Source organism: Nesoenas mayeri (genome assembly GCF_963082525.1).
Source record: "Nesoenas mayeri genome assembly, chromosome: 17".
NCBI lineage: Eukaryota > Metazoa > Chordata > Aves > Columbiformes > Columbidae > Nesoenas > Nesoenas mayeri.
In genome coordinates this window covers 9,907,389-10,049,009 of record NC_137565.1, presented here as the reverse complement: position 1 = coordinate 10,049,009, position 141,621 = coordinate 9,907,389, and the positions used below count along the sequence as shown (strand labels likewise).

General features: G+C 45.5%; 7 protein-coding genes across 13 annotated transcripts in view; 5 read left to right on the top strand and 2 right to left on the bottom strand.

The window, feature by feature from the left end:
• Positions 1-3,156, top strand: part of CABP1 (calcium binding protein 1) — a gene marked incomplete at both ends in the record, with an annotated part of 12,988 nt that extends 9,832 nt beyond the window's left edge. For both annotated transcript variants that reach the window (XM_080355342.1, XM_080355341.1), the window contains 3 exons: positions 711-820; positions 1,225-1,372; positions 3,131-3,156. In XM_080355342.1, the coding sequence (XP_080211468.1) occupies positions 711-820; positions 1,225-1,372; positions 3,131-3,156 (284 nt within the window). The remainder of the gene's footprint in view (positions 1-710; positions 821-1,224; positions 1,373-3,130) is intronic.
• Positions 3,157-8,844: 5,688 nt separating this feature from the next.
• Positions 8,845-15,370, top strand: MLEC (malectin). The gene is made up of 5 exons (XM_080355290.1): positions 8,845-9,058; positions 12,336-12,514; positions 13,853-14,029; positions 14,176-14,233; positions 14,619-15,370. The coding sequence occupies exons 1-5, from the start codon at positions 8,866-8,868 to the stop codon at positions 14,846-14,848; spliced, it is 837 nt and encodes a 278-aa protein (XP_080211416.1). The 5' UTR covers positions 8,845-8,865; the 3' UTR covers positions 14,849-15,370.
• A 6,561-nt stretch (positions 15,371-21,931) lies between these two features.
• On the top strand, positions 21,932-35,661 carry ACADS (acyl-CoA dehydrogenase short chain). 2 transcript variants are annotated; one of them, XM_080355443.1, is made up of 13 exons: positions 21,932-22,160; positions 22,725-22,838; positions 23,366-23,477; positions 23,722-23,894; positions 29,597-29,760; positions 31,398-31,547; positions 31,747-31,858; positions 32,265-32,416; positions 32,684-32,854; positions 34,066-34,203; positions 34,417-34,512; positions 34,834-34,890; positions 35,503-35,661. In XM_080355443.1, exons 1-13 carry the CDS (start codon positions 21,956-21,958, stop codon positions 35,653-35,655), a joined length of 1,797 nt encoding a protein of 598 aa, XP_080211569.1. In that variant the 5' UTR covers positions 21,932-21,955; the 3' UTR covers positions 35,656-35,661. The 2 variants fall into 2 exon arrangements, with proteins under 2 accessions (XP_080211569.1, XP_080211568.1); XM_080355442.1 differs by lacking the exons at positions 21,932-22,160; positions 22,725-22,838; positions 23,366-23,477; positions 23,722-23,894 and adding an exon at positions 29,234-29,280.
• A 940-nt stretch (positions 35,662-36,601) lies between these two features.
• SPPL3 (signal peptide peptidase like 3) lies at positions 36,602-96,890 on the bottom strand. Of its 3 annotated transcripts, XR_013922984.1 has the most exons (16): positions 96,547-96,890; positions 63,456-63,533; positions 57,288-57,376; positions 54,912-55,031; positions 51,693-51,771; positions 50,839-50,951; positions 46,022-46,128; positions 44,954-45,117; positions 43,521-43,720; positions 42,834-42,943; positions 40,794-42,142; positions 40,540-40,672; positions 40,316-40,378; positions 39,721-39,890; positions 38,624-38,880; positions 36,602-36,912 (listed from the first exon to the last, which is right to left on the bottom strand). XR_013922984.1 is itself a non-coding variant. In XM_080355444.1 (11 exons), the coding sequence occupies exons 1-11, from the start codon at positions 96,567-96,569 to the stop codon at positions 42,071-42,073; spliced, it is 1,155 nt and encodes a 384-aa protein (XP_080211570.1). In that variant the 5' UTR covers positions 96,570-96,890; the 3' UTR covers positions 40,408-42,070. The 3 variants fall into 3 exon arrangements, 1 of the variants encoding a protein (XP_080211570.1); XR_013922983.1 differs by having other exon boundaries at positions 40,540-42,142; XM_080355444.1 differs by lacking the exons at positions 36,602-36,912; positions 38,624-38,880; positions 39,721-39,890; positions 40,316-40,378 and having other exon boundaries at positions 40,408-42,142.
• Positions 96,891-103,533: 6,643 nt separating this feature from the next.
• LOC308047058 (protein CUSTOS) lies at positions 103,534-126,501 on the bottom strand. The gene is given in 8 exon segments (XM_080355289.1): positions 103,534-104,054; positions 123,188-123,288; positions 123,290-123,440; positions 123,810-123,900; positions 124,235-124,308; positions 124,921-125,019; positions 125,833-125,878; positions 126,207-126,501. Coding segments are annotated over 8 exon segments (855 nt in total). The 5' UTR covers positions 126,397-126,501; the 3' UTR covers positions 103,534-103,951.
• Positions 105,734-120,587, top strand: HNF1A (HNF1 homeobox A; the record flags this gene model as incomplete). Its single annotated transcript, XM_080355288.1, has 10 exons — positions 105,734-106,059; positions 112,954-113,153; positions 114,060-114,246; positions 114,554-114,792; positions 115,557-115,714; positions 117,479-117,680; positions 118,855-119,046; positions 119,318-119,439; positions 119,729-119,870; positions 120,460-120,587. 10 exons carry the CDS (start codon positions 105,734-105,736, stop codon positions 120,585-120,587), a joined length of 1,896 nt encoding a protein of 631 aa, XP_080211414.1.
• A 2,240-nt stretch (positions 126,502-128,741) lies between the features above and the next one.
• Positions 128,742-141,287, top strand: RNF185 (ring finger protein 185). Of its 3 annotated transcripts, XM_080355358.1 has the most exons (8): positions 128,742-128,830; positions 129,634-129,833; positions 134,159-134,396; positions 136,022-136,040; positions 136,697-136,809; positions 137,334-137,388; positions 139,139-139,256; positions 140,275-141,287. In XM_080355358.1, the coding sequence occupies exons 3-8, from the start codon at positions 134,215-134,217 to the stop codon at positions 140,370-140,372; spliced, it is 585 nt and encodes a 194-aa protein (XP_080211484.1). In that variant the 5' UTR covers positions 128,742-128,830; positions 129,634-129,833; positions 134,159-134,214; the 3' UTR covers positions 140,373-141,287. The 3 variants fall into 3 exon arrangements, with proteins under 3 accessions (XP_080211484.1, XP_080211486.1, XP_080211485.1); XM_080355360.1 differs by lacking the exon at positions 129,634-129,833 and having other exon boundaries at positions 128,777-128,830; XM_080355359.1 differs by lacking the exon at positions 128,742-128,830 and having other exon boundaries at positions 129,027-129,833.
• The last annotated feature ends 334 nt before the right edge of the window (positions 141,288-141,621 follow it).

Sequence of the window (141,621 nt, the reverse complement as noted above, 5' to 3'; positions counted from 1 at the left end):
GTGCCACTTGTCTTTCACCATCATATCATTCTTTGTCTCTTGTCTCTGGGTGTTACCCTCAGCCAGGTGGGAAAAAGGATAATTAGTGCATGTTATTTCTGACACATCGTGATGTAAAAGGGACAAATTACTTGGTCAAGGGAAGGAAAGCAGTCGTGACATGCACAACTAGTCACACACAAAATCAGCTGCTAAACATGGCACACGAGTGCTTAGGAATTTGAGAGCGTTATTGCCAGCTTCCAGGTAGGGGATAAAAAAGGAAAAAGAGCTAACAGGATGAACAAACAGTTGGACATACGCTAGCTGCTGCTAATGGAGCAGGACTCCACTGCTGCAGGGCACTGCCCAGGCCACGCAGGAGCATCGTGCTGTGCCCTTGCCTTACCCTTTGGCACAGGCGCTGCACAGGGTTGCCGTAAGCTCTGGAGTCATCAAGCCTCTAAAACCTGGTACGTGATGCCATAAGGATGTGACAGTCCATAGCAGCCTAGGATGGAATAGCTTGGGCTCTTTATGCCTAGCCCACAGTCCAGAAAGCACAAAGACAGTGTAAAACTGCTTCTGTTTTCCCTTCCACTGCTCTGTACCTTCTGTGCTTTGCTTCCTGGAGAACCAAGCCCTCTGTGGGGCACACAGAAGTGCAAAGTGAGTGCTGGGCCTGGCTAACATATGGAATTCTTACACATTATCTTTCGTCTTGTCCCAAGTGGGTGGCCATGTGGATTTTGAAGATTTTGTTGAGCTGATGGGACCAAAGCTGCTGGCGGAAACCGCAGACATGATTGGTGTAAAAGAGCTCCGCGATGCTTTCCGAGAGGTGAGTGCTCCCTGCTGTGTGTCACCAAAGAGGTGAACAGGGGACAGGGCAGAGAGAAATCCACTGGGGAAGAGAGAGGAGGAGGAGGAGAGAGCAACAGTGGAAGGCAGAGAAAGAGCCAAGCCAGGCGTGAAACAAGGGAGCAGCAGAGAAAGTCACTAAGATAAGGGAACCCTGAAGGCTAGAAGGAGGGAGGCTGGTGCAGACACAGCAGTTACATGGGATTTCTGAGTAGAAAAGCCAGACTGGATCCAAAAGGCACACAAAGGAGGAAAAGGTGGGACACAAAAGAAATGCAGGAAAAACACGGCACTCAGGAGCAGGACGACACAAAATTCAACCCAGAGCAAGATCCATTTCCATTCACCATATTTCCCCTGCTGGTATTTTTAATGTGCTTGCAGTTTGACACCAATGGTGATGGGGAGATCAGCACCAGTGAGCTGCGGGAAGCCATGAAGAAGCTTCTGGGGCAGCAGGTGGGGCATCGGGACATCGAAGAGATCATCCGGGACGTGGATCTGAATGGAGACGGGCGTGTTGACTTTGAAGGTGAGAAGGAATGAACGCTCCCTGTCCATCTGCTCTGGTGAGAGCAGAGTTTCAGCTCAGAGGCGAAGTGAGAGGGAAGATGTGCATGCTCGGGGCCCAGGCATTGGAAGTACGGAGAAAAAAGCACACAAGACATGGGGTTTTTTCCTAGTCAGCTGAGGAAAAAGGAGAACGTTGGCCCACTCAGGAAATTCCCCAGCTGAAGTGTTCAATTGTGTATCATCTCTGGCTGCATCTCCATTTCAGTTGGGTCTCCATAGCTCTAGCATAGTAAGAGATGTGCCCTGCCACAGGGAAGCAGGTTCTGGTGCACACATGCTGTGCCAACCTTCTTTTCATGGGGCATTTTGCTTTCTATTAAATCTATTGCAAGAACTGTGAGGAGGCTGGACTGGTTTGGAGATTGCACTGCACCTTCTATTTCCTCTGAGTCACCTTGTTATCTCGGTTCATAGAGAACTTGTTTCTGTGCCTTTATGCCAGAAGATGGTCACGTGCCAGATGTGCTCACCAGGACTGCAGATATCTGATCTAGAGGTGTCACGTTAAGTGAGATAATCCATTTCTTCTCCCACTTGTCATGCTAGAAGAACTTGGAAAAATACGAGTGATTATGCTGCTAACCTGGCCATTAGCCATGGCAGGAGCAGTATTAATAGAGCGCAGGGTTTCTGGCAAGGGAGGCAGTTGATATCAGACAGCTAAGCAGATAGAAGAGCTGGACGGTGTGAGAGCATGGCAGACTGCTTGTGTATCTAGTGATAATCCAGATGTCCCTATTCAGCAAGGGTGACACATAGGGACTACAGAATTAAAATTAAATTGACATAATTTTTTTGGCTCATAATTTTTTTGATTCCTGGGTCCCCTAAATGATAAGGAGTCTCAGTCCCCAGGGTTACTGAAGCTTCTGAGGGCTTTGAAAATGTTGGAAAGCTAGAAGTGTCTCCCTAGAAAGTATCTGGTAGCTGCAGTTGTTGCAATGCACTGGCTAATTATATGACAGTAGCTCTCCTTGTTTCCCACAGCTAAATTATGTTAGACAGCTAAAATACATGAAATGCTATTCCAGTATCATTTTCTCTGTGAGTTACTGCTCTAGTTGTCAAATGACAATGGAAAGGGAGAAGTCAACGGGGTAATTTCCACTGCCCTCCTCTTTGCAGAGTTATTAGTTCCTGGGCAATTCAAGTGCAGAATGAAAACACATTTATATTTGGTGGCATTTACACTCAATTTGAACAATCGTAATTGACTTCACGAGCTGCAGGGTGGTGACGAAATAGATCCAGGATATCCTTACAGTTAACCTGTATCTTTAAAAACAAGAAGTCCATCAAAATAAACTTCTCTCCGCAAAAATGCTGGTACCTACCAAAACACTTTTCCACACTGGTGTCTCTGTGAAGTGGCAAACCTACTAAGAAATCAGGGTGTGTTCCCAACACTGTAAATCAAGTTTCCCTGAAGGTACAGTAAAGAGAGACAACACTTGCCATAGTGTCCCACAGGACTTGCTTGTGCAAACCGGACTGTGCACTGGCTGGGAAGGAGGCCGAGGCAATGAGCTGAGCCGCTAGCAGGGTCATTTCACTGTCTAACGCAAGGATGGAAGCCCATTTTGTGTGAGCTCTGCAGGGCCAGGCACAGGGCGCGGGGACTCTGGGTTTGCCTGGCTGTGTGCTGTCCCCAGGGGTGAGCGCTGGGCTGGGGACCACAGGTGCCTTCTGCTTCAGGGCTTTTCTTGTTTTCTTGCAGAGTTTGTTCGCATGATGTCCCGTTGAAGACAATTCTCAGCTAAAAAAGAATCAGCACCTTAGAGAGGGCAGAGGAGGACCTAGATGGAGCATCTTAGCCCCGATGTTCCCACGGGAAGGTTTATCGGCTGGCTGCAATTGGGACATTCCGAGATGACCTGCTGCTCCTCCCTCATGGTGGTCCCCATGCCCCTCCACCCTTTCACACTGTGAAAGACTTGCAACTTCCTACAACTGGAACCATTCCTTGGAGATGATTGCAGGAAACTGCAGAGCCAGGACTTGCCATGATGCTTTCATGGGATATTTGCAACTTTAGACTCCTCCTCCCCAGCTTTATTCTCTCACCAGCTGCTGCAAAGCACAAGCAAGAGAAATCCTCTTGGCTTGGTGGATGAGAGCAAAGCCATTGGGACTGGTGGCAGCCTCAGGGTGTGCTCTGCACTTCTTGGTTTCCCTTGGTGAACCGTGTCTGTGTTTGCTGTCTGTGTGTGTGTGTCTATCCGTGTGGAGTTATTTATGCTTCCCCGGCACATATTTGCATCTCCTGTGGTTATGTTTACCAAGAGTAAATTAAAATACATGTCTTGTGGGGGGAAAGCGATAAATATGCACGCTGAACTGATGTGGAGCCTGGGTGTCCCTGTGAGAGGTGGTGGCTGGGCTGGGGGAGAAGGGCTGTGGCAGATGCGCACAGCGATGTCTGCGCCGGGGTGCAGAGGCAAGTCCTTGCTGCAGGAAGGGGGGGCACCGCCAGCCCCGGAGCCTGTGGCAGGCCCTGTCCTCCCTCCTGCTGTCTTCATGGCAAAGGGGCCTGGGGGTGCCTCTTGGTGAGGGCAATGTGGAGGGTCCCCACATCTGCACCCCCCTGGCTTGCAAGGTGAGAGCCCCTGTGGCGCGGGCAAGGAGCAACGGGAGAAAGGGCAGAGAGGGGAGCTGGGTGGGAGGGGGACAGGCAGCAATAGCCCACCCCCCCTTTTCAGACCGTTTCAAACACAACTTTGTGTGCAGGGCACGGGCTGTGCTGCGGGAGCTGAGCTGTGACACTTGGTGCTGGGGGTTGGCCAGGAGCCTCCTTGTGCGGCAATGCCCCGCTCTCCAGCCTGTTCACTCCCAAAAGCGCTGCACGTGGCTGCAGTGGCGACAACAGCGGCCTCCGGGCCCTGCCAGCTGCTCACAGACACCTCAGATGCTCGTCCTCCTTCCCTTTCCCCAAGATGCTCCCAGCCTCCTGCTCCCTTCGCGACTCTGCCAGACCTACAGTTGTCCCCCTTCTCCATGCAGAAGCTCAGGCACAACTTGCCAGGATGAATTTCTGCTTGGCTTCAAAGGGCATCATCATTGCTATGTGTTCCTTATGTGACTGGGAGCTGTTTTCCTTTCAGTTGCCCTCATACTCCAACTGGAAGTTTAGGGACCAATATCCTCCTGCTTCCTCCATCTCAAATCTTTCACTTCCCAGGTTTCCTTTCAAATTCTCAGGTTCCGCAAATCCGTGTCCCAGTGGAGGATTTTCTCTTCTGCTTTCCTGTTGCTGTGCCAGCTAGCATAGCTGCAGTGATGGCTGATACCCTAGCAATGGAAGAACCGTGTTTATATTTGTGTGTGTGTACTTGTGTTTGCGCAGACATTGCACTGGGAAAGGTTTGCGTGTGTGCGCATGAAGCAGGGAGTGCAGATAGGTACCCGGGAGTGCAGCGGTAGAAGAGTTTGCTTGCAGGTGGGTGTATGCAAACTATGTGTGTGTATCTATGGAGCTGGTCCTGTCTTAGAAATGTGGGTGTGAGCCAAGAAATTGGAAAATGGATATTTACAGATCTCCATGTTTACTGGTACAGCAGCTGAGCTGTATTGTGCTTAGGAGAGGAGGGTGATAAACTGAACAGGGTCCAGAGTCCTGCTAAGTTATATACAATATGTACTTGGGATAATACTGGGAAGGGAGAGACCTGTGCAGGCTTGTGTCTGCCATAGGAGTGTTGGCACACAAACGTGCTTCACTTACAGTGGAACCTGCTGAGGAAGACGTGTGTGTGTGCATGCAGAGCAGGACAGCTGCGCTGCTCGCCTCTGTGCGAGTGACTGTGCCAGCTTGAGGGGACCAGTGACGACCCAGGGCACAAGGCAGCACGCACAAGCCCGACGGACAGTCAGTGGTGACAAGCACGGTGGCTGCTTCTGCCCGCTTGTCCCTGCGTCCTGCACCCAGCAGCCACATCCTTTGCCCGCAGCAGCAGATGGCAGGACACAGTCTTAATTTATTTAAAATTGTAAACCCATTTCTAGAGGCTGCACTGCTCCACAGCGCAGTCACAGTGGCTGGTGATGTTCTGTGAGAGCTACTGCTGTTTTCACTTAGTCCTGGTGTTTATGCCACGGCAGAGCTTTATTTCTCTTCCCAAGAAACGCAGGGACACCGGTGCTGAAGGAAGGGTGGCAATAGGACACCTTTGTGTCATTGCAGGGGCAGTCCTAGAGCCACAGCTACTTCTGAGGAAATCTGGGTCTCTGCCAAATTATCCGTAGCTCTTTTCTGCCAGGTCTTTACATGAAACAGTGAACAGGTCAGACAGGGCAGGTCTCCAAAGCACTAATTTCTTTTTCCTTCCAGCAGAAGCTCTTGCTGCAAGCCTGGTTTTCCTTGCACAACAAACCCCAAATAATCACAGGGAGTTTTACTATTTTCTTGTGCAGACAAGGTCAGAGATTAAAGTTCCAATCTAAATAATCTAATTCCAGAGATAATCCTTTTGCTTTCATCTCCAATCGGGTACCAAGGAGGCTTCCAAATAGCTGCACACAGCAGGGCAGAGCCCGTCACCTCTGGGCACCCGAGCCCCACAGCCCTGGGAGCGGGGCCAGGCAGTGGGGCTGCTCACGTTGACTTTAGATGTCTTGTTGATTCTGACCCACACATCTCCACCGCTCTTTTTGGACATCCCAAATCCCAACCCCTTTTTTCCTGCAGGAAATGGCTGATACCCAAAACATGTGCCCCTCACTGCTTGTGGCTGATCAGGGCTGTAGACCGGGCTGGACCAATGCAATACTGAGAGTCATTTTGGCACAGCTGCCAGGGGACAGGGAGAGATCAAAGGATTGAGAAGAAAGCCCTGAGCCTTTCACTTGTAGGTTACTGGTGTAAATCCAGGTGCATCAAGGGACTGGTGGCTCAGTGGATTAGTAACAGGATACAGAGCCTTTGACATCTGGGGCACAAGCTGGCACAAGTCACAATTCAGGGGCAGCAGCGTAGGACATGGCAGACACAGCTGTGAGTGCTCCTCCTGCACCCGGCAGGCACAGCCACTGTCCCTCCTCACTTGCTGCAGCTCAGTTAATCCCTCTTGCTTCATGATGTGCTGCTGACTGTTGGGAAATAATCACCCAGGCTGGTTATGAGAGGATGCTGTGACTGGGGAGGCAGAGGAGCTATTGCAGTGCTCGGTGCCTTGCCCTCTAAAAAGGCTGAGTCCTCGGATGGAGGGGAAAGAGAGGGGGGTTTACTCTCTGCTCAGTGAGGGGAACTCCTCCAAGGAAACTCCTCTCTCTTCAAGTTGATGGTATTTCCCTGTGGGATGTGCAGGAACCCTGGGAGCACTTAACAGGGACCTCAGGGTTGGCACAAGCCCAAGAGCCCCTGCTGACACTCCCAGGGCAGGGGATGAGCTGGGTTAGTTTCCAGCTGCCTTTGTACACATCTGGGACCAAAGAGGTCCCTTCAGCTGAGGGATCTGTCTGGGTCATATCTAAAAGTTGGTTACTAAAACCCTTCATGTCTGTATTCCTGCTCGTGGGCACATTTGGTGTGGGTTGAGCAGTTTGGTGCTGGGTTTGTGATGGAGCCCCCATCACCAGCTGCACGGCCCCTGTGCCCACCGAGGCAGCGAAGGCCCCACCACGAAATATGAAGATTCACACCCCTGGACATCGCTGGTCATAACCTCAGCCCCACTGGCAACTCACACCGTCCCTCTTCTAGCTTCACTTTTGCAGTAACCTGGTGACACACAGAGCGCTTATGTGCTTTGAAATTGTGCTCCTGACCCAAGCTCATCACAGTTTAAGCTGAGAAATCTTGAGTGATTAGGGTGGATCATCTGTAATCAGTACAAATGAGCTCTAATGAGGCCTCCCTCCGCCTCACCAACTGGACAGCATTGTTCTGCCCATGGCTGCTTGCACTCCTTTGCTAACGGAACTTGGGGGGCACCCAACAGGTCACAAACACAGCAGGGATACGGGAGATTAGTCTGGATTTGATCAGAGGCTGCCAGGGCTGGGGTCTGTAATGCTGAGATGATTTGCCAGGAGCCAGCGTGAGGTGGCTTAACCTGGAGAGGTGCTAAGTGTGTGTTTTACAGTACTTTTCTGCATGTGGTTTCCTAAGCCACCTTCCAGTTCCAAGAGCTGCTCTTCCCAGCAGCAGTGACTTCACTGCTCCAAGGCCATGTCCTGTTAAGAGGCCTCTGAGGTACGTTACAAAAGCAACAAGCCCACTTAATTCACAATCTGCAGCTCCCAGCCTTTATTTATAAAGATAAATGCATTATGGAAGCCCTAAATTAATAAAATGTCATTGGGACTTAGGAGCAGCTGCTGGTAATGCAGCTGGTGACCAAAGTGCAGACACAAGGCTTGGCTGGCGACTGGAGCTTTGAGGAACACCAAGACCAGACAGAGAGGCACACATTACTTTATTTGCACCCGCACACTGTGTAGTGAGCGAGCTTTATCCGATCTCTATCTGTGATGTCGCACTCCAGCCCTCCCCAAGGCCCTCCAGAAATAAATCCAGGATCTTACATTCTGTAAAATGCAACACAGGGAAAAAAGTCGCTGGCCATGTAACAGTTAGCTGGTCAGCCCCTCCACCTTACTCTTATACTGCCGGTTGTACTTTCCAAGCGGATTGTTGTGAGCCGAAGGGGTCGCACGCCACCCAGCTGTCCCGCTCCTCACCGGCCGGCCCGGCAGCTGCCTTACCCTGTGCGCCACGGCTCACAGTCCCCCAGCTCCGCTCCCAGCCGCTTCCCCGAGCGCCGCGGCCGTGCCTGGCCCGCACCGACCGCTCACGGCCCGCACCGACCGCTCACGGCCCGCGGGCCCTGGGCCGCTCCCGCTCCGGTGCCGCCGCAGCGCCGCCCGTTGCCCCGGTAACCCAACGGCCCCGCGCTTCCCGCCGCCGTCCCACAGTGCCTTGCGTTCCGGCCGCGCTGGAGCTCCCTGATTGGAGGGACGGAGGGGGCGGGGCTGTTCCCTCAGGCGTCCAGGCTGAGGGGAGCTCGCCGGCCTGCGGCCCCGCTCCAGAGATGTCGCTGGGAAGCCTGGTTCCTCCCTGCCGTTCCTCCCCGGGGGAGCCGGTTCTGCCCTCGCTCCCCTTCCCGAGCGGGCGGTACCGGCCCTGGGCACTCCCGGCTCGCAGAGACCGACTCCCCGTTCCGCTTCGGGCCGGCCCGCTCCGCTCCCGCCGGACACGCCTCCCGCCGCAGCGCGCCGCCGTCCCCTCGCCTCTCAACCAAACCTGGTCGCCCGCTCCCGTCGCCCATTGGTCCGGCATGTTATGAATATGCAGATACAGGCCAGCGGTCGCCTAATGGCAGGCGGGCAGAAAATTAATATTCGCGTTGCGGGGCACGGATTGGCCTGCGCGCGTCCCGCCCCAGCAGCGGGGTAGGCTGCCCCCTGGCGGCGGCAGGAAGGGGCGGGCGGCGGGAGCGGCGCCGGGAGCCCGAGATGGTGGGCGCCGGGGCGCGCGGGGCGCCGCTGCTGCCGCCCTTGGTGCTGCTGCTGCTGCCGCTGCTGCGGGGCGCGGCGGGCGGACTCGCCGACAGCGTCGTCTGGGCCGTCAACGCGGGCGGCGATGCCCATGTGGACGTGAACGGCATCCACTTCCGCAAGGACCCGCTCGAGGGCCGCGTGGGCCGAGGTGAGGGCGGGGGGGACGCGGTGCCGCGCGGGCAGCCGGCGGCGGTGGGGCCGCGCTCAGCTCCGCTCAGCTCCGCCGGGGGCGGCCAGGCCCGGCCGTGTCAGCGGGAGTCCGGGACCCGCGTCCCACCGCTGCCGTCCCGCCGCCGAGGGTCAGTGGGTCTGCCCGCAGAGCCGCGGTGGGCCGGGCGGGCCCCCGGGCGGGGGCTGCGCTTCCTCAGCCGCCCGGGCCCGGTCTGGCGGAGGGAGCGGCCGGGGGGCAGCGGGGGCCCGCAGGGAGCTCCGGGCCGGCCCCCCAGCGGCACTTGTCACCCGCCGAGCCCGCGGCCACCCGGTGCTCCCGCCAGGCCCGGCCCGGGGCTGCACCCCCACCGGCAGGATGAGCCCTGCGGGCTCCCGGCGTTCCCGGCCTGGGGCTGCGCGTTGTGTAACGCCGGAGGGGAAGCCGCTCCTCGCGGGCCGGAGTGGAATTTCGGCTGGAAAGGCGAGGGGAGCGCTCCGGCTGCCAAACCGGCCGCGGGCAGCCGCCTGGCTCCTCTTGTCCCATTTTCCACTGGAACACCCCAGTTTCCACGGCGAGATCTGCCAGTTTGAAGCCCAGTCTGCAGCGCTCCGAGTGAGAACGGGCTTTGCCCGCTCTGCGCAGCTGGGCCGCTCGCGGTGCGGGATGGTGCCCGCTCCCCACCGGGAGCATCGCTGGCTGGGGTGGAGCTGGCTGGTCTGTGCCCCTGAGCAGCTGAGCTCTGGTCCTGGCAGGGTGTTCCAGAGCAGGGCTGGGACAGAAGCAGAAGTAGAGGCAGATGGGATATGATCAGCTGCTCTAACTACTGAATCAGTAAAAGCTTCTGTTTACCGGGAAGGTGGGATGGAGAACTGCTATATTGGGTTACCTTTTCCTGCTTGCCCTGAAACTGCACGGGTTGCATGAATTTTGCCTTTTTCTGATGACTGGTGCACCAAAGCTTAGTTGATTCACAAATATGTTGAAAAGTTAGCTGTGCTGAGCTGCTTCTGCTGTTAGGTGAGTAGTGCAGCGCTGGTAAGATAAGCTGTCTGCTGACTTTCAGGTCTAACCTTCACCGTTTCCATGTCGGATGGTGAGAACTGCCCTGTGCCATACAACTGGGACTGCTGTTGCTCACACGACACAAACACCATCCCAAGCAGTGAGCCTTTTGGGTACAATGCATACAGGGGAGGTCACGTTTAGGTATTTGTACAGCTTGTCAGGTGTTTGTCACCCTGGGGAAGCTGGCGACCCAGTCACAGAACGTGCCCCGATCACTGTGGGTCAGCTTCCCTTCGCACACCTCTCACTTGTGTGCCTTGAAGGAGAATGTCCTTGTGGACTTGAGCAGTTTATTTTTGAGTTGAGGAGAAAAAAAAGGGTCTTTTTCAAGCACACTGTGACATGTTCTTCTTTTGGGGAAAGCCTGTGGTGTCTCCTCTGAACAGCAGGCTGTTACAGCCATCCTGCTTCAGCCAGCAGTGCCAGGCACAGCAGAGGAGACTTTACCCCTTTGAGCTCTCAGCTGCTGTTCCCTCAATGGCTTTTTATTGCACCATTGTTGGGTTTACTCTGGGCTCCTCTCTGTGTTGATAGGCATGTAATGGCTACAGCAGAAATATGTGGCTGACCGGGAGGAAACGACCTGGGGATAGTGTTACTGGGCTGTACTGCCTCTGGGCAAATTAAGACCTTTTGTTCCTTTAAAGGCTCAGTTCAGACGCTGTGCCCTAAAGGACAAAATGTGCTGATGGCAATTACAGAATAGCCAGGTGCTGAACAGAGTTGAGTTGCATCTTAATGTGTACTGCTCCTCTTGCTGAGCTGCCTCAGCGCTGTGAAATCAAGCTCACTTCCAGAGCTCTGTCAACAGACCTCAGATACGCAGGTGATGGGTCTTCCTCTCCAGTTACCTTCCTGGCTATTAAAGGACTTTCTTCCTGTGCAGGCTTTCCTCCAAAAGGAGCTGATTCTCCGGAGTCATTGGTTTGCTGTCACTGTAATCTGTAGCTGGCCAGAAATACCCATGTGGGAGGACAGGTTAAACTTTTCACCCTCTGTTTCTGGTGATTCAGAGTCTTCAGCCGTTGTGCCCAGGTTTGAGTGGTAAAGAGAAGCAGAAGATGGTCTGTGTGTGAAACAGGAGACTAAGAGTTGGCATTAATTTCCTCTTGTTCGTTTGCATTGGCTCCACCTTTGGCAGCATGTGCCGGGTTAGTAGTTCTTGCTTTGTCTTGGCCAGCGTAGTGTCTGTTCCCATGGAAATGGGGGTGGAAGTGGCAAGTGCCAGCGGAGAACTTGGTTTGGATCAGCTTCTCCTGACCCACGTGCCAGTGGGCAGGGGGTATCCACAGTTTTTCTTCCTGCCCTTGCTTTGCTGGGTTATTACTTGATCTGAGCTCCCGAGGCATGCATCAGTTTGCATTTGTACAGTAACCCTGACACAATAAAATGTCAACTGGGTTAAGATCTGTGCTCTAGGGGTGCTGAAATAATGACAGAGAAGAGGCAAACTTCAGGACTTCTGTTATTTTCTCAGGTATTGTCCAGTTTGGGAATGTTTGGGCCCTTCTCAAGGGCCTGTTCAGATGCCTGCAGGCAGCACTTGTTTCAGCTGGGTGCCTGTGTGAACAGCAGTTGATGGAGCTGCTGGTGCTCTTGAAACCTCATGTATCTTTCTTGCTTCCTTCTTCCTGTCTTCAAGCCAGCAGGTTTTGTGTGGCTGTGGTGAGAAGAAAGGGTTTTGTGAGATGTCTAATGCTTTTCACCCATCTGCCATTCCCCAGGTTTTCACTTGAGGAGGATGAGTCTCTATAACCTGGTGCCATTGACTGCTAAATTCAAATATGGTGAATAAACGAGTTGAGTCAGGCCTACCTGACTGCTTTGTTTTCGTACTCAGAGTTTGTAATTTGAAAATGTTGTAAAAATATTCTAGGTGTTTTTCCTCTTTGAAGCAGGAGTCAATGGCCAAGTCCTTTACCACTGTTTGTGAAACAGACTCTTCTTTCTGAAATGGTGCAAGTGAGTTTACTGTATTTTAGACTGCAGCAAGCCCAGGCTTGTTTCTCCCCAGGTTCTGGGGCTTTGGCTACTTCTGCTTCTGCTCCAGCGGTGCCTCTTCCTGGTTGGAGCAAGGAGGGGAGACAGGTCTGACAAGAGGGCTTAAGTGCCACTTAGGGAGTTAAATGCTTCAGGAGTAAATAAAGTGTCTCTTCCATGTGCCTCTGAAATTAACCCTTCCTCTCACTGTTTTGTGCTTGCATCCCAGCTTCTGACTATGGGATGAAGCTGCCAATCTTGCGGTCCAACGCAGAAGATCAGATTCTGTACCAGACAGAGCGTTACAACGAGGAAACCTTTGGCTACGAAGTTCCCATCAAAGAGGAGGGTGACTACGTGCTGGTGTTGAAGTTTGCAGAGGTCTATTTTGCACAGTCTCAACAGAAGGTAAACAACAGCTCCTTTCCTGTGCCTGTGATGCAAGCTCCTGGCTAAGACTGTGCATGTCCAGGCTGCCTCTGCTGCTCTGTGTGCTGGGGAAAGGAGTGAAGTAAGGCACTAATTGGGTAACTTCATTCCTGGAGCTCTCATGGGCTCTGAAACTTCGAGCTCTCTTCTACATTCCAGACACACAGTTGGCCTGGAAAATTGCATTACAAAGTATTCAAACAAACATGCGCAACTGAACATAACTAGCACTAGAGTTTTATGATCTGTTTAGGCTGTGCTGGCTTTGAGAAGAAGTGGTTTTGCCTTTTTCCTGAACGCTTGTTCCTGACCTGATGGCATGCCTGTGCTAAAGGAGGTATCAGAGAAGTGATCTGGGTTAAATAACCTACTCAAAACAATTTTTACAAATGTAATAAGACTTGATACTGGTTCAAACTGATCCCAAAAGCCAGAGTTCATTTCTATCCTCTTTATTGCTCTTTAGAGAAGAATAATCCTTGCTCACTTTTGAAATCCCTCATGTATAGATGTGTAAGCAGGAGCACAAAGAACTCAAGGCCCTGTGATGAACTGGGGGAGAAATGGTGTGTGTTTTAGTCTGGCTTTCCCTTGGCTCCATCAACCCTGCTCCTTAAGCACTGTGCTGCCTTCCTACCAGAGCAGTATTTCAGGGAACAGAACTGGTGGGGCTGCCTTACAAACTGGATGCAAAAAGCAGCCTCAGATTAAACCGAAGGGCTGAGGCACTTTGCTTCCTCTTCCTTCATGTGGTTCCGCTGGGATTCCCCAGGTGCTGAGTGAAGTTTGAGTCATTACGGCCCTGAGGAGAACTTTCACTCTAAATTCACATATGTGGTTAGCAGTTCAACATTTTATCTCCTTCAAACCCTGTGTGCTTCACCAGCATGTTTCCTCTTCTCTGCCCTGCTGCAGGCCGTCAGTTAGACATGGCTTAACTCCCTCGGGTGTGGTGTGCCGCAGCCACCCCGAGGTAGCAGGAGCAGGTCCTCAGTAGCTGGAAAGAGAAGTATGAACAAACCAGAATAAAATTGTGCTGTCCTCGGTTCTGAATGGCAGACATAGGGGTTATTTAAAAGTTGAAGGCAGGTTTTGAGGTATTTGAAAGCAATGTTAACTATTCAATGTCTTTACCTGTCTGCTTTTGGGCTCTGAGTCCTTCCCAAGGGGGTGCAGCATGTGTGGTGGAACAGTGCTTGCTGCAATGCTTTCTGGTCCTGGGTGCATGACAAGCAGAGACTTTCCTGTTCTGTTCGCTTTTCAACCTTCATGTGCCTGAATCCGTCCTGACACACTGTCATTTCTTCCGCCCTGAAGGTATTTGATGTTCGCTTGAATGGCCACGTGGTGGTGAAGGACTTGGACATTTTTGACAGAGTTGGCCACAGCACAGCTCACGATGAGATCATTCCCATGAGTATCAAAAAGGGGAAACTGAGTGTCCAGGGAGAGGTTTCCACGTTCACAGGAAAGCTCCACATCGAGTTTGTAAAGGTAATAAGCTTTGCTGGGCAGAGCCCTGATCTTCCTTTTCCTCTTTTTACCCAGCTGCGTGCTGGGGCGGGAGAGGTGACGGTAGGCGGGGGAGGATATTTCTTACCTCAAAGCTGCAGCACTGACTCCTAATTTGCTTTCTCTAGGGCTACTATGACAATCCAAAAATCTGTGCCCTGTACATCCTGCAAGGAACTGTGGAAGGTAAGCACGATTTTTGAGCCAGAAGGCTCTTCCCCCTTGGAGAGCAGCCTTTTGCTTCTCAGACCGTGAGATCATAGATAGCTCTTGCTGACCCACCTCTGCCAAAATTCCTTCTCTCTCAGCACTTTCCCAGAGTGCAGTTGCAGAAAGAAATAGGTGTGTAGTGTCCTCCTACTCCTCAGAGTGGACAAAGCTGCGTCATTTTTTGACTAAGCAGCAGCAATCTGTGAGGGAGGATGCTCATGTTTCCTGGGGTGTTCTGGCTGTGGTGTTGATGTGGTGTCAGGTGTGCTGTTGCTGTTGTGCAAGCTGGAGCGGGGAGCGGGGATTGGAGTGACTTGGGTGATTTCCCTGGTTACATCCTGCCTTTTGTCTTGTCTAACAGATGTTCCAAAGCTGCAGCCGCACCCGGGTCTGGAGAAAAAAGAAGATGATGATGATGAAGATGAATATGACGATGGCTCCAGTGTTAAAAAACAGGCAAATAAGAACCGGGTTCAGTCAGGCCCGCGCACACCAAACCCCTATGCCTCGGACAACAGCAGCCTCATGTTTCCTATATTGGTGGCCTTTGGTGTCTTCATTCCTACCCTCTTCTGCCTCTGCCGATTGTGAGAGCAAGCCCCGCAGAGCATCAGACAAGGGGCTGGGAGGGAAGGAGTTGGACCAAACACGGTTGCTTTCAATTTCTCCATATTGTTCATAATTTAAGGAAAAAAAAAAAAAAAAGATTAAAAAAAAGAAAAGATGATTCATTTGGAATGAATAGAAGGTCCAGGTAAAAGGGAGCTTACCTTCCCCCTGCCAGCAAGCAGCGAGGCCCTCGCCTTCCCCTCGCACCATGTGCAGCCTCCGATCCTCCCTGGGGCATCCAAGAGTAAGCTGAGTCCTGGCTGTCTGTGTGTTGGGCTGTTGGAAGCTGATGCCAGCAGTCCCGGGCCATGTCCCACACTGAGAGAAAGCCCTGTGCTGCAAGATCGCTGCCTTTGCTGGGTGGAATATGGTTCCTTAAGCAGGGAAGCAGCTCCCAAAACCAGGCCTGGATACACTTTTTGTCCAGGAGCGTGGAAGTGTTGTGTGCCACTGGGTGACTAACGACTGGAGGATGGAGCCTGGCTCAGCGTCTCTGTGAATGTGTGCGACACAATGTATGGTACTTGTCTGCGTAAAGATATCAAGACTCCAGCTAGCTGCTCAGCCTCTGCGGAGACGTTTCCCTCCTCAGAGTGCAAGCTGCGCCAGGAGCAGAGGGATTTATCTGGCCTGATTTGCTGCACCGGTTGGGAGAGACTTTCCTAGTTTGACAATTGTAATGTTAGATCCATTGCAGAGGGATTCTGCTGTAGCCTGTGAGAGGCTGACTTTGTTAGCGTCAGATCCGATGCACTTGTTTTCTGTATTGATTATGGCTCTTGTTTCCTTTAATATCCTTTTCTTTTTGAAGGTTTAATTTTAAGCCCAGTTCCTTGCTTTGCCTTTTCTAGCAAGTGACCTCTCCTTTGGAAGAAGCTGAGAATCAGATGATCTAGAGAGGAAGTTCTGGACTTGTTCCTTGGCCATTGTAAGGGTTTGCTCCCCTCCTATGCTGTAGGACAGAGCGGAGCAACCTCGCAGATGCTCCCGGTGAGCTCTTGTTCCCTGTCGCAGGGACCGCGCTTGCCTGCCAGCAGAGAGGAGTGCAGTGCAGCTGCTTGGTGTCTTCAGTTAGCATGGCTGTTGGCATATCCGGGCACTGTGGTGAAGGGGCAAGTGTCCAGCATTTCAGTACTGTAGAGCAAGGTGGTTTACTGGCCTCCAGAGATCTGGAAGTGAGCAGAACACTGGAGACAAGCTCACTTGCTTCCCCTAGGGATATTTCTGCAAGAGGCTTCTGTTTCCACATGCAGAGGCTGTGCTTGTCTGACAGAGGCTGAGCAGAGCAAATGTCCGCACTGCACCTGCTGACCCAGAGCTGTGGGCCTCAAGGAGTTACCTTCCCCTGGTCCTGGCCTCTGACATACTGAGTGTTTCTGGCTGGTGGGAGATGTTTTGTGTGCCAGAGCAGGATCTGGCCCAGGCATGGGTGGGCCCTTGCAGGTCAGCTTTGGTCCTTGTGAGCTCTGGGCTCAGAGAACACTTTACCTCATGCTGTCGCTGTTGTTCTCAGAAGTGCCCTCTCTTTACCCGGAGCAGCTGCACTGAGCCATGTCCTCCTTGCTGGTGCTCCTCCCTGACCCTGAGTTTTCCTACGATTGTTATTGGGTTTGTTCCCCTGCAGTGGCTCAGACTTTCTTTGAGCCCAGCAGAATTCCCTACTTTCTGGAAAGGAAAGCAGAGGAGCAGCCTTTCTGCTCTTGCAGGGCTCAAGCAGCTGAAGCCTTTGCTTCCTCCTAACCGTCAAGCAGTGATAGGAGCTGCCAGCTCACAAGCTCCAGAACAGGAGCTGGACGAGGTGTCAAAGCACCGCTCTGCGCAGCAGTGGCGCTGAACCTTGCCTTTCTGATTGCGTGCATCACTGCTATAGGCCTGACCCTAATTTTGTGTCTGTGAGCTAAAAAGCAAGCAGTAGGGCCTAAATTACTTTTTCTCCAATTGCACAAGTGGTAACAGCCAGTTTGGGAGAAGCAAGAAGGTCCTTGCCGCACTCGAAGGAGAAGATAGGCTTTAGAGAGAGCTGATCTTAAGAACAAAACTTAGGATGAAAAGACAGTAAGCTTTAAGTTGTCTGCTTCGTCTTCTAGCTGCTGTTCAAATCCTAGTACTTATAAAGCTTTTATAAAATACGAGCTCTGTTTTGTTTGGTTCCTGCAGAGATTCTCCAGTGTTTGGGGGATTGCTTTAACTGGAGCACAGAGACATTTAGATCTTTATCAGTTTTGAGAAGCATGAACTGTGCTGATTTGTTAAGCAAAGAACCTGGGCTTGCAAGCAAGCTTCTCTGTAAGGAGCTGTTCTCCCTCTGTAAGGAGCTGTTCTCCTCCAGGCCTTTTAGGTTGCATTGTCTGAGCATCCTTGGAGCAAAGAATCACTCAGCTTCTAGTGGCTCACCCAGTAATCTCTGCACCTTGCCTAGCATGAGAAAAGGGGGGTGCGTTTAGGTGTGCAAAAGTTGGAGACGAGACTTCTAGGATAGTTTATCCCTGCCTCTCCTGGCAGCCAGGGCACCTGTGTGGTGCCACCAGCTGCCCCTAAGGCCACGCTGTGCAAGGTGCGAGCTGTTGTTCCAGTTGCTCAGTTCAAATGAATTTGTCTTATTTGAATAAGAATAATGAGGAGGAATAGTTCATCCTTCATGGCTTGAATTTAGTTGTTTTGGCTCAGTTTTCGTCCACTTTTTTCACTACAAAGTTGATGGCTGACGGGTTCCTGACCCTGTTATGGTGCCATGAGCAGTTTTCCTTGTTGGTCCATCCCCTCCTGACAGGTTACAGACAAGCCTGTTCGTGCTTTGTTGCCTCCAGCCAGCGGCGGGCAGATGACACGCGTGTCCCTGCGCAGCAGCCTGGGGAGCTGGGTCAGAACAGACCCTGGCTTGATTGGTGAAGCAGTTGTGTAGAGAAGGGCAGATAAGGCAATTTTAATAAAGCTTCTACTTAATAAAGGGGAGATGACACCATCAATCATGTTTTGGGCCTGGATCCAGCCTCAGGGTAGTGGTTCCAAAGTCTGTTTTAATTACCCCTCATCAGCCCCTCCTTTCCTACCTTTAAGCCAGGCCACCCTCCCCTTCTCTGTGTGTGTGATTGAGTCAACAGCTCTGACTCTTTTGACTATCCCAGGTGGCAGTGAGCAGAGAGCCAAATGAATTCCCTTCTCTTTTTGGTGCCTTTGTCTCAGGCTTTGAATAAAAGTCTGTTTGAAGAAGATTTTTTTTTAATTTTTTGTTTTCTTTTTAAGAAGCTTCTGAGTTGTTTTTGCTTTTTCCCTAAGGGACAGGCATTCCCTGCCCTTGTGACCAGCTGGGGGCTGTCTCACTGTCCCTGGATGCTAGCTCCAGAGGTCACAGCTGAAGCAGAGAAGTGTGAGGGAGTATCTTTGGTACCAGCCCTTGAGGTCAATGGAAAAAAAAAGCCTAGCAGGGGATAGAAGAACTGGAAGAGCTCCTTCAGGTCTGGTCTCCCCCAGAAATCTCCTGAAGGCAGGATGGAGAACTTCCAGACAGTCTGGTGCCTGCGTGTCTGTGTGGTTCAGAGCTGAGTGAGTCATGGCTGGGTCCTGGTAGTTGTATGAGTGTGGCTTGGGGGGACCTGCCCCCCAGACTCACTCACCAATGGCTTGCTCTGCACTGTTTGCATCTGAACAGGGAGCAGAGACCCTTAGTCTTTCTTTAAGCTGAAATGGGATTGCAACAGCCAGGGCAATGTCTTGGTATGGGAAGGCTGGGCTGAACAGACCTGTCTTTGATGAAAAACAGCAGGAGGAGGGAGAGGACCAGCAAAGAAGCTTAAGCCCTTGATGTGAGAGAGATTCTGAGCAGCTGCGAAGTACCAAGTGTGTCAGGCTCTGTTTGGTGCTCAAATGTGGGAGACATCTGTTTGCTTCTTGCACTTACGTGGCGGGAGGGAAATATCCTTGCTGAGGATCCAAGGGAAATGGGAGCTGGGCCAGCACTGAGCTAATTTACCTACTGGCGCTTCTGCATCTCCACAACAAATGCCAAAGTCTAATACAATTCAAGGATGCTTTTTTTAACGTCAGCCTGGTTTCACCAGTCTGTCTTCACTGGCTCGTCCCAAATAGGCTCAGACAAGTATTCTCAGCGGCACAAACACAGCGCCAGGCTGGAGCTGTGAAGGTTCAGAGATGTGATTACACGAATAGGCCTCCTGTGCTTGCACCCCTGCATCGTGCGCTGCCCTGCAGGGCTGCAGCACGTGCCTTTCGCCTGCATCCAAATGGTTTTGTCCCAGGAGTACAGTAGCAACCGCATTGAACTGGTGCTGGGCTGGACAGGAGAGCTGAAAGCAGGTCCATGTCTTCCGGGACTCTGGCTTGCTCAGAGTTTATTGCTGTATATTAAATACTATTTTTGGAGAATGGGGGGGAAGATGTGGGAGGGGGAGGGATGTGGCAGCACTGTCCCCAGGCTGATCAGCGGGACGCTACTGCAGGTTATTGATAGGTTTTGATTTTTTTTTCCCAAAAAGTGCTTTATTAAAAAAAATAAAATAATAATAATCAACAAAACAGAAGTGCTTCCCTCTCTCCTAGAAACAGTGCTGGATGATTGGAAAATGTGAATAATCTTTTGCAAACATCGAAGGTCTCTGCTAAAGAGTTTGTGTGGTGATGGAGGTTTCAAGGCAAGGGGCAAAGTACAGCTTGAACCGGTTTAACTGGGGAGAGTGTGAATGGAGGAAGTGTGGAATCTCTGCCCTGGAGTTGTTCCCAATCGTGTGGTGCTTGCCTGTGCTGCCACGGCTGTTCTGTCACAGTGTGGCAGTTCCTGAGAGGGTGCTGGAGCGAAGTAATGTCTTTAAACTTGCTGGCAAGTAGAGGCTTGAATTTTTCATGGTTTCCACGGGGGCTCCGTGTGTTCAGGGCTGTCCTGCTTGAGAAGCGGCCAGGTTGGCGAAGCAGCCCTGCAGACCATGAGAGCAGAGGCGGGGTTGTGCGTTGTGCCAGGAAGCAGTAACCAGGACTGCGAGATGCTGGCCAGGTGACACGATGTTTGCATCCTGTTGTCGTTGCAGCTTTGGGTGTTGGCAGATGGTCCCGGCGCTCCATAGCGCCCAGCTGTGTAGGTTGGGATGTGTGGAAGTGACCTGTGCTGTTGGTGTTAAGGACACATCACAAACTACTTGAAGCTGCAGGTCTAAGTTGTCTGTAAAGGCTAAACAGCGTGGGGAGAGATCTCCAGCTGTGCTTGTCACCAGTACAAAAGGTTTTTAAGGAGGATTTTTTTAATTTTACTGTCCATTGCTTTGTGTTATAACAACTTGCAGTGACATTTTTTTAATTTACTTTGCAGCAAGCTTGGGCCCTGGGTGAAAAGCACAGATGACTATTTCTGATTGCACTGGCTTTGCAGGGTCTAGTTTGAGGGAAAAGATGGGTGTAGGGGTGGGTTATTTTATTTTTGGTACATGATAGCAGTTTTATTTTTTAATTTCCCCAGAACGTTTGGTTGAGGGAATGTTCTGAAATCTACTGTCTGGCAGTTTTAACCAGCAGTGTGTTAAAGGAAAATAAACAGAATTATATTGTCACTTGGATGAGGTGGTCCCTCTTTTCTAGTGGTGGGGGCGGAGGAGCCCCCTCTGCTTTACGGCTGGTGATGCAGGCAGCTGAGCGCGGCTGCAGCGCGGAGGGGACTGCGGGCTGCTGCCGACGTGCAGTTTAACATCCCACTGCTGCTGCAGCCCAGAGCCGCTGCCTGCCTCGCGTATTCTCTTGCCACTTGTTTTGGGCGATTAAGTGCAAGTTGAACAGTGCAACATCCTCTTAAAAGTGCTGATATGGACCCTGTTGCTTCCTGCTCAGATGGGGAACACCAGAGATGTAATCTATCTTCTGGGGTTTTGCAAGCGGCCCCGCTTTCAGCTTGAAACTGCGTCAGAGGCGGTCAGAAGGGGCTGTAGCTGGAGCAGAAGCAGCACCTTCCTCCTCGAGGTGTTTGCTCTCGAGGGACAAGGGACATTGGCCCTGTGCAGAGCAGCCACTGTTCCAGACAGCCTGGGTCTTTGGTCTGTCCTTCCTGGGGCACAGGATGGAGGGACCAAACGCGATGCAGCGAGGAGGATTTGGGGAGCGCTGGCGTGGGCAGGATTGTTTGAAATAGCGTTTGGTTGGCAGCAGCAGGCGTGTGCTGCTTAGAAGCAGCAGCGAACGTCACTAACCACTGCTCTAAATCTGTTCCCGGCCGTTGAGCGTGTTGGGTGTTGGCTGGAGTCTGAGAGAGGGTGCAGATGTTTCTTGCCCTGCTTCCCTGAAGGGCTGGAGGTGACTCTCATCAGCCAAGTGCCTACTGCAGGCTGCCCCATTTTTGGGAACAAATGCATCTTTTCCTCTGTGTGATGCTCCAGGTGGGACGTCCCTGATCCTCCCACCAGGCTCAGGACACTGGTCTGACATCTGCCACCGTCCCTTTGTTGGCAGGGGGTGACAGTGGCCAGGCTGGCTGTCCCGAGGAGAGCCCTCGGGGCGCACCGTGCTGTCCCGCCCCCCGGGGCTGGGCTGTCCCCAGGCCAGGGCAGCAGTGGGCTGTGCGCTCCATGTCATGCCCGTGCTGACAGCGCTTCCCGAGCAGCTCCTGCCGCCGTTCCTCGGGAAGAGCCGGGCTCCCCGGGGGACACCCGCTCTGTAATTACCCGCTGCGCTGCGGGATTCAGACCCAGATTTAATTAACCGCAGCCCCAGGTGTCCCCTGGGCAGCGAGGGGGCTCCCCGGGGGTGCAGCAGGAGCGGGGCTGCTCGGGCGGGGGTGGTTTGTTTCTTTTGTTGTTCCTTTCCCCAGATACCTCTCTGCTCTCCCCGCTGCGCTCCGCCCGCTCCCCGCCGAGCAGGCGCTGCCGCCGCCGGCCCAGGACGCCCCTGAGGTGGGTGCTCGGCGCCGGGTGCCGGTCCCGGGGCTCTGCGAGCGGCGGGTGGCGACGCGGCCCCGGGTCCCCCTGGGGCTCCGCCGGGCTCCGGGAGCCGCCCCCGTTGCCAGGCAGCGCCCGCGGCCCCTGACCCGCCGCGGCCCCGCCCCGCGCTCCCATAGCTACGGCGGGCGGCGGCGGCCATCTTGGCGGCGGCGGGGCGATGAGCGGCTCGAAGGCGCGGGCGGCGGCAGCGGCGGGGCCGGAGAAGAAGCCGCCGCCGGGGAGCGGGGGAGCGCTCAGCCGCCTGCGGGGGCGGCGCGGATCGGCCGATGCGGCGCCGCGGCCGCCGTGGACAGAGTCCGACCTGCTGGCGCTGGACACCGTCCGGCCCGAGCACGTCCTGGGGCTGTGCCGGGTGACGGAGAGTGAGTGCGGGCCGGGGAGCGGCCGCTGGGGCCGGCAGCGCTCGGCGGGGCTCCGGCTGGACCCGCCGTCCCGGGCGGACACCGCCCGCGCGGCTCCGCTCATCCCCCCGTGGCCGCGGGCGGGGGCGCGAGGCCGGGCCGGGGACGGGGCGGTGGGGCCGGTGGGGCTGGAGCGGCCCGGCCCGGCGCCGCCGCCCGCTGCGCCGTCCCTGGAAGCGGCCGAGGAGCGAGCGGCCGGAGCGGCAGCAGCGCCGGGCGGTTCTGCCCGCAGCTTTGTTACAACTTCCAGAAAAGTTTGGGGGTGCTGGGGTGGGGTTTGTTTTTTTCGGTTTTCCTCTGGGCTGCTGGTCGCTGCTTTTCTGTCCCGATCCCATCCCTTTCCTGCTCTGCCACTTGGCACCCAGTGTGCCTTTGTTTCTTCTAGCCTCAATTTCGTCCCCGAAGCTTCTGCGAAACAGCTTGCTGTGTGTATCTTAACGGAATGGAGCTAGCAAAAAAGAACTTCCTTTGGTAATTGCTCAGAGGTGTTTTAGAACGCTGCTATATGTTTCCTTTCTGTTCTAGATTATTTATGCAAACCTGAGGACAACATATACAATATTGACTTCACCAGGTTTAAGATCCGGGATCTTGAAACTGGAACGGTGCTGTTTGAAATTGCAAAGCCCTCTGCTTCAGGTATCTCATCTTAGATTGCAGGGAGGCTGGGGAGGCTCGGGGAGCTGAGAAGTTGCAATGCAAGACCCATTCAAACCAAGCAGAGAGGTCCTTCGTTGTGTCCCGGTGACTCGATTCCTCTCCTTTAAGCATAGGACTGAGTTTATCTCTGCTGAGAAACTCTGAGAAAACTCTGCTGAGTTTATCTCTGTTTTTATAGAAATGTGAAATTATTTTTGTGAAGTGGGGGAGTATTATCAACTGCAGGTCTTCCCTTGTTGGCTGATTGTGGTTCAGAGTTTCTTTCATGTGCTGTGGCAATTGTGAGGGGCCATATCCTGTGGGCTTGAGGGTGGTTTCAGTTCCAGAGCCACCAAAGCTGCACCAGCTGTCATAGCAGATCTCTTCTTTATTACTTAGTGCCTGTACAACTCTCAAACCAGTTATTAAACACCTAACTAATAGCCAGCTTCTGATAACACTCGCCAGGCAGTATTACCTTAATGTATTTGCTATTAGCAGAATAACTGAGCTGGTGCATTTTCTAGAGCAAGATGAAGAGGATGAAGATGACAGCAGTGAACTGGACGCTAGTGCAGGCCGCTTTGTTCGTTACCAGTTCACCCCAGCATTCCTCCGCCTTCGAACTGTTGGTGCAACGTGAGTATGAGCTCTTAGAAAGAATGTTTACCGAGTGTCACAAAGGTGTTTACAAAGTGTCACAGTTTATAACAAAGCTGTGTGAAAGACTAGAGAGAACCCATCTTACACTAAAAATATCAGAGTCTCTCTCTCTGGAATGGTCTGTTGGATTCTTGTGTAGCCTCAGATCCAAGGCTCCTTTCTTCCCAATAGGAAGAGAAGTTTGTCGTCTTAGCTGTTTTTTCCTACTTTTTGCATACAGAGTGGAATTCACAGTGGGAGAAAAGCCAGTATCAAACTTTCGAATGATTGAGAGACATTACTTCCGAGATCGCTTGCTGAAGAACTTTGACTTTGATTTTGGCTTCTGCATCCCGAGTAGCAGGAACACGTGTGAACACATTTACGAATTCCCTCAGCTGTCAGAGGACCTTAGTAAGTATCTCCTTTCCTGCACTGGGTTGTGCTTTGTGTGTGTACATACACTCATTTTCTCCCTCTCTCTGCTTGTGGAAGAAGTTGTAATTGGGATGGGCAGGACAGGAAGAAATAGATGCAGGTTCCTGGTTTAAGCGGTGTGTAATCTTGGCTGAATTACAGATTTGTGCTGCAAATTTTCCTTCTTTGAAAATGAAAGCCTAAGACAACCCATGTTGTCAAGCCACGGGCTGCAAGACCTGATCAGAGTCTCGGGGCTGACAAGCCTGGGGCCTGACAGCGTAGCCACACATCTTGGCTTGATAGCCACACATCTGGTTTCAGCACTTGCTTGTTAGGGCTCTTTGAGAGGTGTGTGTTTGAGCCTACCAAGCTCTCTGCAAATATACATTGCACGGGGTATGTTTGGCGTCAGGGGGTGGATAGAGCTGGAGCACCTGGGCCCTTATGTGGCCACCTGGCTGTGGGAGGAGGTGCAGAGGTTGTACCCCAGCACTGCTTTGCCATTTGCGGATTGCAGCCTCTCTGGTTAGAGGTGATTGCTGCTCTGCTCTGGTGGTGGCTCTGACGGTTTCCAAGGAGGTCTTGTGTGCAATTACTCCATCCCCCTTTGTTTGCTTTTGACAGCACTTGCGCTATGAACAAGAAGAATAGGAAGGGGCAGGCCAGAGCTTTAGAAGTGTGCTCAGCAGAGCAGTTTGCTTCTCTTACTTGGGCAGGGCAGAGCGTCAGGCTGGTAAATCCAGCAGAATCCTTTTTACTTGGACTTGGTGCTGCCCAGTGGAGTGTAGCAGGCTTTTGAGTGTAATTGAGCTTTCTCTTTCACAGTCCGTCTGATGGTTGAAAATCCATACGAGACCCGCTCAGACAGCTTTTACTTTGTGGACAACAAGTTGATTATGCACAACAAGGCCGACTATGCTTACAACGGAGGACAGTAATTATTCTGTGTCCGCTGGACGCTGTGCTGCCGTTAACCGTTCCAGATGTACAGAAGAGAACTGGAGTTGCTGTCTCGTGCAACAAGACTTCTTGCCAAACCTTTTCTCCTTGCGTGAGGCTGAAAACATTGAAGCAAAGACGACAGCTCATGAAAGTAAAGGAAGTCTCCCTGCGACACTTTTTTATCTGACACTCAGCATATCCTGCCTCTCAGTCACTATTTCTGGTTACTTTCTGGTGCCTGGGTTAGATCATGGATCAGAGATACTGTAAGAAAGTTCTTGCTGTTACAGCCTTTATAGTTGGGCTGCACCGTTAGTGTTTCTGATGTTTCACCTATTGGGTGACCATGCTCTTTAAAGAGGTCGGGTTGTTTGGGTGAGCTATTTCTTAGGAAATTTCCCCCTTCAAGTAGCCAGTGACACCTGTAGAGCAGGTCTCTTCTTAGTTGCATAAATCATTACTGTAGTGCACAGTGGTTTAGTTTGTAGCATGACTGACATTGCTTTTTAGGGTACATCCCAATATTCTCCAATGGGAAGTATAAAATAAGAGACTAATTCAGCTTCTAAGCAGTGCAGGAATCTTCCTTCTGGCTCCAGGGCCTGAGCTGCCCCTGAGAACAGCCTGATCTGAGTCTGGCCAGAGATTTCACTAGAGATATGAGACTGGGGGAAAAAGGGGCTTTATCTAGGTTGGTCATTGAGTCAGTCTAACAGCATTTCTATTTGAGCTTTTGTGAACAAACTGTTGAATTTTGGAGCTCAGGGGTCAACTTTAGAGCTGAAGTTAATCTTACTGTGCTTACCGTTTCTCCTGCTTCCCTTTGTGTAGGAACTTTGGCTCGTGCTGCAGAATTGTTGCCTTTTAGATCGACAGTACATTGTCAGTCCAGCTGGGGTGGAGGGGAGTCATCACTATAGTGGGGCTGGGAGTAGAAAGGGAGAATGTGGAAAATCACTTGAAAAATGCGTAGGAAGCAGAGCTTCCTGGGCTTCAATCTGTCCTTTTAAACCCAAATGATCTGTCAGAGGTGCTGGAAGGAGAGACAGTGGTGTTACCAGCTCGTTTGCGTTGTTTCAGTTGAGGTATTAGTAGCTAAAAGCTTCCCAGGTCAGATCACTCAGTGTTATGGAGTGGGATTCTCACAGAGGGAGTTTTGGTGTGGTTCTCTTGTTAGATGAGCTGCCATCCCTGCTTGGCCTACTTAGCTGTTTATTTATGACTTAGGAAGTTCTGCTGAGTTAGTTACTGCCAGAGCAGCAGGTGTGTTTCCTGGTTGCGTTTGGGATCTGGCGGTAGGAAGCAGCATCACGCAGTGGGACAAGCAGACCCGTGTCTTCCCGGCGGCCGTGCTGGGCCCCAGCTCTTCACCATGCAACAGCTCGGCTAACAAAACTCTTTTCTACCTGTTTTGCTGGCTCTCAGGACGGGTGGGTTTTTTGTCCCCTCACTGGACTGGTCGGTCGAGTCTCTTGTACATGGGAGTCGGGTTGTGTCCAGAAGAGAGATGTTTGCTAGTATTATTTCCACGTGTTCCTTGAGACAGTTGAAACCCAAGTCCTTGGCGCATACAGTTGGTTACTTGTGTTCAGTAAGATTCGGTGTAGTTTATATTTTAGCAGGATTCAGTGCAGTGGGCATCGCAGCCTGGAGTGTGTTAATGCAGACAGCAATAGGAAACCACGGTCTTCACCTCTAGATTAACGATTTTAACTGTGGTGTGGGAGATCAGCTGGCATCAGAGTGAACAGTGAGAGTGAGTGGGGTGGCAGCCACCAAAGAATCTCCAGCTCTTGGGAAGATGTTTAATTATGATTAACCACAACAAATGACCTGTTCTGGGTGGAGCATTAATCATGAGCAACCACAACAAATGCCTTGGGAATGCGGAGGAGCAAGGTTTGCATGGTTGAAAGATGAAGAAGGATTCTGCTACCACCAGTCCCCTCCAGCGCCTCCAAAGGCGCTCAGCAATGTTGTTTAGTTATTTGAGAATTAGTTAAAGCTGCTTGTAAGGTGCAGCTTGAGGTGCCCCTTGCAGTGATTGTCTCGGAAGGCCTCACGCTGTGCCGCTGAGGTGGGAAGCATTTGTTTTCATGGAAGAACAGGTAGTTACATGTGACGAGGCAGAACTGCCTGGAATCATGTTGCATCCTCAAGTGTTCTGAGACGCTCAGGATAGTGTCTGAAGAGCCTGCTAGTTATTCCCTGCGAAAGTTTAGCATATCGAGCTGAATTTCTATGTAGTATAAATCCAGGTGCCTTTGAATGTTAGTTTTATCAATATTTTTTGTATGAAGCAACCTCTTGCTTTGCATATGAGTCTGATGATTCCCATCTGTTTTCTATGTCACTGCGTAATGGTTCTTGAAAGGAAGACTGACTGTTGCCAGAGTGAGCAGCAGAAATTACTGTACGGCCAAATACCAACTTGTATGAGCCGTTTGTAGCAGCCAGGGTGCTGCTCTGCTCCGTCCCAGTGTGATTTGTAGGGGTGTGGGTGCCATCTAGCCACTGCTTTGTGCAATGCCACTGACAGGAGAGCTCTGCTAAATGTAAATGAGGCATTCGATGCTTATAGGAAAGTGGATTCCTGTCTTTAGTCATTACCCCTGCCAGTAGTGATGAGAAAAAAGCATTGAAGCGGTTGCTTTCCCATTGGTGGATGAATCCGCTATTCAGCAATAAAAAAGGAGAACGGGAGGAAGATGGGAAGACGTGCAGGCAGCAGTAGCATGCCTCAGTTTCTAGATGAATTTATTTGCTTTGTCAAATTAGGTGGTCTTTGCCCGAAAAGCATGCTGCAGAAGTCCCTACAAGAGGGCAACCCAGCACTGAAAAAGCTGATTATAATCTAAAAAATCAGGGATTTCCAAACTCCTCTCCCCACTTTGACTGCTTCCCTAAGGTTCCTTTTCTCTTAGATGCTTTCTGTGAAGTGTCTTCTCTTTGGGGCAGGGATGATGTCTTTGGTCAACGCGGTTTAACAGATTGTGTGCTCTGATGCTTTAATGAGGGGTCAAAGCTACTCATGCCGTTGAGCTAGGAAGACATTCCAGTGGGGTCTCATCCTTGTCAGGTGGATGGTGCTGAACGCAAGGGAGGTACTTTCAGTGTCAGTTAATGTGTGAGCAAGGGAAAAGGTTTCTGTGGAGACAGCTTCTCTCAGGTCGTGTGCGGAGGTGGAAAGAGAGTTGGGATCATACTGTGTTCTGCAATAACAAAACAAGGGACCAAATCCGCAAACTCATGCTAAATTTTTTCAGTATTCGTCCTCTTAGCACCAGGACCTCTTTTTCACATTTTCGAGGCAACTGCTTTGGATCCATGGCAGAAAGCTTCCTGGACAGCTGTTTGCATGATTGAGGAATATGTATTGCACCTTGTTGAAGGAAGGACATCTGATCGTATGGACTGGGTACCGCTGTCCCTGTCCTCAGGTTTTGGTAGGAAGTGTCTTCCTTTGTGTGTTTTCCTCAGGATTTTCAATGCCTCTTGCTGCAGAGAAGCAGCAGCTTGAGGTTGCTTGAGGATGTTTATTCTGCTTGTCTGAGAGTCCAGGAAGAATAAAACAAGTGTTTAGAAGGGAGAAATGACCAAGGGAGGTGGTGGTGAAGCAGTAAGGTCCAAACGTGGTAACTCCTCAGCTCCGTGTTTCATGATGTCCCGTTTGCTTTCTGCCCTGCTGTCCTGTCACATCAAGCCACCGAGCCTTGTGCTACCCCACAGCGTGGCCCAGTATCGGGTGTAATCCTGGAGTGCGAACATGGCCGTGTCCCCCACTTTTGTGATGGTGCCGGGGCTGAGGGGCAGCTGCCTGGCACTGCCATCGCCTCTCCTCTGCAGCAAAGGGAACAACGAACACCAGCAACCGCCACCCCTGCCTGCGGGGATCTCAGTGCTGTTACAGGACATGTGTTTGTATCTCTCACAGTGTGGCCTTGGGGCCGCTGTCCCCTCCGGCCGCTCCTCCCGTGGCCCTTCCGGGCAGCAGCCGCGCTGCCCGCGCCCCTTCAATCCCGGGGCGCCGACTCCGTGTGTGTGTCCCAGCACGCTGCCGGCGGCGCCCCCTCCCTCGGCGGCGCCCCCTCCCTCGGCGGCGCCCCCTCCCTCGGCGGCGCCCCCTCCCTCGGCGGCGCGGTGCCCGGCTGGCCGCGTGTTTCTGTAAACGTGGTTTTGTCACCAGCAATAGAATAAAACCTCCCGTTTTCGCACAGGCGCTGTCCGGCCTCGGGGGCGTGGCCAGAGGGCTGCGGGGGGCGGGACCGGGCAGGGGGCGTGGCCAGAGGGGTGCGGGGGGCGGGATCGGAGCAGGGGGCGTGGCCAGAGGGCGGTGCCGCGAGGGGGAGGTGCCCGCGCGTGCGCTGTGCTCGCGCTCCCTGAGGCGGCGGGATGGCGGCGGCTGCGTTCCTGGCCCGCGGCGGCGGGACCCCCCGGGGTGAGGGCGCGGGACTCGGCTTCGCTCCTCCGCGGCTGCTCGGGGGGCGGCGGGGCACACGAGAAGGGTGGGAAGAGGCCGCAGCCTGCGCGGGAGGCGGCGCCCCGGTGCCCTTCAGGGCCTGAGGCGGGTTCCCTCAGCCGCGGCGGGGCCGCCCTTCAGCCGAGCCCCCGGCCCGCCGCACCCCGGCTGCGCTCCCGCACCCCGCGGTCCCGGTGCTGAGGGAAAAGTGTCCCTCTGGGCGGGCCCCAGCTGCCTCAGCCCCCTGCCGCGGGCGTGAAGGGAGCCAGCGGCGCTCCGTTCCTTCCCTCCCCAGCGCTGGCCTTCGGGTGCCTCCGCCGGCTGCACACCGTGTACCAGAGCGTGGAGCTGCCAGAAACGCACCAGATGCTGCGACAGACGTGCCGGGACTTCGCAGAGAAGGAGCTGATGCCCCTCGCGGCGCAGCTGGACAGGGAGCACCGCTTCCCGGCCGAGCAGGTGCGAGCGGCTCCCGCGGGAGGGCCGGGCCGGGCCGGCTCTGCCCGCCGAACGAGCAGTGAGCTCCGGCTTAGCAGCACGTTGAAGTTTAGACCAACTTGTGCGAGCGCTCTTTGAGTGTGGAGGTTGTAATGTACCCAGGACATTTTGAGCTCTACCTCATGTTTATCTGGCTTCAGTACTACTCAATTTTCAGTTCTCTTACTGACTTTCCTGTGGGCTATAATACAACTGACTTATAAAATCAATTAAATACTTTTATAGGCTGCACATAACCGTAAAAATGGTTGATAGTGAGGCAGCATAGATGACCTGAGTGCATTTCAGATGGTGAAGTGATCAGGAGATAGGAGGTGCATGTTGGTCATCATCTAGGGCTGTGAAGAGATTGCAGTTCCAGTCAAACCTGCAACTCGTTTTGTGGAAAGCAGCACAGATTCAGCAGTACAGGTTCAGCAGTACGTTCCGTGCCATGTTGAGCAGACTAATTCAGGTGTTTCATTGCAATGAATATTAAGCTCCAGAAAAAATATATACTGTTAGGTTAGCCACAAGGCTGTGAACAAGCACAGTCAGAGGCACGTGGGTTTTGTCAAACACCCCTCTTTGATTAAAGAGTCAGGAAAGTCACACACAGTCTAAGGAAAAAATACTTTCCTCTTTATTTCACTGTTCTTATCCGAGAATTTTACATTGGATTTTGAGTCTTTTCACTTGAATGTGTAGAAGCAAATTCAAAATGTAAACTGTGTTTATTGAGATAAAGCAACATACATAAAACTAGTTGCTGGCTTTTGTTCGTCCTCTGGATTTGATGTGAAGGACTAGGGGTTTGGGTGCCCCTACAAGAGGGAAAATATTTGTTTAAAAATTCCTCTTGGTTCCCCTTAAAGCAAGCAGAGGCTGGTAATACACTTATTTCTGCAACACCAAAAGCTTGACAAATATAAAAGCAGAGGAAAGCTTTTTTTTTTCTCATGTATGTTGCCAAACATTAACAAAAAAACTAGAGCGAGGCAGTCGGTGTTCTGAAGAGCTTATGGTTAAGAAGCCAGGGGTACAGCTGAGGAGTTTGGGGTGGAATAATTTGGAATGTAACCAACAATTAAGTTTTCTGGGAAGCAAGACCTGGCTTTAATGGGAATGGAAAACCACCTTCTTGCAAGCTGTTCCGTAGGTCATTCATTCTGTAAAATTCTTTCCTTGTGCAGTCCTAGGCTGAAGCTCAGCAGACTCACAGGTAAAGTTCTAATGATTTTTATCAGATTTCCCATTGAGAGCTTCCAACTGACAGGAGACATGTGAGGGGAAAAGCGTTGTTGGGAGGCTGGTGGGGTTGTATCTCCCTATTTCACCTTCTGAAGGCTCCCTCCTTCCCAGCACTGAAGAGAGCTATTTAAATAAGCATGAGCCTCGTCTTGTGCAGCAGTGACTATGTACAGCTCTTGCTGAAGTCATCGGGACCTGGGGACACTTACCGGTTTGTACAGTCAGATTCCCATTTCACCAGAAGTTGTGCACATCTTTTCCTGTGTCTGTAGCCCTGCTATGACCTGTCTTTGTCTCCATGTGTCTGCATGTATTTGCTGAGACACTGGTGGTGCAGAAGATCTTATGTCTCTGCTCCCTCCGTGCAGGTGAAGAAGATGGGTGGCTTAGGGCTGCTGGCCATGGATGTGCCAGAGGCCTACAAAGGATCAGGCCTCGACTACCTGGCCTATTCCATTGCCTTGGAGGAGATCAGCAGGGGCTGCGCGTCCACGGGTGTCATTGTCAGTGTCAATAATGTAAGTGTCTCAGGTTGTGTGTGAGGGTCAGGCGTGGAACCAGGGCTGGTGTCAGGGTGTTACTGGAGAGGGATGTGTGGGAGAAATGGGACCCGTTCCTGTGGTGGGTTCCGGTGTGCTGGAGAGCATTTAGACTTTAGGGAGTTACTGGGATCCTTGTACCTTCAAGAAGCACTAACTCAATTCTTAATTCTTAAAGTCTCTGTATTTAGGGCCAATACTCAAGTTCGGCTCTGAAGAACAGAAGCACCAGTGGATTGCTCCCTTCACCAGTGGCGATAAAATCGGCTGTTTTGCACTTAGTGAACCAGGTGATGTGACTGTTACCCTTCATGTTGCAAAGAATGTAGGGTGGCTTTTTTCATTGGTCAGGTTTAGGATGGGTTCGGGGTCTGTTAAATTGTAGCAGTTTGCAGAAAAGTGGTTTGTAGCAATTCTCTCTAAATGAAGTCGCAGAGCCCAAGGTTTTAACTGCTGTGCCCGTGGTCAATGCTGAGAATTCTCATCCCCTTGGCGAGCAGAGCTCCGGAGATGGGCACATGTCGGGCACATTGACCTTTCCCCTTCCTGTTTGGGCCCTCTAGGAGGGACAGTGCTGACACCCCCGCAGTTACAAGAAGTGCCATGAGCTGATGGGGGGGCCGCGGGCTGGGGGTGGGTTTGTACCCCAGGCTGCCGCTGCTTTGCCTGAGTGTCATTTGCTGGTGCCTCGCTCAGGAAACGGCAGTGACGCGGGTGCAGCGTCCACGGTGGCACGCCTAGATGGTGACGAGTGGGTTCTGAATGGCACCAAGGCCTGGATCACCAACGCCTGGGACGCCTCGGCCACTGTGGTGTTTGCTACCACAGATAAATCCTTGAAACACAAGGTATGTTCAGTGGGGCAGCCAGGAAAAAGGGCGGGAATAAAGGAGTTGTACAGGAAAAGCACTTTGGAAAAGCTCAGCTCTTTAGAGCCATGCAGGCATTGAGCAGAGGGGCTCATGTGCACCGGCTTTGTTCTATCTCGGCACTCCCCGCCCTTCTCCTGGTTACCTACACATGCGGCTTCTATGAAAACTGTTTGGAGGAAGCGTGTTGACAGCCATGTAAGCGGGAAGCTGGCACCATTCCTAAGAGTTGGGGTCTTGTTGCAGGGCATTAGCGCGTTCCTGGTTCCCATGCCAACCCCTGGGCTGTCACTGGGGAAGAAAGAAGACAAGCTGGGAATCCGAGCCTCTTCCACCGCCAACCTGATATTTGAGGACTGTCGGATACCCAAGGCCAACCTCCTGGGGCAGCTGGGGATGGGCTTCAAAATCGCCATGGTAAGAGATGGATCGGGCTGCAGCTGTGTTTCCGTAAACCTGTAGTTCCCAAGTTTGCCATCTTCAAAACCATTCTCAGACTTCCGATGACTTTGGTGAGAACTGCTAGCATAAGCTGTTCAGTGTAACGTTAAGCAGTTGACCCCTTTTGCCAAGGTGGGAGAAATCATTCATAGAGCTTGATGAATCACTAATTTAACAGAGGTCTTTGACAGAGCTGTAGAGGTTCTCAGAGGAAAGAACGCTGAAGTTGCTGTGTCAGCAGGGCTGGCGTATTTTAATTTTTCTCTTTTCCTAGCCACCAACTGTAATCACATGTTCCCATGCCTCCCGTTTGTGGCTTTTTCCCTAAATACTCTGGCAGAGGAGAGCTGTCCTGGTGGCACAGGGCAGCCGCTGGATAATGTCTAAAGGCAAATGGAATCTGAGTTACAGCACGTGTGTGACTTCTGAGGAGGAGCCGGGCAGCCGCGGAACAACACGTTCCCTGCAGGGACGCGCTCCCCCTGGCAGCGTTCATTGCTCTCAGTAGGGGATAAACACCATTTTTTGGCCTGAATTTCTGAAAAAGGCTGAGCTCCCTGGAGACCATCCCCTGCCATTATGTGCACAACTAAAAGAACACATCAGTCACCATCGCTTTTTTTTTTAAGGCACTCAGCCCAGGACTGAGTTTGCTGTAAATTCTTCCTGTACACAGTGAGACAGGGAAGCAGTTAAAAGACAAAATGGGCATGTGTATGAGGCAAGTTGAATTATTGACTTGATTCACTTGTCATTTTGAAAAATGCTTGGTTCAGTGCGTGTGCTAATGATGAGGGCAAAGGGGAAAACTGACCAGATTGCTTTTTTTTTTAATCAATTAAAGTAAAATCAGCTGCACCATGAGTGGGTCTAGCTGAACTGTACTATTGTGTCCCTTCCAGAGCTCATTGCGCTGTTTCCCTGATTTTGCACCTGCCCGTTTCTCTCCAGCTATAAGAAGCAATACCCCCTGTGTTTCTGCTTTCCCTCTTGTACCCTTGGCTTCTCTCTGCAGCGACCCAGTACATGTTATAGCTCTCTAGTCCTTCATAACTGGGAATATTCTGAATCAAGGAGGCCTGAGCAGAGGGTGGTAAGGCTAGAGGAGCTTCCCCAGCAACAGCAGAAATGCAAGTGTACTATTTTTTGTCAAATATGACTTAGCATGTATTTTGTGTCTCTGGCAGGAAACTTTGGATGCGGGAAGGATTGGTATCGCCTCACAGGCTCTTGGCATAGCACAGGCAGCTATGGACTGTGCTGTGGATTATGCTGAGAAGAGAATGGCCTTTGGGTCGCCCATCACGAAGCTGCAGGCGGTGCAGGTAGGAGCCAGGTGGCCAGGGCAGCTGCAGACAGTGCTGGTGGAGAGTTCCTGCACTTTGCACAGTCTGGCATAAACAAGGTAATTCTTGTTTTCAGACACTGTTAAACTGTTGGCATGGAGCCGCCCCTTTTCTAGCAATACTGGCCTTGGGGTGGGAGACTTGTGCTCCAGGGGCCACCACCTGGCACAAAGGCAGTGCTTGTCGTTGCAGTTTAAGCTGGCCGATATGGCTGTGGCCTTGGAGGGCGCGCGCTTGCTGACCTGGAGAGCTGCGATGCTGAAAGACAATGGGAAACCTTTCACAAAGGTATTTACAACACGATATTTATCTAGTAGTGACAGTGCTGGGCACAGGCCCAAGGCAAGAAAACCACACTGTGTACAGCATTGTTGTGTTCAGCATCGCTGCGTTCAGTGCACGCCCAACCAGTGCTGAGGTGTTTAACCTCAGCCTGCTGGGCTGGGGCCTGGTTTTAGCCAAGGGGAGAGGGGTGGCCTCTGTCAGCTGGCACCAGTGACCAGGCTCACCTCTCCACAGCTGGTCTGTGGGCATTCCAGCTCCTTGTAAAAGTGAGATGTTCTTTATTGTGAGAGCTGCACCCTCAGTGATGTTTTTCCTTCCCCAAAGGAAGCAGCGATGGCCAAGCTGGCTGCATCAGAAGCTGCAACAGCCATTGCTCATCAGGTAACTCCTTCACTTGACATCTCTGCTGCACAGCATGCAGAAAGGGAGTTTGTGTTGGTGCAGAACAGGTGCTTGGGGAAGGTGGGATGGAATTTACTAGATTAAAACAAAAAATATGGCTGAAGCTGGTTAGCACAGCCGTCTTGGTGCGCTAGGATTTGTGCTGGCCTGTAGCAGTTGTATTACTGAAGTCGTCTTCTACCTGCTGCTGTCAGGGCAGTGTTAAAGTTTTGGGCGGGATAAGCGATGTGGGAGGGAGTGTGATGCACCGGTCAGCGCCCGTAGTAAGTTTGTAACATAGCAAATAGCACAGGACCTCTGGTGTCTGCATTTATTTCCAGTTATTTATTTATTATTTATTATTCCAGAGTGTCTTAGCTGAACATGGATCACTAACAAATAGCTCTGAAGTGATGCATTGTCTGGGACATCAGTATTGCTCTTCCGCAGTTCAAATCCAGTTTGTTCTCTGCAGAAGGGCTGCAGTCATCCCCATGTGTCCCCCCACCAGTTATACTTGCAGCAGGCTTAGCTCCTTTTTAAGTGGCTCTGGGACATGGAAAACTAATTCGTTGCCCCTGCTTCCTTTCTAACCTGCTACCTTTGTTTCAGGCCATCCAGATCTTGGGTGGGATGGGCTATGTGACAGAGATGCCAGCAGAACGCCATTACCGTGACGCTCGTATCACCGAGATCTACGAGGGGACCAGTGAGATCCAAAGACTGGTGATAGCAGGTCAGGTGTTGAAGGCCTACCGGAGCTGAAGAAGCCAGCGAGAGCAAGACGCTGCCCTGAAGTGCCTCGCAAAGGTGCACAACAGCATTGAGTCTTGGCCCTCGTGAACGAGGCTAATGATGGAAGTTTTCCTCAGGACTGAGTAACTGACCGTCTTGTTAAAGTGTGCTGATTCTTCTTTGGACAAACTCTGGTGCACGGAAGGCTGTATCTAGGCTTACACGTGATGGCTGTGAGTGCAGGAAGGAGGAGGCACCCTGTCCATGTAGGAGAGTGTAGGTATTTTCCTAAACTGGAGCACTGGTTTTGTTTAGTTGCAGCAAAATGATTTTGCTGGTCAGTGAAGTCAGCAGCTCTCCTGTTTTGCAGGGATTTGTCACTATGTGGTATTCGATAACCAAGGGACAGTGAGGGACAGCACCCCTGTGCCCAGTTCCAGGCTGCAGGTTACACTGCTGTAGCTGTTCTAAGTGGCAATAATAGTCTTTTAATTGCTACAAGCTTTGGGCAACAATGAAGAAAGGAACAGATGACAGAGAAAACCTTCCCAGGAAGCTACAGCAGTAGCACATATCCTCCATCAGTTATCTTTGACAAGAAATTAACTTCTGGATGATTCAGCAGTCAAAAGGAAAGGTCTAAGCTCCGGAGGAGAGGATTAAGACTAGGGCCTGTATGGTCTGCCTCTTGTCCAAATTATGAGTACACTCGAGGTAAATGGTTATTTCCCTGTGATATGTTATTTAATTTGTGTGGACAGAAAACCATCAGGATTCTATTATGCATCAGAGAGCAGAGAAGACAAATAAAACCTGATTTTAAAGGACCACTGGTCCCCACTTACTTTTAATGCAAATGTGAGTTCATTTATAATATTTTCTTCCTGCGACAAGACACAGGAGCACAAACCTGCGCAGTGTTTGCTAGTGCTGTCGTCCCAGGAATATAAATAATTCCTTTGCAGGGCACTAGAGGGCAACGGCCTGTTGGGGCAAAGAAACGTAAGGATTAACAGAAATAGCCAGGCAGAGCATTCAGCAGGAGTATTTCTACTGGAGAGCCATTCTAGTGCCTGTGAACATGTTGTAAATTACAGAGGGCTTCTAGGAGCTTTTCTCACTTGATTTCGGCCCATATCGCTGCTTCGAGGAGTTCTGGCTGCTGCTTTCAGATCCGCTTTCAGGCTGCTCCTCTTCATCATCAGGCCTCCTTCCCTTACCAATGCAAAATGTTTGCAGCTTCTCTTCTCCTGAGTGAAATTGCCCCGTACGCACACTGTGCCTGACCTAAGGGGAAGAACAGTGACGAACACCTCAGCTGACAGAGAACACAGCTGAAGAACCTACAAACTGGATGTACCCAGTCCACAGAATAGAGGGGCACTAATGAACTGGTTTTGGGGGAAGCCTGTGATTAGAACCTGCTTTTGGGAACACCTGGATAACGCGCAGCCTCAGTACAACAGCTGCATCCTTGACTAACTTGCTGAGTGCTGTGCCTCTGCTGCAGGCTGTGTCAAATCACACATCATCAAGTTACAGAAAGGGTGGATCTGGACAAAAATCCCTTGTCTAGAAACAGCCTACCAGTCAGGTTCCTGCGCCTAGGAACACCTTCAGATACTCTACCAGAGTTTCCTTTTGTTATTACCAAAAAAACCCCCATGTTTTAACGTGCAAAGGCTCTCAAGTCCCTTGTGCTGCCATAGGTCTAGGGAGGGCTCCATGACCTTTAACACACCACTACTCACAGCACTGTTTTGAGGTAAACAGACCAGTTACACACAAAGCCTGACCCAGAGCAAGATACCAAGAGCTTAATCCTCACTGCTGCTGAGAGAATTCTGGCTATAATGCCCGTGCATCTGCTCCTCGGGGCTGCTGCAGAAGGAAACTGCTGAACGTGCAGAACCCAAACAAGTTTTGCAGGGAGCTGTTACCAAGAGCCACCCCAGGCAGCCTAAACCTGGCTTGGCATGGGCAGGGCTGAGCTTTCCTTGGAGAAAAGGGTCAAGTTACAGGTGAAGCCAGAAGATTTTATCAGTTTACAAGCTCAGCCAACACTGCAAAGTTGGAGCACCGAGCTGGGAAAATCAGGTCATAGATAAACTAGAAGCAGCTGGGGAAGCAGATAAGCCACAGCCACGCTTGAAAAGGGCACTGTGGGCTTTGCCTCAGCAATGCTGTGCATGAAACTGGTTATGCGGCAGCTGCTGGGGATGAAGTAGGGAGCCCTAACTTGAATCCTTTCTTAGGAAACACAGTTACAGTAACAAGGAGTTACCTTCCTCCCTCACCGCCTTAGATTTGATATATTTTATTTCATATATAAAGCTCAGTATCTTCATTGAGTTCTCAACAGACTAAAGGAAGAGAGAGCTGTTCTGGGCTGTGACAAACACACACGGGGGAAAAATACTCAACTCTTTCTGGGGCGCGCAAACCTGAGCCACGTCCTCCTCAGCTCGTCCCCCACCACGAATGAGGCGCTGACTGGGGTCTGGGACCCCTCTGAAGCATGTGCCGCGCTCACAGCACAGCGGGACGGGGCTCACCTCTCTGTTTCACACCGTTGTGAAGAAACAGAAGCAGCATCTCAACCTTCCAAGGTTACACAGTGTATAAAATGTGTTACAGGCCTCAGCTGAAATTGCTGTAAGCATTGTCTTCACATCAGAACAGGCGCCTCTACTAGTCTTTTCTAACAGTGTTATCAATAAGAAAAATAAGACAAATTCTGATTTTGAATTGAAACTTTGACTGAGACCTCATTATACACACCGACTTGTGACAGTCACACATTCTGGTTATGTTGGAGATCTTGGAAAGCATCAAAAATACCCAAATTGCAAGACATTTAGAAGTACGAAAGCAAAGTGCCTATAAGAATATCAAGAAGAAATGGAAGAGAGACAAGAAAACGTGACAGTGTTGTAACTCGAATGAAAAATGCAGTTTACTACTGTATAGCTAAAAATTAATTTCAAATGCCACTTACTGCTTTTATAAAAGACAAATCCTTGGGAGCCTTCACTTCCCCCTCCAAGAAGGTCAGTGCTGAGCGGGAGGCGCCACCCAGCTGTCCGTCTGGATTTCCTAACTGCCTCCATGACTTCTTCCCCTTCTCAGAACAAAACTTACTTCTTCACTCAAAGGAAACGTCCATCTCCGCAATCGGCCTCTGAACATCACAGGACTGAAGCGGCAGCGCGGGCCCCTGGGGTGGGCTGGGCACAGGTTGCTCCCAACAGGCCCCTGCAGAGGACGAGCAGCGCGTTTCTAACACACTTCACCCACACTGGCTGGCCAGGCACCGCCAGGTCATTTCTGTACTCGTCATGTTTGCAACATTAAGTGTGACTTCACGGAAATTTCAAAACAAACAGTAAAACTTCTAAGCTGACTATTGCCAAAGATACAGCAGAAAACCGACTGCAGTTACCAGGTTTGTACATGACAGTTCTGGTTCATGTCCTGACAGCTTTGCTATGAACATGCTATAGTCTATCACTTGTCAGTATCTTTTTATCCTCCTACCAGAAAGCTTATGTTAGTGAAACAATTACTAACATACTTTTTCAGACAACTTTTCAGAAGGGCAGGCAGGTGGTTTGGTGGTCTCACTGCAGGACTTTGTGTCACGTAGCTTATTTAGTTCAACAAAACGTTACACTGAGAAAGCATCAACCACCGTACCAGACCCAACAGGGAAGGGGACCCAGGGCCCTCAATGGCCTCCAGGAATCCAAAGGACCCAAATCAGCTGGTGCAGTTTCATCCCCAGGCTGAGAAGACACGTGATCAGCCAGACTGAAGAAACTGCGCAGAGAGGGCCCAGCAGCTGAGGAGAGACGCAGGAATTGGTTTTTAATTGCCCTGAATGCTGAGGGTGCTCTAGACGGGAGAGCTGCACGACAAAGCTTTACAGCTTTAACTTGCTCCAAAAACCCAGGAGGATGCTCCTCCCTCTGAAAATGCAATAGCTTTGTATTTAGAACAGTTATGCTCAACTTCTGCACAGCACCCAAATCCTGTTCCTGGCAGCGGTGGCTGCTGTTTCACACCCGAGGGGCAGCAAACACGGGTTTTGCTCACCTGGCGGGCGGGAGCCTCTGCGGGGCAGCGGGCGGGCAGCTCAGGGCGGGGGGCACGGAACAGGCGCTTGTAGTTACAGCTCAGGCTCTTCTCTTGGTGCAAGTCAGAAGGTCGCAGTGTTCAGGAGGTAAATACAGCTTGAAAAGGGAGGCAAACATCTTTCTGAAAAGCTAAATTAATTCTCATTAAGCATTTGCCCGTTAGCACTTCTAAAACTTTTTCCAGAACGCTCTTTAAGTGTAGCAAGTCATTCATAGGTGTGCTTTCCCGGCACGGACTAAAAGATGCCACTGCAAAACAGAAAAGACCATTCCAAAGGCAGGAGGGAATGGAAGATAAAGCAGCAAACTGGAGCTAGAAATGCTATTCCAGTGCTTGGAAGCTCAGGGGAAAACAAAAGTGTTGTCCTTCTCTCTCTGAATATTCTCATCAGTGTTTTATTCACCTCCAGCCTGAGGTATGTAGTTGTAGTTAAAAACTGATGCTTTGCTTTTGTCCCAAGCTGACTGGGAGTCTGGGACCCAACACCTGCTGTGAACAGTAAAAGCAGATTTCTCATTAAAAACTATTTACTTCATTAAAAAGTGACAGTTACCTGATGATGAGCATTGCAGGCACACGACAGAGGAAATGCTTTCCATCAAATGAGAGAGAGAAACTGGGGAAATAAAAAAATACTTGCCTGAGAAGAGAGGCGGAGGTTCATTAACACCAGTACCTGCCCCTGGCCGCACACAATTTTCTGCTGTGCTCAATAGGCTTTTCTTGTAACATCTGACAGAGCAGAAAGGACCAGAGGTTTCAGCAGAGCTCCCTTACCTGTTAAAGTAACCTCACCGGTCAGTCGCATTTACTCCCAAACGTTCCCGTTTTCCTTCAGGTCAACTCGCAGTTATCGGCATCCAGCGAACGAAAGGCAGCCACGAGCCGTCGGAGAGCTCCCCAACGCCAGCTTGGCAAAGTATTTTAAAGGTAAAAAGTTCTAGTTACCTCAGGGAAGCCTTTTGGTCAAGAAAATAACAGAACTGAAGCTGCTGGTTAAAAAAAATCAATAAATAAAATGCAGATTTTACCAGGCTACAAGTCCAAAGCAGTCAACACACAAACTGCAACCAGGCGAACAGTAAAGGACAGTTTTCTTTTTTTCTTTAAGGGGCAGGGGCATGGAAAAAATACAGCACACTAATGAAACGAAATGCAAAACATACAAAAAAATAGAAAATAGAAAAAATGTATTTACAAGTGATACATTACTATGATCAGAAAGCACAAAGACAATCGCTGCTATAATACATGCACTGGGTCGAGAAGGAACGACTAAAAACCTGCAAGGGAGCTGGTTGTAAAAAAGAAAATTAATTAAAAAAAAAATAAAGAAAGAAAACCAATAGACACCCCCTCCCCCCAAACAAACAGGGCTGGGACTGAACTTTTTTCTTCCCTAGTTTGCTACATTGATCAAAATCAAATATCCCCTAATGTCCATGAGTACAATCAGTACAAACACTACACGTGGTTTTAAACTGCAGGTTCAGTTGTAGGAGGGGGGAAAACAGCAGCTCATTGTAGATCCATATACAAGAAAGCCATAGTAAACTGCTCTACATGCTAAAAATTACAGCAAGCCCCCGTCTGCTACATAGCATGATCTTAGCAGGTTTTCCTTGGTATTTATTCATATATATATCTATATGTGTGTATATATATATGTATAAAAATCGTGCCCTTTTTCACTGCAACATGACATCTGGGTGGAAATGTAACTTGTTACAACAAATTTTTCTATGCATACTGCAAGAAGTCACTCAATGTCTGTGGATTTAATAAGTAACCTCACACCACAGGAAATATTTAATAAATCAAAAAACCCCAGTATTGTGACAGAAGACCTTCTGTCTCAGTTCTTCTCAAAACCCAAGTCCAGCAGGAAACTGGTCCCAATGTACCCGAGGGTTCTCTGAAGGAGCTTCAGTTTGCTTAACCGGATTTTCTTTTAGTGTTCACAAGTTTTTGAACGACTTCAAGCCGTTTTCAGTTTCAAGTCTGTCTCTTCCTCTCTCACAAAGGTAATAGTCTGGTACTAATCTGTCTGAGCGAGGAAAAGAGGAAAGTGGCTGCAGCTGCACAAAGGGTCCCCAATTCCACATCTGCAGGGAGACACGGAGTCACATGGAGCTCCAGGATCTTTGCCTTTCTCTTCTTTTCCTCCTTTAATACAAAGTCCTTCTGTATGAGTCCCTTGTTGGTACCTTCCCAAGCACCAGCCAGTCCAGCTTTAGGAGACGACAAAGCCACAAGTTAAAGTGAAAAGGACCAAGGCAGAAGTTCAGGTCACTTTCTCTCTGTTCCATCATACTTCCAGGAAGCGGGAGCTGCTGGACTTGGAGTGGAAAGGCTCAGACCACATGCGACGTAGATCGCCCTGGGCAGGGAAACAGCACAAGGACCAGGCCCTCAGAAACTTTCAAGTCCATTTAGAATTCAGATTTTAAAATGCGTGTATAATTGCAAGCATGTTTTAAAGCAAATCTATTCTTCACCCGTTTTGCAAGTTATAATAAAGACAGTAAAAAATAAATCCTTTCCCTGTCCAGCTAGAACATCTTATTTGGGCAGCAGATCCACCTAAAACGGGTTTCTGATGGGAAGGAAATATTTATGCAGGTGGAAAATTCTGCCCTTTCCTATGCTCTGCACAGTGTTTCAACAACAGCCCCGTAACGGGAGAGGTTACGTTTTAAAATTTCAGTTCGGAACAGGTGACTGGAAAGAGGTAACAAGGATCTGCCTCTCCAGTCTCTGCTGGACCTTTGCACACATGTCCTTTCATGAGCAGCTGGGCAAGGACGAATTCATTTATTTAATTAAAACAGCATTTCACACTTCAGGATTTGGTTTGTTTATAATTACTGGTACTTCATGTACATAAATTATCTCCTGTTTCAGGAACTCTCAGTGCTCCAAAATGAACCTTCACCCCCGGAGCAGCGGCACCTCAGCTCCGCACCAGGGCTGTTGAGGAGCAGTGAGGACACGCGTCATGCTCAGAACTGGTGCTCCGAGCAAGGACACCAAACCCGCCTTCCAGACGAGAATGGATCAGCCCGTCTTACCTTTAAATAGGCCATGGTGAGGAGCGGCAATAAAGTAAATGGTACCAAATAGAGTAGGGCAGGCTGGGCCGCCCGGTGAATACGAGAAGCTACTGTTGCAGTTAATAGACCTGTAAAAGAAAAAAGTGACTATAGTTATCTTTAGGTTACATATGGGTGTTCTAGTCCTTTCATCCACACATGGTTCCCTTCCCCACCATTTTAAGAGAGAGGCTGTGGAAAAGTTACTTATCTGCACTTCACTTTTCCTGAATAGATTTAAACCAAACAAAGGAGTGGAAAAAATAGCAGAATACCAAAAGTACATTAATTCTCTAGATGAATCACCAGCTGTGCTCTTGCACAGCATAATCCATCCAGAATCTCCCGTATTTTTCCCACAACCCAGGTATGAGCTACAACGCCTTCTGTGCTAATAAAACAAAGTATAAAAAGCTGCTAACAAAAATACACTGATAATCTTTCATCCTCAAAATACAACAAAAAAGTCTTAAAAAGAAGACTCTGGAAGGGTTTTTCTCCCTAGACTGTGCCAATGAAACCCAAGGAGAGGAGGATTTAAAGAAGAGCATCACCAAAGCATTCTGTCAAAGCCTCTTTACACTTACTTTCATCATCTTTTAAACCTAATACAATAATCTCCCTTCTGCTCACTAAGCAGCTATCCATATTAAACTAATTACTCACCTACAAAATATCCAATAAGTGTGCAGTGAAAGTAAGAAACCTTCTGCATACGTCCAGAGATGTTCCCTGGTCCTGGGGCACCACAGGAATCACTGTTGGCTTGTTTTTTGTAGTTATCGTAACGCAGGACGAAGCAGAGCAGAAGACCTGGCATCACAATATCTCCGATCCCCAGCATGGAGAAGTGGCTGCCTGTGGAACTGGAGAGCAACTGAAATTGGGTTCATGGCCAGGATGGAAGGTGATCAGCTCTAGACTCCTCCACTTTGGTTTTGAGCTTCATTTTGCACATCCCTTCTTTAGTAGCAAACCTTTATACGGTAGAAGCTAAATGCTGGAGACTGAAGATTTTTTCCTCTGTGATTTCACCACCACCTCAGCTCAGTTTTAAACATACCCATTTTGACAGTAGTGTCATCTTGCTCCAAACCAGTTTATTTCTACCAGTACTGTTTACGCTGCTTTTGCTCTTAACTCACTCAATGAAACAGATCCATCAACGCAGTATGTCAGTCTTCTCTCTTCTAAGCGTTGATGGGAGGTACAAGCTGACCATTTTATCAAACTGTTGGGCATGTATAGACACTGCAACTTCATCCCCATGTACACAGATCACCTCTAATACACAGCAACAACTCAGTTTGTGGACTTCTAAGATCTTTGGTCTCATGCAGACAAAACACATTGAAAACTACAGTCTCACCAGACTCGCAGAAAAGAGCAAATTGCTAAATAGATTAAGAAATAAAATTGCCTGTTATCTTAAATCCAAGATCTTTCTCATGAAAACAAATTAAGTTCTCATAAAGTTGACTACATAAACTATTTTGCTTTGATCATTGCAGCCAATCAACTCCTAATGTCTGCAATTTCAGCATCCCAACATCTAAAGAAACAAGAACAAACATGCCAACATAATCTACAGCCTAACTGCTCACACCCCTCTGGTTCCGAACCCGAGACATCCAGGACTGCTGCACCGGGAGCTGAGGAATCGCCTCCCTCCAGCACAGCACTGCCACTAAGCACCCTGCTTGCAGCCATTTCTAACTCCCTTCCCTTCACTTGTGATCATGCAGCAATCAAGACTATTCTGAGGTTACAATAAACCTCAGGTTTTCTGCTTTTAAGCATTAGGTCCTAAATCCCAGAACAGCAGTCGTTAAACTGCAGAACTCACACAGATGGCAAAAAGCGTATCCTGTTCTGAACAAGCCACCTTTTAACCTAATTAGGATCATTTCTGCATGCTGTGAGTCAGCAAATGCAAAGTGTCCCATCCTCACTACTCATTATGAGCCTTTTTATCATGAAGAGGCTGTGACTAAACAGGGAACTAAGCTGATATTTTCCAACAGAATTAGTGCTACTAAAAAGTACAGGGAGGGAAAATTTTCTTATATATACTACAGTAAAAGGACTGCTGATTTTACCTTGGAAATACAAGTTTACCAGGCAGCGACAGACGGGGAACGTCTCTACCCACATTTGGTCCCAGGTGGAGTTTCCGGGATAAAACATCAAGGGGATTATCAGCTGGTTGTGTGGCCACTTTCACCATAACGTTGCTGTTAAAGATGTAGGCAGAAAAAAAGACCTACAGAGCAAGGAAATTATCAGAAATTATGAACTGCGATAATATAGAAACTAGAAGCTGCAAGTATTTTTGCTTAAGAAAGAATATTGTCCCAATTTTCCATGTTGTATATATGATGATAAAAGGCAAAATGTATTTCAAAAATTCAGGTAAAGTTTTCAGCGCTGTTTATCCTCAAAAATAACTGGAGTATACTTTCTGATATAAAGATATTGATCAACAGATAGAGAATGTTTGGCAAAGGATCTGTCTGGCCTACAAAGGCGGATAACGGGATTCTGAAAACAAGAGAAGGCTGGAAAGCGTTGAAGAGGTGGGTACGGTGCTCACTCCCGAACGGAACGATAACGTGTTTCAAACACGCCCTTGTGCCGCAGCTCATCGCACGGGGAATCAGCTGCCAGGGCTGTCAGCTCGGCGTTGTGCAAGGTAAACCGAACTCCCCGCACTGTTACAACATACATTCTGTCAGGTTTCTAGTAAAAGTGTAGTACGATTTAATGCCAGCTGTACTGGCTGCGAATCACTTTGCATTCCTGTTCCGTGGCTTTCACTGTTAATAAGAGGTTGGCATGTGCGGACTCTGCTTTGTGTTTACTCAGAAATGCTTGTTCTCATCTTCAGCCAGCCTTTCAAAATTGGAGGTCCAACTTCTTTTTTAAATAATATGCCAAAGTTGAAATATTCTAATCGTGTTTCCGCTTTTGCCAACTAATTAGCGAGGAAATCATTCTGCATCCGGCTGCAGACTTTAACATCTCAGAATGGAGCAATGAAGCTGATCTTCTGGGTTTGCCAGATTTCATCAACTTCATACTAATACATTTCATGTAAAAATGGCCCAAGGCCAATTACAAATCCAAAGGATAAAAACAGTTTTAGCAAAACCAAACAGAACACTTACCCAAAAGACATCATAAATTAGTAACCCAGAGAGGAGCAAGCAGGAAACCTTCAGGCTGGGCAGCCGAACAAAGGCTATCATTGCAACACACAGGCCCATAGCCAGAGCTGCAAAATGCAAACACATAATTAGTTCATTAAAAATAGCAAAACAAAAAAAACCCAAAGCCATTACCTGCCCCCAAAATCACCCCAAAGAAGCCTCTGTTTCCACCTGTGCACTAGATGACTGCCTGCTGTTCCTAGACAGTGAAATTCCTCTCAACAGAGTTCAGAAAAGGCAAAATACATTCAGCAGCCAACCGTGAACATGTCCCCAAGGAAGCAGAAACAGCTCTGCAGGCACAGCTGCCCGTCCGCTCAGCTTCCACTCCCACCACAAAGAAATGTTTTCATGTCTTGTGTCCTAGAGACTCCCCACCGTAGAACACTGACGTTCCAGCTAAAAACACAAGCAACAAGAAAACTTCCAACTCCTTGTGCCCCAAACATAAACCTCTACCTTCACACTATTAATATTTGTGTTTTCCTGCTTCTTTAAGCCCAGCCTTAGCTACCAGAGATACGCAGCTGACAATCAAGTGTAACTGGTTTCAGGCAAACCCCTAAAGAGACAATTGGAAAACTTTAAAAGTAAATCAACTTTCATCTACAGTATCAGTATATCTACAAGGAATAATGGAGCGCTGTTGGGACCAGATTTCACTTAGGTATGCAGACATTCCTAAAGAAAATGGAGTTGTCTAACAGGAGGCAGAATTTGTCAAAAGCTATAATCCTATTTTGACCAACTGAAACTGCAAGAACTGATTCGTTAGATACACACCCAGCAGCGCAACAACTTGATCAGGCCAAAATTTACAAGTTAACCTTTGAATTCTCACGCTATAATTCTGCAGTTGTAAAACTACCCTACGCTCACCCTTCACCCGAAAGAGGTGGAGTTCTTCCATCAAATCACCAAGGAAACGCTGCCGTACAGATTCAAAAGTGCCACCAAGCAGCTGCCAGTGCGCCTGCCCCACAGCAATGGCTTTGCCAAACCCAGCTTATCTTTTGAGAACTGACAAGCTTAGCACAACACTAAGTGTCAGGGCTGCCAGTTTTAAGGAGGTAATGGGACAAGGTGAGTCACCAACCCTGGAGGGGTTTGACAGATGCAGAGACGAGGTTCTCAGGGACATGGGTGAGCGCCTGAGTCAGGTTATGGTCAGACTCGATCCTGAGGGTCTCTTCCGACCTAAATGATTCTATGATTCTACTCAGATAAAAATGTACCGTAAATCATGCTGCATAACTGTAACTAGCTATAAAATGTAAGTAAATTATTGAGGCTTAAAGAATCTGACAGAGCAAAGCAGTGAGAAAAAGAAGTGCAATCAGTAATTCAATACAGCCTTCAGTCACAGACTTCCTCTGGCAAATAGCAAGGAATAGGCTGTCTGAAATCAAAGAGGTTTCTCTAAAGCCAATGTTAATAATAGCTCAAGCAAGCCTATCTTTAGGAGAGGATTTCCAGGTTATAATTAACTAGAAGTGGAAATATTTTAACCAGTGTGAAGTTTTATCTTTTTATCAGTGATAACGAAGCCAGGCACACGTGCAAGACGCTTCTATCAAACTACGCAAATACGGTGTAGGAAAGAAGATGGAAAAAAGTCTTTAGACAACAGTGAAATACACATGCTAATGATTATGCAGTTTTGCAACTGCTTTAAGAAATATTGGTAAATTTAGAAAACAGAAGGGAATCAAGAATGCCTGAGCACCGACAGGCTGCCCTGAATGGAGACCCAATGGTAATGGACAGAGATCACACCAGAAACAAACTCATCTGTATCCAGGCTCACGGGTGGCGTTAACAAACCATATAAGGCAGATCTTCATTAAAATATACTCCAAATCATTAAAAAAAAAAAAAAGAGAGAGAAAAAAAGTAAAGAAAAAAGGTTAAATACCCACACAAAGTGTAGCTCTGCATCAGAAGTGCTGGGCAGAGGGTTCATGGAGTTCATAAGAAAAAACTGACAGAGTTAACCTTCAATTAACAGAACAAATTAACTTCACAGTCCCTGCAAGCGCACTGCTCAAGGAATAAGGACATTCTGTGGATTAAGAATATTCTTGCATATGTGATTAGTCTCTGGATACAGCATATTTTCCAGCTTTACTGCGCTGCTGCCTCCAGAACAGATGAAACCATAGAGATGCTGTGGCTGCTTTACAACACATTATATAGGTTCCAACTTCCCCCACAGGCCACCGGCTGACCTTTCAAAGAAACAGGTACTGAAGTTCTCATCTAATCACGTTCCTATCAAGCTCTCAAAGTGTATTTTAAAGAGTGGGGAACAGGAACACATGTCACCAATTAGCCTCTGCCTCTAGCCTGCTGCAGCAGGGCCCGCGGTACCCATGCCCGTTCAGTTCACTCTGTGGCTACAGACACTTCGGACATCTCCAGCATTCCCACTGCACATCTCCAGCTGTGCCCAGTGTTTAGGAAAGCTTTAAACCAGGCTCTACCAGGGGACAGGGACCATCCTGGATGATTCTGTCATCAGACAATGTGCACTGAGAAATACACATTTCAAGACCTGTAAACACAGATCATCCCATGCCAGAACAACCCTCTGGAGACAGTATGTGCTCATTCTATCCTGTAAAATGTCCCTGGCTTTAGAAACAGTTCAACCAACTACTGTGCAGACAGGGGAACTGTAGTATTTGAGCAATGAAGACTGTCCCGGCAGCATCGGCCATACCTTGATTGTGTAAGCACTGGAAATTAGCATGAAGTATTTCCCTTCCTTTTTACTCAGCTCTAAGTCAGAAATACTCCCATAAAGAAAGTATCAACTGCACAGCAACAAACCATACACACAAAAATCCAAGTGTACAGCTAAGAATGAACACCTGCCCCAGTTCTGCCCCCAGCTGCCAGCCCAGGCGATGTGAAGCACATCACAACATCTGTTTTACTTTCTGCAGACAGCCAAACAGAAGATCAACCCTGCGCGAGCGCGATGGCCGCACGCCCGGAGCTGGCAGCGCTGGCTTAAAGCAAGTGCTCCACTTGCACGTCACCGAGCAGTTCTTACTGCCCCCATTTCCCTCCAAACAAGATTAACTGGGGTCTCGAGTACTCAGCTACAGAGGTGCAAAGGGTAAAGGCGGAGATGATGTGATTCCGCTTGTAGCAGTGTAAGGCCTAAAACTGCAGAGCCTGTTGCCCTGACAAGGACCAATAAACGCTGCTCCCTGTCCGACGTCACTGACAAACATTGATTTAACTGGATTTGAACAAAGGATGGGAAGCTTACCTGTATAGTACGAACTGTCTTAACAGAAATGATGTAAAATACTCCAAAGCTGGACAGTATCAATACAATTCAGTAAATCATAAACAACCACCAAGAGAAATAAAACCCAGAAACCACTCTGTGCCCGTAGTTCAGTACTCTGCAGATTAATTACCTCAAAGCCCACTATTTCAGGCTGAAGTGCTCACAAAAAATAGTTATTTTTAAATAAATGCATCTGTGGATATCTCAGTTTAGACAAGTCTTTTTGGATTTTGCCAAAATTCACACGTGGCACTCGACTGAGCTTTGTAGCCTCTGCAGATCAAAAATCACCTGATTTCATAGTGAGCTACTCTGCTTAACACAGAACAAATATCTGCTTCTTTTTCACTTATTGCCTGGGTACTTCCAAAGGTATTCCCTAACATGCAACAGGTGCAACTTTTACAGCAGCAAAAAGCATAAATGCATCCCAGTGCCTATAGACAACAGAAAGAATTGAGGTGCCATGAGAGGTTTCAGTGCTAAGGACTTTCTGCTGCTGCTATCTCATTTAGGAGGAGCTGGAAAGCTGATGTGATGTGTGTTTTCTATAGCAACAAACAATTTAAACGGCAGGTAACGTTGTTCCAGCTATTTTTCCTCAAGCAATCACCACCTCAGGGTGCCATTTCATGAGATGTCCTAAGCCAATTTAGCTGCCTGACACTGCTGAGAAGCAGAGGTCCTGCCCCTGGCTCCCTCTTCATCCCTGTGCTATCACATCCACTCCATCCTCTCACGTCCCATCATGCTGCCACTTACCTTTAGCCAAATTTAGCACATACCTGCCTGCACAATAATCCAATTCATCTCACTGCAGCAGCAGAAAAACCGCCTGGCAAAAAAATAGCACGCTGCCATTCTAGTGAGCTGAATCAGTTACCATGTGATTAAATGAGCGCCAGAGCTAGCACAAGAGATTTGGAAGGCAGAGGGGAGGAGGAAAGCTGCTTTTGGAACAGCAAGCTGTGAATTCAGTAAAAAAAACATCACACCTTCAAGCCAAATGGATGCCTGCCAGCTTCACCCACCGCACCATCCTGACTGGCAAGCATCAAAGAGATCAAAGACAACCAGCTACTGTGAACTCTCACAACAAATTATTTGACCAGCTGAACCAAAAACCAGTAAGATGTGCAGCAAAAATTAACCAGATTGTTAAGACCAAGCTATGATCATAAGCAACCACTATCTCTACACATCTTAAATTACAACTGGCGATTCACCCACTACCACACGGGTGCAGAATGTCTTCAATGAGCGCTCTGGGACTTCCTTGGAAACTTTTACAAACCAGAAAAACAGGTGTCCCAAACACCACCCTGGCATGTGCCTGCTCAGGGAGTCGACCACGCAATGTTACAACTCAGCAAGCCATGAATATTAGCAAATTTCACCGCTCATCACCAGGTGACTGATGTGACAGAACAGGCGCAAAGCAGCAGTAAAATCCCTTTATTCACATACTCACCATCCATGAGGAGCCAGTGGCCAGTTAGGACCCAGATAAGGACAAGCATCACAGACAGGGAAAACGAGAGCAACTCGGCAGCAGTGAAACGCCCGCAGCAGCCAAAGGAAATCCTGGGAACAACATGGAAACGTGAGCTAGAAGATTTGTTTCCATTTAAAGGATGGACGCTGTTGGAACAAGGCTCGACTGCTGATGAAAGATGCCAAGAACAACTGAAGGGAAGTTCCTCTGCCACAAATAGGTACCAAAACAGCAACAAAATTAAAGCTTTCCTCACATTCAAATAATGTGTGTAAAGCCTCAACTAGAGAGACGGGAAAAGCCCTGTAACTCCTGGCACCTCTCTTGAAATCAGTACCATGAATGCTATTTTCTAGTACTATCCAAGATAGTGCTTTTTGCAACATGAACCCCAGTCACAAGGTTAAAAAAACAACATTTCAAAACATGACATTACCAACTGTGATTTTCATTAGCGTAACTACAGCCTTTGGAACAGCCAGCATTAAAATCCACAGTCCAGCATTAACAAACATCAGAATCCAATACCAAATCCCAAACTCTGAAATCTCAGCCAAAATAAGCCAAACTTCTCAAAAATCACTGCTGGGAAATCCAGTCCCCTGCAATGGCACCGCAGTTCCTGGGCTGACAGGCCTGCGTGACTTGCAGAAATCACGTTTCCCAGTTTCAAAGTGGAAACATGGTGTTGGAACAAAAAATATGCACCAACATCAGCCCTGAAGCTCTGAGGGTAACGCTTGTAACCAAAGACTCCATTAAAGGATTCTCATTAAAATAAATAAGTACAACATATAAGAAGAGAGGCAAAAGATTTCTCAAGTCCTTACTTGTTTTGAGGTGAACAAGGCCGCGTTAAGTACTGGCACATCGGGAGCAGGAGGAAAGCGAAAGCTATTGTTGCAAGGACTAGAAAAAGAAGAAAAGGTAATATTAGTACATTCAGACCTAATTTCTACAGTACACAAACAAGCTTCTCCAATTTGAAAAAGCTCTTGCAACAATGTCCTATTATAATATACTGCAGTATTTCATTAAAGCAAGAGCAGCTAAGGACTCCAAGGCTTTCTGCAGAGCTGCTATTGTTAGTAAGCTTTCGAACTTCAGTCAAAATAAAAGCTCTCAAAGGAACGCAACGCCCTATCCCCAAACCTTAAAAAAGTCTTGAAGCTATTCATGGGCATGTCAGCAAGAAAAACAGTTTAAAAATATTCCGGGAGTCAAAAAAACTGAAAGAACTTACTACAAACCGGTTGTGAGATCCTTTTAAAATTCTTCAATATATGGCACAGACTAAGTCAGCATAACAAAGGGGTTTTTCCACTTAACTCAGTCACTTTTCCCCCATCTCACTCAAACCCCTTTATTCATTAGTGAAACACAGCACAGTTTCCGATAAGTTATATCCAGTAGTTGACAACTTAAACTGTTAATATACAAAATGCTTTAAGTTTTTGAAAACAGGACAATAAAAATACATGAATATCTAAAATAGACTAGTTCTATAAACATTTTCTTTTTTAAGAAGCATAGTTAGCCCACCCACGCATTTGTAAAAGCATTTACTAACTGCTGCTATTTATAATATTTTTTCCTTCCACTTTAAAAAAACAATAATAGCCCTGAATTTGGCCTAAGGACTGTTTGAAAGGCTGAACAGTGAGGACGTGGAGACACATCCAAAACTGCTGCAGCAAGAACAGGCTGAAATGAAGAGTCACTCGACATTTTCTGCATGCTGCAAATCAAATCTCTGTGCTGTCCTCTATTCAGTCCTTAAAAAATTGGGGTGGTGGTTGATCATTTTTAAAAGAGAGTTTTTTCTTTCTTGTCTCAAATGAAGACGATGGGGAAGTATCAAATGTTCCCTTTAGTACACAGCTTAAGCCAACTGGAGAGGAGAAAATGGATTGGTCAGACCACATCTTTGCAGCCCTCGATTCTGCCCCTTCGTGTGGGAGGGAGATTAAAAAAAGTAGTTCAATTCATTTGAAAAGTTTTTAAAGTGTCTGTATGCAAACAGAAACTCACAGTTTATCAGTATTTCAGAGAGGGGGACGAAAAGCAGAATGTGGAGGGAAAGGATGAAGAGTGCGGCAGCCCTGCACACTCTAGGAACATTTCCAGAGGCGCTGGACAGCCAGCGCTGCACAGCAAAACCGCGTCCCTGCTGCTGCAGGTCCCCTCGCCGCTGCCCCTCCTGCTGCGCCTCCCACCGCCAGACAGACCCTCCTCACCCACACCTTCCCCCCAGCGCTGCTCGGCCTGTCCTGCATCCCCAGCGCCAACGCCCCAAAGCTGGGCTCATCAGAGCGTGTACGAATGTGATGTAATGTAATCACACCAACACACGGCGCCCACGAGCGCCCACTCTCAGTCTCATTCCTGACTGTCAGGGTTCCAGCGACAGGTTCTCTCTTCCCTCAATACCTATGATTAGATTGGCGATCCCTTGGCTTAGCTCCCGTCTGCAGGCAACGCGCCAGATCTTGCGCTCTGCCCTCTGCTCGGCAGCTGTCCTGGCCCTGGGCTGTTTGCGGGACCCACCCTTGCTCCTGACTCTGCAAAGGCAAATCTTTGTGGGAGGAAGATTTAAGGGGGTTTAAGAAACCAGACATCAGCTAAAATTTAGAAGTTCCCCTACATCAGCCTCTAAAATCGGCCAAATGAGGATGTGAAATAGCACCACTTGAGCTCCAGGGGACAGACGGACCAAAGTTCCCTGTGCTTAATGACACCACCTGATGCAAGATTAAGGAAAAGCACAAAAGCATCATAAAACCAGGTTCTAGAATAAAGACACCCAAGTGCACTAATGCAAACGGACTCAAACCGCTTAAACTGCAACAACCCCAACTGACGATATTGTCTAATTACAAACTGCAAATGTGACAAAGTTACAAATGTCAAGGTCATTCTGGAAATAAATGGACCAATAAGCCTGACAAATTAAAACTTGTCTTCTGTCACAAAACTTCCCTCATCATATCTTATGTCTGTGTATATATATTTCCATAAAATCTAGCATATGGTAGAATTTATCTGAAGTAATAATTAATCGTTAAGAAGAAAGAACATCTGTGTCCTAGGTGGGAGTTCTAAAAGCAGCATTCAACAGACCTCTACAGGACTGTGCCTTCAGAAATGGAGCAGTCTCAAGACCCATGTCAAGAGCAGAGATTTAGATTCATCAACCTCAGCCCTGGTGAAGAGGCTGGACAGGACACACAGCTCAGCAGTTCGTTCAGGAGGGAAAAGCCAGCGCGGCATATACATGAAGCAGGAGAGGATGAGAGGTATTTAGCGGTTTAAAAACCATCGCAGGCTCAGTATGTGGACTGAGGAGTATGATTTTTAAAAGCCGCTGCAAATTTGGAGCAGTAGGAAGAAACTTGCTGCCCTGAACAGTAGTTGGTCTCTTGAAGAACTGCAAAAAGACCTAAAGGCCAAAACTTCCCAAAAAATCAAAGTGCTGGTATTTATTTAAATGACAAAACATAAATAATACTAAACTGGATCAGAGGAACTGCAATTTATTTGCTGGCAATCATTTCATTTTTGTTCTAAATTCAAGCAGTGCAGAAGAATAATACTCAATATACGAGTAAGACTAGAAATAGCCCTGGAATAAAGAAAAACTGCATCAAAGCAAAACCAAAACTAAACTAGGAAAAGAAACCTCTGGATAGGATCTGCACAGTTATGCTATGGTCCTATAATGTCCTCAATTATGAAATACCATGTACAGTTCTGAGCACAGATTTATAAACAAGTGAACTTTATGTAAAATAATACATCCAGTGTCTTTCAGAACTCTGGCAATTTATAGTTCAGTAGGTTGAGCAAATCTCTAAGTGGAAAATACTTCTCAAATAATACTTGTCACTATATTAATAGCTACAGAGACATGAAAATACAACTGTGAAACCTGATGAGGTTTTTTTGAAATGTACTATGACATGTTTTTTAATTCTTATCAGCAATATTTAATGGTATCAATGCTTTCGGTTCTATTCCAATTCTTATAAAGAGAAGAAAACTTAAGTCACCTGCTGTGCATATTGTGAAGACAACTTGAACTGAATCAAAGAAGAAGAACATAACTAGGAGAGAGACAGACGCTCCGATTGGCAGGAACAACGCCTGGGTAGAATCAATGGTTTGAATACCTGCAGAAGAAAGAAAGAAAGTGACATTGAACACGGGCTGTTTCTCACCACAGGCACACCTGTCCTCACCCACACGGCTGAGGACTGACAGTATATTCCATTCCAGAGCTGCTGCAACAAGTGGTTACTCTGGGACCCCCAGGCACTACTGTAACCCAGCACAGCAGCCCGTGCAAACCGCTGCAGCTGAACTGCGCACCCACAGCCCTGCTTTGCAGCACCCAAGAACTGAAAGCTGAAAGAAAACAGAAGTTTTTTTCTTGGGCCATAGATAGGATGAATAACAAGTTTAAAAAAATATCGTTATTTATGGATCAGGAATCATACAGTGATTATATATTTGCTTCATTTTACACTGAGCAATGTAAATGTGTTGAAGAGAGCATACAGAAGGTTTATTTAATCTCTTAGCAGGAGGCGAAGAGCCCAAGCAACAGCAGAGCTGCAGCCAGTGTTAGTTCGACTCAGCTCGTGCAAACGGTGCCGCAGCTTCAAATTCCACTTGGGTGAGGGCCACCATGGACTTAAACCCGAGCGCTGATTGCAATCACCAGATAACATCCAGCCTAACAACAAAGGGCAGTTCTCAAGAAACACTCAAGTCATTTACTGGTTTATGAAACTACCAACTCAGTTCAGCTGTACTATAATCACCCTTTATGCTAAAACCCAACCAAAATTCATGCCCACATTGTATAGCTGGAAGCAGCAATACTGAAGTATTTTATACAATTTCCCCCACCTCAACCATGCAGTGCAGCTACTGGGGATATTAATAACGGGCAGGGCATTTTTTACTGTATTTTAACGTGAGTTTTTAGAATTACTAAGAAAACGGAGAAGATCAAGCTTTGAAGAGCCCACCTATCCCCATGTGCTATGTAAGTATTTTAAAACAAAAGGATTAAGAACTCAGTCACTTGGGATTCCTGTGCTACAGAGCTCTGGTACAAAGGGGTAAAGTAAAATATCGATAGTTCGCTGAGGACAGTGCAAAGACACAGAAATTCCTGCGTTCTAATCTGTGACTCAGATCTAATTCTTTCTGCTTTAAGAGAATTTATCCACATGCCCTTCAAGGTCCCAAGGGAAAAAACAAAACAAAAAGGCAGCAATGACATACTACAAACCACCTTGGCATATGGGAATCAGTGCCTGCAGTATTAAATGTCAAAGTTCTCCATTTCATTTCTGATCATTTTGACAGCTAATCCCCTTAATGTCCTCATTCCCAGCCCCAGACTTTCTCTTACTTCCCAGATGCCAAAAGCCTCGATGGCTGAATCACCAAGCACAGCAACCTCTTTGCTCTGTGCTGTCAACACAAGCAGTGCTCTGACAACCATGTAAATTCCAAGAGTCTGTATTTTAAAAAGGCAAAAAAAGCGCAAAAGACACATACACATAATGTATGTTACTCATTTTATAATTTTTAAGCTATATTTCTTACTTTAAACAAAACGACTTTAGCAGTCATGGTTCTGTGCACAGGGCTGCTCACATATCTTACTCCTGCCTTCTACACTTGCAGAAATGATTCATTCTAGAGCCTGTTCTCAGAATATACCAAATAAACTGCTATAAGTTAAGCTCCAGTGTGAATTCACAGCACATTGTGTACAAGACATTCTATCCTAACTGTTCACATACATGTTTTTACCTGCAAAACAGGGCATCTCAAATGGCCAAGCTGCCTGGAATCTATTTATAGATTACAGAGGGGACAGTCACCACGTAGGAGCTGACATGTTAATCCCCACTCTGAATAGATTGTGTGCAGACACGTATTTTGTTGTCCATTATAAATGAGTTGCCCAAAGCCATGTGAATTCTATACTTTAATTTGTCTGTTGATAAAGCTGAATCATCCTTATGGCCCTGTTAGCATGAGATCTCCCTTGCTTACAGATGGGCTAATACATCACAGTGATAAACACCAGACAGGACGAAGTTATGTCCCTTTATTGTAACTGTGTGTTGTTTTTTTAGAAAGTAAAGCAGTTTCATTCTCCAGTAAAATCTAACAAATGCAGCATGCAATTTCTATGTGTTATTGAAATATTGATGTTTTAAATCTAGCTCCCATGGGCATGAGCTAGATAGCACCACAGAGCACGGTGAGGTGGAACATGCCAAGAAGACACTCACGTTGTACCCCGTGAACCGACAACCCACGCAGGTGAAACACAAGGATGAAACAAAGACACAGCGCCCAGAAGAGATGAAGGTGAGATAAGGAGCAAAGCCAACTCTTACTGTTATTGGTGCTGTTGCCGTTGAAGGACCCGGCTGTGCTGCTGTTGTCTTTCTCTTTGTCCTGATTCTCAAAGTCCATGTTAAGAGACCTGCAGAAAACAAAGCCAACGTAGCAGGTGAGTTCAAACTCCTGTTTGGGCTCCTCGGCCATGGCCTCATTGTCATTCTACCACAGCACCCTCTCCCTGAAAAAGCCCTGTAATGCTGGTTGTTAGAAAAAACACCATGAACACTGGAAAAGTTAACAAAAAAACCCAAAAACTTATAGTTACGGATGAGGCACCATATCACACAGGTTCTAACAGCGAGACTGGTTACCGTAGTGTTTGAACTAGTGTTAACAGCAAACTGCAACTAAGGTACTTATTTGCATTACTGGGAAGTATAGAACATGATGGAAATGCAATGAATGTTTCAATTCTCTGATCTACAATATTTGAACTCTTTCCAAGTTCTCATTTTGATCCTTTTCATTCAAATTTAACTATTGAGTTTCGCTTTTGAAAACAATATTATTTCCTTCCTCTAAATCGTGTTATGAATGATGACTAAAACAAACCTATAAGTAATTGTCTGCTGAACATAAGGTCTTAATTAATATGGTCACAGCAAAGCCTAGAAAGTAACCATATACATATTTTAGATACACGCAGAAGAGGCGACCAGAGGAGTCTCTGAGTAAATAGTACAAGTTGGTACAACATAATTCATCCATAGGAGCTGAAAACATTCCCCTACGTGCCCAGCTCAGCTCTAATTGATCAACTTCATTTTGATATATGCACTTTAAAAAAAAAAAATCCAGAATAACACTGTATTTTACCCCTTTTGCCAGAGACTTTGATGCAACTTCTAAATTATATTCTAACAAATTTTGGCATAACTTTCTGCAAAAGAGGAATTTCATTTAATGTCTGTTTAGGCCAGCAATCATTTCTATTGGTAAATTCTAGGTTGTCTTATATAAAAATATTAGCAATCAAATTTACCAGCATAGTTTCTCATTCTGATACGTGCATGTTATCATAACTTAGCTATAGATTTATTTATTCCAATATACTATAGACATAGCTGCAGATTTATTGATTCCAGTACACAACAGAGGACCAGCAGAAGCACCATACAGCTCCTGTCTTAAGTCATCAGCAGCATCAGACACCAAGTATTTCAATAAAACTGCCAGGTCAAGAGGCATTAAACTCCTTTGCCAGTTGAGCTGTGAGTAATTATACTATGCAAAGTAAATAAATTTCATTAATTTGTCAGACAAGTTAAAAATACACCAGAATCTTCTATACAGTACTATAGGTATCAAAGTTATTTCGTTTTAATGCACAGGTTACCTACTGTAATGCACAGGTCAGCAGTTTTGTGCTGCAGTCACACAACTGCAATCACGCACGTACAGGTCTATGGTATCACAATCACAGCGTGTTCAAGCAGTTTCACTCTGTAAAACTAAAAAAGGCCCTTCCAGTCTAAAATTGGTTTGTTTCTTCTGCTTTTGCTCTGCAAGTGCTCCCAGCAGTGCTGGGAAACTAAAGCAGCTTTTGGGTTCAGGCAACATATGAAGAAGTTTCAACCTCAGATACACAGCACTTGTACACAGATTATGGACCATCAAATAAAAAGTTACCAAATATACAAAGAGGCAATGGAGAACACTAACGTTCTAACAAACTAATCTGTTCTTAGCTTGTTCTTCCGAAGATCTCTCTGCTCTGCATCTTGTTTGAGGTGCCTTTATCCTTCATTCACACTTGCTTTTTTCCCCATTAATGCACTGTAGCCTCGTAATTTTCCTCTCAAGCTATAAAAACCCAGGAGGATGCCGACAACCCTCCAGGACTTGATCCAAGGTTCAGCTAAACAAGATGATTCTTTTCTCAGAGCAGCGTTTCATTCCCCTTCGAATTAGCGCAGTTCAGCGAGAGCTTCACACCATCATTCTCCCAGTGGCATCACGCAACTCACAATTTAAGGGATTTGCTGAACTATCGGCAGAGAAAACTGGAAATAAACTATTAGATCTACTGCTCAGAAACAACTTCAGCCCTTTTTCTTTCATTGCAACAGTGTCTGCAATCATTATATTATCTATAAACATCCTTACATCAAAAGTAAGAATAAATTATGAAATTACTTAGCAACACAACTGCTGATCCAAGGCAACTTCTGAATAATCTCCAACTGTTTTATGATTTGGCCCTTCCCTCTGCTATAAGTTAATCACTGACATAATAAAAAAATTGAGAAGTGATCATGAAAACACCCTCCAAAAAAGTTAAAAATTACGCTGTAAACCAAGATGTACTCCAAACTACCGGACTGTAAAGAAATCACAAGCTGAGAAACATTCACTTTTCTTGTTCCAGTTTCTGCTGGGGTTCCAAAGGCAACACTCAGCCAACACCTCCTGCCAGACAGCAGACAACACAGCTGGTTCTTCTTGGGTCCTCCCGCGTCAGGTTGGTCGGATTCCCAGCACCGTGTTTCAACCGGCTCAGCCTCCCCCAGGAGCTGCTCCACAGGGTTACACCGAGGCCAACAAGATGAGGAAACTGCTGGCACGGTGCTATTGTGAACGTTCACATCCAGCTATGGATCACGTCCACTGCTGTAATGCAGGGAAACCCTGCAGGAGAATATTCTGATGAGGCAATGGAGGAAATACAAAAGCAAGTGTGTGTCCATGAGGTCGCTTGCAGATGCAAGAGATTGAGAAATTCCTTCTTGCTCTACTTAGTGAGGACAGTCACGCATCTTACCAGCTCTGGGGCTATGAGAAGTGTGAGTTGCCACAGAATTGCCAGATTTCAATTGCTCTACATAAAAAATTACAATCTGAATCAACTACTGATCTGAGACAGTTTAATTCAATCAAATATCAATGTGTATTACAGAGAAAGAGCCTAAAATACATTGTGCGCTCTAACATTGCTACAGTCACTTCTAAAATGTTCCTATGAGATTGAAGGACAAGTTTCAATGCAAGATCTGGAGTAGGAATAAGAATGGAGGAAGCAACAACAGAAGGTGCATGTAAAAACATTTTCATTGCTTATATGGTATCAGAACGCCCGAATCTCACATCTCTGACAGGAACATCTCGCCTTCAGCAGGTATTTTACACACACCCGCTCATCGTGCGCATGTGCAGACACCCCTTGTAGCATCCACGGAGGTCTGTCCAGCCCCTGACCCCTGCCAGTGCCGTGGCTGTAGGTGCTCGTGAACTCCACAGTCTTTACATTTTATTCTGAAATACGTATCCTGATTTCTGTAAATGTCAAGTCATAAAGCCAGCTATAAGGACACTGAACTATTTCCCATTTACAAATGTATTTTAGGTACCCAAAGCCTAGAGGCAGAAGACACCAGTGTCATCCCCTGCTTCTTGGTTTGGTTTAAAAGCAGATAGTTGAACAGGTAGATTCTGGGTTAAATCGGGCTTTACATAAGCTGAGAGAGCATGTCTGGGTATGTGATAGGATAGAAAAAGATTTAGCTGCTACCTGCCTGCCAAGTAACCCCAATATTTAAATCACAGAGAAGCACTCGGACAAGAATAGGTGGCTGTCTTGCAAGAACCCATTGGAAACACCTGTTTCAAGCCAAGCTCACCTCTAAAAACCCAGAACTAACACATATACTTGCACACTCCGGTGTACAGCTTGTAATGGTTTAAAAGATTACACTTGCCCCTTTGGCAGTCAACAATATAGTACATCAAGTTCCAGGACTGAGAGACAGGCAGAATGTATATGGAAGAAATGTTCAGAGGGCTTGAAGCCAGAAGTCCTGACCCAAACACCCACTCATCCACCGTACAAGAAGCAGGAGCGCAGCTTTATAAACTACATGTTGTTCTGGATGCCGAGTTTACCCATGATCTATTAGACATTCTTCTGAATATCTTGGAGGTTTGGGTTTGTGGGGCTTTTTTTGCTGTTTGGTTTTGCACAAACGCTGCTTGTATAAATAAGGACAGTGGAGCAGGGCTTTCCTTTGGTTCCCTGAAACCTCTTGCATTAGCTTAGGCCCATCGTGCACGTGGATTTGATCCTAATGACTCAACCACCCAATTCTTTCTGATCCTATTACTGAACTTCTGTTTAAGTCATTTGCCAGCAATGCCACAATAAATCTATTCGCCTCTTTTCAGCCTGAAAATCAGAAACCAAACCACTTTCTGCAGCACAAAGGTTCACGAAGAAGTGCCGTTTTCTTTTTGTCTTAGGGCAGCTCCATTTGAGACAAAGCACTCCAATCTAGGTGAAGACATCATTGAGAACGAGCACCCTAAGCCATAACTTTCACCTTTCCGGCAAGTCGCTTTTCTAAGAAAATCCACCCACTTTGCCAGAAGTTTTTATTTTACTACTTTAGGAATTCCAGATTAGTATCATTTTGCAACTGACTACCTTGCTTGAACGTCTTACATAACTTAATGGGATCTTAGACCTATTTGTTAACACCACGTCACAATTTTCTGTAAAAAATTGCTTTTGACTTCACTTGCTGACCAAACAGAATGGGAATTAGTTCAAGTCACCGCTGTAACTGTGGGTTTCAGCCCAGACATCGGCTGAAGATCTACATATAGGAAATTAATTTTAAAACTATAGGACCTTATCTTGGGCTGTAATAGCTTGTGTTTTGGGGTCTTCAGGCTGCACGTTAACAGCAGTGGACTAGAAGAGGACAGTTCCTCCGTTGGTTTGTATCCATCACCATCCCACTACCTCATCCAATAGTTGGATCATTCTGAAGTTCGCGGCCTTTGTTCCATGAGCAGCTTTGCGTGTAAATCACAGGACAAGATGGAAACAGAACGTGTCTACACAGGAATGGGACGGCAAACAGCAGGGGAACATTTTTAAGAGCAAGGAGCTCTGAGAAGGGCGGGCAATTTAAGCTCAAGCACTTCTGCTGGTTTATGTTGCATTATGTTTTCACAATTGAGTTTTAATAAATGCTATGGCTTATTGCAGCCAGATGCATAGTTCCTTTTTACACAACCGCATAAATTCAAAGGGTTTATTGAATTAGCCCCTCAACTATATGCTAGACTGACTCAAAACTTAAAGAAAAAATTAAACATTTCTCAATTGCTACTCAAATACAACCTTTTATTTTCAGTATCCCTATATTTTGTCTTCCTAAAGCCTTCTATTTTAATTCTACCAGCAGTGCTGTTACCTAATACTCTCTAGCAACAAAAGACAGCTCTTATAAAAAATTGGCCCTTTCATCATATGATTTTATTAACTTCTGCTGGCAATTTAAAACCTCTTATCCTAATAGCTGTGACTTACATCATGGGTATGACCATGGCTAACAACTGTTTCAGGAATGCTACAGTAGTTCAGAGAGTTCATAGCGTGTGTACGGCCCTTATCACAGGCCTGTTAAATGAAGCAATGTTCTTTGAGAAACAGGAAGAAAAACAGGCTGCACTTAAGTCTCAAAGAAATAATACTTTCCTGCTGTGATTTTTTTTTAGTATGTCAGTATGAACCTAATTCCATTGGTGCCACTACATTAAAGCAAACTGTACAATACATGATGCAAGTCCAAAGGGACAACAATGCTCTCTCTAAACCGCACTCAAGTCTCCTGAAATTGGGCAAATTTGATTTTTGAAGATTCAAACTGACTCTGCAGCAGTTCTCAGACACTTTGCTGGAATCCAACACCATCTCTGTTTCCCATTTCTCTAGTAAGCTGTTACACTCAAGTAAACAGCACTGGGACTCAGGAATCTGCTTTATAAGACTTATTCGCAATCAGAAAAACAAGATGCTGAATTAACCAACAATGAAACTTTATATTTAAAACCCTACTATCGCTAACATTACACTCCTGTCTCTCTTGACAATACTTTTAGACCCTCCAAAATACAATTTTACAGAACTGTCTACAAGGACTACCTCCAGAACTGTATGTGCACGTATCTTGACATACAATTACATCTTTCGGTAACCCCAACTAGCTACTTTTTCTTCCTTTTTCATTTCCTTTCCAGAAGCAAGAAATATTTTGTTTACATTAGCCATCAGCCTGACAAAGATATGATGAAACTAAAAGCATAAACTGTATTCAGTCACTTGTCATATTTTTACTTGAAAAAGAAAAATTCTGTAGATCTTTAAAGAAAAATCTTACCTGAAACTGCCGTAGACTATGAGGAGAATAGAAATCAGGAAAGTAGACACTTGACTGGAATCCACAAGGGAATATGCCCTGGAATTGAGGGAAACAAAGGCAGATGAGTCATCATGAGTGTCCATTTCTCCACCGCCATTTGCTAATTCTTTTTCTTATTATAATATGAATAGATAATTGGATGAGAAATCTTTATGGTAGCTACTTCTAAAGTTCTTCTGTTATCCAGGAATATAAAACCTGTAGCTTGTAAATTAACTTTGTATATTCAAGACGCCAGCATGCAAAATCTGTACAATAATCAAAGACCTATTCAAAATCCCTGTGGTAATTTGTTCTGAACTCACCACATTCAGATTTTGTTCCTCAAACACATGAATATTGCTTCAATTGCAACTAATGCAACTTTGCATGTTAAGTAACACTAACGTGTTTGCTGTGAGACTTCTATCTAATGTCTTGACTGATAATAGTTATGTTGCAATATGGCAGTCAAGGTTTTCCAGGGGAAAACAAGGAACCAACAAAAAAACCCCACCAAACTTCCCAACAAGCTGCAGCATGCACCTATTAAACCACACGCAATTACTCCCTGTTACATCTTGCAGGATTCCAAATAGAAATTTCAGCAGGAGACTTAAAACCCAGCCTTCCTTAGAGCCATATACTGACACAACATACCTTTGTGTTTAAAGCACAGAAACATATATATTAATATTTCTGATTTTCTTCCTATCCTCGACAGATCAAACCCTGTCCTGCAGCTTACACTGAAACTTCTTTGGTCTGGTCAGCAGGACAGAGGCACATGGACTAGAGGCCAGAAAAACCTTTATGAAGGACTTTGAGGATGAAGCAACGAGAAGAACAAGAACAAGAAGAACAGCTCGCAAGTCAAGAGGAACAAGAATTCCCTTTACTAGGCACTTGTGAAGCTGTATCTCCTCTTGCCTGCAGTTGTGGGGGCCCTGAAAGAGAAAAGCACCAGCACACGGGGGTTCTCCAAGCAGGGGCCACTGGCTGGGGGGACAACAGCGCCCAGCGGGTCTGCAACAGCTGCTGGAGCCGCAGTAGTGTCATCCAACAAAAAAGATAACTGAACTCTTCTGAAAACCAATGAAAAAGTCTAATTTCAGCAAGACTATGGAGATGGAACAAAGATAATTGAATTACATGATAGTTCCAAATTAAATATCACTACGTAAATATAAACTAAGGATACAAGACGGTGAAAGAATCACTCATCCCATTGCCAATTTAAAAGCAATTTGGAGAAAATTACCAAACCACTAGACACATGCTTTAAAATACTTTTTTTTGGTAATATATAAACACAAATGTGCATCTTCTTCTATAGAAATTCAATATTAAACATAATTGAAAAACAGACTGCTTCTTTTCAATGACATTATATACTTGTGGAATAAGCTTTTAAGAAATTGGAAACTACTTCTGTAAATTACCATAAATAATTTCACCCTTACCCCACAGGAAAAGTGAAGAACAGATGTCTCATTTGCTCATGAAGCTGACCAACATAAAAACAATCCTAAGTTGCTTTGCTGCCTCATTTTTTCTATTTTTTTAAATTTCACTCATGTAGTTCCCAGGCTGTGGAATAGAGGTCTTAATAGCACCCACAAAGATCAATATAGTGAATTGCAAATACAAGCAATATGTAAGGAAGCACTTCCAATCAGTGTATATACAAATGCTGTTCAGGTTATACACAGTCTAGTTCACAGCATTTTTAGCCAATGACTACAGCTAAGCACACACCAAGAAGAAACTACTTAAGGATGAGCATATTAGTTTTACCTCCTGTTACTCACTTACATTTCAGGGAGAAGCATTTCCCCACCCAACCCTGAGTGAAGAGAAACTTCACATGCTGGAATTCATCTACTACAAGAACCTTCAGGAACTCCAAATTTAGAAGAAAAGCAAAAAGATCGAATGGCATTTCAACCAGGATTAAACACGCCCAGGGTTATGCACTGAACGTCATTAACTGATGTTCATAAAATTGTATCTTCATGAATTGGCAAATACTTTTGAGATGAATGTTCTCTATATAATTCATCGTTCAATAACAGCTTTGGAAGCTATGATAATTAAAGAGCCATTTCATCATAACTACTAAACATTAGTCAAAACAAGGCTGTAAATGTTAGGAAGATTTATAAAACAGATAAAATAAGGATAATGCACAGATGATGGATCCACCCTGTGTACAGTCCATTAAGTTTTGTATTAAAAACTGAAGGCGCTTTGTTACAATGAAAAAAATGGAATACAGGCAAAACCTTTCCAAAAAAGGACCTATTAGAGCACAGCCCTACTGACGGGCTGCAGGGGTGATGAGAACAGCCTTCTGCTGACTCTGTGCAGGGACAAACAGCAATTAAAATCCTTCCATCCTGCACAAGTAAGTGTAAAAATGTAATTATAAACCAACCACCGACCAGCAATGTTTCCTGACTTCTCTGCATCAGGACCGTATAGCAGGACATCCTAAAAACTTACTGTTGGTATCACCACGATGGCCTGGGACAACTCCCATTCACTGACACCCCAGCAAACAGGGCCAGGCCACTGCAGTCACATTTTCCTTCTCCCTGCAGCAGCTGGAACAAGAGCAGCACAAAACACAGCGCAACGAGTCCACAAGGACCTGCATGGCAGGAGCTGAGCGAGCAGCATCCCGAGTCCATCTGAAGTTTCCAACACAAGTAGCCCAAAAGCAAATGTCAAGAATAATTTTATAAGTGAATCGCATCGTAATGAACTCCTGCGTCTTTCAAACATCTAATTTCCCTGCATTATATAAGTTATTGCACAAAAACTGAAAACAGAACTGCTTCCTAAAACGCTAACCACCAGACACTTCGCTGAGAGACTAAAGCCCCTTGATCCCAAAGAAACACTTTCTAATGCATTAATCTAGACTAGAGATAACAAGCAAATGACAGCAGCACATGAAAGAATCGATAAGTAAGATTACTTCCAAGTTTTTAATATTCTTCAAAATGCCAGACAATGATCTGCATACCCATTTATATTTTTAACTGAAATTTAAATGACCTTCTCCAAGTCCAACAGAGTCCATATGCATATAACTGGATTATTAGTCCTTTATAAAGCCAGAGACGTTGATGGCTTACTGTTCTCTGTAAGCTCCTTTTCTCAGCCAGCTAGTGAGAGGGAACTTCCCAAACACCTTCTCCACAACTCGGGATCTCACTCTGAACCTGCCTCTTTACATGGCTGAGATCAATTTTAGCAAATTCTCAGCCATGAGGCATCTATTTCTGACAGCTTCATGGGCAAGTGCTCACAAGACAGAGCCTGCTAAGGCACGCCAAGGAGAGACACAGCAAGCACTGTTCCATAACATACCCTGTGTGTCAGCCCCGCAGCTATACAGTGAAACCTTTGTCCAGACAACAATCCCGGCAGCGAGCTCCCCAGCCTGGCACAGGCTGCTCCAGGACCCACGGAGCGGTCCGGGGACGCGCGGCCCGGCGACACTGCACCACCTCCACGGGTCCCCGCCAGCGACCGCGCACAGCACGACACACCAGCCCCAGCTGGCGCTTCACGCAGCTCGTCCCTTCTCTGGGAAAAATGAATAACTTCTGTATTCCCAAGGGAACAGAGACCCGCTTCACTCCCAGCTAGACAAGACAGTAACCAGCTAATAGAAGCTGCGACAACAACGGTAATGGCGTTACATGAGAGACACTTGCAAGTTCTTTATCTCTGTACCAGCAGCTGCAGGTCAAGCTCTTTTTCCCACCAACGCAGGTCCAATCTCACCTGTCTTTGTGAATCTTCACCTTACAGGGTCTCTGCCATCTGACTGATCAGGAATTTCTTATAAAATCCCCCTTTTTAGCCCTACTGCTCTCCTATTACATATTTACTTCTTAATTCACCTGGTTTTGTTATTTCTTGTGCACTTCCAACTCAAGAAAAACACCCAGTCAGTGCAAGCACTCTTTTTTATGGTTTGGATCTTCCTTATCATCACAAGATAAGGAGTTTCTTGATAAGAGTCTCAACAGTCCTTCCAAAACAGCAGGAGTCCCCTAAGCAGAGCCTGGTATTTCTTTTTGCCCTCTGTGTTGAGCAATAAGCATCTGCAACTCACTTAGTCCAACAAAGACCCAGAGAAAGACAGCACTAGGAACCAAATGTGGAGGAAAATACTTTTCAGTAGCAGCATTGGCTTAAGTACCCCAAAACTATCACCTCAGAGATCACAGAAGTTTTAGGTAATTAAAAGAAAAACCTCTTTCTGTTTGCACAAGCAGCCTAGTGAATGGATGATCAGAGAAATTCAGCCCCCCAGTGTCTCCATAGCAAATACCCCTCCCCTGACCTGCAGGTACAAGAGAAATTATTGTGAAAAACTCTGCCAGGGGAGGAAGGAGAAGCCTGCGCACCCAAGTTTCCATAGCAATGCACGCTAAAGGCCTCAGACATGAATCATTCTCATACAAAACCTGTTCCAACAGCAGCAAGATAAACTTTCCCTGCATTTACTGTACATATACAAGAGTGCAAACAATAGAGCAACAAATAAATCATCAACTTGAAAAGTGCAGTAGATGAATTAACTTAAGTCCACATGAAGAGAGAAGACTGCATTTCATCAGGTATTTTTCTTTATCAGTGATCAGAATATCCAAGTGCTTTCAAGATTAAGGAAAATAAAACTATGAAAGGTAGGCTAGTGTAAGGATGGATTAAAATAGAAGAGCTATTACTTTGTTTAATGGGACCCAATCTACAATTTGCAGACATTTATCATGGAATCACAAAACTTTACACTGACAGGAATGTAAGGAGATCATTTAGTTTGCTGAGTTGTAATTTAGTCTTACTTTGGGAAAAGACTATCAATCATGACAGACGTCTACCCATCTGGTGTTCAGAACACTCACTGGTGAAATTAGAAGACTTTTCTTGACATCCAATGTAAGTCTTTCTGACTACAGTTTTAGTCCATACTTTTTCTCCTATACAAAAAGTCCTTCAAAACTCACGGGGAGGTTTCATACCAGACACAACTGGGGTTAACTGGATCCATACGTGAATTCACTTGCATGTGTCAGCTTCTGAAGGATGCGGTTGCTTGAAAAGTGACCACACAAAACTTCAAATACTCTTCTGCCCACATTAAAAGCCGTGGCTATTAATTCAATCAATACCATACTCTTCACCTACGCTCAAAATATCACTTTTATTATCAAATGTCCACTGTCTCCTCGCAAGGCAAGTGACCCATGCCCACCAAAACATCTCACTGTCCCAGTTTCCATCCTCTTCCACAGAAAACTCCTGGCAGGGAGGTACCTGCACTGGGAGGGTGACAAGGAGCAGCTCCTTCCCTGCCCCAGCACCCATCATCCATTTTCAGAGCTTGCCAAACACACACGTTCAGTCTGAGGTCTCATCTCAGCAGACAGTCCATTCTGTCAAAGAGAACCAGAAGGAAAACAAACAAAACAAACACAAAACTAACAAAAAAAAAAACCCCTACAACTAACTTTTGCTGGAAAGCTGGTGTCAAGTGACAAAATCAAGGATGAAGACAGTTCCTGCCTCCTCCTCCTTGAAGGGTTTCATATATTTCAAAAGCTATTTAATGAGTTTATTACATCAGTGTTTGTTATAGAAAGTCAAGAAATACTAGTTGGTAAGTTCAAGACACGTTGAAGAATATTTTGCAGCGCACTTCCCCTGCCCCACCCCGGGGTTTGGAGATAACAGGCATAGGCAAAAACCAGCGTTCACCTGCACACCGCTGCAATGACCCCACACCTCCATTTTCTTCTGACTGTGCATTTGCCACTCCTGAAGAAATAAATGTTTTCTTGAATCTACTTGTCTCTGATATTTTCCAAACATCCTACTGACTATTTTATTCCTTAAAAGAAGAATGAGAGAATACAGCGATCAGGACAATTTATGGCTAAGAGCAATTTATTTGACGCTACGTTGCAAGGCACTTGTGAGCTACCACTGGAGCATCGTTTATTAAGACGAGCAAACAGAACTGGAGGAGTCCCGAGCGCAGCCCTGGGGCACGGGAGCGAGGAGCAGTGCGTGTATGTGAACATCAATCACAGCTTGTTGCGCAAAGCTTCATTTTGGCTGGCGAGGGACTGATTCCATAGGTAAAACCAATACTACTTTTTTCCTTCACTGGATTCCAGGTCAAGGGTATAACTAAAAAAGCCTCTTTCAACTGCCTTACATGTGCAAGATATATACACATTTAAGAGCCTCCATTAGGCTCGCTGCCAAACCAAAGTTAAATCTGAGTGTAACAGTTAAAGGTATAATTTTAAGCAATGAAGTCATGGCACCCACAGCTGTAAACAGATCTCAACACTATTCCATTCTTTAGTGTGATTCATAGGAAAAACAAGCAAATTGCTACGGCTTCACTTACGTTAAAGGAATAGCTCATTTTTCTAGAGTAAGGTTACAATTTCATCTCATTGTCACGTGCAGATAAGGTCTGCTAAGCCTGAGTAATTTATGGAAACATGGAACATATCAGAAAATAAACTTAAGTCTAAAATGAAAGAAAGAGTAATTTGAGATGTCCCACTAAAACCAGATTTTCCTATGCAGACTTGGTTAGGGCTCAGGCAGGAATTTCTAAGTTGTAATCAGAGAATAATTCTGTTGTTTATCAGACACAGGGCTCAGAACAACACTTTCACACTATTAGATAGGAAATATATATATAAATATATATTTTTTTTTTATTATATCCAACTAAAAAGCCCAATTCCCTCTTCTATCCCTTCCAGAAAGCTGCTTTCCTAAAACTCTCCTAAAACTACACGCCAAGCTCCCAGCTAAACTGCTAAACAAATCCAGCCCTCTGAGCTCCCTGTGAGAGGAAAGTGAAGAACACAGCCAGTGAGGCATCTGCAGAGACAATCTTGCAAGAAAATATCTTCTGTTAACAACATTATCTGCGCTGTCCTTTTGGTTCAAGCGCCTGTTAGCCAACCGAACAAATAATTACATGTTTCATGGTGTTTAAGAATTACAGTAACTGGAATAGTTGCAGGTCTTCCATTCAGCTGGGAGCACTTGCCTCCCCAGTCCCTGCCTGAACCCCAACAACTCCTCCCGGCCAAAGGAACGGTATTTCCAGCCAAGGCACAACAGCGGCCCTTTCACCTCCAAAGCGTCCTCAGCTCCTGACCTCCCGCTGCTCTGCTGGAACCACATTAAACAGGACACTTGGGAGAAACATTTGCAATCAGTGGTTAATGGACAAAAATTAAATCTTCAAATAAGCTGTGCTGGACACACATACCTGTTTGAGTATTAAGTAGCCAGAACCAAAATAAATATCCAAACCCATGTGGAATGTCTTTGACATTGCTGCAACAGAAAATACAGGCTTTGTTTATTTCATACTAACCATTTGTAGACTGAATGGGAGCTTGGATGTATAATTTTCACCTTTTACCTGCACACACAACTAATGGTTGGTTGAGCTGGTTTGGGCTGGGGTTTTTGCTCTAAAACAGACAAACAAAAAAAGACCCAGGAAGCTCCCCCTCTTGCTTTCTTTCTCAAAGAAAGAAAAAACCAAGATGTCATGAAAAGCAGGGCACTCTTTTACTGCCAAATATATGTCAGCACCAGCCAAGGATTCCTCTCCAGAAGTAGATTTTGTAACAGTGTCACAAGTATACATGACCACAAACATTTTTTGAAAATGTGAACAAAACATCCGTGCAATGATATCTGCAATAATGGAACCCCGTGAAACACAAGTTAGTAGGTATCGTTTCAATGAGTTAAACTGAACAAGAATATATACAAAAACACACTTGATATTCAAACAGAGACTGCCAGTATGAATATTTTACTCACTTTTATATTTTGTGTTATGTTTATTTTGACTGAGCAGTTTCAGACCAGCTAATTTGTCCCAGAACTCTGGCATCCTACTACAGACCAGCCCCAGCAAACTGCTCGGCCAAGGCACAGCGCTGGGGTTCCTTTTTCAAACAATTATTACTTTTACCCCTTCTTGACACTAAATCTAAAGACTCCAGGATTTGCCTGTCTGAGGGAAGAGGGACTATGCCACCCCTATACTGTAAATTTTAGCCACCTTTAGTTAGCTCATCTTCAAACCTGGTGGCATTAGCAGAACTCTGCCAACAAAACCTCCTTTTTCAAACATATGCCATTACAATTAGCTTGGGTTTTGCTACTAAAACTTATTTTATTCACAGGCAGAAAGAGGTGCAAAAATCACCCCAGCAAACCAGCAAGCTGACCTGGCCAATTATCATCTCTGCGAAGTTCTGTCCATGCCAGCAGTTGCACAATTACCAGGTGTGACGCAAAGACCAAAGGAGTCAACACGTGGCCAAGGACAAGGTGAGACTAAAGCCCTCTCAGGAGCAGCTTATAGTTAGGTCCGATTTGGCACATTGCAATACATACCCTGTAATCCAAGCTTTACTGGAGCTAAATTAAATAAAACTAACCTTCTATGCAGACGTTAGCACGGGTTTAATTAAACTGGTTTGCAAAACAGACCATAGGTACTGTAGTCGCTGCAATCTATGACAACATTTTATAATATTTGGTCCTATTTCAGTCCTTCCAGATTTGTTTTCACCAGTAAACTCTATGGTTCCAGCATGCAGCAGTAGCTGTCTCTCCAAAACTATAATCAAGTTACCTGTCCCCACGAGCCCTTTGAGCACCCGGACACTTTTACAACCCCAGTGTGTCACCTGGGGACACGGGCCATCCAATAACAAGACTGTCGAGCAAATGAACCTCAGCAGCACTGACACATACGGGTGTCCAGGGAGGTACAAGGAGCCACACGGCATTTGCAAGGGCCAAACAATCAGCACATTAAAAAATGTTTTGTAGGAATGAGAAAAAGAGGTAAAACTCATTTGCTGAACTCTACAGCAATCATCTTGCCTGTAATTGTCTTCTGGTTTATCAATTTACAGAAGACTCCAGAGTACTGCAGAGGATAGATTCAAGTTTTGCTGTAGTACCATGTAAATTGCCAAACAAAAATTATTACTATAATGCTTTAGTGGCAAGATTCAGATCAGTGAACATCAGAACAAGATGTAAACTATGAAAATATACATAAATATATGTATGAGACATCTGACAGAGCAAGAAGGTTGCAGCTCAGCTGCAAGCACAAAAACTGGCCACATAGGAAGATTTTCCTCATGTGGAAAACTGTTTCCACCTTCCACAAATAATCAAAAGGAGGACTGAAGGAGGCAGAGGAGGTCAAATCAAGATCTGTTACGCGCAATCCTTTCTTGCCAGAGCCACAAACGTATTTCTTTATGTAAATTTTCATATTTCAACAGACCAGTGAACTCTGCAAAGGTCAGTCCGATATTTAGCCTACCCCAAAGCTTTGCTGAAACAACTCTTCTATCTAAATTACCACTTTCAACTGTATGAATTTTCCAAAAATAGCCCTTTTTACGTCAGAAAAAAGGCAAATCAAGGGTGGGGTTACTGTAATTCAAGTCTACAGAGTACCATGCTGTCCACAGTTTTATGCTGACAGGCTCGTCATGATCCAGACAACATTGAGCTTTCAGGAAGGGCCATGTGGAAACACCTGTGGTTACCCCTTGCGCAGGAAAGTCTTCTGCAATTTTGACAGCTCAAAGCTTTTTGGGTTACCAAAGTATCAATTTATACCCCAGTCATATATGCAACCCAGAGTTTTCCATCACTGGGTAGCACAGTTGTGCATCAGACAGAAGACTGCTTGGTGCTGAGTTTCATTATATGGCACTTACTCTAGTTACAGGGAGAAGATAAAAACTTCCCCAAAGTCTTCATCTCAGGCTCCCATCTATGTTTTGATCTCCATAAGCCTTTTTCTACTTAACAGAAAAGCTCACCAACAATTACTACTAACACCTAAAAGACAAGGATGCTCCAATTTCCAGTTTACAATAAAATGCATTTACCACTTGAAGACCAAGTCCAAGTCTGCTTGGCCGTGCAGTGAGGTGGTCACAGCCCCACGGGACACACAGGGCAGACGCCACGTGGGCTCAACGTGGGTATTTTGCTCTTAGGAAGAGCAGTTCGAGCAGGGTTTGAAGCCACAGCAGCAAAAACGCTGACGAGTAACTTGTACCATGACTCAACACTGTTAACACAGCTCCTGCAGCACAAGTTATTACTTTCAGCCAACAGCATCTCAAGGGATCCCAAGCCATAACTAAAAGTTGTCCGAGCTGATAAAACGTGGGAGTGCTCATTATTTGGAATTAAACATTTGTTTTGATCTTCACTGCTGCTCATTCTGGACCAGAGGTGAGCAAATAGCTCTGCCTCACAATTCAGAGATTCATATTGATTTTGCAAGCTATCGCCAAACAACGTACAGCCTTTGTAAACAATGTCCTGTAAAAGTGTCTTACACAAAAAAACCTGTTTTCACTAAAACAAAACAGAAAAATGAGAAAACAAACACCAAAACAAACCACAACCAAAAACCCCAACCCTCCAAACCCAACCTTCTCTCCCACCTATTCCAGAGCACCAAAACAAGCTTATATAACTGGTCATACTAGACTAGCAGCGCTTTTGAGTGCTGCAAAACTGTGCCACTCTGACTTCAGGTTCTTCTAAATTTAGAGAAGTGGGTGACTTAGCAAGACTGCAGCTCAAGAACAACAAAAAGCTGCTCAGGTCCATAGCAGACTGAGCGCCCTGGAACACTATCAGATTACCCTGGCAGACAAAACACACACACAAGTCAAACACCTGAGGTGACTCAATCTATTCTCCAATTATACAAACATGATTGAAAGGCATAACACAAGAAAAAAGTGCTAGTGGGGGAAAAATGAGCTTCAAGTCAGTCAAGGAAGTACCAGTAGTTGAATCCATAATGTTTAATTTCTTCCTTGAAGCAAAAACACTGACTAAAAATAATATTTGTTCTACTTCCAAGTAGAGTTTAAAACACTGAAAGAAAAAAAAAAAAAGGCGTAATTAAAATTAAAAGCTTTAAGTAAAATCTCACACCAGATTTTCTGTAATATTGTAACGATAATATTTCATGGTTCCAGTACTTCATTTGTAGAGGAATAATGCACCACTGTTCACAAAACCAGAAGGATAATTCTAAAAAAAAAAATCAAACAGCAACATATTTTGCTTTTTAAAAGGCAATTGCAAGGCAACTTCTTTACAAAGGATAAACTTTCAACAGGCAAAAAAAATCACCCAGGGAGGTGGTGGACTCACCGTCCCTGGAGGTTTTTAAATTGAGACTGGACATAGCACTTAGTGCCATGATCTAGTCAATGGGCTGGAGTTGGACCAAGGGTTGGACTTGATGATCTCTGAGGTCTTTTCCAACCCAGCCGATTCTGTGATTCCTGTTAACTCAGGTTAAAATTCTCACACCCACAAGCACATGACACACTTCTCAAAGTCTCTTAATCAAAGGGAAAGAATGGCAATTTTACTTAGTACAGAAATAAAACAGAAACAAGTGAATCAGAGGGCTACATGTGTTCAATACAGCAAGAAAATTTCTGAGTATAAAGCACCAGAACAACACTCTACAATCAATGCCGCATGTTTCCAGGGTACCTGTGCCAAAGGCTCGGTGACTGAGGGCAGCACAGAACGAGGAAACACAACTTCAGCTTCAATTGTTATTATGGCACTAAATGCATCATAAACAGACTCTAATGCAATTAACTTGTTAAAACTGCATATGGTTTAGCACAGAAGTCAATTAAGGTTTCACATGATGAGCATTATGATTTTCCCATACTACTGAGCCTACTAATACTAGTGTTTTGGATAGACACTTCTGCAGTCACATTTTTCCTGAGGTGTTCTCTCCACTTCCCTTCTTTTTAATCCTATTTTGTAAAAGCATATGATAAATACAGCACAGGAAGGGGAGAGGACTATTTGGGGGAAGGCAGGCACTGGTATTTAAGTGTGAACTGAGCTTTACTGTGAGCAGAATGATCTGCATAGAGTGCAGAAAAGCCTAGGAGAGATAAGAACTGAGTTTATTTAGCCTAGAAAAGTACACAGTGAGGGAAGAAGTGGGCACAAAGGCAAAAGGAAACACCAAATGGGGGAAGTACGAGATCAAAATGACCTGAAATTGTGTTACCAGCACTAGGGGAATTCACATTCTTTCCCGACACCAAATGGTAAACTGATCCAGTTGAACAATTTTGCCCCCCCGTCAAATCCAAGTTCCTTTTCAGATTAGCATCTCCACAGCCGCGTGAACACCAGTGACAACACAAAAGATGGCAGTTCTTCCACCTCCACGCATTGTGCTTTCAGGGAGGAAAAACCAAAACCCAAACAACACAAAAAACAAATGGACTTGTTCCAAACGTATTACCCAGTATGTTCTTTTCAGACCTGAGAAACAAGAAAAAGAAGGAGAACTTGTCCTAGTGCTCCTTTGTACTCATTCTAAACAGTAGAGGCTTAATGAAACAATAATGTTGAGACAGATTATTAGAGACATGTCACATGGAGCCTCTGAAGGCTGCCATGCTTATTAACAGCAAACTTTCCTAAGAGCAGCTGTCACGTCTGCAATATTGCACCACACAAACCTTTTGGACAAATTGAAGTATATGAGGCATCGTGTACAGGACCGAGTAAAATTTATATTTGACCAGTATCAAATTACACCCACTTGCAAATTTAACTACTTTTATCAGACAGATATTGCCATTTCAATACATACCATTCTTCTACAAACACAGAATCAAAACGTACACACCAAACCCCATGTCAGAAAACACACAGGGCGAGTCTGTAACACTTCTGCAAGCCCGGGATAACTAGGTTTAAAAGCTGCTAGAAATCCCAAATGAAACCAAAAAGATCATTTTTACCAGACAAAATGTGTGTGTTTTAAAAAGCAAACATCTATGTAAAGGCATGAAGATAATATTACACACGAAAGCAAGTTCTCTCCTCTCACAGGTCACCCATTAATTTGCAGTGGTCACCCTAAATACACGACTGACGCCACAGTGAAAGGACCCGAGATGGTAACTTCTGTTCACATCTCCCTCTTACTGGGACATTCACCTCATGTCATTAATTCAAGTTGTACTCGTTTAATGGGTATTGTACGCTAGACAAACTGGAATACATCAGAGCAGTGACCCACTTCTAAAAAAATGCTTTTACTTAAGTATTCATTAAGTGTTGCAACAGAGTCAGATTGTATCTTCAACAACAGAACTCTAACCCAGACAGAACTCCAAGGAGCAGCCACATCAGATTTTTCAGGTGTTATTAAAAATCATGACACTTCCAACCACATGGACAGAAAGGCGAACTCATAAACACAGGTCAGGTTACTTTTTCTTTTCCCCATCTTCAGCAGAATTGCTTTGAAAAGTGCAAACGGACACTTCTGTATGAATCCTGAAGGCCACTGAAACAATAGTCTCTCATTTTTACATTAACTTAAAATAATTTCCCAAGTAGCTCAACACTTGTAGGATAAAGAGAGAATCCCTGGGCTTGGCATCCATGTGGCAGCAGGCTCAGAGTTAAGAGCCGCCTGGCACCCAGGAGCCACTGCCAGACAAAGCCGCGCGCTTTGCAGAGCTGCTGCCGGGGCTGCGGCGGAGAACCTGGCATTCCAGGAACCTTCACATGCGGGAAGCCTGAATGCCGATCCTTCCACACCTGTTTCAATTCGCATTTTCATGCAATATATGCAGTAAATGACAAAATACAAATTGAAGCGAGTGACCGGACCTAAGCATTTCAAATAAACTAAATAGTCTTTTGAACTCAGCAAGAGTCTCACGGTGTCATCGTGTAAGCAAATAAAATCCAACAGTGTTTCTGGAGAGGAGCAATCCCTTACTACAGCAACTCACATACAGCTGGAGACACATCAGCTCTTCAATACCTAAACACAAGAGGTTTTGAAATCCTCAAGGGGTTCATAAACCACCTACGTTATCAGTTAGTTGAAAAAATTGCCTCTCAGCACAAATATATTTACAATCATATCAATAATGTCAGAAAATTGGTATAATAACTAAATAAACCTGGAAAATCTCAAGTTTTCCTGCTTGAGAAAAAAAACCCACAAAGGTAAAGATACTTAAAATGTATTTAGAAAATGAAAAGGGAAGGTCACAGTTCTCAAAGCAGCACCTGGAAACTGCTCAGGGGGAAAAATACCCTTCAGGTGAAAATGCCATTTTTTAGCCAGCAATATTGCTGAAATTTGGAATTTCAAAACACATCAGCATATTTGAGTAAGACACTTATTCTAGCCATTCATGTTTCAAGCTAGGCAGCCAGGACACATTTTTAAAGCAGTGTTCTGTACAATCAAAGGTGTAAGACGGCTCATACAGAACACAAGTCCAACTTTCTACAAAGTTATTTCAGTTAACATATTTAATTCGTTTCACTTTCAGAACCGAATTGAGGTTCTTCCCCATACACATACAATGTATATAGAATGCCTTAAAACCATTAGGTACAACCTAAGTTTTGTTCCCCAAATCCTACATTGTACCTGTAACATTTTTATACCTATCTCAATCAAACATCTACTTTTTTCAGCCAGAATACAAACATCTGGAGTCTTAGACATATTACAAATGTATTTCTTGTGTCCCCCAGAACCATTCTGTCCTTTCTGATTTGGCACTTCTCTGTTTCATCCCTGCTCTGGATTCCCATGTCTCAAAGCCAACTACAAAAATACTACAGAGGTAAATCCTCCCAATACCTCTGTAATCTCAGAGTTACTTTAAGCAGCAGACCAGTCTGAAAATACCCGAGTCCCCTGGGCAGCCAGAGAACACACGCTGCTGTACTGCTTTTATATTTCTGCTGATATTTCTTGCTCAGGAACAAAATGCATTCCTAGAAAAGGTTTTGTAGTGAACATCCAGATGTTGAACGTCTCTAAAAATAACAGCGCTGACCCTTGGAAGGCTCTTTTAATCCCAGAGCGTCTCCAGGCAAAAGCACCCACATCAGAACTAGAGGAACATAAAACTCAACCCAAACGAAAGTTAAACTCTGAAAAATGTAGCAAGATGACAAAGGTGACTCAAATATATTAGCATTTTCTGTTGATTGTTAGTTTAAGTATTCTACATAAGCCACCTGCTAAATTTAGACATAATTCACATTGTTTCTCACTGTTTTGATTCCTGTAACTAAAAACTATATGCTATTTTGAGGTCATAATAATATTTACATGCTATTTCACTTTCACAGCATTATACAGATTTTAACGTACAGGGTGATAAAGTAAAACTGGTAATTTAAAAATACTGCTTAATCATCCTTAATATTTTATTTGAAACTACTTTTGCATACAAAGTAAAGCACAGTAAGGATGTATAATAGCTACCATAAATTTGAAGTTGTTTTTAAAACACTTTTACTGCTCGGTGTTTGGGGGACTTTTTAAGTTAAGATTTTATGCATGAGCAACTGCATCTTTTCTTTTTGAAATATAAAGAGATAAAATTATCTTAAGCAATGCGTAAGTGATTAGCCTTCATCACCCATGCATAAAGCTGCAAACTGAATACTACAGAGAGAGAGAAGTAAATTAAATACATGCCATTCACAGGCATGAATTCCAAAAGTTTATAAAAACAAAGGCACAGAATACAGAAGAAATGTGCTACTGCTTCTGGACGTTCAAAATGTCATTTTAATACTTGACATTTATAAGTAACATCTACCTGGGACAAACTCATGCACTATGCGTTATATTAGTAAGATAAAAATATAATAAAAATCATCTCTGCTCAAATTCATCCCAAGCTACATGACACTCTGGCAAGCATGATTCCAGTCTGCACACAAGTACCAATATCTCCTATACAGCCATTTAACTGTCACTTTTGCAGAGCCGCTGGTGTGTGAAAACGTCCAAAGTCTCTGGATGAGAAACAGGAAGAAGCTCTGGAATTTATCACTATTGAATATTCTTCTTCACAGATTCCAGCAGTGAAGACCCAAGTGACTCCTTGAGATTTACACCAGAGATCCCAGATCAGCCACACCAGACTTCTGCAAGCCCAGCAAACGAGGGCTGGAACGATGCTGTGCAGGACCAGAGCCTGGCTGGGGGAGCTGCCCCACGCAGCACAAACCAGAGCCGGGTCCGGCGTCACCACGTCTGGAAAGCAGCAGGGACACACAGACACACGCTAAAGACCTTCCCTTTAGGCTCCTCTGGAAACGAGCAGCGGCTGGTGACAAGGCATAAGCTGTTCTAACACTTCACAGAAAGCAGAGCGTAGGATTAAGCGGTTTAAAATCAAACCAGCACAAAGTTTAAGACATTTTTCCTGTCTGTTTCATCTCCTGTATTTTAAGAGAGTTGTAATCAAGGTATCTGAAGTGCAAGAAAAAGCAAATAATTATGTAAAAGGAACAATTTTGGGCAACATCTTAATGTGAGAAAGTGACAAAAAGTGACAGTTATGATTTCTGGATGAAATAATGAAGAGAACTTTCCTTATTCAGGATTTAACACTGGCTGTCCAAATATTTTCCTCTAATCTCTCCAGAAATTACTATAACAGCACAATTCTCAGAAAGCACATTCTCAACAATGAACTAGTTCTAAAAGTACTGAGCACATGTCTTACAGCAAGGGCTCACATGTATGTGTGATACACAGGAGATTGCATCTGTGCAAGTTAGAGCAAAGTTTTCAGGCAGCAATTAGGACTCACTGACACCTCAGCAGATGAATGGGAACGTTTCCTTTTCTTTTTACACTGTTGTGCTCTCTACAAATTTGTTTGAGCTGTTTGGTCAAAGCTGTTGTAGCAAATGGATACAGAGGTTATTCGAGTCCTCCTACCTCGGGCATCTGAAGCGCCTCATTTAAAAGTCAAAGGGTTTGCATTGTCCCCTGGTCTCTCCATTCAGTTCAGGTATTTATGCAGTCCTAAATTCAGAGTTTAAAATTAAGACAATGTGAATAATCACCCCCTCATTTCTGAAGTGTATATGAGTAAGAATTCAATCTATATACATTTTGTTTTGTAGTTTGTATTTTCTTTCTCTGATGAATAACTTACTGTGAAGGTACAAAACACGTGGTTTGACACTAGTACTACATACAAAACACATACACAACCCAAAATAGTTTTCACCCAATTTAGCTTATGGTGAAGCCAGTCTTCATTCTTTTCTCTTTCAACAGCTCCCACTTATTATGTCCATCTAAGAAAACCCGTGGGAAACCACAGACATTACTAAATATTAGGAACTCGTTGGAAGGCAAATGCTGGATTTGAGCAGGAATGTGATGACAAAGACTTTGCTCTAGGCTCCTCTCATTTTTTTGAAAGATAATTTGCTTATCAGTTCCTTTTAGGGGGAGAATGACATAGATTCCAGAGACGTAATCATCTATATGAAATCTTGTTTCACAAAATAGAAACTATGAACCACAATGTCCGCTCCCTGGGAATAGAGGAAGATAAGTATCTAATCACACAGGTCCTTGACAAAGGAAAACAGTATCTTTTATTACTAAGAAAGACTAGAATAGCACTTTCTTTTAACAGTAGGCAGCTCATGTTGTCCTGCAGTAGCGCTGTGGGCAGCACTACCAGGTGCAGACACGGTGCAGCATGAACTACCACAACGGAGACATCTTTCACCCTAATGTCATCAGCAATGTTGATAATTTTCATCTTTTTTTTGTATTAAACAAGAATTAGTAATAAATTTTTCTCAAGACAGGAAAGAGTATACAAATTATCCACCATAATTCAGACAAGATAGAATTGAATTCCTGTTACTTCCAACAGGAGGAAGAGGCTGAAGTAGCAATCTGGCTTGCGATATGCACTCACAGTGTACCCCAGAATTATCATTAGTTTTGGAGCCTCCACAATTAGACATGGACAACGAAGATCATACCACCAGTGTTCTTCAGTGTTGATACTTCCCAGGTGTTGAACGCCTCCTAATTCCTGTTTGAACTCCAACCAACACTAAAATAGCCTTCTGGACTTGTTACCTACCTCCCAGACTCTGCAATGGTTTCGCGTTCATTTCACAATTACAAAGACGGTTCCTTTTGCTTTCCAAGACCTGCGTGAGAAACTCTAAGCACGAAACTGCCAGTCATCAGTTATTCAGGGAAGCCACGGCCTTCCCAGGTTCACAGCTTCGGTACTAAACAGAGGGGTCTCTCGGAATGTGTTTCTCTCTAGCGGAACAAAATCTCTTTCAGGGCACGATATACCTCCTAACCCCATCCCTCCATATACACCAGACAAAGCAAAGCTCTTCCAAGTATGTGGCTCTTCCCTTCTCCCTTATGTAGATACATCAGAAGGTTACGTGTTTTCATTTGTAAATTCTGAGCTACCTTAGCAATAGCTGCTCAATACATTTACAAGACAGATAAATTGAGAGCACAAGTAGGCAGTATGCTCTCCCTGCCCATCTTTCTGTGCTATTCTAACAGTGTTTTAATTAGTAGCATTAATTATTTGCCATGGTAATATGGAAATAATCAAAGCACAGAATGATTATCTCCCTGAAAGTTCAAACACAAAGCACTGGCTACAGACACGCCACCTGAGACATAATTAGCAGAAGTCAAACAAAAATACAAGCATCTCTACTGTGTCCAAGCTCAGACTACTGCACAAGTGAAAAATTCCTTTACAAAGCACAGACAGCTGTATGAATGCTGCGATGCTCCTCATGGGGAGCTAGGAGAAACACACAAAACCAACAGAGCCCCAAAAAACACAGTCCAAGCGAATGCCCCAAAGTACAGAAGCTCTTCCTAAAGTTTGCATATATAGGTTATTTAATTTAAACTTAAAATTAGTGCTTCCAGAGTCAATCGTTTGGAATAGTCAAGTGACACTACAAAACACAGCTCAAGTTTCTGGCATCTTAGAACAGAGGATGTTCTAAAACAGCAGAAATATTTCTAATTAGCAAACAAAACAAGCAATGTGAAGTGTCAGAATAAACAAATAAGCCAGCAAAAGCATCGCAGAATTGCCCAGAGCTAACTGTCCATACAGACAAGTGTAATGACTAGTTACAAGGAATTTCTTTTTAAGGACAGTCCTTCAGCAGCCAACATTGTATTTTTTTTTTTTGCTAATACTAATGATCTGTAACACCCCTTGTGTTTTCTAAGAGACAAGTACTTCACAGTAACGAGTCCAAGAAGTGATATAACCGAAATATTTTCAACTTGAGCATACGCAATGCAAAGCTGCTATTTAGACAAAATGTCAAACTAATGGCCACATCCCAGCCTGAAACAAGGACCCATCAGCTCAGAACTGCCATTTACACTAGAGAGAGGCAACATGTGTTAGTGTGAAAATTACACTTACAGAACATAACTGCTTCTTCATAAGCAAAGCAGGTAACTGATTATCTTGCCATCAAATTCTGCTGAGACCCCAGACTTCCAATTCTCTCGTAACGTCACAAAAACAACAACACGGATCCTACATCCGACCAACACAGTTGTGTAGACAATTTCTCAGCTGCTCTCTTCACATTTTCCATTGAAGAGAGTTGTTTTACCATTCCAGCAGGGAAAGCACAGCTGGGCTGGGCAGCAAGGAGGTTTTGTAGCTGATCGAAACCAGAGCAACACCTTCCAAGGAACTGGGGAACCGCAGCATTCACCACACGGCCACGGGAATCCAACTGGGTTTGAACCCCACACACCCCACCTCACATCAATGGGATCTTGCTTCTCGGGGAGAGAAAGCCCCGACTCCAGAATGGTTGGTCACCTGCCTAATGGCACAAAGAAAAGCAGGTTCTGGTACCTCTCTGGTGCATCTAAACTGTAACAAAAGGATTTAGAAAAATGAGTTTTGTTATGAAAATTGCAAATGGTTGTAGAGAGTTGTGCAGGATTTTTATTACCATTCAGCCACGTAACAGAAACGGGGGGGTTTCTTTAGTAACACAAGAATTCATTTTTTTTTTTAAAAAAAAAGCTTAGTTACAAACATGCTAAAAATTTAACTGAGGACCCCCCATCATCAAGAAATGTCAACTTAGCATTGATCTCGAAAAACATCTTGACATAACCAAGACACTGGTAGTTACAAAGCAAATTTTGTTTCCAAAATAAAAGTGCTATGAAGTTCTACTACTTGGGTGTTTAGCGGAGGTGTCCACAACCTTAAAAAATCTAAATACTTGCTTAGTTTTCCAGTGTTGAATAGCTTGCACAGAAAAAATATGGAACATCGCTCCCCTGACAACACACAGTACTTTCTAAAAACCACGAATTCACATCATTCCTACAACTACTTTTAAATTATTTCCTTTGTTCCTCTCTCTTGCACAAATTGCCAGCAAAAGAATTAATAAGCCAGTGAAACGGAGGATAAGCTGAAACTCCTCAGATGATTGAGACCATTATTCAGTGTCCAGAGGGGTCAGGAGATTCTGTTATCTTACTTCAACAAACAGGTCTAAATTTTGAAAGACTGTGGCACTGCAGCCTTTCCAAATTAGTCATATAGATCTTATTAATAAACTATGGTGGAGATCTGGAACTCTGTTCATCCAAAACTATCCATTTCCTATGCAGTACCAAGATACAGGATGTTCAACAGCAAGCTTCCTAATAGCATGGAAAAATTCCATTACAAAAAACTTCCAACAGTTAAACTATAAACAGTAAACTCAAGGCTACTATTAGTCACAAGGGATAACAAATTTTCACACTTCACCATAATGAAAGGAAACTATATGAGTGTTTTCCAGAACTGAAGCAATAATTTGTTTGAACAAGGTTCCAGACAATTGAGTCTCTAACATTAAGAAAACACAGCCTGTCTTTTAGTATCACAATTCAGCCTCGTCCCAGACACTGTCAGCCATCCAAGCCCAGACACGGCTTTCTTCCGAATAGGTTGTTCAAGATAAATACTCTATAAAACTAACAACTCCATCTTCCTCCTCTTAGAGTGCTACTACTCCAGTATTCAACATCTTCTGAAGATCCAGGGCTAAGTTCATCTAACATGCAACTGAGCCAATGTACACCATCCCTGCCACTTTTATCATCATTCAACCATATGCATAATATTATGGTTGTCATGGTGCCAGCAAGCAGTTAAAAAACGGCACTGACAGAAGAAAGCAGATTAATTATGTGGCAGAAAGAAAGGGCTCTCAGGATATGCAGGGAAATGTCTGTCCATCCGTTAGCTTGCAGTATTCTGCAAGAGAAAAGGCAGCGCCAAGGGCAGAGCCCCACACACGCTGCTGCGCTCAGACCGCCCTGCGGGCCCAGCCAGCGCGGGTTCTGCGCCCTCTGTTCGCTGCACCAAGAGCGAACCAGCCAGAACCAAGACCAGAGCTGTCTGGCCTTGGAAACCTAATGACAAGTTTCACCTGGTAAAGCGCTGTAAGATACATATGTAATCGTTTTGGCGGCTTTGCTTGGACAGGAAATAACACACTGAGCAAAGAGAATACGTAAATATTTAAGACAATAAATCTTACCAAATCTGTAATGTGACTCCTGGGAGGTACAGTCAGGTAACTAAAATTAAAAAGTTCAGATTAAGAGCAGTATTTCCATCGGCAGCAACACAGACAAGAATACGCAGAAAAAGCACAGCAGGTTTCCTAACAGGCACGCAAAGCAATACTACTTACTATTCAATGCTGTATCTGATCTCATTCAGAAGCCAAAACCAGAAGACGAAGTTGGCTCTCTGCTACGTGTACAGCTTCACTCAACACGTACATTATACTGGAGAGTCCACCTCGAGCGGTCTAACTTGCTCTCTAAGTATTACCTAAAAGCATTCTGTGCATACACCTGTTTAACTTATTTTCCTCGTGACCAGCTCCATCCTTCAGCATCGGGCTCTCACTCTAGACCTCTTCCTCGCTTTGCACAGGCATCCCAAGGCTGTCAACAAAGTTTCACTCCAGGACAGTAAAGAGTCCCAGATCACTATAAATCTGTGCCCAGCTCTGGACTTTGTCAACACATTAAGATCCAGCAGCGCAGATATTCTGCTGCTAACCCTGTTCTAACTATCTGGAGTAGTAAAAGAGGTGTTTATTCACATTCACGAGGTTTCCTTCTGTAAATGGTAGAGCTGATCCAGTAGAGCAGAACTGTGATGGCAGAACAGGCTGCAAACCGCCCCTCTTTGGTAAGTCACTGCCTCCTCATAAAGAAAATGCACCAGTTGAAGCTTCACAGTGGTTCAGAGACTGAGAAAGTGCAAGAAGCCTCACACCAGAACCATTCAACTGGTTTATCTGTGAGATACAGGCGTTTTGGTAACAGGCACTACAGAAAAGCTTAACGTTCATATGCGGGCACTACTGGGAAGAATTAAATTAAATCCTAGAACAGGTCTCAGGAACATGCCCTATCAGAGATCTCAGGATCTCTGTCTTTTCCAACAACTAAGTATCACCACTTTGTAGTTTACATTGATTCAAAAATGCAGCTGAACAAACCCATGGAAGAACACTCAAACACCTAATGCACAAACACACCGAGTCCTCTCAGATTTGGAGGATACTGATCCGAATGCTGCATCGCGTCCCAGACAAAACACATCCACCCCAGTACAAAACATATTTTTTCTCATTTCTAGATTTAACTTCCACACCAATTCCCATACTTAAATTCCAAATATGCAGAGTATCTTGATTCTCTCTCTGTTTTAAGATATCAAAACATAGTAGACTCTCCAATCAGAAAAAGGTTGTTTGTTTTTATCACTCAAATGAGGGAAGAGGACGTTATCTCATCTTTATTGACTCTACCGTTGACTTAAAAAACAAAACCAAACCACACCTCATATCTTTGACATTTAGGCCAGTATGTTATTGATTATGTGCTTGGAAATCCAACATCTTTTTCGCAATGTATTCATAAGTCAGATAAAAAAATAAAACTAATGATTAACAGTTTAATCAAAGCATTTAACAATCAGGCCTTACCAACAACAAGCCAAAAGCCAAACCCAAATTCATCCATATGACCTTGTCAAACAGAAAGAGCAGCTCTGAGTGCTATTGATGAGTTGACTTACCCACACAGTACAGGATTATGATATTTACTTCATCACAACATGTCTGGATAGAATTAAACACTATTTTCATAAAAATTGCATAGAAGAATGAGTTAACAGCTTTAGCACCAACCAAACCATGAATCTTGAGTGACAATGCTGAAAGCACATTCCTGTATGAATCAAATCCAGCGAGTAGCCAGTCTGTCTCACCAGAGTTAAGCAGCTTGCATCATCCGAGCCTCTAGCAAGACAAAATAATGTTGTCAGATGATGGCTGGTGAGATTCTGAAGCAAATGTGACTATTCACAACTGCACAAAGTGAATAGAAGGGATATGGCTGGCATGAAAATGCAAAAATACAGCCTATCAAAGCAGACATCCTGTTTTTGCTGTCTCCACTTAAGAGAGAAACTAACTCAAAACCAAGAAAAAAGGTCTTGACAGCAACAAATGTGGCCACTGTAGAGCCAAGCACACCACATACATGGGAGAAGTTGTCCTGTGACAGATGAACAGGGCCTGACCCCTGAGTGCAAGAGGCCAGGGGACATTGATAGGCTGAGTGTCAGGCTTAAGGCAGCAGCTTCAGTTCCAGGTGCAAAAAAACATGCAGCAGAAGAACAGACAGAGACTTTTTTCAACAAATTCCAGCCCAAATATCTAAAAATCTTCATTTGTGACAACAACAAAAAGTAGGAACGTTCTTTAGAGAGGGTGCTTTGGGAATCTTAGGAAACTTCTTCCAGTACAGCACCCTGCAGAGAAATACTTCTGTTTTATGGCAGATTTCTTTCATCTTTTGATTTACCTTTAAGGTAGTTCTTTTTTATGTTCCATCTGCAAAATATAAAATAATAAAGAGAAAGACAACTAACATTGGGGTTCTTATAAGGCACTTAAATATGATAAAGAGGTTCTTTCTGTTCTGTACCATCTGTAACTGCTTACAGCTGCATCTGCTTTAGAAGTAGTCAAGTTAGCAGGGAAAAATAAGTCCAGCTCTTCGCTATTTAGCTTTAAAGTTTCCTTTTCTGAGAGAAAAAAAAAAAGCTCTTGAAACTATTTTCAACGTAAAGCTTAATTAGATTCTATTCTTCATCTTCAAAACCCTGCAGAGATCATAACACTCCCCAGGAGAGCTTTTAGACCTTTTGTGATAACTTCTCAGAGCCGCTATTCAAGTGGAGGTTTAGGATGAGGCACCTCAAGAAGAGTTCACAGAGCACATCATCTTTCCTCCAGCAAACAGACCAATCTGGACTTCTAAGAGGGACCAGAATGACCTCGCGTCATCAAACCTAGAAAGCAAGACACAGCCGTACCTCGCTAGCCCGCACCACACGCTATAGAAATCCATATAATCCAGCTCTGTTTGCCTCCTGCCGTTTCACCAACCTCACCTTTAGCTAACAGTCACCTGGGAAATGGGGTTCCCATTGACTAAATAAGTCAAAGTCATGCTACACCTATTTTATCTTGCCAAATGGGTCTGACATTGATGATAGTGACATAAATCGCAACTGTAGCCTTGAATGTGGTAAATTTATACTCGTAAAAATAGTCCTTTGTATAACAACATACCGTTCAGCTCTGACCTCATACATCCAATGTATCTGTACCAACAGATGGTTGATCCTAATTATAATGATTATTCAGAATGCATTGTTGCATTTCTACCCACCTCAAAAGTTTCCACATAAATTTAGATCAAGTTTTACGCTGGAGCTAGCTAGAAGGAGGGATGGCAGACTGCTAAGTGGTGCCTGTACACCAGAAGTAACAGCGCAGCAGAGCAGTCGTGACCCAGCCGCCGTGTTCACCTCTGTCCCGCTAACCGCGCTGCCGCAGAGCTCAGCATTTTGTAAAGCTCGCTCTTGCCCAAGCTACGCTAGCTCAAGTAAACTCAGTTTATTAATTCAAGTAACTACTGAAAGCAAAATAAATCCTGAGGATGTACATGTGCTACAGGCTTAACCTGTGTAGAGAACCCCCCTGTGCATCACTGCTGCGGACAAGTGCACCCAATCTACCACTTGATTTTTTGGTACCACCTGAAACGGGGCTGCCCCATGCACCTCCTCACACAGCACTTTTGCTTTTCTCGCATGAAGTTGCTATTTGCAGTACTACTGACATAAGAAAATAGTGTAAGCAAAGAATTCCCAAACTTCCGTGATTCGGTGGAACACCAGCAACTCCTAACATTGCTATTGTTCTCTCTAAACTTCTGACAAACTTTTAAAGTTATTTAAAATTATGTATCATGGCAAATTTAGCAGAAGTTCTCTTCTGGCTAGTTGATAGATGAACAAAAGAACTTTTTAAAGATATGTCTGTCCAAAAACAGAGTCCATGGGAACGGAAAAGTAAATTTGGGCCTTTGAGACAGAAAGCGGGGAGCAGAAAAGCAGTGACCGAGTAGAACTGACTGGTAACACCAGATGACTGGAGGGGGCTCGGCATTAAAACTTCACACTGCACAGCACATTCTTCTCCTTTTAGCAGCTGGACTGAAGAATAATCTAGAATTGAGCCTATTCCTGCAGGTAAGCTTGCCAACTCATGCTTAAAGTTGGAGATTGTGTGAACAGAGGGTGGAACGCCCGGGTCTCCCCACAGCACCTCTGCTGCGGAGCCGCCCGCACAAACGCGGCCGAGGCCTAAAAATGGAGGAGAATCGTTTCCCAGTCTCCAGCGACATACCCATGCTGCAGGGGAAAACACTTTCTTGGGTCAAAAGCCTATGAGCCAGCTACAGGAACTAAAAGAAGAATATCCCAACCCAACAACAGCAGAAAATACTGCTTTCAGAAGGAAGAAGGAACGCAGAAATGAGAGTCAAACGGCATCATTTTCCTTCCAGATGCCACTGGTTAGGGAAAATGCCACCACATAGAAACTGTAAGGTGTAATTATATTGCTCTAAATCCTATGTGGGTAACTTCAGTAATAAGGGAGGCACCTTAAGCCCAAGATTGTGAAATAGAGAATGATAGTGCACTCTCTTCTACTTCAGGACACCAGCTGTGATGATTTTTAATAACTTATGTTCTAATATCCTGAAAAAAAGTCACTCCACCCTTTCACCCTGTCCCCACATAAGCAAAGCATAAGGATTGTCACATTTAATATATTTATTGGTCTGAATAGTTATCGTAGGATGTTTAAAAAATGTTCTGGTTTAATAGATTAGTTATCAGTTATCTTTTCAGAAGGTCAGCAGAACATTCCAACTGTCTGACACCCCATCTATACCATGTCACCTAATGTGACAGGCAGATAGGGGGACTATTCAAAGGAATTTGGGACCTGAGGCTTAGACCTGGCCCTAAAAAGAAATACTCATCCGAATCTAATAATGAAGACGACAGCGCAACAGCTACACAATTCATCAGTTCCAGGATAATGTCATCGTGATGGTTCTAGGGGACAAAGCCACAGCTGATGTACGGTGAGAGCTGAGTCTGCATTTCAAGCACAGACACCACTTGGAAAATACGTAGGAGAAAGGATCATCAACATCCTTGCAAGAATTAAAGAGGGAGAAAGGGGATCGGGAAGTGTTGCAATGCCGCGTATGCTCCATTAATCTTACTAAATCATCACCTTTCAAAGTCAGTTTGGTTGCCTGGATCCAGTTCAGCCAGCACAGTAGCTGGTGCTTCACCTCAACCCACGTAACTGGCTAAACGGTTTCAAATTTTAATCTTCATCAGGTACACCAAAGCAATGTGGCACCAAAAAGGAAATGTGTATGATGATTTTTTTGTACCGGTTTCACCCTTGGTTTTTCCTGGAAACTTACTCAGACGCCACCAGAATTAAATTAGACTGACTAAATGGCTTGTGTCAATTATTTGCTTTTAGAGTATATTATGACGCTTTGAGTCATCATAAAATATGAAAGGACAACAAAGATGGTGGCGCTTATGACTGAGATGTTCATACATCACATAACCCAACTAATGAAGTAACATACCTGAGATACTGAAAAAAAACAAACAACCACCACCGCACACAACAGAATCCATTCTGCTTTTCCTCCAAATTTTAGGAAATCAGAATTGCTGTATTTTAGAAAGCACGACACATATTTCAAAGTACTTATTGTAGGAATATCTCCTAAGTACACACTTTTTTGGCATTGTTTCAGTGACAATAGATTTTAGCACGTGAATCCAGTATTTAAAACTGAGGCATGCACCAAAACACATCTAATTTCAGAGGATTTTACGATCCCCAATTCATTTGGCCTGTCTGATGGTCTCGACACTATTCCTCAAATTCCACCCGCATCAGGTTGCTTAATTCATACCAGAATCCCAAAGTGCACAAAATAAGCAATGACTTTATTGGATCACATCCTTCAATAGAAGAAAGATGCTCTCAGGCCCATCAAACCTGACACAAAACACAAGAAAAAGCAGTGATAATGGCAGATCCACATACCTGACAGCTCGCTCACCTACGACCCCCATCTTCTGTTAGTGAGAATCTGAACTTTCATCTCTAGAAAAGCAGCCTGAGCTGCTCTCACAGACTATGGCCCCTTCAGGCTTCCAAACAACGTTTTTATCACAGCAGGAAGTGGAACCCGGGTCCACGCCAATCCCAAATTATTATTTTAATCATTAGCACAAAAAGGCATGCCCGCTCCCTGGCTCAGCGAATATTTACAGTATTCCATAGGAAACCACACAGATTAAAAGGACACACAAAGCTCAGCCTCTGAACAGCACATGGTTTGGCGATGAGAGCGCTGCCCTGGAAGGTGAGAGATGCAAGGTCAGAAATTCTGGGGGATGGAACCGATCTCCTGTATCCTGAGTTCTCTGATCACTGGGTACAAAGCAAGGAATCGGCGGCTGCTGCCACCACAATATCCTGAAAGGCTGAAGGCAGAACAGACAGAAACCTTAATGAAAACAGGTTATGCACACCAGCACCAAGAAAACACTGGTTTATGTTCTTCACTTCAATTTTTTCTTAATGAATTATTAAGATATTAGTGAATACAGCCTTTGCATTCAAGCAGGATTTTTTCCCCCCTTTCCTAATAAGTCATTAAATATACGTACATTCAAGCAACCATAAACTTCAACTAACCCCATGCTCTTTGCCTTATTTGTCTTTCAGGCCAGTGCTGCAGCCAGTCCCTGCCTACATGACATACAGTCTGATAGCAAAAGCTACAGGGAGGATAACAAAGGGGAGTGAAACTGGTACTGAAAGACAAACATATTTACTATAAACTGATATTCTCAAATTTACTGAAGCGTAAGTCACTTTTCCGATGACAGATACAAATGCACACTCATACAATGACATTCTTGTCCTCAGGAGGCTTCTAACAAGTGTTAAAATGGAATGTGGCTAGTAATTTCAGTTCCTCAAAAATGTTAAGATTAAAGGCCAAACTCCGTGTTTGTATGCCAGGATTTCACAAAAGATTTTAGACAGTACAGACAACAGGATTTCACCTACACGCTTTGCAATCTTTCACTGAAAAAGTGCAATACTTCAAAAATTTGGGAGAATTACTTGGGTTTTTTTTTTTCTGTTGTAAACTGCCTCCCATCCTCGAAACACCTAAATTAGTCAGTTAAGGTCTCTCAATCTAAACTGAGCAAAGCAAGTAAAAGAACTTGAAGGCAAAAAAAGTATTTTACTAGTACTTGACAAGTTCTGTCAACAAGCTGCAGCTTCTCTCACCCACTGCCCTCCCACAAACACATCCAATCCAGCCAACCAAGGCTTCAGAGCACAACCTCCGTCTGCTGGGAGAGACTGTCTTTTGATTCACGGCAAGAGCACGTTACATGCTTAAATACTCTGAATCTAGAAAGACTCCTAACACCAACCGCTTTGAATGCTCCCAGGACCAGGGGCTTTATTGATCGCTCTAACACATCGTTAGACTTGATTTCCACACACCCTTTGCATTACGTAGAGAAGTTTCTAAATACATCACCGTTTCACTCAAACATTTGATGGCTAATACAAGAATCATTCCACTGATTAAAACATTTTAGAGGGAGTTCAGTTGTTTGTAGGATTAGTGACTCAATACAGCAGCTTCTTTTCTTGTTCTTAGCTCACCCTCCCAGTCTGTCTCCTAATCATCACCCTGACAGGACACGCATGCATTGCAATTCATGTTACTCTCATACAATGCTCTGGGAAAGGAATAATTAAAAATATATTTGGTTTTGGTGTAGAACTCTCCTTCTCCTTCTCTCTTCGCTTCGAAGAAAGCTGTGAAAATCTTTTGTGCATTCAAAGGGGAAAAAATAAAGAACAAAGCAATCTCTATTGCCAGACTGGGCAACAGTAAAAAGGGAGGGGGTGTTACATCAGGCCTTGAAAAACACTAAACACCTACTAACTGAAGACAAACAACATATGCACGCTGCTGTGCCCTCTAAATAGGATCCGGCGCAAAAATCTCACCACAAGGTGCTAGAAATTAAGGAAAGACCAAGTATTTCACAGTCATGATGTAGGTCCTGCTGCTCCCATATTCATCTGCTGTAATACTCCCAACATCTTGGTGCCTGAAGATAAAACACTTGGTATTTACTAACCTCTTACACACATATACACTGGTGATGGGCAAACAGTTCTTCCCATATTTATTCCCTGCTCTGTTGTAGCAGGAGCTGTTGTCACTCCCCAGTCCCACTTCCTTGCTGCAGCACAGACAGGAAAGGGAAAATGGGTATCCCACCACCTCTTTCCTCTCCCAATCCATTCCACTCGCACAAAATTCATTTCAGCTCTCATTTAATTTAGAAAATCACAAGCAACGCTGCGATGCAGTCGTCACTTTCTTCTGTGGCTTGCAGATTTGAGTAACAGCAGAATACTACATACTTCTCATAACTTCCTTCTGTTATGGCAGGTACTCGACAAAGAAAATTTATTTACTATTGACAAGCATTGTATTCAAAAACTTCAAAAAGCAGCATATCCTTTGAAAGAGCATTTCCATCTGGCACTTATCCCACATTTCACATTAAAATTAGTTTTTCCAGGATAACAGTATTCAGTTTTACCAGCAAAATTCTCAGTAGATCTTCCTTTCAGGGATAACACATCTGTATCTGAAATACTGGGTCAGCAAGACTATTTAAGACATTTAAAAAGAGCTAAATAAAAGTACAGATGGTTATAGGTGTGGGCATTACTGAAGGAAAAGAGGAGAGGTTGTCACAAGATATAACTCACAAGAATAGTGACAAAAAGACAACTGATGTATCTATGAAAGGGATGGAGAAAAAGCATAAGTACCTTCTCGTAGTGTCTTGATGAAAGAAAGTAATTGCAATCAGTTTCATTTGGTAATTAAAAGGAAAACATAAACCCATCTTAAAATCTCAGATTTACAGTTACAAAACAATAAATATAGCAAAATGAGTATTAGTTCTCATCTCTTCAGAACATCATTTAGAGAGACATCAATCACTGAAAAAAGCCCCATTTTGAGCAAGTGTTCGACAATGCTGATGTCCAGGAATCACAGCTTGCAGGTGTATTTTTTCAAGGTATTTCTAGCACATCTGAGACAATTAAGAAAAATCAAATGCAAAAGAAACCTTCATCATATCTTACGAAGCTATATTCTACAATATGTGTTGATAGTTATGCACAAAAATACACATAATCAAGCCTTACACTCCTGGACAAAAGGGACACACTCCTGTGGCCAGGAACCAATTTACATCTATACAAAGATAAGCACGTGAAAGGATTTTTCTTAATGTCAAATACTGTATTTTCAGACGTCAAACAAGGTGTCCGCACAGCAGCTGGACACACATGGAGGAGCACGGAAAGCGCTCGTTTTGAGAACACAGCCTCTGCAACACGGTACCAGGACCAGGTCCAGCAAGCGGACAGGACACGACCTGCCAGCTCCCAAATGTGCAGCTGCACCCAGTGCTGGACACGGCTCTGTACAGCTCTTCCGTACACAAGCACAGGTTTCCTCAGCTGACAACATGCGCGTTTTTCCTAAAAGCACTAAAGCACTAGCCAATTTCATGTTGAGCTGTATTACCATAATTAAAAATAAACAAACACAAGATTGTTGCTAGAAGTGTAAGTAATTAAACATGCGCTCACGGAGAAGAGTGCACAAGTTCTAGAACAGAGCTTCTTAGTCTGAAACTGGATTTTGCTCTTTCTGGAGCTTCCAGACAACACTGACCACAGGTCAAAATGCGAGGTGACAGAAACCTCAAAAACATGAGGACACATTGGTGAATACAGACACAAAATTACAGTGTTGTGAGATGTCTCAAATCTTTGTTCTGTTACAGCCTCAATATTGCACAAAAGAACTACCATTCTTGGGATCCATCAAGGAAGTAATAAAGAACAACTTAAATCTCAACTTCATTCCCCTAAAATACGCAACCTAAAGCAGCTTTAACCCTCCTCCCGGCCTCTTTAGAACACTGTGGTAAAGACAGGCATTCAAAAAAGCAAGGGAGGTAAAGATCAAAATAATGTACAGTTCACATTTTTTCCATTTAGTATTTTTTAAAAAGCTGACAAATCCTGGAGTAGTTTATGAATTTATAATTTCATCCTGTAATTAAAACACACTGAGACAACAGGTCACCAGACGCATTTAACTGAACTACTTTTAACTGTCTAAATCTGTACCAACATTCACTTACTGCAATAACTTTAAGGCAAAGAAGTTGTCTTTTCGCTGTTGTTTTAAAGCAGAGCAAATCACTGCCTGAACTGAGGTCGTGAAACAAAATAAGAACACCTAGAAAGCAAACGACCGTCAGGTGTATTGGTTCTTGACAGAGAAGTGACAGAAGATGGGAGAAGAGGCTGCCAGAGCCTCAACCTGTGGCAGAACAGAAATCCCCACTGGGTTCCAAGTTCTGAAAAAGCAATGGGAAAGATTTCCAGAACCATTCAGAATAAGATCATTCTTTGTATATTCAATCTCTTCTTCACATTCAGCACACGCCAAGGTCAAGAGCTGAGATTTAACTCATTTTTACCATGGATATCATGACTTTCTCCAAAAAATGTGAGGAACAACTGTGGTTAGTAACACTGGAACGGATTTTAAAATGCACTAAGAGTATCACAAATTGCTGCAGCAGGCAGGTCAATAGAGCTGATGCACAGGTAAATTATCTGTGATATTTTCATTGTGATCCACGATAACATACAAAAAACCCAGAATTATATGAAGAAACCAAGCCCTGTCCCTCTAATCCACTGCCAGCTAGGCCCGAGACAGTGTCAGGACACAGAAACAAATGCCCTCTACTTTCATTTGCCACACTTCATGTCTTCCCACAGGAACTGGTCTCTTCCTCCTCATTCTATTTCCTGTACACAGAACAAGCCCATTGTCACCAGGTGAAAACACACACACATGCCACTGACCGAGCAGCCGACCCTGACACCAGCCTCCTCCGGGCACAGGGATCCCCGCAGCCCCACGAAGGCGGGAGCAGGTGCTGCCCCGCTCCGGACCAGCCCCGCCGAGCGCCGGCCGTGGCCGGGCAGAGCCCCCTCCCCGAGGAGCCACCGGGCGGGGGATGAGCAGCCACGGCGCTGCTCACAGAGATCCCCTCGGCCCCGGCTGCCGGCGGGGGGATCCTCGCCGCCCGGCCACCGCATCCCCTCGCTACACGACGTCCCTCTCTCCTAATCCGCCCCCCCAGCCGCGCTTACACCTCCGGCCGCGGCCCCTCGGCCGCCAGCTCCTTTCTGCCCCAGCCCCCACGGCGGCCAGGGCCGCGGCGCCGCCCGCCCGCACACCCCCGGCACCCGCGCCCCGCTCCCGCTCGGGACCCGCCGGCCCCCGGGCCGGCCGGAAGGAGGCCGGGCCGGAACACCCCCCGCGGCCGGCCCGGCCCGGCCCTCACCGGAGCCGCCCCCCCGGCGCGGCCCGCAGCGCCGGCCCCTGCCCGCGGCTCACCAGGAGTAGGTCTGCTCCGCCATGGCTGCGGCTGGGCGGCCGGCCGGCTGGGCTGTGCGGGGCGGCCAGGCCCCGGGCTCCTCCTCCGCCTCCTTCTCCGCCTCCTCCTCCGCCTCGCGGGCTCCGGGGCTCAGTGGCGGTCCCGCTGCGGCTCCCGGCCCAACATGGCGGCGGCTGTGAGGAGGGAGGGGAGCGCAGGGGGGGTCCCCGCCCGGGCGGGGATGGCGGAGAAGGCGATGGTGGTAGCGAGGCGGGCGGAGGCTCAGCAGCCGCGACGCGGGGCCGCGCTGGGGCGCCGGCTGGGCCTCATGGCCGGCGAGGCGGCGGCGGCGGCGGCGGCGAGGGGCGGGGCGGCGGGGGGGCGGCGGCACCGGCGGGCAGCCCGGCCCAGCCCAGCACAGGCCGCGCCGCGTCCCGCGCTCGCGCACGGCGGGGGGCGGGGCCGCGCCGGGGGGAGGCGGGGCCGTGCCGTGCGCGAGGTCACGTGCCCACAACACGCTCACGTGCCGCCGTCGCCGGCCGCGCGCAGGCGCCGTGGGCGAGGAAAGAAGTTGGTGGGTGCTGGTTGTCGGGCCCGGCCGCGCCTCGCGGCGCTGCTCCGGCTCGGCCGCGCGGGCGGGCGGGTTCGCGGCGGCCGTCCCGTGCCCGGCGGCTGCGGGAGCGCCCGGAGCCGCGCGCTTCTCCGAGCTGCAGGCGGGGACGTGCGGCCCCCGACCGGCGTGCCCCGCTCCGCGGCGGGCAGCCGGAGCAGCAGCAGCGCCGGGCTCTGCGCCGTGTGAGCTGTCCGCGCCGGCCGGGGCGGAGCGCTGCGGCACCGGCTGCCCCGGGCCTGCGAGCTGCGAGCCCCGCGGTGCCGGTCTCGGCGGTGCCGGTCTCGGCGGTGCCGGTCTCCGCGGTGCGCTCGGACACCGGCCGCTCTGCCCCGCTCGCCACCCCCGGCCATTTCCTGCCGCTCGCAGGAGCGGGTGGCTCCCCCGGAGCGGCCCCGAATTGCCGCGGGGCCGGTTTTCCTCCTGGAGGGGTGCGTTGTAAAAGCGAAGTTCAGGTAGGATAGGTCACAAATTCGAGTGCTTAATTTAAATTTGCAGTGTGTTTCTGGAGGTGGCTGTATCTTTGAATTTGTTATCTTTTGAACAAATAAGATCAAATGCTCAACGCATTTTTTTAAAGAAGGAAAATAACATTACAGATATTTTGACCAAATAAAAACCGTACACTTCATGGTATCACCAGCCCTGCAAGTCCCAGGCAGAGGAACTGGCTGATCCCGCTCATCAGTCCCCTTGGTTTCTTTGGTGCCATCGCCAAATCTTCAGTCCCTGGTTGTGTTTCTGCCAATTGCAGACTAGCATCTTATCTTGGGTTTGCTCCCTTGAATTAATTCCCACCTCCTGTTCCTGCACTTGAGCCATTTGTGCGTGTGGGGCTTCGCAGAGCTCAGAGCAATTGTTCCAGTCCAGCTGTGCAGCCTCATTCTTTGTTCCTTTTCGTGTGGGAGGGAGAAGAGCCAGTTTTAACTTACAGTTGGAGGTGACGTAACTGCATTAAATATATTTAGAAGAACAATGCCTAGGTCTGGTAAAAATAGGTATCTGGGTTTATTAAAGAAAACGTATGGAGGAATTCTATACCTTAATATAATTTTGCTAAAATCTTCAGAAAATTAATGGAACAGTCTTGCATCTACAGAAATGCCTCTAAAGTGGCATTTGGAGCCCACTCTCATTTATTTCTATTAGTGGATTGAATAAATTATTTCCACTTATCTGTCTCCTTTATTCTTTTAAGTGGAAAAAAACTTGGGCTGGTGTGTAATCGTAGCACAGGATTAAAAGTAAGGAATGGCTTGTTTCTTCTGTGACTGGTTCTCTGTGTAATTGTGGGGGGCTCACTTCATCAGTGAAGAGGAAACAGCAGCACGTTCCAGGCAGCTGAAGCTCGGGGCACCACAGGAGGATGCTCCATATACAACACAGACTTTCTTGGTCTCAGCAGAGGGAACACTTGGGATTCCTGTGCTTCAGCTAACCAGTGCTTTCAGTAAGATGGTGCTGGACCTCTCCCCTCTGTCACCTATCCCTTTATGCACTGAAAACACGGTTACAAGCTGCACCGGAGGTGAAGTCATCTTTTCTCCCTTCTGCCTTCTTCTGAGGTCTTACAAGCAATTTGGGTTGTCACACCTCAGCATCCAAATCATGTGTGCTTTTCACAGCCCTTTGGCCTTGGGGACAGGAATGACCTTAGAACTCCTGACGTGATCAGCACCCACTCACTAAAATCTGCTTGAGAATCGGCTTTATCAGTTATGAGGTGGAAATACTCAAAGTACCATGACTGACTAGCTTACTGGGGTGTGTCATGGCAGCTGGGGGTACTGGAAGGATTAGATGGTAACACTAACGTTTCTTCTCATCCAGCTCAAGCTGGGCTACTTCAAAAAACGTTCTCCCCTATTTGACCATGTAACTCTTTTGCCCTCTAACTTACTTGTACTTGTGCCCGTCCCAGGAGGTACAGAAAGCTTTGGTGGGTATGACACGAGGAGAGGAGTGAGTCGTGCTCAGCATGTTGAGCACTGGGGTATGTACCCTAGTCAGTCAGTTTGGGTGGAACTTCTAGTATTCCCACATACGCACATTCCACTGAAAAAATACTCAGGCTCTGGGTAGGACTTGAACAACAGAGAAGTTCCCTCTGCCTTTATTCTCCCTCAGCACGGCAGAAAAATCTACAGTAACCATTAGAAAACATAATTTGGAGTCCTCACTCTGCTGTGGTACAACCCCAGTGTCTCTGGGATGCCTGTTGACGCCGCCCTTCGCAGTGATCATGATAAAGGCAAGAGCAAAAAAGAACCTCTCTGTCTTTTGAATGAATGCTGGGAAAGATAAATCAGTGCTTCAGCCTTGTCGTGGTACTAAAGAGCCTTTCTTAATTTTTTTTCCCCTGAGAACAGAATGTAAAACTGATATTGGTATCTATGAAACAGCAGCCCTGCTTTGTGTTCTTATTGAAATAGCTTCCAGTTTCTCAGTCTTGCAAAATTTCCAGCACATTAATTTGGCACAAATGATTTATAGTTGATGAGCAATTGAAGTATAATTTTTGTCAGCATCTCAGGCTTTGTGACTAGACTACTAAATGATTTCACAGGCTTGCTCTGTCATTACAGGGTAGCAGTGAGATGAATTCACAGGAGAAATTTATTCCTCCTTGCAGACCCAGCAAATTGGAGCCCTGCTTGCATTCCCCAGATAATTTTCTCATCATATCTTTTGTACAGTCTTTCTTTGGACCTACAAGAGAGCTTTACTCTGCATTTCAGTGACAGTTTACTCTGACATTACAAAGTCCTTCCAAAATACCTGTTCTGTCTGGAACCTTTGATGTAGACTGATGCATCACTTCGACCTGTCAAGGTATTTATAAACTAGCAACAAACAAAAACAAGGTGTGTGTTTTTTCCTTTTAATGTTTGGAAGGGTAGGTCCCAGAGGCAAGTGTGGTGGAGAAAAATCAGATGGAAGTACTGGCTACAAAGAGTTCTCACCTCCAAATTGTTTAAATGTCATTAGATGACATTTAGCTAACCGGTCTTCATTCTACTATAATGGAGGTGGAAAGAGAACCAGAGTAGCTTCTTGTAGACACTTCACCTTTCAGGAAAGGACATGACAGGTATAGCTGCCAACCTGCTTGGTTTGGGGAGGAACAAATAGCCAGAAATGAGTAGAAAGAGAAGGGGAAACAAAAGAAACAAAAAAAAAAGAAAGAAAGAAAATCAAGAGATCCAGGTTTGACAGTATAGCTCAGAGCTACATTAGGTTATTCTGCTTGTAAGATCCTTGTGGGATTCCCCTGGATAAAAATAATTGAAATGTTCACTGACCGGTACCTGTGACGCGATTCTCTTCACTACCACCTAGTGGGAAACTCCATTAACTGAACTCCAGGGCTGCTCCTGCTCTCCAACCTCATCCTCACCCTGACGGCAGAAACAGCAAGTAAGTGAAGGAACAGATGGAAGCCGGGGAAGCACACAGTCCTGTGTCCCCGTATAGGAAGAGGAATGTCGAGAGCGCCTATAATTTAAACCCATGATGCCCTGTGGCATTATCACACCGTGCTGTTGGCTCTGCATCCAGGCCTGTTCTGAATGGTGGTTAAACCCTCGGCTTCATTGAGACTCCCAAAGCTCAACAAATGTTGTCTTTGGAGATAAAGAGTAAATGTTTGTTCTGAATCCAGCAAACAGTGGTAAGAAGAAACTTGAAGTCACCACAGTGTCTCAGTCAATAGGCAGCCGTGCCCCCTTCCTGGCACTGAGTGAATTTGGGTTGTTCTGCATCTGATTGTACTACTGAAAGCAGAGAAAATGAATGTTTTAATTTATTAGTCTTCATTGTAAATGTGTGATTATAATAAAAAAACCCATCTTAATTTTCTGTAAATCATATTTTTATTATAATCACGTATTTACAAAGACTACTGAATTAAAACATAAATAGGTATATTTTTGGAAAATAAAACTATGTATTCAGGTGAGTGCTTTCCCACTGAGATACTCGGGGTTTGCACAAATAACTAAAATCTACTCCTTTGAAAACAACATATACATGCCAATTATCTCCGATTTTTCACACTGCTGTGTGCCATTTGGGACTAAGCTCCCAAAGCACAAATAATAATCAGGTTTGGTACTTGCACTGTTCCCCAGCCACAGAAATAAGGGTGAACATTATAACACAGCTCTCACATTTCAAGGAGGGGATGATGTTAATGTCAGTCAAGCCAATAAAGCATTTAGCAGTCTCAGCAGGAAGAACAGTAAAGTGGTAAAGAATTATCAAAGAGCCATTTCCCTGTGTTTCTTTTGCCAATAGAAATTTTACCATTGTATTAGTTAAAACATACAGGCTCCTTCCGTTAGCACTTTTATCATATTTAGGTTTTTTCCTTCTCTGTATGCTCCTTGAAGCCACGTTAGACTGGCTTTATCCCAGCAAATTACTGTCTTTTTCATCATGTGCACTTAATAATGGATATAATTCAGTAAACAAAAACAAAGGTAAAAATGGTGTTGATACAAGAAGTCAGGCTTTGGGAGGCTATTCTGCTGTCCATTCTGTTCACAGGACTCTGCTGTCCATTACCTTGGTTTTGCCCTGGTGTAATAAGCAGAATACAGACCAATAAGCCTAAAATAAGAATAATGTTCCTATTGTATATTCATTTACACTTCCATGGAGTTGTTCTCAGTGTTAACGTAATCCACGGTTCAACTACTTTATTACACATGGGCGTGAAGGGATTACATTGGAACAGTTCATCAAGATAGACTGTTATTTACCAATAAAACAGAATTCCATTAGAGGAACCTGAGACATCCTTGTCTGGAAAGATATTGGAGAATGCCAGGAAGAGGGTTTTAGAAGATAGTTGTCATGCAGTGTTACCAGACCATCTGCTGCTTCAGGAGAAAAGAAGAAAATAAGAGAAAATGCACAGATGTTGTATTTAAGTGTACATGGGACAATGCAAAGTAGTTGAACATGTTTAAATAATCTTTATTAAACTTGCCATTAAAATGAAGTAAAAGTCAGGCTTCTTGTGATTCTGATTAATATATTTATCTAATCTGCATCCAAACCGATTTGTAAATGTACCATTGTTCATAAGTCTGCTATTAAGCTGCCCAGTTTAGTGTTCTAAAGTTGCTTACATCTTGTCAATGAAGCATTGAATTTGAGAGGTCTCAACCACCATATTAATTACACCTAAGGAAAACAATACAAAACCCCATACTGCAAACATGCAAAAAACAAGCAGGTGTCTCTTGGAGTCTTCAAATCACCAAGATCACGTTAGTCAAGGTGACTTGAGAATCAAGTCATGGCCTGACAAATTGTTGCAATTAAGGAAATCAACATAGACTAAGCACTGCTAATAGATAAAAATGGGTATAGCAAAACCAAATCCTTTTCTTTCAAATATTCATCCTCAAGGCAAAATCCCTGAGTACAATTCAGTTACAGGAGAATGTTGTCTGCATTACAGTACTCAACAATTCAGCCCTTGCTGAAACCAGCTAATGTAGCTGGTTAAAGCTTTGCAGCTTCCACCCTTGACCTCCGCTATTCTTATTACCTTACAACTGCATATTGTGGCACTTACAATAATCTGAGAAATATGATATTGCAATCCTTAGTGCCAGGGTATAACACAGGGGTGCTGGTTAATTCGCAGCAGGAGTCTCCTTCCTGCTTCTCAAATGCTCGGTGTGACTGCTGATGATTTATAACATTTAAGAAACACTGAAAAGCTCGCTGATTTTCCTGCATTGAAGAATCTGAGCTGCTTAATGGAGTGCTGAACCATTCACTAGCACAGCTGGGCAGGTTACAGTGAATGTAAAGTTGACCATGTAGAAGTTTACTTCTTGTTTTGTTAATTGTCTGGGCTCCTACAGTTTAGAATGGACAATTCTAATACACCAAGGGGAAGAGCCCTTCAGGGTAAAGTGATAGAGAATATTCACCTCCTCCTCAGTATTGGGAAGTTTTCCATATTCACCTAAGAATTCTCCACATGGCATCCAGCTGTAGCATTCAGTGAGGTCCTAACATACAAACAGATGTTCATTTCGGGGTTTAAAGACTTCAAAGAGCGCTGTTCTCAAGACAGGCAGTTTTACAAGCATCTCTAGCTGAAGGTCTTCAAGGCAAGCAGAAGCAACAGGACTTCTGGGTGCATAAGGAATCCTTGAAACCACACAATATACACAGATAATTTGTTGCTAAGTTTTCTTCTCTTCACAGTTTCCCTTGACAAATATTGCTGGTTTTTGTCTAAACTTAATAGTCTGTGTCCTCATCTCCCCTCAAGTGTACTACAGGTGTGTGCATATATATATGTATATACACACACACACACAGAGAATCGATTGGACAATCTTTTAGACAAAAACAATGGTAATATTTTCTATCTTGTTTAGATAAATCACCAAACAACCACAGCAAGACAGAAATAAGTAACACAGTATGACAGAAGCTTCTCTGTCAAATATTGCAGGAGGCCCACAATCTGTTGCCTCTGTTTGCAAAATCCTTTAATTACAGGGATGTATCATGCAGAAACTATATGTCATGGTTGGATATGGTAATTATACTTAACAATTATTGTATGTCAATGGGGGAATTGTGAAAATTATCATAAAAAAGAAAATGCATGGAAATTGTACCAAAACATTAATAGGACAATGCTAAAAAAAGCTCACATTCTTTAAATACTCTTTCTTAAGAACATGACCAAAAAACCCCTTTAGAAACTAAGTATGTCTTTTTATGTTAATAGTCACACAAAAATTTCTTACATTAAATGTTTTTACATGGACTTCAAATTATCACTTCCTTTTAGGCACGCAAAGAGAGTCTTCTGTATCCATCTGAGATTTCTCAGCTCGTAGCAGCCAGGAGGGCACGTGGTGCTCCGGGTGCAGATGCCACCTGAAACAAAAGCTGAGAGTTAACAACAGTGCGAGTGGAGGAGCCAGCCCAGCAGCCCCCGAGCAGCTCGGGTGCCTGCAGGGAGGAAGAGTCCGAGCCGCAAAAGCTCTGGCCCCAGCTGCTGACCTGGCAGGCTGTCCATGGGCCCGCAGAGCGCGGCTGACCGTGCCCACAAAGGGAAAACAGGGGCCAAAGTCCCTCTGCAGATTGTCTTGGGACGTGACTCAGCTTGGGGACAGTCCTACCAGGCTCCTCTTAGCTTAGGCTTGACGGGAGCATATAAAGAGACATGAGCAGCTGCTACTAGGAAACCTCCCTTGAGACAATAGTTTTAAATCCTTCTCCAGTTGATCATACAAGGAGTCATTTGCAAGAGACACTTGAGCATCCAGTCCGCATGTGCACAGGAAGTTATTCTCTAATTTAGCCACTCAAACAGATTCAATCGTATATCTTCAGACCAGAAAAGTCAATTTAGTCATAAGGACTCCCTGAGAACTGCACTAAGTGACTCCAGCTGAGCTAGCGAGTGTGTTTGAGGCATCACCCAACAGGTGGGAGCAGAACCTCAGAGCAGGGCTGGTAGCAGATGATAACAGGTAACCACAAGCCTGCCCAGGGCACTTCTCAGAAGCAGCAGGGCCACTGATGATAGGACAGGCACTTCCAGCATGAACCGACACCCAGGGATAGGCTTTATCATGTGCTTCAATCACAAACCAAGTTGGGCAAGCCCTGTAATCCCCCAAATTATATGGGTACACTGTTCCTGCTCATCAGTTATGCAAAAAACATAGCAAATTATAATGCACGCCCAAGGATGTGCCAATCAAGATACCCAGCAAGACAAAGCCAGAAGTGAAAGAGTCCTTTAACACTCGATGCTCTGTCACAGGACTCAGCTGCAGCTCCAGGACATCCTGTGAGTCTCAGCAATGTTCACATAAACACAGCGGTCACACTTCTGTGCTAGGGGGCTGCACAAAAGCTGCTGAAGCTGCCACTGTGTCTTTCTCGCAGCCCAAAGCCTTTGGCTGGGGCTGAGATTGGCCGAACCTCACCCTGCCAGAGCTGAGCAGGCTCTGCGGTCTCCCAGCAGCAGCACTGTCTCCTGAACCACGCACAGCCAAGTGCTCCTCTTCTGCATCCTCCACCTCCTTCCTCCTCCAAAACCAACGGGGCCAGAAATAACCTGTATTTCTCCACCCTCATTTTCCTAGTTTTCTTTCCATAGCGTACTTTTCTTTGCCATGCTACAGACCTTCTATCCCTTCATTTTACTCTCCTCTCTTCTGCTTCCCTCCCTTTTTCCCTCCCCCTGCTTTCTCTCCCTCTGCACTTTGTGAACTGCTGCTGCGGTGCTGAAGTCCAAAGTTCAGTAACTTGCTAAGCACACAGATAAATATGAACCTTGGAGAATTTACATTGCTCCAATGTAAACAGATAGCCAAGGGTCCCTTTATCAGCACTGGCTCAGGACAGCTGTGGGGGGTCTGAAGTGGCTCAATTTTGTATTTTGTTTTTGGTTTTGTCTTTGAGGAGGGGGGGACGTAAAGGCGGGAGGCTGCGCTGTGCCCACTCTCCTGACAGTCGGGCGCGTTACCTCGGGAACATGGTGTAGGGAAGCTGGAAGCAGGATAACCCGAAATTCCAACCCAAGAGACACCAGCCTGAAGACCATGGTCTCGAAGCTGAGTCATCTTCAAGTGGAGCTCCTGGGAGCGCTGCTGGAGTCGGGACTGACCAAGGAGACCCTGATTAAGGCGCTGAGCGAAGCGGAACCCTACGTGCTCCAGAGCGAAAGTCAGCGTGCTATCAATGCGCTCCAGACGGAGAAAGGGGAACCCTGTCCCGACATCCCCAACGGAATCGGGGAGTCCAGGCTATCGGAAGATGAAACCTCTGATGATGGGGAGGAATTTACCCCTCCAATAATGAAGGAGCTGGAAAACTTGAGCCCTGAGGAGGCTGCTCACCAGAAGGCTGTGGTGGAAAGACTATTACAGTAAGGACAGATTTGCTGCTCCTCTTTGCTGCTTTCTTGTGCTCTTCCCTCTAAATCTCTCCTCTCCCCTTCCACTCGGTGTCCCTGGTATTCCCAGTTGATCCGGCTGCACAGAGACACTCTCCATCCATGTCAGGACTCGCAGCCCCAAATCACTCCCCAAATTCTTCATAAATGCTCAAACTTTCCTTTCATCTCACTTAAAATGCATGAAGGGAGCCATGGAGCCTGATTACACATTTGAAGTGCTTATATCATCAGAACAATCCAAGGCCCGTATAACTTGCATCTCTCTGACTGAATGTCGGATTTAAATTTTTAATAGAATTCACAATTTCAGTCATCAGAGGAGGAAAAAAAACCTGATGCTGTATTTGCCTGACAATGTATGGTAAAGAGAAGTTGAAAATGTTTCCCTGCTATATTTAAGGAGAGAAATATTGTTAATTTGACTGGGTTTTATTATAGATTGTTGGTAAATGACAAACCAAGAGAACTTGTTGTTGTCATTCTTGTGTGTGCAAAATTCTCCCAACTTCAGCGGGGATTTTTCTTGTAGAAAGAGCACACACCAAATGCAAGTAGAGGTGAAAACCCGGGCAGAACACTCTATTCTACCATCCACTGCCTGTCACAGCTACAAAGCACATACACAGCAACAGTTACAGGTTTTACTGTCACAGAAATTTGCATTAAAGCATTTTTGAGATCCAAAGACGGGAAAAGTTCTGTGAACCAATAAGCCTCATGATAGAGAAACATTCACCAGGATTCCCATTTGGGATTCTTGCTGTGATACAATTCCCATGGGCAGCCTAAGAGGTTTGTCCAAGAAAGGATCAGGCCCATCCAACCTATTTATCACACCAGAATCAGGTTCTTGCCCATCTGCTTTAGGGATATTTTGAAATTACAAGCTGACAAAAGACAAAAAGATGCAGCAATATCCTGCACTTAAAATCTTCACTAAAACTAATATCCATCTGGAGAATTTCTCAGGCTTTCTGGCCACTCCTCTTCATGTGCAAAGAAAATTATCATAGCATGTAACAACCAAAAGCAAACATCAAATCCCACCACAAAAGGCCACAGCTAGAAAAACAGCCTGACAAGAGTTAGCACTGAGTGTAAATACTTGGGAGAAGAAAGCTCGCTGGCACAACAAAGCTGATGACTCTGCAGTGCCCAATAGAGGAAAATCCACTGGATCAGCTCTTACCTGAGTGAGGAAAACATTCCCGATAATTCATTCTTCTTTCTGGCTCAGAATTGATGACCACGTCATCCATCAATTTCCCACTTCCAGCTCTGTCACATCTTTTAGTCCCCTCTATTCCCTTTACCTCTTTCCCATTCTTTTTACCTATTTCCCTTCCCTCCTCACTTTTGTCTCTGCAGCTGTTCCTCCCATTTTGTTGTCGTCTTGGCTAATTCTCTCTTCCCCTTCCACTTTTCCTTCCCCTTATCCTTGTCTCCTTCTCATCTTCCTGAGTCTGCGTACAGGTCTTGGGGTAGTCTGAGCCCAGTGGCACCGGGCGGGCCCTGGCTAGTTACTAATTATCCAATGGCTTTATTATTTCTCTTTTGTCTTATAAATTTATAGATGAAAAGACCCTGATAAGCTTTTTGATCATTAACTTCTGATGGTTTATCAGGAGTCTTTCCAGAAAGGCAGCCATGGAAGCTGAAGAAGAGCACCTGGCTCTGTCCCATTTTCTGTGATGAATGGGCGAAGCAGCACTTGAGGTGCCATCCGCTGTGATCTCAGGACAGACACACGGATGGAGGAAATTCCTTCCTGCCACCCCCACTTCAGCATGAATTCTGGTTTCTGCCCCTCCCTGCCTTCCTAGGAACTTGCTGCCAGCCTTGCTGTGCTTCATACCAACCTCAGCACAACCACCTTCCCGCTCCTGCAAACTAACGCCTTCCCATGGACAGTCTCGTCTCTCTAGACACTGAGCAGCATTCCCGTTTTACAAATGGGAACTCGGGTGCAGAGATTCTGCAGCCTACCTAAAACCCTAAGATAGTGCAGACAGGACTGGGCAAGAACCAGGATCTGCTAAGCCTTGTACTGGGTCTTCATTGCAAAGCTTTATTCTCAAACAGTTTTCTTTCATCAGTCCCCCGTATCACAGGATAGAGCAATTCAGTTCTGCTGTGCAGGACAGTGTAGGGGGGCCTGACGCCTCAGTTTCAGCAAAAAATGACAACTATACTTACGGAGGAATAAAAGAGATCATAATTGGTCAAGGTAAAATGAAAATAGTAGAAAGTCTCTATTGACATGTTTCATATTTCTGGTCAAAGATTTTTTAAAAGCAGCTGTATGTCTGAGGATCTATTGAAGCATCTGCACCAGTATCGAGGTTTGATAGTATCTAAGTAGTTGTTACCTACTAACAAACGTTTTGTTTTTAAGAACAAACCCTTCCATTAATAGATACCTAAAGGTAAAGTCCTTAAAACAGTATTATAAGTATTGTAAGACAGGGTAGAATAGTCTATAATAGAAATTACTCCCAGCAACAGATAAAAGGGAAGCAAGCAAGAATCTCCATGCCCAGGTATACCCAGTAAAACTTCAATGCTTGCAAAGCTATTTCAGCACCTACACAAGGTTTTCAAATCCAGAAACCAGATGGAGGCACTTCTGCCTTTAGGCAGAAGCCTCTTTGGGCATTATTAACAACTCCAGGTCTAAGACTGTAGACCACATTTTAACAGAGAGATTGAATTGCGGGCAGCTATTAGTGATACAAGAAAAGTCTTTATGGTAACTGCAGCCATTGCTTATAAAGTACAATCAGGAAAGTGTCTGTTGCTGAGCTTTCCAGCAGCTGGAAAGAAAACAAATGACAGCACCAACAGACCAAGTATGTCCTTGCAGGACCACTAAAGTTGAAACCACAGTTTGGAAAGCACTAGTCAAAGCTGAATGAAACAGGATGTAGATGAGATACACCCACACAACTGGGTGTACCTGTAGGCATTGGTTAGATTTTGTCCCTATAGAAAAAAAGAACACCTGATAAAGACAGTTCAAAGGTTTCTCTAGTGAGGAATGAACAGGGTTTAATTTTGTCCCTCAATTTGTCTCACTGATCTTCCATAGGTTTACAATTGGAATAACAACATTGTCCCCAGATCACTCCACATAGCAAATGAATTGCATCTACAATAAAGAATAAATAACGCGCTAGGGAGATGGAGCTGCGTGGAATAATTCCCAGATATTCCCCAGAACAGAAAGCAAGAGAGAGGCTCCCCTGGGGGAAGGGACAGATCACGCTGGTGCAGGTACAGCAAATGGAGAGAGGCAAAGCAACAACTCACCTGTAGGGCAAGGGGTGAAATTCCATTAGGAAAGAGAGAAATTGAGATAAGCAGATTCCCCCTGGAGGTAGGGATAAAAGCATGTTTTCCACAAGGAAAAGAAGAAAGCAAAGACATAATGATAAAGGTTCAGTCTTTTCCCTGTGTAAACGATGTCTCAGGAGGGTTCTAACTGGGGAATCTGGAGATGAAGCTGCCACACCCCTTTCATTTCCACATATAAACCAAGATGAGGCAAACCAGGCCAAGTTCAATAGAAAGGGACCCTGCGGGGATGGTCTTACCTTCCCTCGCTCTGCCCAGCCCGGCTCCAGGCACTGACAGCAGGGAGGGTTGTCGAGCAGGCTCCAGAGGAAAGGGCCAGAGGATGGTCCTGAGCACTTCACAGCTTTGAACCTGGTTTTAAGCGAGGTCTGGTCCAAAGCAGCAGTTCAGAAGCCATCTCAGAGAAATGAAGGCTTCTCCTGCCTGAGAATCTGAGAACAGGAAAGAAGGAGAGACGGAGAGAATGAGGAAAAGGAGGGGAAAGAAAGGAACAAAGGAAAAAGAAAGAAAAGTGAGGAAGAGTGAAGGAGAGAGAAGGTCCCTCGAATGTTACATCTCCAGCTCTCTGAAATGGGTTTTCTTTAATGCTAACAACTTGATATTTACTTTCCATTTAAATTTGAGATGTTGCTATAAATTATCAACCAGCCTCTTGTTCCCTTTGAGTTTATAACTAACTACCTGGGTTACTTATTGTTCAGGTAACAAAAGGGAGGTGAAAACGCCCTTAAAAAGGGACCTCAGAAGTAAGAAAATGGGGAGCTGGCATGGAGAGAGGACCCAGGCCCCTGTGGTTGGGACAAGCCAGGGAGAGGGGCTGTGCTCAGATGGCAAAGAGCAGCTGACAGCAGGAGAGCAAGAGTTAGGAACAAGGACCTAAAAACTGTGTGAGAAGGACTTGGAGACAGAGATTAGACCTTGGAGACCAAGAAATGAATGGGGAAACAGCTTGTACCTGGGGAGAAACGGAACTAAAATCCACAAAACAGGCTTGGAGATGGAGAAGGGAGCTTGAGCAAGGCAGATGCATTTCTGCAGTTCTGACTCACTGAAGCAACTGAGATTTTAGTGCAACTACAAACAGGAGATCTAACTTTAGGGTAAAATCCTACTGAATGACAGTCTATGACAGCCTCACTGGCAGTGAAAGAGCAAAGGTTTCAACTTACTATGTCTTAGTCAATGGTGAAGGCTCTGAAGTGGAACTGTGTGTTTGGGCAATGGTTCATCTGACCAGCTGCCATCACTGGTCTGTGATACAGCCTTGGGCCTAAAGGGATTGCTGCATTGATATTGCAGCCTGTGCTTTGACAATGTGCAGAGTAACGAGGATTTCATACAACTGCCCTATGAAATCACACTGCACTAAGATTCCCCGGCACTGTTTTGCTTCACACAGCTCCTGGCTTTGTCTCAAAGAAGACATAAAAACCGCAGGGCTTTAACCACTGCGAGAAGAGATTCACAGATATTCCTGTTTTATTCCTACCACAAAGAAAGGAGGATCTCAACAGTGGAGACGTGACGTAGGACAGGAAGGAAACACATAACAGGTTTCCACCAGTGGTAACACAGTCCTTCCTCTTCCCATCTGAGTCAGAACACAAATCTAAGAGACCAGAGGTTCCAAGTCAGAGCCTTTTCTCCTTTGCACAGAGACTTGTATAATGAATTCAGGGTGCAGGTGCTGGCTAGATGCCATAAATACAAAGGCAGGAGACTGGTCCTCGGTTTGGACACCAGAAGAAAAAAAACAGTGAGGAAAGAAAAGCTGGTTTAAGTTCAGCCCAATTTGAGACTTCTGAAAGACAAAGACGGTTAAGGGAAGAAGCTAGAAAATAGAAGCCTCTATAGCAAGCACCCCATCGCAAAAGAGAAACAAATGTTCCTGTTTTCAGAAAGCAGGTTCTTCAGAAGCTGTAACTGACAGTGCTTCTGTCACACTTTAACTGCAGCAGAGCTTGCTCCTTGGACTGCCCAGCCACTGGGAGAGGGGCTGCAGGGGAACAGAGATAAGGGTGTTTGTACTGAGAGAACAGGTGTGGACTTTGTCCTGCTTATCACTTTGCAGCCTCTGGCAACCTCCTGAGTCAACAAAGCAATGAACAGTATGGTGGTTGCCTGGTGCTCAGACCTGTGGGCTCCTGTGACAGTTTTTCCACAACCCCAGGTACCTTCCCCCCCTGGCCCGATGCTCCTTTGATGCTGGTGTTGGATGTGACACCAGCGTATTTCCACAGCCTGCAAACCATTTCCACCAGACATTTCACACAGAGAACACAGAAAGATGCTCTCTGTTAAAACCGAACCAAAGGTTTTTCTGTAGAGAGGCTCCTGCTCTGTTTAGATCTAGACTGCCTGGTTTCACGGCTTTCTATTTCTACTGTGATTTTCAGCTCTGGTGAAATCAATACACACAAAGAAGTCAGAGCCATGTTTTCTCTAGGAACCTTTGAAGATATTCTAATCAGAGATCCTAAAAATCAGATATTCACATTCATTAGGAAGTCCTGAACCAGATTCTCAAGTTTTGTGAGTAGGTCTCAAACAGGTCTATTCCCTCAGCTGTTATCCCAAAGGAGGGTGGATATAGGAGGAATTAATGGTTTGCCTGTTGTTCTTTATTGCATTTAGAAACTTGAGCGGATCTAGACGTCAATCAGTGTGTTTGAATAACATGTAGCAGATGTGCAAGAACATAATCCTGTATGGCTCGGTGTGTACATATGCATACACGGCTGTCATGTGACTGTATGATTAAAGGCTGTTTTCATTTCTTGAATCACTGCAAGGCAACCCAACCTGGGCATGAGCAGGTTCAGCCTAACGTCATAACAAATCTGTCTTGGAAAAATAAAGCCCATCTCCTCCAAGCAGCTATGCCTTAAAGAAAAGGGGATAGAGAAGAAAAACTATGTAGGGAAAGCGAAATGTCAACTCTGAAAAAGAGATCTGTAGTCATAAAACATCCACATGATTACTGAAATGCATCATCACTTCCCTCCTCATACCATTTCTCACCTGCAGCAAAAATGCTTGACATTCACATTACTTTCCAGCAGAAAGGTCCATTCCTTGCTCACGTCACCGGTCAGCAGTTTGTCACTTACAGATGACAATTGCCTAGGCAAAACAGGCCAAAACCTTGTATCCAAATAAGCACTAACAGCAAAGACTATGGCCATGTACTGGGAAATTCTCTTGATAACCAGAGTCCCCTTCTAAGAGGAGATCAAAGTATCTGCAGAGAACAGTTTAAAGGAAGCTAGTGCTACATCTTTTGTACTTCATCTGTAATACCGTGCAGTTTTTACCCTGAATGCAGGGTCAAAATGAGCAAGGAACCAGACTGAGGAACAGCTTTGTCTGCCTCACCAGACGCAAGGGTGACGGCTGCATGGCAAGTGACCTCGGGAGGTTCTGCTGCACTTCCTTGGAATCCATGGCTGCTGAGCACAGGTGTTAGATCTCTCTCTCTCTCTCTCCTGATAAGCGTTTTCCTCCTTCCAGAGAGGATCCTTGGCGAGTAGCAAAGATGGTGAAATCCTACCTCCAGCAGCACAACATCCCCCAGCGTGAGGTGGTGGACACTACTGGTCTGAACCAATCGCACCTCTCACAACACCTCAACAAGGGCACTCCCATGAAGACCCAAAAGAGGGCAGCCCTCTACACCTGGTATGTCCGCAAGCAGCGAGAGGTGGCGCAGCGTAAGTATGGCAACAACTGTTCTATCTCCGTTTCATAAAGGCCTCTGCTCTCCCTTGCTAATCCTTACTCCCCATTTTATCAAGGAAAAATGGAAGGAAAAGCCACTTTTAGCAGGAAGCTTAGAGAAGTCTAGGTCAGTATTCAGTGGTGAGGTGAACCAAACTGTACATGAAAAAAATACTCCCTTACAAAGCAGCCTGCAGTCACCCTAACCCCATTTGGCTAAAGAGAAGCCAACTAATGCTTTCCATTTGCAATTACAGTTCTACACTCAGACTAAAGCAGTGTAGTGGACAGATGAGAGACAGAATTCCTACCTGAGAACTGGACTTTTGCAATTTCAGCTAAAGCAAAAGCTTCTCTAGCTGCAAAAAAAGCAGTAGGCTGCTGTACTGACTGTGAAAAACCACTATGGGCCATCGCCTCGTGAAAAACCCCTGGGAACCACCACTTCGTGTCCTCCAAGCCCTTTCATTACAGGCACCCACTGGGAACACATCCCTGCAGCGTGCACTTCAGCATTCAGGGGCCTGCCTGGAATCCATCTTATTTAATTTTGTATTGGTGGATTGCAAGGGAAATGAGACATTTGGCCTTGGGATGGTTCTGGGGAGCAGGACTGCAGGCTTGCTTGCTCTAAACTCAGCTGCTTCTGCTTTCATTACTCCAAGGTGGGAGCAGAAATGCAATGTAAGAGTCAGGACAGGTAAACATGGCCCTGCTAGGAACATCTTACCCTTTTAGCAAATTACAGAACTTCATTTCCACCTCATCTATGTTCAACCCCCCCTCTTGTACAAGATATTCTGTAAGGGTGAGCTGCATTGGGCCTGCTAAGCACCAAGAGACAAAACTGTTGGTAATGCTTCCAGAAAGCAAATTCCCTTTCCCCTTTGTGCCTGCAGAATTCACACACGCTGGCCAGGGCATTCTGACAGAGGAGCCCATGGGAGATGACCTGCCCACCAAGAAGGGAAGAAGAAACCGCTTTAAGTGGGGTCCTGCCTCCCAACAGATCCTGTTCCAAGCCTATGAGAGACAGAAAAACCCCAGCAAAGAAGAGAGAGAGGCACTGGTGGAAGAGTGCAACAGGTAAGGATGGGTGTCTGGCTCTGAGGAAGAGGGGCAGAGTGATGTCAGTGTGCTTGGCACTTGCTAGAGCCTGTGCAAGGCTGACTAACGGCACAGCAGTGGGTACCACCACTGACACCAGCTACATTGGAATGAAATGGCAGTGCAGCATTTGCTGTTCACAAAGGGTCAGCAATGGCCCGTGTCCTGCTGTTCCTGGCAGGATCCTTCCACAGTGTGCCAGACCACAGCTGCTTTCGGGCTCTGCACTCACTCCGTCTCTCTAAGTCCAGCTCAGCGAGGCTCTTCTTGTGCTTTCCCCCAACAGAGCAGAGTGTATTCAGAGAGGTGTTTCCCCATCTCAGGCCCAGGGCCTGGGCTCGAACCTGGTGACGGAGGTCAGAGTTTACAACTGGTTTGCCAATCGCAGGAAGGAGGAGGCTTTCCGGCACAAGCTGGCCATGGACACCTTCAGCGGACCGCAGCCCAGCTCTGCTCCCCCGCTAACTCCTCACAACTCTTCCTCCCTCCAGCCAACCTCTGCTCTCTCACCCAGCAAAGTTCACGGTAAGAAACAACCAAGGGGAGATCTGAAAGAGACATAAGTGAACCTACCCAAACTCGGTCACTAACAGTACCTCCCAAGTCCACCCTTTTAGAAGGTGAAGCTACACACAGAAAAAACAGACTTGATACAAGGGAAGAGCACCAATGACAAACAGACCATGTCTCTGAGGGAGGAGAGTGGCTAGAAAAGCAAGGGTGACATGTAGTTTGCTCACTCTTTGACACCCGCATGCCCTCAGGGCTGGCAGGTAGAATCCCTTTCCAGGGAACCATCCACCAGTACTACCACAAGTCACTTCTGTGTCCTTCCACTTACGCGTGTGCCTCCTCTTTCCAAAACATACCGGTATTATCAGGCTCCGACCGAGTTTCCAGGCATCTGGAAAGGTCGTTCTCTATGCAAAAAGAGCAGAGCTTCCTCAGCTTCATAGCCAGAGCTGGTAACTGCTCTCACCATGGGAAGGGATGACCTTGCTGAGACTCTCTCCTCTCTACACCCACATCCAGAGGGGTGGTTTCTAGTGAATCCTGCTTGTTCCCAGCAGCACACACAGCCACACCTTCAAGCCAGTATTTGAGGAAGCAGTTGCACAGAGTTACAGGAGGGGCAGGGCGGCGAGAATGCCTGTTCTCCTGGCTCCCCTACTACCCACCTTGTCTCTGCCTCAAGCATCTAAAGGCCTGCAAAGGAAACTGAATTTAGCATTGCCAAAGTTTCTGGGTTTGTCACTTTTGACAGCAGTTTCCCTCCTGTTGTGCTGCAGGAGTGAGGTACAACCAGCAGCCAGCCAGCGAGGCAGAGTCCTCCAGCAGCAACCACCATGGGAACAGCTCCATGGTGACCACACAGACCATCCTGCACCAGGTTTCTCCCCCTGGACTGGAGCCCAGCCAGAACCTCCTGAGCACAGACACTAAGCTGGTAAGTGATGTTTACTTAAGTTCTGGTAACTGGAGGATGTCAGGTCCTCTGCCTGTGGTCACAATATGGACACTTCAGAAGCAATTTTTCCTAGAATACTCTTAAAACCACCTTCTTATAGAGATATTGCAGGGCCACTTTGCACTGACCGTGCAACACGAGCAGTCCTGAGATACGTGTGCCCTGTAGGCTGCTGGTGAGGGTACGTATTAGAGCATGAAAGCAAGAAGTATAGCCATTTCTGTATCGTCAGTCAAAAGTCTATTCTGAAAAAACAGAGCTCAAGGTATGACACGATTGCCTAGTTCCCAGGAAACCCTGTTCTCTCCTCCTTTCCCCAGTGAGATTCTTGTCGTCTCCAACTCTCATTTGAACCCCACACATCTCAAGATAGTTGATGAGACACCAATGGAATTAACAGAACAGAGATCTGTACTTACATCTACTTTACCTGTAAGAATTAAGCTCAACAGCCTATATGCAACACATAGCATTGAGACATACTGGATGTACCTTGTAGCAAACTGCCTTCTCAAAGCAAATTTCCTTTTGAGATTTGACTACACGTTTTCCCACAAAATTAGCAATGATGCGCTAGAACTACACTACTGATCACTTTCAGTTTGCCCATGTTCCCTTGCTTACAGGGAAACAGTTGACAGGAGTTTGCATTAGTGCATACTGGCCTGAAGCAAAGTTAAGATCAGTAAAATGAGTATGGTTTAAATCTCGTCAGTCACTCACTTTGCTGGCTTTCTGGTGTCATCCTGAAGAAAACAAGTGTCTTTCAGCAGGTGCTGAAAATCTTCTACAGCTGTCTTCTAAAACTGGTATCAAGGTGATTTGTCCCACCTGTTGGTTCTTACTCTTACTAAAGATTCCTCACAGCTTTTTGTCTGGGGAGAAAAAAAGTATAATATAAAACATTGAACTTTTGCCATCAGCCAAATTATTTGAAGGCTATTTTGCTAGTCCACGGTACTTCAACTACAGGTCTCCAAAGGGCCTTGCAAACTCAAAACCCCATTAGAGCACAGACACAGGTTACGTGGTTCATTTCAGAGGCTGAGAAACCACTTGAGTTATAAAATTTCTCAGTGACTAAAGGACAGACTGTATCAGCAAGACACTCGAGCACAGAAAGTCCTGTTCTATGTAACAGGTACGTTTCCTCTTTAGCAGCCAGGAACTGCCAGGTAATGCAGCCTGAAGAAGGTACTGTACAAAACAAAAGGTCTAAGGAAACTTTTCAGCAATGCCTTTAAAATCTCAGTCTGCAAACGCACTGCCAATAAAAGATATTGCTGGGAGAGAGGAAAATTACAGGCATTTCTCACAGGAAAAGTTGAACAAGAGGAACACTGATTCTGTGTTCAACTCTGCAGCTCTAATTACTATGTACAATTACCTGAGCCTCTTAATTTCTCCAAGCATTGTCTTCTACCCTTAGCTGTAAAACAGAAGGTAAACTTTCCCTATAGAGAATGCAGTGGGACTAATCTCATTCTTGTTTGTAAAAACCCTTATGGTTTCTTAAATGTGAAAGAACTAAACCACCAAGGATTTTTTATTAGTATTTCAACAGTTCTGACCTTTGCTACTTAACTGAGGAGCACAGGGAAACTGCCAACAAGCAAATGCAAAGTCTTTCTAGTTAGCAAATGTTCAGAGCAGGCAGGAAGAAGAAGGACATCTATCACGGCTTTGGGACTCACCACACTCAACCTTCTGCAGAGAGCACTGTCACATCCCCCTGTCCCACAGGTCTCGGCTCCCGGAGGAACTCTCCCTCCTGTCAGCACCCTGACCGCCCTGCACAGCCTCGAGCAAAACCCACACACGTTGAGCCAGCAAACTCAGAACCTCATCATGGCATCGCTGCCAGGGGTCATGGCCATCGGAGCGGGCGAGACCTCGTCCCTAGCGCCAGCGTTCACCAACACCGGTGCCTCCACTCTGGTGATCGGTGAGTAGTGCTCTGTAATGACTCTGCTTAGTGCGGTTCGGATAAAGAGCTACTTGTAGTTGTTAGAATTACCTGCCTCATTTTCAGAGACAAAAGTACTAAGTTGGCAGCGATACGAACCTGGGGAGATTGTCACAAACAGCAAGGATCTTCAGCAGTGCTACTTACAAGTATCAATGGAATTAAGGGACAGATGCTCCTTATTCCTGTTAAAATTAAGTTATACACAAGCTCACATCCTAAGAGCAATGTACTCTTGCAATCTACTCCTATGCCAACGTTTTGTTTTGCTGCTCTGTATCTTCCCAAACATAAATGTAATACTTCTTCAAAACTACGAAAACTGAAGCATGTTCACAGTGCTTGAAAGACAATACATGCTGTTGTACTTCCCCGAAGGAGCAGCATATGCCTTTGGAACCCACAGCAGTAATTACTGGGTTTTCATATTTTTCACTTTGACAGCTTTTCTGGAATTGTACAGGATTTCTTTTCATTTCAAGAGTAGCCTACTGCCAAAGCGCATCTCGTTAGATAAAGGAAAATAAAATGTATACTCTCCTCTTATACTTTCTTTCCAGGAAGAGATCTTATTTTGTTCCATGGTGACAGCTGTGAACTAATTTCCATTTCCCCATTTACACTCAAGATTATGATATGGATTCTAATTTTGTGCAAACAAAAAAAGAAAACCTATCTCTCAGCGCTAGAAAGACTTGCTGATTTACAGAACGGGGCCTGGACAGTCGTGGCAAATAGGTAGTAATGTGTGAAACCACCTACTTCTTTGTTATTGGTCCAAATTCCATAATTTGACAGCACAAGTAAAATGAGCTTAAACTCCATCCTATGTGGCTGGAAAGATCTAGTGTAGTTCTGTTTGTTGTCAACAACTTCATTAAAAAAAAAATTTATATATATATATAAAATAAAATAAAATAAAATAAAATGGATATGAAATGATGCTCTGAGTTTACTTCTGAGCAAGGCCTCCTCAGCGGAACCCTGTATCAGATGATCACTAAACTGGAAAGTGATCTGTACTGGTACGAAATCTATTCATAATCACAGATAACGAATGCAACATGACGACGACTTTGGATGCCCCTGCTGCAGAGCAGCCGCACTACTCCCATACTGTGTGACACTACTGCCATCAGTCCTTGTTTTTCAGGCCTGGCCTCAACCCAGCCCCAGAGCGTCCCTGTAATAAACAGCATGGGGAGCAGCCTCACCACCCTGCAGCCTGTCCAGTTCTCCCAGCAACTGCACCCATCTTACCAGCAGCCACTCATGCAGCAGGTCCAGAGCCACATCAACCAGAGCCCTTTCATGGCTACCATGGCTCAAATACAGAACCCTCACGGTAAGAACGTGAACTTACTTGCTTAAGCAAACCAAAACAATAAAGGCTCTGTTCTGGAGCATTTGCTGGGTCCTTGGGGTTGCAGCACTCTATTTCCCTCTTCTATTATTGTTGCTTTCATTATTACATTATTTTTCTCTTGCATTCATCTCCCTCCACTTCCACTGTTTCAGAGACAGACAGCAGGTTCACGTCCATGAGGAGAACTCAGCCAAATTAGTCTCAGGCAAAGCTCCAGCATCCACCTGATCTTGTTTTCTTTCATGTGCAGCTCTCTATGGCCCCAAGTCTGAAGTGGCCCAATATACACATACAGGCCTCTTGCCACAAACCATGGTGATAACAGACACAGCCAATCTCAGCACCCTGACTAACCTGACACCAACTAAACAGGTAACAGCCTTTAGCACGTGCCTTTGCTCCCCACCTTAGAACTACACTGGTTTGCAGGCAGCTCCTCACTTGATAGAGTTTTTGGGTGTGTGGTCTACACCATCCCAGCAGGATGATCGTACTTATCTCCTTACCTTGCTGGTACCAGCTGCAATACTAGAGGCATTAGAGTAACCTCTTCACTGCATCATCAAGGAGGATTTAATCTCCTTGGAAACAGCACCTGCTCACTCTCACACCTGTTAGAGGGGATGTATAAACCTGGTACTGTTACCTTTCTTTTCTCTAGGCATTCACGTCTGACTCAGAGACTCACACAGAGTCTGGGATGCACACACCAGTGTCACAGGCACCAACGATACATTTACAGAACCAAGACACAACCATCCAGCACCTCCAGCCAGGCCCTCGCCTCACCTCAAGCCCTGCTGGTAAGAGCAGCACGCACTATTATCTTGAACCACATATTGCAGTTTCTCATGCCAGTACTGTAAAACCCAGACAGAAAATGGTAACTGGGGCTCACCATTCTCCGAAAGGGCTCTACTGGTGTATTGAGAGGGGTTGAGAAGCTGGTACAAATAAAAGATTCAGAGTTTAGTGTGTGTAAGGCCAGACTGTGGAAATGGGACCCTTGTTCAGCATCTAGAGAGGAAAATAACCTTAAAAATGTTGACAAAAATCAGTGTCTATACATACGCAATCCCATAGGCAGTTTTCAGGACTGAAAAGCCCAAGACTCCCTGACGAAGAGACTCCAGTTGGATCCTGCCAGTTCTAAGGACTAGGATATTAACAACCAACTAGAATCCTCAGAGCTGAACTCCCTGATGCCATTGATGCCTTAAGCCTAGCTTTGTATTTGAGCTAGGTATATAATGGTACAAAAATTAGAAAGAAACGCAAGTTATGCCCTTTTGCCAGGATGTTTTAGTCACGCTGGGAATGCAAGTGTGTGCACACATGATAAGGGGACTGCGGTGAAAATCTGTACTTAACTTCTGCCTGTGCCTTTGACAGTGTCCTCCAGCAGCCTGGTGCTGTACCAAAGCTCTGACTCCACCAACAGCCACAGCCAGCTGCTGCCATCCACTCACAACGCCATGGAGACCTTCATCTCCACGCAGATGGCATCCTCCACCCAGTAATCCGGACAGCTAGCCCAAGGGTGACAACCAACCCACCAGGTGCGACTCCAGCTGTGTCTGCCGCTCAGCCGCCCTCCAGCCCCGTACAAACCCTTGCCCATCTGCCTCCAGGAGAGAACGTATCTGACTCCAGCCAGGAGCCATGGAAAGAAGATGCTGGCACTGCTAAAATCCACTGCCTCCCAATAAAACAAGCAAACCCAAACCCCACAAGCCAGGCTAAAACGACCAGATGTCCTTCGGAATCCCATCAAGATGGACCTGAATGCAATACAGCAAAAAAGTCAGGGCGTGAATGGGACATTCATTCTGCTCAGCCTTCAGTAAGCTGGGCCTGTACAAACCTGTCAACACCAGGCTAGGCCTTGCACGAAGGAGCAAAGCTGAGCTGCTGAAGAAGAGACACCATCTTTAATACACCTCTTTGGCTGTAAAGACACACCAGTGGGAACTCTGAGAAATAATAGTATCTTGGAGGCAAGACTGAGAGAACCTGGATCTTGACTGCAATGAGAATCACCAAGGAACAGATTCAGGAATGGCTTGGCAGAAAACCATCAGTATGGGATCACTGACTACAAGCTACAAATCCTTTAATTAACTACAAAAATACCAAACAGCCTCTGTTAAAAATGACCTGCTCTAAAATCATGCTATACTAGTGGAAATGGCTTGGTTATTTTTGATATAGCTCTGCTTTGTTTTAAATGCAGAAATAAAAGTTTAACGGCAGCAAGGAGATTCCAGTTCTCTGCATTAACCATGTGGGTTATCTCGTGTATCCTGCTGTGTGAGCCGGGCGATGGCATCCTCCACATGTCCCTGACACTGCACAACACCTGGGACGTCCTCATGCTCCATAAAGAGCAGCAGTTCCTGCCATTTTTCTCAATAAAAACGAAAAAAGCCCTAATTAACATGGTTTTCATCACTGTGACCAAAAGAGCGCTAATATTTCAACTGTGAAACAGATGAAAATCGTTGAGACTAGAAAGTTCTCAAGGCTCTTAAAAGGTTAAGATATAAGGGAGAATTTAAAAAGAAAAAGCCCAACAGCAAAGTCTTCAGTTATCACATCTAGAAATTTCAAAATTGCAGATGTCCATTACAGTTTGTATTGATATGATCTTTCTCTAGATTATATCAACCATCAGAGACTAACTTCAGTAACTAATTTTATCCTAGAATTCTTTACTAATCTCCGATGTGCATCATTTGCAAATACCTGTAACTTCCAGTTAGCATAATCATCATAAAACAAGTCAAAAGGTAACTTTTAGACCACTATGCCTTTGAAACCCCAGGTCCTTGCTTCAGTACACTGAAGTTTTAACTGGCCGTAAGACAAGTAACTTCTGCTGGCACATTTAGTTAGATTACAAGCCAATTTTCTACTTAGTTGGCATCCGAAAATAGGAAGGCTGTGTTTTCTTGATTAAAAACCAGCAAGAATCTTAGATAAGAAAGAAAATGTCTCGGGTTTTCCCACACTCAGAGAGCAACAGTTCACTATTTAGGTTCCTCTATTTAGGCTTTCTGGTCTTCTGAATGGGGCAAATGGGTTAAGAGCTACTGAAACCAAACAATCTTAAAAACAGAAGATGATTATTTCTCCAATAACAGGTCATTTCCTGAAATACTGGAGCTGAAGTATAAATGGACTAAGACTCACACTGACAACTCACAAAACCTGCTGTATTTCAGAGAGACAAAAATCAGAATCAACCAAACCAAGGACTGAAACGCAGTGGGTTTTCGAGTTAAGCTTAAGTCCTTCCTGTAGCGATCCCAAGGCATTGATCACCAAGCACCTACAGAGTCACCTTCACCCATCTTTATCTCTGCATACAGCAAGAAAGCCACTGTTTTACGAAACCTGCCAAATTAAATAAGACTAACAGGGTAGTAGAATTTAATAACAACAAATGCCATAAAAAATATACATGGAAAAAATGTCAAAAGACACAACTCGAACAGAACTACCTATTTGTAACAACCCTGAGATGAGCTCACTGCACACTCTGTTTACCTGCAGGGGCCCTGGAGAGGTGCAATTACAGATGGATTAGTAGCATGGCAGGTTTCAACAACAGATTGTCAGGATGATCACAGGAAAAAAATAAGGGGGCCTAGATATCTGACAGGATGCTTTTGATAAATGAGTCTCCCACAGGCTGGAGTTATTCTTAGTAGGCATCTAGGAGGAGTCAAAGGGAAAAAGCAGTTGATCACCTGTTGCCATGTAAACCAAACTCAATTCATCATATACTTTCTCCAGGACACAAGATTTGGTTTCCTGACAGGAAGGAACAGATCAGGAGGGATGCAGCTACGATTAAGCCCCTCTGTCAGGAGCCTGGGCTCAGTATTTAATCCTTTTACGTTAGGTCTGCATAAGCAGCAGCAGCCTAGATAACTGCTGTGCTAGGAGGACAATGTTCCCTTCCCAGGGGATGCCAACAACATAGGAAGTCACTTAATTAGACTCTCAGGCCAGTGAGCTTTTAGAACAGAAGCTTTGCCAATTAATTTTCCCTTCTCTGCATCAACTCTCTTTGTCAGGTTTTTTCTTTTCTGCATCCTTCATCCAACATAATCACCTGCCGTTTAGTGCAAAATCTTCATTCTCTTTTTTTCTTCTTCTTTTTCTTCTTCGCAGCTCCTGGCAACACAGAGTTCTGTGTGTGATTGCTGCCCTGTCCCTCATGCTGTCCATTTGCAGACACCAACCGCGGCAAATCTTTGCTGATCTGGTCACGCTCTGCTGGATCTATTATTTTCTCCTGAATAATGTCTGTGGCTGACACTGCAGCCTCCTGGTACCTTTGCCACTCTTGGTCACTGTCCGTGTCACTGGAAAGGTAACAAAAACTTACGTTACACTTCAGCCTTGAATTCAACCAAAGCACAAACAGCAGCGCAATCTAAGATGAGAACACCTGATAAACACCCAGTGGCTCCAAGACTCCAACACCTACAGTTACCATTTAACCAGTCTGAAGGCCAAGGTGTTCTTTACGCCTGAGAACATATCCCACAAACATTTCTAGCTTCCTGGCACTAAAAAATTAAGAAAAAAACATCTGCTCTAGTTAGTTATAGGAGTCATAAATACACACTTCTCAAGCTCTTATGCTTCCTATTCCCTTGTGAGAGTCCCAGTTGCCTCCAAAACGTGGGATGCAGTAGCACTCCAGGAGCAAAGCAGTGACAGCCTCTCACCTGGAGCTGGATGGCCGCCTCCTCCTCACTGCAGGGCATGGCTCCAACTCCCCACAATCTCCCAGAACAGAGGAAGAGAAGAGGCGAAAACCTGAAATACGGAAAAGGGAATTTTAGCCACGATATAAAACAGAGGTGAAAGCAATCAACAGCAATCTCCCTGGGAAGCCTCACTGCTGTTACTGTATTGTTACAGTGCTTGACAGCAATTCGTGACTGAGAGGAGCCAGGGCACAGAGATCACAGCTACAAAACAACGGCCTTCACAGACACTAACAGAAATTCTTCTAGTGCAAGTGCTTATTAGTCAGTTGGGTGTACAACTGGCAACAGACAGGATCCATCTCACTTGTCATCATTCAACTATTAATAATATATAATAACAATGTCACAAAACAGCCACAACGGATGCGACTAGAACTCACCATCGTCTGCAGAGTCAGACTGTCGCACAGAGGCTTGTGAAGGTCCTGATGGGTCCTTCAAGACAGTGATGAAACTAAACAGAAATCCCCAGTCAGATCTGAAGAAATGTTTATTCAAACTGAGCTAAAGTTGGGTATTTCTAGGAAACAAGCCTACAGGGAAATGTTATATAGCTTCTTACTTTTCTCTTAGTGAAGCTGTCTCACCTCCCTGCTTTCAGAGCAGGCCACACCTTCACTCCTTAGCAGCACAAGGATGACTTAAAAGCAGCATTTCTAAAGCCAGCTCTAAACACCAGGAATTCTAGTTCTCCAGGACCACATTTATGCAATTTACACAGTAGCAGCCCCATCAGAGGCACACTGCCAGCACAACCCTGAACCAGCTATTGGATTAGATTGTAGGAATAAATCAAACATTCTCACGGTAGCCTTTAAATTATAAAACCCATTCACTAGAGGCAAACACACAGGGAGTCTTTACCAGAAACACACAGCACATGGGCTGGGTTAGTTCAGAGAACAGTGGAAGTTTGCGTTAAATGCAGGAAGGGAGGAGACAAGAACAGAAACAACTTCTTCACAGTCAGGCTGCACTCAGATCTTGAATTTCCTGATTTTACCACACAAAAGCATCAGTGTACTTAACCCACAGGACAAACTTTTTTAGGATTGCTTGCCAATACCCATCTAGCATTGCTCCCAGTTTCTTCGCAACATGTGCTCTGAACTCTGGTGTCGTCTGTAGCTCGTTTCCATCTTCACCATGACCATTCACCTCACGCCTGTTTGAAATATGAACAATTATTATCTCTTTCACGGTCAATAATATCTGGAGCTCTTGCCCAAACAGAAGATAAAGGACTGCAAAATCCCTGCCCATTAGTAATCAATTCATACTTGATAGGGAAGATGGCCAAGAAAGATGGAAAATAGCTTAGTAGTAACAGTTCTGTTCCCAAGAGGAAGCTACATATTATTTAGCCATCTCCATCATAGTTAGTAACTGGATTATTTTTTTCACTGAAATAGCCTACAAAAGCAAATATATTATGCAAGGACATCCCTACTCCGCATGCAGTTCCTGTGTATGTTGCCGCAATTTGTGCAAAACCTGTCCCAGGAGAGGGGGTTTTATTAGGCTGCCTGGCTGGCAGCATTTGAAACTGAGCCTAGAGGAACACTGCAAACTTATCAACAGGGCAGCACATGCTTTCCAGCTGATGAGCACTTGCCTTTGCAATAGTAATGTTTTTTGAATATGTTTTTGTTATATGTAACTGTACTAATTCCTCCATGGGACTCTTGCGGGGTTGGAAGATTTCTGACACTTGGAACTAATGCTGTTACAGCAACAGTAGGTTTTCAGCTTCTATACTTCCTGACTGCTAGAGGGATGACAAAGGCATTTTTAAAAACCCACTAGATTTTCCAGATTTAAGTATAACTTCAGATTATTATGGTTGGACTAATTCTTAAAACTGAATAGGCTCTTCCAGTAGGAAGTATCACAAGGCATTAACTCTAAGTAGCACAAATATAACACACACTAATATTTTATCAGTGAAACACAAGTCTGCAACTAGAAGCAAAAATACCTTAGGCTTGGCCGAGCGGGCTGTAACCGATCCTTGGTAAGAGCACCTGATGAAGGAAGAAGTAAAAGCAAGTTTAAAAGACCTGCGACCCGGACTTCCTCAATCCCCCCTCTGGCACACGGATTTTATAGCATAAAGATTTTATAGCACAAAGAATGGCGCCTGAAGGGATAACCCAGGCCCACCTTTGGGGGAAAGGGGCATTCCCCAAGGGCCGGGCTGCAGCACAAACCCTGCCCGGGAAGGGGCTCCGGGCCCGGCTGGAGGCTGCGCATCCCGCTCCCTGGGCAGCCCCGGGGGGGCCCGGCCCAGGCAGGTAGGCCACGCCGCCGCTGCGGCGGGAAAGCAGAGCCTGGCTGCCCGCCGCCCCTCACCGCCGGCCGGCTCCGCCCGCCCCGCCGCCGCGCAGTCCCAGGCCGCCTCTCGGAACCGCGCGGCCGCCTCGCCGCTGCTGTCCGAGTCCGAGTCCGTGTCCAGGCCCCAACCGGCCCTGGGCGCCGCCATGTTGAAGGCACGGCGGCCGCGGTGCATGCTGGGGGCTGTAGTCGGGCGGCCGCGGTGCATGCTGGGGGCTGTAGTCCCGTGCGGAACGTTCGGCGTTAAAGAATAAACATAAAGAATAAAGAATAAACATGAGTAAAGAATAAAGAATAAACATAAAGAATAAAGAATAAACACGGACTCGGACTCAGGAGTGGCTGCCTGGTCACCTGCCTTTTGTAATTAAGGATTTTAGGAGGGGGTTTGTGTGTACCATAAATACCAATATTATGTGGCTTAGATCATGACAAAGTGAATAAATCAAAGTGATTTATTCACACGCACACGAGGATGAACAACCAGGGCACGAGGTTTTGCTGACTCCAAGCAATTACTGGCTACATTGCCGAGTGATCTACATATCACCATTAGAATAGACATACGTGTAAATAATACTTCAATTTCCATTATGCATGTTATATACAGCGCTTTGAAAGGTGCTTTCTTAGCTTCCTTAAGGAAAGTATTTCCTTGCATCACTTATTGTTGCCATTCAATATAATTATTGTTGCCAATGGCAGTAAATCTGAATGTCCCATGAACATTCTCCAGCTGTTTTACTGTTTTAAATAAGTCTGTTCTCTTCCTATTAGCTTTAGCTGTAAACAAGATTAACATTTTCATTCTCTTCTTGTACACCACCTTCTCCATTCATCCAATCCTATTCATTGCCTGTCTCTGGATCTTTTCCTTTTTGAAAAGAAAACGCTTGCTATAAGTGGAACTGGGGTACTGTAAATAAGTCACTATAGAAATGCAGAATAATATAATTCCATTCTTCTGAGACTTAAAACATAAATGTTAAAATCATCACCGGGCAGTGAAAATATTCCTTGGCTGTGTTGTCTATGTATTTTTTTTCAGATTGCTTTAGTTATCATATGATACCCAAACAAAAAAGACTGTTCTGAGCAGGATTATAACATCAAAAATCAACCTTTTTTACTTTTTATACTGAAATTCTTTTGACTCCAAGTCATACATGGTGATTTGCACCTAAGCCGGTGCAAATTTCAGCAGCTCATCCTTGTTTTAATCAGCATCTGGAGGATATAATTTATACCTTTGAGGCCTTGTTAACTTATTAATCTGATACTCCATTGAGATGGCAAATTTTTGCCTGAGCAGTGAAGCTGTGCCAAACTGCGCTGCTTCACTGTCTTGTTGAAAGTGAGACAGCCTTTGTTACAGCAGCTTTCACAGACAATAAACACACCGCTCGTGTGGGCAGGACAGCTTCGCAACACGTGTCCCAACGCCACAAGCACCATCATTTACAGATACAATCCTCATCTTCACCTCAGCTACAAACTTCCCGGTGCCACACATCAACGTGTAAGGCAATTCCAGCCGGGCTGCTGGGTGACTGCTTTGACGCGGGTTCTGCCAAGCCCACGTGCTGCGGAAAGCAGCCCAAGGGCTCTGGACAGCTGTGGTTTTACATCCCTCAACACTTCCTGGCTGGTGCATTCCAACCTTCACACCAGAGCTGTGTAGTCTCAGGCCACCTCAGTCAGCAGGGGCCTCAGACAATATCCTTGGGCTCTTTCTGGTGGGCTTCCGTGGCACTAACCTGCCTCCGCTTCTTGCCTCAACTATTCCTTTCTAAGGCTCACTTCTAGTGGCAGATCTTGGTTTTGAATTCACCCGTTCTCCACTGTGTCAAACAAGGAATTTTGCACAGTGTTCTGCCGCAGTGCCCTCAGAGCAGGGACAAAACCCTTCAGAGGTGCTTTCTTGGTCACCTCTCAGCTCTGACCCACTTCTTCAGGCACCAGGTCCTCTCCTCTCTCTACTTTTTGGCCATCTGTCTCCATAGTTTCTCACAGCTGTATAAACACCTGTGTTCCCATTTTGGAGACACTCCTCAGGTCAGATCCTAGTGCTCTGAACGCACATTTGAACAATTTATTTCCCTCAAAGCTGCCGCCTTCCTTCCCTGCTTGTGCCGAGCATTTGCTGCTGGTGACAATACGTAGTTTTTGCATTTTCCAGAGGCAGGCGTTGGGATACGGCCCCCCCCGCACCTCACCATGAGCAGGCAGCAAAACCGCAACAGAAGCAGCGCTACAAATCGCAGGGAGCGCGCAGTCGGGGTTGCGGTGCTGGTGGCTGAGCCGGGGCCGAACGCACCGCCCGCCCGGGCAGGCCGCACCGAACCGCTTCCGTCGCTGCGGTAACAACCGGCCGCGGGTTCAGGTTCGGGGGCGCGGCGGCAGGACGGGCAGCGCCCGGGGAGCCCCGCCGCCCCCGCAGCGCTCCCGTTTCCGAGGAGCCGCCCCCCGGGGCAGCCCCGGCGCGGTGGGCGCCGAGCGGGCGGAACGCGGCCCCGCGGCCCGGCGCGGCGGCGGGAGGCCGGTCCCTTCCGCCAGCACCGCGCTTCCGGGCGGTCAGGTGACGGCGGCCGCTGCCAGGGGAGCGGCTCGGGGCGGCTGCGGGGGAGCGGCGGGACCCGCCGGTGACACCCGCCGGTGAGCCCAGCGCGGCGGATCCCGGTTGGTGCCAGAGGGTGGGGGCAGCCGAAGGCGGAGGGCTTGGGGAGCGAAAGGAGCGGCCGGGGCCGCGGGAAGGCCGGAGCCGCCCGCGCCAGTGTGAAGCCGGAGAGGCGGGGGCGGGCGGGGCGGGGGAGCCGCGGGAGCACCGGGCTCGGCCCCAGGGCCCCGGTGGGCCCGGCGGGTGCCCCTCGCTGCCGGAGCTGCGGGCCGGGATCTCCGCGGCGCGCAGGGCCCGGTGCCCCGCCGGGGTTCTCCCTGAACCCCGTGTTCAGCGGGGCCCGGGCCCGGACCCTCCGCGGGGCAGCGCCGGGCCCGCCCAGGGCAGGTCGGGCGCTGGGTCCGGTCGCTGAGCGTTGGCGAAGCGTTGGCTGCTGCTACGGGCCTTCTTTTCCCCTTTCTTCCTCTTGGGAATTGCTTGTTACTTCTTAAACCACATCGTAGCTATTTCATTTAATTTTTACACTTCGGTGCTACCCCGGTTGGCCCACTGAAAGGGCATTTCCAAACCAGGAAAACGCTCAGGCACTATTACGGTATTACAGTATTACAGTATTACCCAACTGGTTCTATCAGTTTTCTTTTTTTTTTTCCCCTTTGGACTTCATGAGGTAAGAGGATAAAATCTTTGTCTAAAGATTTGTGCAACATTTTCTTCGAGCCTATATTATACTTTTATGGAATCGTTTAAAATAATAATTACTTTAATCACTGAGTATTTGATAGCTTGTAACAACGTCTTGCATTTGTGAGTATCTGGAATCCTCAGAGTTGCCGAAACAGCCTTTCAGCAGAGCTCGTACCCTGGAAGCAGCCACTGTGACACAGGCGGACTTGCAGAATCCCAATTAATGAAATTAGGCCAAGCGAGGGCACGTTGGGCTGTGCAATCAGCGGCGGATTTTGCAAGGCCGAGTGGTCAGGCGGACTCGTTTGTTGGGACCACTTTGCGGTCCTACCAAAAAGCAGGTACGGGGCGCTGAGCAGGTTACAGGAAGTGAAAAGGTGAACCCGGAAAGTGTTTCTGAGGTGTTAAAATGTAACATGTTTTCAGGACAGAATGGAGTAAAAAAGTAGTGAGAGATAAATGCGTAGTTAATGATTAACAACAGGACTTCAGTCAAGCTAAGAATATCCAAAAATGACTGTCATGAAATAAACGTACTTTTTTCTAAGCACTGTCAACAATTATCAGCTGAGGTTATCTGTTAGTTTTACTTCAAGTCCAGGCAATTGTAATAGGTTAAGAATCAGATTTTTGTTAAATGTGTGAGTGGGTGTATTGATATAAACTGAGTAATATTTTTAGATTTAGATAAAATTTCTAGTCTTTATAAATTTGTCATTTGTGTCTGAAAATGACATTGTCACTGTAGCGATAAGAAAAATAACCTGGCAAGTTTTCATTTTGATGTAAACAGCAAGAAGCTCAGAAATTAAGTTAGAACGTCTTTCAGAAGCAAACTAGATTTGGATTGTTTCAATTTCAGTAATCCTATATAATATAAAATTCATTAGGAAAGAAATATGGTAGAGTGTTTTTTCTAGTGGAATTTTACATCCAGCAATTCTCTTCTTTTTATTTCCTTGTTATACATTAGATATCTTAAAGAATAATAAACTTTGGGTTCTGTAATAAACTAGCCAGAGTCCTATATCCTCACCAGAAATTTTTTTCATTGTTCATGAAAGAAGATTAAGAAATAAATACTTCAAACATGCTACGGTTGTAGTATTGTGAACGTGTGTTCTACAACTGTTCCATACAGGTGACATTAGTTTCTAATTTATATTCCCTCTCTGTCTTTCTCGGGTTGAATTATTATTCACCTACTATGTTTCCAATGGGGTTTTTTTGGTATGGTTTAACTTATGGTGGGAACGCTCCCAGTCTGCCTTAAAGTGTTTTTATTGTATTTTTAGAGTCAGGTCTTTGGCAAATGCAGTCGGTTTTCATTTGCCGAGTTCAGATACGTCATGTTTTCCAGTGGCCATTTGGCTCGCATTTTCCTGCTGTGCAGTTTCTCCCACTAGATTTACAGATTTAGTTTCTAAAGTATTTGAGTAAAATTTCTTTCTTATTGCCTGTTAATGAGATTTGTACACGGTACATAGACCTTACCAGTTTCCTGCTGCTCTTTCATGGACCTCCCGTGCTGCCAGTTGTCATGAAACTTTCAGGTCCTGGTGTGCTCTCCAAGGTCTGGGTTCACCAGCTCTTTAAGCCTTCCTGATTCTGTCCACAGCCCGGTGGGATTTGTGCTGGGTCCCTACACACGTGTCTTCGCTTTCATGTCTTCTTCACGCTCCACCAAACTTCTTTTTTTAATTTAGGCAGACTATGGGTTCTTTGTTTCTTAACCATTCATCTGTTGCCACTCTTGATTCCTCAATGTAGTAAATGTCAGTGATTTGGTCAGTTTCAGAACAACCTGTTGGGATATCACAAGGGTCATGAGTTAAAGGAAATAAAGAGCTAATACAGAGGACTTGTAAGGAATAAAGATACTGTTTTCCTCTAAATATCTAGATAACAAAGAAACAAGCTAGAAAAAAAGAAATCTTTGAATGCTTGCAGTTAGATCACAGCTGACTTTTATATCCTTTCACTTGTTTTGTTTGCTACTCATCATGTGTCTAGGGTTGACCTGGAGACCTGATCCAAAGGACAAGGGTTTAGCAAACCTGAATGGCATCTCGAAATTCTCTTTACTTAACCCCAAAAGTCACGTTATATCCCAGTGTACTTACAGCCTTCCTTCTGAACTCTCAATCAAAATGAAAATGGGGTTGGTTTGCACTGTTGTGTTGGTTGGGTTTTTTTGTAGTCTGTGGTTTGCTTGTGGTTTGGTTTTTTTATCCCCCTAAAAAGTTTTGTCTCAGAGTTTAAGTAGTTCAAGTGACATTTCAACCATTTTCAGCTTGTTCTACATTCGGAACGAGTTGAATTTGCAGTCAAACTTCTACTTTAGGATTCACAGACTCTGCTGACAAGTGGCACAATATGTGATTATCAAATGTAAGTTTAGTCACTGGATGCTCTTTCATGTTTGTTTCTTCGCACGTGTGCAGCGTGACTTGCAGATGAACAGACCCCAACAGCACTTGTTACAGACCAGGTTATGTTAAACAGTATTCCACCGACAAGAGCAAATGTTTGAGAAGCCTTTTCAGAATTTGATTGATTGTTTTTTGTTGTTGTAGTTTGATATATTTTTGGTATTTTCAATTGGTTGTATCCTAATAGGTCATCAGGCCTAATTAGCCTATGGAGAAATAATGAGGAGAGGATCCCAGCACAGACTAAGGAATGACCTCCTTCTAGGAGAGGAGATTCAGTGCCTGTGGCGTTATATCATTATCTTCTGTCTCAGCCATCTTTATTCCACTATATTACTGATATTCCTATGCATTTCTCTGTCATCCTTCTTCATAACTTAATGGTTTATTTGGTTTTCGTAGTTACTAAAAACTAAGGGTTTTTTAAGTAGGTGTTTGTGAAGATGTTTCCACATTGGTTTTATGGACACTGAAATTCATTTGTTTGTCTCTTCTACATATTTTCCTTGAGTTATATGCCCAGCTATAAGAGCCAGACAGATCTTGTGCCCATTCCATAAAATGCTGGTGTTTTTTACAATGTGTTGAATTCCTTGGTTTTAAGGAGGTTTTCTTGGTGTTGATATTAATCTCCAGCAAATATATGTAGGTCCAAGTTGGTAAGTTTTCAAGTTTTAAACTACTAAGCAAGACAGGCTGAAGATTCTGGTAGTAAGGATGTGTGAAAAATCCAAGCGTATAGTTTGTGGGCTGGCAGCATTTCCATCTGCCTTCAACTAACACGAATTTTAATGTTGTACAATGAACTGTGTCGCTGCTGAATGTAAATGAAGTCATGGTGTGAAATGCTGCGAGTCAGCAGCGCTGAGCTCAGTATATGTTAGAGTACAGCATCGGTGAATACAAAGCTGCCCTTCTGGGACACCGTGCAAAATGATGTAACCGAGTGAAAAAGCTCTGCAAAAATATATTTCGCTTGCTGTAACTGAGTGTCTTCATTGCAATACCTTCATGAGGCTGGGCTATGGTACTTCTTGACTGTGCAGTGGGATTGTATTATATGAAAAAAGCTGTTGACAGTAACAGCTAGAGATACCCAGTTTTATTTTGCTGCTCTGCACCTGTGCTTCAGCACTGCTACAAAGCAGGGACACTGAGGAAAGCCTTTGGTGCTTGTGGGGTAAGTTTGCAAAGAAATTTGCTTGTGAAAAATTCAGGTTGTCCTTTTAAAATGCTTTACTGTTTGTACGCTTGCAAAAAGTTCAGATAATCACCTGTTTCTTTCTCACGACCTTATCTAAGTATTTATATCCCTGCAGCAGCAACAGGTCAGAGTTTCATGAAAAGCACAGTGGAATATTTTAAACGTTTTTGGTTTGGTGAATTAATTTCTGTAACTGCTGAAAATCTCTTAATTCTCAGATTAAAAATCTTGTGCTGGTAGAAGTGTTTGTTTCTCAAAGTGTAAATGCCTTGCACAAAGTATTGTGGAATTTGCATATCAAGGAATTAGACTGTAGAGGATGTTATTACAGAAATAAATGAAATGGTGTTCTTTGATAAATATGATGATGTTATGAGAGGTGAAAGCAGTTGAGTAAAATTAAAGCATGTTCAAGTAAAATCTGTAGCATTTCTGCATTATTACCCAATTAGAAATGTCTGATAGTTTGAAAGTACTAGAAATGTTTGATAGCCACATCAGCACGCTGCTGTGAGAGCAGCAATACACTGCTGATGACACAAATCAAGTAGTAACCCACCTTTGTTTGCTGTAATGATCATTAATATTCCAAACTAAAGAACATTGAATCTAAAACTATGCATTAAGTCAGTCTGTGCAAACTATAAATTGCTTCATGATTAAATCCTATTTCAGACTCCACTCACAGTTATAACTTACACTGCAGTTTTGGAACAGCATGTATGACTAGGTGAGCTCATTCCTCTCATAGCACATGTCATTTATTAGAAAATACGATGAGTTTGGTTTGCCTATGGATCGCAGTTGCTTATCAGTTACTTTAAAGTACAGGTCACATATCAGCCAGGCCATACTACAGGAGTTTAAAGTAGCTTAGTTTCTAAAAAAAGATCCCTCCTGGCTACGTTAAACTAAAACCATCAACAATAGGATTCAAGCGCTTCTTACATAAATCACTACCAGTTTGCAACAGGACAAGAATGCAGTGTTATAATGCCAATAAGTTATTGTTTTTCTTTCCCTTTCTCAGTGCTAGGATTCCAACAGCAAGATCTCTGTGACCTTGTGTCGGGGTAGCTCTTGAGGATGGCGAGCAAAGGACCCACGACTTCTGCATCAACAAAGAACTCCAGTACTGGAGGGACCAGTGGCAGCAGTAGCAGTAACGGTGCTGGGGACAATACTAATCAGGACAACACTTTTGAATGTAACATCTGTTTAGACACTGCCAAGGATGCAGTTATCAGCTTGTGTGGACATCTCTTTTGGTAAGTACTTGAGCCCCCGCAGATAAACCAGACCACTGTCTATCTCTGATCTCATAAAAGCTTATGATTTTTATAGTTCTAAATGTCAAATAAAATGTCATGTATACAATGAGTAAGAACCATGGTTTAGGAGCAGTTTGCTTTTATTCCTTGACTGTTTTTCTTTGCTCGTGTTCCAGGGAGTGGGTTTCTTGGTTATAAACTTCCTGTACTCTTGGATTATTTTGTAAAAGCAAACAAACAAGCAGCCCCACATGGATTGGTGTCCATTGATACTGCTTGCTTATGTGTGCTGGTTTATTTGTGCTGTGTGGTCTAGCACAGGTATCTTGTTCACACTTAAGTTCCTGTCTAACCTGTGCATACCTAAACCTGCATCTGAAACTAGGTTCTGGAGGCCAAATTGTAGTTTTCATGCTTCCTGCAAGCTTGCTCTTTTTTCCTTTGAAACCATTAAAAAAAATAGCCCACGTGTAAAAGCTTGTTATCTATTTCTCTTTTGCCATGGTATTGCAGTTGTAATAGTAACTTTTCAGCTCTTTGATCTGACTTGGGAATGTATCGCACAAATACAATAAGCGTGCAGCATTTCGTATTTGGGTGACTTGGTCTAGAATACACTCGTTCTCAAATGTTAAGAAGTTATTAAGGATTCACATGGCCAAGTGTGCTGGGCTTTTTTCTGTTTATTTTGGACGGTAGGCTAAATTATGCTTTTTAATAAAAAGAGGCCTAAAAGAGCGTTTCTTTTCTGTGTAAATGTATGTAGCATCTGAAAATCCAGGTTTTTATTCTAGGTGGAGATGGACAATCTCTTGCTGATGGCATGTTAAGATAAAATTAGATGAAACTATTGCACAAAAGGATTTCAAAGAATGGAACCTTAAAAAGTAGCACATATCTTTTCTGCATAATGTTGTCAAGACCACTTTGAAAGCAGATGGCAACTTAGCAGTTCTGTATTGTAGCTTGCTTGTTTGTCTTTGACCTTTTTTAAGTTGCCATATTAATTTACTCTTAAGACTAGTTCAGTATAGTGGGAATTTCTCTGCCCTGAGCAACTGGTTCTGATCTCAAAAGATGACCCTGCGCTGAGTGTCAGGTTGGACTAGAGGCCACCTGAGGTACTATCTGGCTTGAATTGTTCCACGATTCTGTGAATGTGGCTGATATTTTAGCTAAATGTCCTGTGTGTGGCTTCTTTTAAGATGCTGAAGCCTCACTACTGACATCTTCCTCCTCTGCATCTTAGCTCAGGGGTGTCTTTGCATGGTATCAGAAGAAAAAAATCCGTACAGTAAACATGAAGATTAGTTGAGCCTCTGTACGGGCCTTTGCCGTGGATGAGGACCCAGAACTCAAAAGTGATATGCAGAGAATCACAGTAACAACTTAGATTGCATAACCTGAAAAGACCAGTGGAGATTTGTCTTACACTGTGCTTTCAAAAATATTTTAATGGGAGCTTATGGAACTGGCCGAGCCAGATTCCAGGATTCTGTTGACTCCAAGCTGTGCTATCCATGGTACACTTTGTATATTTGTCGGATTGAGTTGTCAGTAACTAATTCTATTTTCCCCTCTTTTTCTGCTCTGTGAACAAATTGTCCTGGGAATGCTCATAGTTGGCCTTGTTTACACCAGGTAAGACAGGTTTCCTTTTACTTTGTCTTTCATCAGCTTCTATTACTCAATAAAGCCCTTGGTTCTCTGGGGTATCCCCCTCCTTTCGAATGCACTCCTTTCTCTCCAGGGCAATCACAACCCGCTCATGCAACTTCATGTGCAACACCTTGCAATCTGCTCTTTCAGCAAGGGAAAATGTAGATTCTTTTCCACTTGCCCCCTTCTTTTTAGTTTTTTAAACACTGAGTATTCATAGGTTTGGTAGAAGAATTACTGTAGGCTGTTCGCAGGGGTTTAGTTTGCAGGCTTAAGTGCTGAGTATACCTCTCTTTGCATATGTGGTATTTTACATTCTGGTACCATTATAGAAAAGATAGGTGAAAGAAGGGTATCTACACTAGCCCTTGGCCTATGCAGGGGTCTTGGTACTGTTTATTTCTTCACATTGTACTCCAGTGCAGTTATGAAAGTGTACACATGGGCGAGTGGATTGTACCGGAACAATAGGCAAAACACCAACTCCGCTTTGGAGAACACTCGGCACTTATTACAATGTTTTGCCCCACGGCTTTCTGAGAAATTGCTGAAGTCCCTCTGCCTGGCTGCAAATGAGGTTTGCATGGTGGTGTTTTCATGTTTTTTTACTAGTTTTCTTATAATTTCCTTTCTTTTAGTGGCTAGAAACCAGGCCAAACAGACAAGTGTGTCCTGTGTGCAAAGCAGGAATCAGTCGAGATAAAGTTATTCCTCTGTATGGAAGAGGTAGCACTGGGCAACAGGACCCCAGGTAAGAAACGTAAATACAAGTATTTTTCTGTGAAGACTAAAGATGAAACTTTAGTTTAAGGTGGTAAGATCGAAGTGCTGGATTCACAACTTGAAATACTTTGTCGAAAGACAGAACTGATGTTTTTGCTGAATATTTTTGGCTTTGTCAGTGCCCGGGTTTGCACACCTTATTTCTTGTTCAGCTGGCAATGTATTTCAATTTGAATTGGGTGTTAATTACCAGTTACAAGTGGCAGGTTGCAATGAGTGTTATCTGACTCGAGAAGCTTATATAAAATGTTCATGTCTTCAGTTTCTAGCCTTTTTAATGGAACTTAGTTACTCAAAAGTACAGTATCTTAATTCAGCAATATGATGTCAAAGGCTCATAAGCTAGGTGGTCTGCTCGCTCACACAGAACCTCTGCTGCAGCATGGCCCTGTGAGGGCGTGCTCTGTGTTGGTTCTGTCACATTAGCTGGGCTATTGCAGATACCATTGGGATGTATCCTTGCACTGGAGCTAATTTCACAACTTCCTGCAGAGAGAAGACTCCACCACGACCCCAAGGGCAGAGACCTGAACCGGAGAACAGAGGGGTAAGTGCAAAAACAAGCTCAAGCAGATGTGTTGTTTTTATCAATGGTGGTATTTTTCATCCTGGAGGACATAATGTGTGGATGAGATCCTGTGTGAGGACCCTGTTTCTTGTTCCTCCCCAGTAGGTTATTCATGAATAACTGACAGCTGTGGTGTGGCAGAAAACTCCATTCCTAGAGTACTCTTTAGCATCCCAGAGAATGGGCTAATTTGAGTCATGCCTCATGAAAACAGCCCTGCACGGCATCACTGGAAATGCTCTTCATACTTGCTTGTTCTCCACAGATAAATACAAGCAACAATTTGCTTTGAAATTTTTTGTGGAAGTCTGTTTCCATCAAACTGTACCTGTCATGGAAATAAATAATCCATGTGTGAACTTTTTGTCAGTGACACCAGTCAGACCACGGTGTTCTTTAGCACGATGGCAGCGAGCATGGCCTGATGAAACAATTGCACATTTCCATGTAACTCAGCTGAGGGTCCTCAGAGACTGTTTGTATACTTCACGCTTCAGGCAACCAACTCTGCTGGGTGTGATTAAGGAACATTTCTGTATTGAATATATTGGGAGCTCAGTTGTTCTCTCTCACTGGGGAGCTGCCTTCTTATTAAATCAGCTGCTATGCCTTGTTTGAACCTTTTGGCTGGTGCTGCTGTCAGTCAGAGGAATCTGGTACGAAGACGCAGCAGTAGTTTTGCTGCCCCCCGCTCCCTACGGGTGCAGGATGTGCGGTGCAGAGTGCTTTGCTGGCCCTGATAGCTAATGGCAAAATGCTTGAGAAGAGTCACAGTCAAAAGACTAACTCCTCAAATCAAGGACCAACCCAGAAATGTCTGGCTTTTATTATCAGAGTGAAATCATCTTTGTCCTCCCACTGTTTGGAGGCAACAAACCAGAGGGTTTTTCAGAGTTGGTGTAACTGTTTTCATTCTGAGAGGGCAGGTCGCTGGATTACAGAACACGGTGACTGCGCGCTCCCCACGGTTTTTAAACATGATGCAATACATAGATCCTTATACAGTTGGCTCTCAAGGAGTACACTGCTTTTACAGAGTAGATTCATCTAGATTCAGAAGACTGACATTTTAACTTGATGTGGTGATTTAGTGTGGATCCCACAGGGGTCAATGTTGTTGCATTCCTGCCCAGATGACTTTACCACCTTAATTAGAGTCCCTCCCTGGTAATTTTTAAATTTTTTTGGTACTGTTCTTCTCTCTAATGCTCTGTGCATCCCACTGGCACTGTATCACTTTACTGAATATTTAAATGATGCACATGTAGCCTGAAAATTTATGCAGATAATTTTTTTTACAATGCCTTTCTTAGATGGCTAATAGCTATTAATACAGAATTATAAAGACATTGTTAAGACATTCTAAATAGAATTGGTAAAGTTGATTTTGATATATTGTCAGATATATACTATTTTCAGTCGAGAAATGTTACAAAACCACTTTTTTGTTAATTTGTGGCCTTCAAGCAAGAACTGCAGGTGTCAGTTTTCATTTTCTCAAACTTTTGGGTTGCTCTGGCAAGTTTGCTACTATGTGAAACATTTTAAAACCTGGAGAACTAAGGAGGTCTCAACAATAGTGTGGCAGACAAAGTTGCCAGACAGCATGATGCTCTTTCAGCTGTAGGGAAGCCAGTGAGAGGGAATGCCTGTACTTCTACAAAATATTCTGAAATAGGCTTTAAATGATCGGTACCTTTTTTCTCTTCTGTTGCTTTGCTCCCTGTAGGGATTCCAGGGCTTTGGGTTTGGCGATGGTGGCTTCCAGATGTCATTTGGAATTGGGGCGTTTCCCTTTGGTATATTCGCAACAGCATTCAACATAAACGACGGGCGACCTCCTCCAGGTACCACATGTCCTGTCTTCTCTGAGAGTCCTGCCACAAACAGAGGTTTTACAAACTCCCTTGTAACTTTTAAACAAATAGCCTGCTAAATGGCAAAATGTTCTGAACAGTACAGTAAATCAGTATAGTACATAGGAACAGAAAGTGAGGGAAAACACCTGGTAGAGAACACAGTCTATGGGTCACGCGTTTTGTACAAGTGCTTTTATAAGAAGCAAGTTTGTCACTCCGATACGGTTTGCTGAGGGCACCCCTGGGAGGACAGTAGAACTGGAGAGGGACAGTGGCACTGGAGACTTTAATTCACGTCTCCTCTGATACTCCAGTGGACAAAAATTAACTTGCCTATTACCTCTACTTTAGTGTCTGCTGAAGATTTGTGTGGAGGAGTGACTGAGCTAAGGAGTATGTAAATATATGCTGTTGCAACAGCCATAATTTGACCAACTCCTTTATCTGCTTTTCATCTGTGGATTCAGCACAGCAGTTCCAGAAAGGCACATCTTGAGCTTCAGAGCTCTAGTGCTTTTCGCTAGTTCTTTCAGTCAATGCTACACAAGCAGCTTTGGCCGTTTTACCATTTCCTTATTCAGAGATGTTTCACCTTGATGGGGAGGCGCGCTCGGGCAAAGGTGGTGAAGTGTCTTAGCATGAAAACAGTGAACTCAGCAGGCGACAGTGACCTAAGCAGTGAACTTTGCTCAGCACTGTCCCCAGAGTCCTCCGGGCAGACCTGCCTGTGCTCCAGCACCTGGAGCTATTAGTCATGAGCAGGTTTACCACTCGTCCTGCTGCAGGGAGCTGGTGCTTGTCTTCCTGCTGACCTCCCAGTGTGGCTGGCCAGGCTGAGGGTAGGAAATAGCGACGGTGTCTCAGCAAGTAGGTTCCTTGCATCTCTTTCAATTTATGAAGGTACTACGTTCAGAATAGGCACAATGCTGGAGAAGAGGAAGGAGCTGAACTGTCATGTTTTGGGGTTTATTTTTTTATTTATTTCTTTTCACTTCCTGTTTTCCAGCTGCTCCAGGGACTCCTCAATATGTGGATGAGCAGTTCCTATCCCGCCTCTTCCTGTTTGTGGCTCTGGTGATAATGTTCTGGCTGTTGATTGCATAAATCTTTTCCATTATTCTGTATATTCCTGGCCAACAAGGCCACAGAAACAGTTACAAACTGCATCCCTATCCCATTTTAAGCCTCTTGGTGTCTGGTTCCGTAGCTAACTATGGGCTTCAGGAATTGGTGGTACCACAGCACAATGAGGAATCTTGCATTTTGCACTAGAGTTGGAAATTAAACATTGGTTAAAAAGCGTGTTTCAGCTCAGCCGTCTCGTACAGCAGGTTCCTGCCACAAAGCACGAGCCTGCCTCTGAGCTCTGCTCCTAAAAGGAGCGCTGCTTCAAAATCCTGTGCCAATTGGTGTTATCGGGTTTATGTGCAAGACAGTTGCCCCAAGGTAGACTGGGCAGGTAAGGAAACTTCTGTGGCGTGATCAGTATCTTGTGCTCGGCAATCACGACGGACCTGCAAGAGCTGCAGATGTTATTTAAAGTCTTCACATCAACATCCAGCCTTCTTCAGGAGATCGTCTGCTGCACTGCGGAGACTCTTCGGGCACAGCACATCATGCAAATGGAACCAGGTTTGGAGGCTGGTTTCTTTTCCTACTGTTATTTGCCAGCGTGATGGAAAACCCCTCCTGAAGCGGCTCTAGTGGCTGTTAGAAGAACGGATACAAATTTATGCTGCAGTTTTTTAGAGCCTGAATTTGCTGGAGCCAGACACTGGAAGATTCTCCCGTTGTGGAGCCAGGTGGGGTTGCTGAACAGTCGGACGCAGCTGTCTGCCTCACCCAGCCCCGTTCCTCACTGACAAAACAGTGTTGTCTTCTGTGGTTCTGCGCAGCAGCCTGGGGCTGCACTCTTGGATAATCCCCTCACAACCTTGTCGCTGCATTTACTCTTCCCAAGGCTTTGAGACTTTCTGTGCGAGGTCATGTACTCCAAATAAAATCCTATTACAGATCTGAGATCAGCTTGTTTGGAGAGAGGAAAAAAAGGCATCTTTACGTGAGTTTTGAGGTTAAACTTGTCATACTGTAAAATTATACATGAGGAAAAATGAGATCCTGCCATTGCTGGCACATGTCACATGTTTGGAACGTTTGGAAGAGCTGCTCTCTCCAGGTGCATCCGGCTACTCCGTAGAACGGAGCAGAACTGCCATAGTGCAAGAGTCTCTGCAGTATCTACCAAAGATATTAATTTGAAGTTCTGGAGGAGACCACAACCATTTATGTCCTGAGGGGAAAATATTTCAGAAGGTGAGCACTCTGTAGCTGTTTTGGAATCCTGTTGGGTATA

Bases quoted from the DNA above. Each gene is read 5' to 3' on its own strand.
- MLEC (XM_080355290.1), top strand. From the start codon at position 8,866: ATGGTGGGCGCCGGGGCGCGCGGGGCGCCGCTGCTGCCGCCCTTGGTG. The intron at 12,515-13,852 runs GTAAACAACAGC...TCCGCCCTGAAG, and splicing joins TTGCACAGTCTCAACAGAAG to GTATTTGATGTTCGCTTGAA. The intron at 14,234-14,618 runs GTAAGCACGATT...CTTGTCTAACAG, and splicing joins CCTGCAAGGAACTGTGGAAG to ATGTTCCAAAGCTGCAGCCG.
- ACADS (XM_080355443.1), top strand. From the start codon at position 21,956: ATGAGCGGCTCGAAGGCGCGGGCGGCGGCAGCGGCGGGGCCGGAGAAG. The intron at 22,161-22,724 runs GTGAGTGCGGGC...TTTCTGTTCTAG, and splicing joins GCTGTGCCGGGTGACGGAGA to ATTATTTATGCAAACCTGAG. The intron at 31,548-31,746 runs GTAAGTGTCTCA...TAATTCTTAAAG, and splicing joins TCATTGTCAGTGTCAATAAT to TCTCTGTATTTAGGGCCAAT.
- SPPL3 (XM_080355444.1), bottom strand. From the start codon at position 96,569: ATGGCGGAGCAGACCTACTCCTG. The intron at 57,377-63,455 runs GTAAGATTTTTC...TGTTTTCTGCAG, and splicing joins ATAGTCTACGGCAGTTTCAG to GTCTCTTAACATGGACTTTG. The intron at 42,944-43,520 runs GTGAGTAATTAG...TTTCTTTTACAG, and splicing joins ACTTATTGGATATTTTGTAG to GTCTATTAACTGCAACAGTA.
- RNF185 (XM_080355358.1), top strand. From the start codon at position 134,215: ATGGCGAGCAAAGGACCCACGACTTCTGCATCAACAAAGAACTCCAGT. The intron at 136,810-137,333 runs GTAAGAAACGTA...AACTTCCTGCAG, and splicing joins ACTGGGCAACAGGACCCCAG to AGAGAAGACTCCACCACGAC. The intron at 137,389-139,138 runs GTAAGTGCAAAA...TGCTCCCTGTAG, and splicing joins CTGAACCGGAGAACAGAGGG to GGATTCCAGGGCTTTGGGTT.